The following is a 144,179-nucleotide window of genomic DNA, read 5'->3' on the forward strand; positions in this document are numbered from 1 at the left end:
CCACCAGCTCGGTGGGTCTTCAGATCTTTGGATGAGGGGCTCCTCAAGATAGGACCTCAACTCCAGCATAGCATCAGCTGTGGGATTTCTCCTTGCAGTGTTTCCTGTTGCTCTTTCGTCAAAGAGCCTCCACACAGCAGAAGCTTGTTGTTCCTGTGAACACGGCCCTGCTCCAATTTCTTCCTCTTGGCCCTCTGATGGAGGAGCAGACAGGCCGCTGGGGTTGCATCTTGCTGCTGCTGCACTTATTCTTTGAAATGCCTCATCCACAGCTCTTTTGTCATTAAATGCTACCTTTTTCCAGAGCAGTGGTTTCTGAAAGCACAGTGTTGTACTCCATCCTCAGATACTGTATATAGTTATGGAATAATTGTTTGGGACAAAGTTTTTCTGCTAGGGAGAACATACATGGGGTTTAAGGCCTGTACAAAAGTTGTAAATCCTCAGTCCTCCACAGTGGAAAATGGTTGAAAGTCGCTAGCTATCATTGTAGCCAGCTCCTCATCGACACTTATTTGTTTGTTTGGCGTCATTTTTTTCCGAATAAATGTGCTTATTTTGGTTTGAACTGAAGACCGTGTTATACCTGCAGTTTTTGGTAAGACAGTGGATGCTGCAGCAGAAGTATTTGACTCTTTTCCAGGGTCAGTGGATGGCAGGAGAGAGGGCACGCTCTCCTCCAGTTGTACGGATGGTGGGTGGTTCTTATATGTCTGTGCAGGTTTGTTGTTGAGCCTGCTCTAACGGATATTTTCATATTACAAATTCTGCACTTAGCTTTGCAGTCTCCAATATCACTGAAATGCAGCCAGATGCTGCTTCTTTTTCGGCTTTCACTCATTTCTTCACTCTTCTTTTTTCCTTCACGATGCGCTTGCATTTAAATCTGGTTCCTCGTCTGTCGCAGCGACAGGTACACTGTGTACCTGGCCTGTACCAACACTCGCTGTCTTCGGAGCGTCTGCCCCCCTTTCTTCTTTCACATAATGGTACGATCCTAGTCCGATGTGTTGTTCGTGAACGAGCCGGCATTATGAGCCAATGTTCTGTGTGCCCATATAAGTAAAGTCCCGCCCTTGCCGAATGGATTTTCAGCAGAGCTGAGCAGGAGCGGCTGAAGCTTCGGCTCTGCTCGACGGGCATCGGCTCCTCTCGTTCGCTTCAAAGCATCGGCTCTTAGAGCCGGCTCGTTCGTGAACGACACATCACTAGTGAACGCAAAGCCAGGTGGGTGTCAAATTAAGTAGAGTTGTCAGAAAGTGTCACTAAATGATATAGTCGACAGACTGGGATACAGTTAGCTATGACAGAGTGTTAATGCAATTAAAGCAACACGAGAGTGAGGGTTCTTTTTAACTTTTGCTCAGAGGCGTAGTTGGGCTTTTCAGCGGCCGGGGACAACTGAAGATTTCGCGCCCCCTCCTGCAATGTTTCTGGGTGGGAGTCAAGCATGTTAGAGTAGTGGAGGGGATAAATTATTGTCTGTTGGATATGTTTTTTATTTACTTTTTAGTGCATTTAAGAATGGAAAACATTTCATTCTAAAATTTCGTAAAATCAATTTGGTGCATCCTGGATGCTGCGCCCGGGGACAGATGCCCCCCTTGACCCCCCCAGCGTCGTGTTGTTATCATACGTAATAAAGAGGCAAGACCAGGGTGAATATCTATAACTAACACATTGAGTATTCTTACGAACTTTCCATTATAGAGTCCATTGACACTCAGAAACTATAATGGTAGCATTGTGTGCAGGACTGGAACCAAACTCTGGATAGGGCATCACTTTGTAAAAAGACACACTATTAAAAAAGAAAAAAATCGGACATACAGTGGATTCAGAAAGTATGCAGACCCCTTCACTTTCTGCACAATATATTTTGTTGTAGACTTCATTTTAAATGGACACCTTTGCCATTTTTGCCCATCAATTTAGGCTCAATATCCCATAATGAGAAAGTGAAAACACGTTTGCAGAAGGGTCTGTAAAATTATTAAATTCAAAAATTGAAATCTCAGCAGAGAACCTCTAAAACTCTGTTAGAGTGACTTAGCCACCTCTCTGACTAAGGCCCTTTTTGCCTGGTCAGCCAGCTGTAGGAAGAGTCCTCATCATTCCAGATATCTTCCATTTCAGAATTATTGAGGCCACTGTGCCCCTGGGAGCACTCAAAGCTTTAGAAATGGTTTTATATACTTGGCCTGATCTATGTGTTACCACATCATTTGATCATAGAGGTCCTTGAACTTCATGGCTTGACTTTTGTCCTGACATGCAGGGTGAATTGTGGGGCCTCATCCTTTATACAGGAAAATTAAAGCAAACAGAATGCACCGTAGCACAATTTGGAGTGTAACAGCAAAGGGTCTTATTGCTTATATGAATGAGAAATTTCTGATTTTTAATAAATTTGCGGCTACATGGTGGCGCAGTGGTAACACTGCTGCCTTGCAGTAAGGAGACCTTGGTTCACTTTCTCCCCGTGTCTGTGTGGGTTTCCTCTGGGTACTCCGGTTTCCTCCCACAGTCCAAAGGCATGCAGGTTAGGTGCATTGGCTATACTAAATTGTCCCAAGTGTGTGCTTGGTGTGTGTGTGTGTGTGCCCTGCGGTGAGCTGCAGCCCTGCCCGGGGTTTGCTCCTGCCTTATTCCCTGTGCTGGCTGGGATTGGCTCCAGCAGACCCCTGTGACCCTGTAGTTAGGATATGGCGTGTTGGAAAATGACTGACTAATAAATTTGCATGTCTTTCTAAAAACATGTTTTCACTTTGTCATGTGTTATAAAGTGCAATTTGATGTGAAAAATAGAAAATATGTCTATTTAAAACGAAATCTTCAACACAAAGTGTGAAGGAAGTAAAGGAGTCTGAATTATTTAAAATGTGAAACGACATGTCACATTAGACGACTTTTCCAGCAATTTTCAGTCACAGATTTCATTTACATAATCTAAATGAGTTGGAGGCAGTGGGTAGTGAGACCCCCATGACTATCAGTCATCTAGTCTGACAAATCCAATGACCCAGTCCAACCAAACCTACCCTGACAAAAACGAAACTGGTTGCAGGATTGACTGCTGTGTGCATGACAGCTGATAACCAATGAATTCTCATCTGGTAGTACAATGCATATAGTGCAATAACGAGGAAGGAGGAGCGCAGGTGTTGTAGACCTCGCTAAAAGAAGAGAGGCTCATCTGTTTGAAGACTTGTGTTTGTCATAACATAAACAACGGGAAAAGGTTAAAATGGTCTGAAATTGCAGCTGAACCCTTCGTACATGTAAACTCTTTGAACAGCATTGGCTCCGTCAGGGAGTTCTTTATTGGCTTTCCAAAAAAGCAGCAAGTTTTTGGAAATGTAAAACTGTGCTGGAAAGACCTCAAATAGTCAAGTCACTTGACATCCCCGGTTATTTCTAGTTGTGTTAATTGGCATAATCAGGTGATGAGATCAGCAACCACAGTCATCAAGTTTGGCACCCCCTCCAACTAGAGGTCATGTAATGTGACATCAGGTTTCAATGCCAATGTTTCAGTAACTTTTGTCCTCATTGCTTCTGGAATTCTATTTGATTGAGACCAAGTGCTCTCCTAAAATCTTTGTGTTGACTGCTACACTGTCATGGTAAGGGTCAGTATATGGTGAGGTTTAGATTCTGCAGGACTGACTGCCATCAGGGCTAGCCAGATGCGGCCTTAGGGGTGTGTGGGGCCTAGGGCTGACCAATCCCATGTGGGGCTGGTTACGTCAAATGCTCTTACCGGTATGTTGTGGACTGTATAAACTTGCGCGTGAATTTAAAATAATGGTAACATACAGTGGATTTTCTCATTACAGTATTCAGCAAAATGTTTGCAAGATAACACGTGGACTTTATCAAGATATAACTGGAGAATATAACTTGACAAATCTGCTCGAATGGGACACACGGACCTCAAAAGCGGGGCCCCCTTAGGTGCGGGGCCTGAGGTAGTCACCCTACTTGCCACCCCCAAATGCCACTCTTGGGGCTAGCTGCATTCAGTTGGCTGAGTTTAATTATCACTTAGGTTTGGTCAGCTGTTTGAGTGAGCAACTAAGGCAGCAATTACCTTTTCACACAGGCAGTACAGTAGCTTACTACTTAAATAGCAATTAAAAAATGTTATTTATTTAATATAATAATAATAATAATACATTTTATTTATATAGCGACTTTCCCATGCTCAAGGCACTTACAGAATATAAGAAAGAATGGCAGGGTATACAGTATATAGCGTTGCACAAACCAGATAAATAAATAAAGAAGATTACGACAGTGAATTCAGAGAAAAAGCCTAACAGACAACATAATTGATGGTCTAGCACACATACACAGGTTACATGAGCATCTTGACAGAGAGGTAAACTGAGAGAAGGGTAATAAAGTCAGGTAGAGCTAAAAGCCTTCCTGAACAGATGAGGTTTGAGTTATTTTTTAAAAGAATTCATGGAGTCAGCTGACCTGATTAATTTCGGTAGGTTATTCCAGAGTCTGGGCGCTATACAGCTGAAGGCCCTGTCACCCATGGAGTGTAGATTAGTGTGGGGCACAACAAGATTGCCAGAATCAGAGGACCTTAGTGGGCGGGCGGGCACATAGTGATGGAGAAGATCACTGATGTAGTTTGGCACAAGGTTGTTTAAGGCTTTGTAGGTTATTAGTAGGATTTTATATTCGATTCTGTAGGACACAGGGAGCCAGTGAAGACGGAGCAGGATGGGTGTGATGTGCTCGCTGCTGCTGGTTCTAGTAAGGACTCTTGCAGCTGAGTTTTGAATAAGCTGGAGCTGTGATATAAGATTAGAAGGGGCACCTGCCAGTAGGGAATTACAATAATCGATGTGGGATGCGATAAAAGCATGGACAAGTTTCTCAGCATTAGAGAAGGAGAGGAAGGAGCGAACATGTGATATGTTACGGAAGTGAAAGTAATAAAGTTTCTTAATGTGATTTATGTGGGTGGAATAAGATAGGGAGGAATCAAAAATGACACCAAGATTCTTTACAGTAGCGGCAGGTCTGATGACATTACTGGCAAGATAGACTGGGAAGGAGCTCATTTTAATAAGTTGAACTTTAGTCCCAATTTGCAGGAGTTCAGTTTTGTTGCAATTTAATTTTACAGTAATCCCTCCTCCATCGCGGGGGTTGCGTTCCAGAGCCACCCGCGAAGTAGAAACCATATGTTTATATGGTTATTTTTATATTGTCATGCTTGGGTCACAGATTTGCGCAGAAATACAGGAGGTTGTAGAGAGACAGGAGCGTTATTCAAACACTGCAAACAAACATTTGTCTCTTTTTCAAAAGTTTAAACTGTGCTCCATGACAAGACAGAGATGACAGTTCTGTCTCACAATTAAAAGAATGCAAACATATCTTCCTCTTCAAAGGAGTGCGTGTCAGGAGCACAGAATGTCACATAGATAGAGAAAACAATCTCTAGCAAACAAATCAATAGGGCTGTTTGGCTTTTAAGTATGCGAAGCACCGTGGCACAAAGCTGTTGAAGGCGGCAGCTCACACCCCCTCCGTCAGGAGCAGGGAGAGAGAGAGAGAGAGAGAGAGACAGACAGAGTTTGTTTTTCAGTCAAAAATCAATACGTGCCCTTCGAGCTTTTAAGTATGCGAAGCACCGTGCAGCATGTCGTTTCAGGAAGCAGCTGCGCAAAAGATAGCAACGTGAAGATAATCTTTCAGCATTTTTAGACGAGCATCCGTATCGTCTAGGTGTGCGAACAGCCCCCCTGCTCAATCCCTATACATCAGGATCAGAGAAAGTCAGCGCAAGAGAGAGAGAAGAGTAAGCAATCTAGCTTCTCAGCCATCTGCCAATAGCGTCCCTTGTATGAAATCAACTGGGCAAACCAACTGAGGAAGCATGTACCAGAAATTAAAAGACCCATTGTCCGCAGAAATCCGCGAACCAGCAAAAAATCCGCGATATATATTTAAATATGCTTACGTATAAAATCCGCGATGGAGTGAAGCCGCGAAAGGCGAAGCGCGATATAGCGAGGGATCACTGTAAAGAGTTCTGCTCCATCCAGGTTTTAATTTCACTAAGGCAGGTTGTGAGCTGAGAAAGCTCTGATGAAGTTCCACTTTTAACATTGAAGTAGAGTTGAGTATCATCTGCATAAAAATGATAACCCAGTCCATATCTACGTATAATATGGCCAAGGGGAAGCATATAAATACAGAAGAGAAGAGGGCCAAGGACAGAGCCCTGAGGAACTCCTTGTGTGACTGGTGCTGTGCTGGATCTGCTGTTGCCAAGACTAACAAACTCTTGCCTATCAGTCAGATAGGACTTGAACCACTGGAGGGCAGTGCCAGAGATACCCAGCATGTTCTCCATTCTGGACAGTAGAATGTCATGTCTGACCATGTCAAATGCTGCACTGAGGTCTAACAGAATTAATATGCTGGTTTGTCCAGAGTCTACTGCCATAAGCAAATCATTGGTTACCCATAGCAGAGCAGTTTCACAGCTGTGCCCCACCGTAAAACCAGACTGAAAGGGTTCCATCAAGTGGTTAAGTAATTGGTGAGTTGGGAAGCTACAACACGCTCAAGAACTTTTGACAGGAAAGGTAAGTGGAAAATAGGCCAGAAATTGTTAAGATTGTCAGCATCAAGACCAGATTTTTTTAACATTGGGGTTATAGAAGCAATTTTAAAAGTGAGCGGCGCAGAGCCTGTGTCAAGGGATGAGTTTATTATTGTTGTAATAGTCAGGATTATGGCATGAAGGCAGGATTTAAGTAGTGTGCTGGGAATGGGGTCCAGTACACAAGTAGTCGGCATCATCTTACAAAGCAGGTTATTAACAGACGCAGATGTGACTGGTGAGAACTTAGAGAAGGAGCTGGATGGAGTGGGAAAACAGGGAAAGATATAAACAGATGATGTATTTATGTTAGTTGAATTATTTAGATCTTTAATTTTGTTACAGAAAAAGTGGAGGAATTCCTCACAGACTTCAGTAGAAGAGGTAGTTGGGCCAGATGCGGGTTGGAGTAGTTTATTAAGTACAGAGAACAAACCCCTTGGGTTATCATGGCCACTTTCTATTATTCTACCATAATGGGTGTTAAGCTCTTTGGTGGTCAGAGAAAGCCTGGATGTGCACGGTGAGGCCAGTCTTACGTGACATTCTCTCAAGGTGTCAGCCATCTGCTTTCATAGATCGCAATTCTGAATTAGACCAAGGAGCTGAACGTTTAAAGGAAACCTCCTTATGTGTTAAAGGAGCTGTTTTATCTAATGCTGAATGAAGGGCTGAGTTATAGTGGTCAACAAGACTATCTAGTGTTGATGACAGTAAAAGATCAGAAATGGATCCAGAAAGGATAGAGGGACAGATATGTTTAATGTTTCTGCAAGAGGTTTGTCGTTTACAGGTAAGAGGAGGGAAAGGCAGTGAGACAGTGAAAAATACTGCTTTATGGTCAGAGAGTCCCAAATCAGTGCTGTAAATGTTGGCAACAAATAGTCCAGAAGTGCAGATCAGGTCCAGTATATGAGCACCAGAGTGGGTGGAAATATGGTTCCCTTTAGCTAATATTAGATTTTGTGTAAAGATATGAAGCCATCCATTGTGACAAATATACAAAACAATTGAGCATACAGTATCAGGAAGGCGTTGAATGCTTTTTCATAGCACTGTACAACAATAACAACAGAAGGACAGAAACAACAACAACAAAAAAAAACAAACTCCAGACGGCTGGAGAAAAAAAAATTAAAGTATTAAGTTAACAGAAAAAGCATGCAAAATCCTCTTCTTTGTCTTCAACAAAAATGGATGCAAAATCCTCAGAAGTTGGAAAAAGAAAGACAATTGTCATTGTCTAAATGATTAGGCTAAGCAGATTTTTGTTCCTTTTTTAAGAATAATTTGAAGGATGTGAAATTGCTTGCTTTTGTACAGGAAGTCACTGCTTTATGATAATAGAGAGCAATTTTGAAGTGAACTGGTTGACTGCTCTGGGATAACAGAATACGAGGAAATGAACTCCACTGAGAAGGAACAAAGTAAAAAAAATGTGTAGTCTGACCTCTAGTGGTCATTTGAGAAATTAGAGAAAGAGACGCTAAAGCCAGACTGCGTATTTTGGTTGGGTGTTTACAGAACTTTAGGTAATTTTTATGGTACCTCTACACCCTCAGAGTGTTCATGTTCTTTCAACTGATATTTTTAACACCATGGAACACTGTTGGTTATTTATTGCTTCTCTTTCAGACATGCCCAGTATTCTACATCTATCACAATGAATCCTTTTATAGGCCATCACTTGTTCATGTCCTACTTTCTTAATAGTTTACCTTTTTGATTACAATATTTGTAATTTCTGTCCTGCAGAGATATATACTTTAGCAGATTACCAATGATCTCACAGTATGCGTATGCTGAGCAAACCTGGTGGAGTTCACTTTGCTGCTAAATTTGATAAAATCATTGACATGTTTGTGAACTTTGCCAAACTCCATGAAATGCACTGAAATCATCAAGGAAGAAGGAACTGAACTGGTTTAGAGAGGCTTATAATGACCCAAAGGTGTTTTAATTGTCCCTGAAGGTTACGGAAGCAATTACCAACCATGCTGGACTGATTATTGTGGCCAAAAATGTGATCCGAGTGAGCTGTGAGGCAGCAGTACTAATCACCATGCCTCAAACAACAAAAGTCACAGAAGAAATAATGCCAACAAACCAGCAATAACTAAAAACAAAACAAAAAATATATTCTTGTGGAGTTCCAATCTTGGAGTGCACATTATTGTTTGAATATTTCATCAAGACGACAGAAATGCCTTGTAAACATTAATAAATCTTTTGTTATTATTAGTGTTTCACAGGGTCGCTTGTGTTTTCTTTCTCAGGGAGGGGGAAGAGTTCCTTCAAGGCTTATTTTGGATTGTAGGTCCAGGACATGACTAATTATGTGTGAAAATCAGCCATGTGGTGTTATTGTTGTTGTTCTCATTAAATGCAGGCAAGGTGGAAGGCTGGAGTACTGATCTGGTCATAACATCATGCATGTATGAAGGAGATGGAGTTGCATTTTTCTGAAGCCCAGAGTCTCTACCCTGGAGCTCCAAGTAGGCATAGTTTACTTATTCAACAGTACCTGGTATTATTTGGTTCAAATAGCCCTCCCACTATCCTAACCTAAACTATAGTGTAACTGGACAGAGCTCTGGAAGTCTTCAGCTAGTTTCTAGTGGCGCCTACTGTAGTCAACTCCAACTCAACCTACTTGGAGCAGCACGGTGGAGGCTTTGGGCTGTAGAGATTTATACCTGAGCATATCAGTAATGATCTTACAGTACGTGTGTGGAAAGTTCTGTGCATGGCTGTTACAGCTCTGTGATGTCACACTGGCCTTGCAAAGCATCATGGGGCATTGCAAAAAAAAATGTAAATCTAAGCCAGGCGCAAGGCAAATTTATAGGAAAATATTGGATGAACCAGGTGTCCAACAAACGTAACATATTCGCTGAGAAAAAGGCTTTGGCAAATTTCAATGATCAACACAAATAGGCAACCGGAAAAAGAGGTGAGATCAAAACTAGAAGATCAGAAATACCAGAGATCAGAACCAAGACATGGGACAAAACTCACAGTCAGAAAAAGATCAAAAGATGTTCTAAACTGGTGAATCAAAAATATTCAATCAAAGAAACAACAAGAGGTTTTTTTTTTTTTTTTTTTTTTTTTAAGAATTTGTGCACTTAGATGCAGACATAAACTTGAGGTGCTCTTTTATCCCGGTGCATTGTGATTAACAGTTCACAACCTCAGAGGACACACTCCTAGCACCGTGGATGTTTTCCTAATAATGGAAGCTCAAAATAGCACCACCAATAAATAAACAAAATGGAGGCAGAAATGGAAAAAAATAATTACATACAAACAACACAAAGCCAACAGTTGAAATGCCGATGTAACAACCAGAATCCTTGGTGTAGAATTACAGAAGAAAATTAAGACAGGAACCATTATAATTCCCATAAAAAAAAAACTAACTAATAAATACCAATAATCCTGAACATTCTGTAAAACCCCCAACCCCCCACAGAGCCATATGTTGTTCCTCACATCGTATGCAGTGTGGCAGGGTTCTGCTGTTTGACTACCTTAACTTACCCTGCATATTTTTGTCTGTCTCTTACATTACACTAAACTTAAGAATATGCACTGCTGATGGCAAATTGTAAACTTTGTCCTTTCTCCACTCTACTGTATCATAGAGTAGTCTTTCTTAATCAGTATCATTGGCTTGCACCACATGGAAGCCATGGCAGTCATGTTACAACATAAATTCTTTTTGGAGCTTACCTTTTTCTTCCAGAGCATCTCTTAAAGGTGGTATATTTTTCAAACGATTAACTCGAGCCATCTTTTCCCAGGTAGTGCAAACACAATTTTTTCTTGTTGAGAGCTGAATCCAAAAACCGAACAGTTGCTTTGCTTCTTTTTTTCAGACCATTTAGGATACTTTCCTTTCTATGAATTTTCCAATTTTTCCTTTTCTACATCCTCTCCATCTTCTTCCTTCCTTCTGCTGCATGGTTTTCTTCTAGGTCAGGGGCTCCCAAGTTCGGCCCTCGAGCAGCAGTGGGCTGCAGGTTTCTGTTAATTAAGAGTTCTTTATTGCTGCAGAAGTAGTTATTGGTTAAGTAAGATTTTGAAGCTTTGTTAGTGCATGGGTACTAACACACCTCCATGCCATGACAATTGCTGGCTTTTGAATTTGGCATTGGTAACAATCAGCATAATCCTTTCCTTATTGGCCCAAAGAACAGGGTGTCCATTTTCTCCAAAAACAAGTTGAAAGGTGGACCTGTCATACCACTGCACACATTTCCACTTTGCATTAGCTACTTCTTGCATATTACATTCTGTTGTTATTTTACATGGCCTATGGCGGGAGACTTGCGCCAAGTGGCAGAGTGGTGTGTGTTGGTGAAGGGTGCACATAAGAGTCATTACACTTTGTACACGTAACAATAAATCTGAACTGTACTGATTACATGGCATTTTTAATAAATGCCTTAGATTTTTTTTGAAACAGTCCAGTGTCCTGCACACTAAGTTCTCAGTGCTAACCAATACATAGTATGGTGTGTCATGTGCACACGATAAAAAAAAGTTATGAGAAAATTAGAGAAGCAGATTATTTCTCTAGAGCCAAACCATGATGAATCAGATTGAAGCACCACAAACCAATTATCAAATTTATAGCGCATGTGGTAATAAAAGAAGTGAGGGAATTTTTGAGTGAGAAAACTAATTAGTATGTTTCATTGTTTTTTAATATGATGAGGTAGCTCCAAGTTGTGATTTGTGGCAGGTGTAAATCTACTTCTAGTCATTATTATCACTCATAGTGACAGACAGTGAATGATCACGACTGTGGTGTTTTTTCAGTCATTATTATTAATATCTAGTTGTCTACAACACTCACTATAGACACAGCAATTCACATCTGGGCCTTGACATTCATTTTCAATCCACCTCTTAGGTTTACTTCTCCATGTCCCGGATTCTAAAAAGTTGCTAGGTGGACAATCACCAAGGTGAAATGCACAGTCGGCCTCCTTTGAAAATGGCCAAATATCACAAATTTTTTTTTTCTTCTAAAATGACATGAATACACTATTGTGCAATTATGTGTGCAATCTGAAGATGTAGATCAATACTTGATAATATTCTTGACTTAAAAAATGGAGGTATTCCGTAAGTTTTAAGGCTTTTGTTTTTATGTTTAGATCCTGGCCCCATGATTTTCATTTTAAGGAGATCTGCCTTATTTCTAAGTGATTCGGACGAAATGAATGTGGGATACTATATCAAGAATACTGCATTTTAAAATGCATATACCTAAAAATGTGCATCCATTCTTTGGCAAAGACTTTATTCCTTGATTTCATCTTTTTCATGCACAGAACTTGCCATCATATTCCTATGATTAACTGATGTTGCCTATAAAAATGACAAGATATTCGTTTTTCCTGATTACTCATGCAGAATTTCACTGAAAATAATTTACACAGAGAAAATGTTGTAAATGATGAACCACTCAATAATAAACATTCTCTTTTATTCATTCATAAATGAAATGAGAAATCTGCATTCATCTGTATTAATTACAAACTAGCTGTTTCAGTACAAGAGCTGGCACCATGCACTGTGTGGTAAACATGAAAAGGTCCTCGGACTGAACATTACAACTAGGCCACCCACATGGTGAAGGCATTTACAAAGGAAAACAAAATGAATGAATGGTGCACTAAACTCTGCCACATAAAATGCATAGAGAAATTCCCATAATTGATTTTTGCTTATGATACAAACTGCAGGTTCTAGTTATATTACATCAGTACTAGGAATAATTAACATACATTTTTAGAAAACAATTGATTTAATTTGCGCATATGGAATAAACTTAAAAGTCTGAACTCCAGATTTCTTAGAAAAACTTAGGTTTAGTCGAATACTGAGGTACCCATTCAACATTTTAATGCGACAACCTGACATTGCACACTTAATGTTACCAAGGACACAACATGCATTCAGTGTTTGAGTACAGGAATGGGGACATTAGAGGGCAGCAACACTGCAGCCAGCACCATTCAGAACTGCCTAGTTATGACTGGATAAAGTCTCAATTCAAGACAGAGTGTCCAGGCACCTTTCTGATTTTCGAATTTGGAGTGGAGCCAATCAGTTGATTACCAATAGTTCAAGACCAGCCATATTCAATACAAATTGCCTTTTCTTGAAATAAGTCATAAGGTCAAATGTGAAACAAATATGGACAACAACAACAAATCAAAAACAGTTCTGCAGCATTTGCTTTTTAAAGTCATTTTCAGTAGCAACATCAGCAATGATGGACAAAAGAAATATGAGGACTTTCCCTTAAATATAGAGTATGAACATAAGTAATTTTCGTCCATTAGAAAGGAAGGAACAAAATATGACATTACATCCAACTGATAATAGCAGTCATCTAGTACTCTTATATCATTTGATTTGATTGACTGGGTAAATCAGGCTGCCTATTAAATGTCGTAGGAATTAGTGTCTTATGGTATCATAAAGAACTAGCATTTTCAAGTTTAGTGCACTACCAAAGGCCTTCTTAAGCGATATGTGTATGAACAGAATAACCAAAGAAATTCAAATGCAGCAAAATTTCAGTGCTCAATCAGTCTTGCTATGCGCTTACAGAAAGCCACCATATATCATGCCAGCTATGCCTTAATTTTCTTTGATGGGTGTTAGCCGAAAATAAATTGAAATATGGACGAGGCAACCCTTTGTGAACTTTTCCCTTAGGATAATAAAATCTGCTTCTGGATTATCCTAACGCTCCGCTAAATTGACCAAATCAGCTTCTCGATATCCTAGCTACAAACCATAACCCACACTATTTAAGGAAGATACTGAAAGTACTTTTCAGGAGGAGGAAAATGTGAAACATAACAATACTCTATAGACAAGCCAGAAAAATGGCGATTATGTCCTTAGTACTGGTGTAAGTGACACAACTATAACCATACCGAACATTAAAATTGTTTATTCAAAAACGAAGGAAAAAAATCAAAATCAAAACACACTTAAACCATTGCACAGTTTTTATGACCAGGGATACATCTGAATTAAAATTTTAGATTTTTGTTTTCCTTTAATGCCAGTGTTTTCTTGAGTTAAAGCTATCAAAATATTTTAAGTACTGTACAGTATAAACAGCTTTAAAGACTGAATCCTGAATGGATAACACCAAAAGGAAGGATGCTAAAGTGTTATTTTCTTTAAATTGTGTCATTTTATTTTTAAAAAATCCCCACGTTCATTTCTGATAACAAAAACTAGCAAGAAAGCAGGTGCCAGTTGAGAAAGCTAAACTTCATCCAGAAGGTCTTACACGTGTGCTGTTAAACTGTCGATTTAAAAAAATCAGTAAACATACTGGCTTCTTATAAAAGTTAATTTTGCATGGAAAAAAACTTTAAATGGGTATAAATAAAAGGAATCTACACATGGCAAGAAAAATAGTCTCTCCATATTTCTTAACAATTTTTAAAAACGTTTGTTTCTTTTGCGTTGAAAATCTTTACAAAAAGTCTTCATAAATGGAATCAAATACTGAGCTTATTCAAAGCAGCCCCACAACGCCGCTAAGACTGGGAGTCACAAATTTTGCAGCCATACATGTGAAGATGATGTGGAGGCTCACAATGAAAAGAACCACCACAGAAGTGACTGACATTTAGTATCATTATTTGAAAATTTGTATTTGAAGGGCAATACAAATTATAGCTTATAAATAAACTACTAAACATATCGTTATTGATGTATCATTTACTTTGCAGTGGGGATTACCTAATGACGTACATTTAAGTGGCAAATATCATCTCATTGTTCTTGTTCCCTTTGCAGTAGATACGCTATAAATCAAATCCTGTGTAAACAAAACTGTAAGAACAAGTAGCAGCAGGTTCACTTCACGGTTCAATGTTGAGACAACCACAGAAATACTTAATGTCTGTCCCAATCACAGTTTAAATCAAATTATGTCTTTACCATGGAAATTCACATGTGACCAATTAGCCCACATTTGATAAGTTTTCAAATTTATTTAAAGCACCAACTTCTCAAAGGCACAAAGAGCATCTCCTTTAAGGACATTCATTTGAAAACGTGCAAAAATGGTAAAAAATATAGGAAGGACTTGGACATTTCTGCTTCTAATCTGCATGCAGTAGGTTTACTTTATTAGAGGTGAGTGAAGTAATTGTGCTACATAATCAAATTGGAACTGTTAGCTGAGCAGATCATTGGCACTGGGCTCCAGTAATTCTGCTTTTGGTCATTACAACAGATGATAAAGTAGGCTTTTGATACACATTCTGGTGCCAGTTTCAGTACCTCAACTGAGCAACACAGTACTCAAATTTCTGTATTTTACTCCATTCCTAACAAGATTAGAAGAAAAGAAACTTTGGATACATGCTGTGTCTCAAAAGAGAGGGATCATACAGTTCCATCTGTCCATTACTCTTTTGGTTTCTATACATGGATATTTTTACGTAGACTTCACAGGAAATTTTACATGCCAAGTGTTCAAGAAAAAAAACCTACCGGTTGTTTTTTTTTTTTTTTTTAACCAAAATATTTACTATCCCACCAATCAACTAAAACCGCGGAACCCTGAGGTGGATTCTTGGGAAGAGTTTAAAAAAATAATAATAGCAATAATAACAATAATAGCACAGTCCTCATATTTACACAAACATATAAAGCACTGCACACTGCCAAAGGAATGACCTGGAGACAGAGAGCTTTTTTCTTTCTTTCTTTTTTTTTTTTTTTTTTTTTTTTTACAAATCTGAGTACATTTTAAGAAAAAAAAAATATATATCACACATCATCTTGAAAAAGTCTATGATGGGCTCATTCTAAGCTGAAGTAACCCAGGAGTGCTTTTCACACAAACAGTGTACTTCTTCACAGACCAGAGAAGCAGTGCACACTGTGGTAAGCGCTCAGTACGGACATTCAAGCTGCAACTATGAATGACTTTCTCCTTTGGCATCTGGTTTATCTTGTAATAGTGGAATGATGGATTCCCACGATGCAAGGCACTGCAAATTTAAGCAGAAAGAGGACTGGATACATAAACTTGGCAAACCTGCTTTGAATATCCTTGTTACCATTGTAGGCACAGACTGCATGAAATGGTCAACTAGGTTAAGCCGGGCGTAAATAGAAATGCAAATAAGTGTTTAAGTATCGTATAAGAAAACCAAAAAATTGAGCATCATTACACCTTAAGTAAATGCTGTAAAACATAATTTAAAATATTCACCGCATTGGAAGTTTTCACATTTTAATACTATACAACATTGAATTACAGTGGATTTAACTTGGCTTTCATGACAACAGTGATCAACAGAAAAACACGTTTTCATGTCAAAATGAAAACATCTTTGCAACGTGGTCTAAATCAAATACAAATATAAAACACAAAATAATTGAGTGTGTAAGTATTAACCCCATTTAAGTCAGTATTAGATGGACAATTGGCAGCCATTTGAGCCCTGGGTCTGTGTGCACTGGTCTCTATCTGCTTTGCACATTTGGTCTCTAACATTTTTTCCCCCATTCTTTTTTACAGAACTGCTTAAACTATGGCAGGCTACATGGGGATTATGCGTGAACAGCCTTTTTCAAGTCTAGTCACACATTCTCAATTGAATGGAGATCTGGACTTTAAGCTGATCACTACAGGACATTAACATTGCTGTTTATAAGCCCTTCATGCGCAGTTTTGGCTTTATGCTTAGGGTTGTTGTCTTACTGGAAAAGAAGTCTTCTCTGAAGAAGCAGGTTTCTTGTTTAATACATCAATTTTTTTACAGATATTCCTGTATTTTTCAGCATTTATTTTACACTCTCACTATCTCTCTTTCTCTCACACAAGCCTTCCAGGGCATCAAAGAGGCATTCCTTCAGCATGATGCTATAACCATGATGCTTTACGGCGAGGATGGTGTGCTTTTGATAATGTGCGGTGTAACATGACGCTTAATCTGATGGCCATAAACCTCAATTGTGGTCTATTAATTTCTTCCAGTTGACCTCAAAATCTACCATGTATTTTCTGGAAAACTCTTAACTTAAATTTCAGGTGAGTTGTTTTTAACAGCGGCTTTCAGTTTGATACTCTTCTAAAGCTGTGATTAGTGAAGTACATGGGCACCACTTGTTATATGCAGAGCCACTCCAATCTCAGCCACTGTAACTCCTTCAGAGTTCTCATAGGTCTCTTGGTAGCATCCTTCACTAGTTGTCTTCTTGCACTATCACAACTTTTGTGGATGGCCTGCTATAGGCAGACTTAGTTACAGCTGTGTCATACTTTTCCAGTTCTTAATGATTGAGTTAACTGGACTTCAAAGAATACTCAGTGACTTGAATATTTTCTTGTCTTCATCCCCTGACTTTTCAAGCACCTTTACACAGTGTTGTTTGGAGTGTTCTTTTGTCTTCATTGTGTAGATTAGGCCATGATGCACATTTGGCACCAGTTGGACCTTCCAGATAAGGTGAATGCATACAACAATCAACTGAAACCCCAGGTGATCTCCATTGAACTAATTATGTGACTCTGAAACTAATTGGCTGCAACAGTGAAGATTTACGTGTGTCACATTAAAGGGGTTGAACACTTATGCAACCAATTTTGTTCTTTATATTTGGAATTAATTTAGAGGTCTACTTTTACTTTGGCCTTAAAGAGTCTAATTTTGTTAATCAGTGTCAAAAAAGCACTGTGATTTAGTGTTGAGTAACAATAAATGTGAAAACTTCCAAAGGGTAAATACTTTTTATAGGCACTGTACATTAGATGAGATACTTTGCACTTTCTATTAAATAAAATAACATTTTATGCATATTCTTCTTTATTATGGAGTTGTAGAGTGGTAACGTGTTGCATGTTGGTTAGACATGCAAATAAGAATTTGACTGCACTCTGTATGTGCGTCACTACTACCAGCATTCAACAAAAAGATGCTACTGTACTAATAAAATGCTCCTGTCCAGACCTTTGCCAGATGAAAGTTAACCGGTTCACTGAAGTGATATAATCTTTATTTGTGTAAAATCTGTCTTCCAGGTGTTTTTGTACTTTTTGGACAGAAAAATCTGTGCAACATTTCAGGGCACCCTGCAATTAAGCAGTACCAATTAAAATGTTAATTTTAAAAAGATCTGATTTTTTGACATTCCGGCAATTGGAAAATGCACTTTTTTCAGTTTCTGGAACATAAAGCAGTCAATTCAATCATTTTAATGCCAAAATAACATCTTTAGTTAAATGCTCATTCTTCCCAATAACCAAATAAAATGCCTGCAGTTAATGAATGTTTCAAACATTGAGTCCAGAAATAATTTAAAACAAAATCATTTAGTTGTAATAGCATTATTAAACAAATGGATTGCTTTCAGACATGATAACAAAGGAATATGAACTGTGGAAATTTTTGATATTGATACAAGAGGGTATGAAAAATGGGGAAAAAAAATATTTTTCATTTCACTCCAGTATTTCAGCTCAGAAGCTCCAATAGACATAGAAACTAATTTGCTGTTTATAATGGGGTGACATTTTCTTTTGCTGTCAAAATTTTAGACTTAAAATATTAATGCCAAACGCCAAATATTACAGAGCTATCTGGTTCTGGGGAACAATGTTAATTTTAACAAATTATGCTGCTATAAATACCTTTTCGTAATACTGTATGTTTTTGTCAGCCATTCCAATGAGCAGTTGCCTGAAATCTTGTCTCTTGTTGTTTTGCCATCTGTCCCAGTCAGCTTTTAGGTCAGCATTGAAGCATTCAACTCGATCTTGGCACTTCTCCACATCTGTAGGCACCTAGAAACATGATATGTTGTCTATAAAAAGAGAATTTGGCAAGAAATAATAAAAAAAAAAGAACTACTTCTATTAAACGGTTAAAGGCATTAAAAAAAGCAATAACCGGAAAATATCTCTGCTAGAAAGTCCACGTTAACAAAGTAGAAAGGCATGGGGTTTATCAGAGCGTATTGTTTTGTTATGATCATTTGAGGTATGAAACACTGTTACAAGTGTCATAGGGTAGACATCAACTGCAATCTGATTTTAAAGATGAATCTAGTGAAATTTTAGCGGAGTCTCTTTTTTTGGAGAAATAGAGAAGTAAACACATCCTTTTTTTGAAGAAGTCATGATTTCAACTATAAGTAAAAACTTGTGAAAATATTTTTTATGAGACAGCCTGAAAACCATTACAGGATTCACATTTGGGAATGTGTATTATTGTGTAACATCCTGGTATGATGGAGTTGAAAGGGGAGGCCTGACAGGACTGGGTCCTGGCTATAGATTCTACGGTAATTTCTCCTCACTACACTACTGAATGTACTCACGAACTAGTCAGCCTAACATGCACTATATTCCAAAAGGTATGTGGACAACCATCTAAATTACTTGGTTCAGATGTTATGGCCACATCCATTATTAGCAGGTGCATTAAATCAAGTTCAAAACCATTCAATTTCAATTGACAGTAGAATGGGTTGTACTGAAGAGCTCAGTGACTTTAAACATGGCACTGTCATACAATACCACCTTTTCCACAAATCAGTGTATGAAATTTCTGTTCTGCAAGATCTGTCACAGCCAACTGTAAGTGCTATCATTGGGAGGTGGAAGCATCTAGTTGCCAAAACACCTTAGCATGTCCCGTATGGATTAACGGGGCTCTACTGTAGTATTTAAAAAAAATAAATAAAAAATACCAGCAATATGTGTATTAAGCAGATAAAACCTTAGGTTACTTCTAAAAATACTAATCTTAGACCATTATCCTCAAAACTGCCTATAGCATCTCTTAAGTTTATATATAACAGAACAGGACTAGTTACTGGTTATAATCACCTTTTCCTGCACTTTAACTTTATGCAAGCTTCTAGAAGTACACTGGCACAAAATGCTATTCCAAGAGCATAGAAAGTGACAGACATTGCAACATTCTTTGATGATGGATCCTACATAATAACACAGATCTAGCATCCTGAGTTCAAATACTGTACTTGGTTGTAATCTGTATGGAGTTTGTATTTCCTTCAGAGGTCCAAGTTTATTTTTTTATCGGTATTCTGGTTTTCATCCAACATCCAAAAGATGCATGTATTAGGCTTACTGGCTATTCCAACTCCACTCTGTGTGACTGTGGGGGAATGTATGTGACTGTGTACCCTGTGATGGGCTGGTATCTCATCCACAGCTGTTTCCTGTCTTATGTCCAATGTTGCCAGGATCAGGCCTGGTTTTGTGCAGCCTTGAATTAAACTAAGCACTTTTAAGAATGATGTGTTTCCTTGATTATAATTCAACTTTAAAAAATGAAAATGTTTATATACAGTAGTTTGAATGACACATACATAAAAAATGAGCAATTATGGACAAAAATAATTGAATTATAAAGAAAGCAGAAGTGTTCTTTACTATTATTGCTCCACTTACTGCTTGCCTCTCCTCTCTTTTTAAGGCAGCAGCTTCTAGCTTTGCTTCATATTCTGCTTGCACTTGGTCTCGTTTCTTCAAAACATTCTATAATATGTAAAAGAAATAAAATGTGGTTAGGAAAGCATTGCACATACATTGGTCTGTGTGATACACATTCTTTATCATAGCTAACATTTCTAATTTTGATTAAATCTTTAAAAAGCCAACACACTCATAACGTCTGTCGCCTCTAAATAGTATGGTATGGTACTAAACAGTATGGTTTTGAAATGTCTGCGTAAAATAGCTTGAAATTGCATCTATGAAGAGTGTAATAAAAGCAATACAGTCAGGTTTTAGACCTCCAGTGGCAGACCCCTCTGTGTCTGCCCAAAACAGAAGATAAGAATCATCTTTGATGGGTAACAAGGTGACAGTGCAACAATAGGAAGGATGATCAGATATCCTAAGTCCTCACAGGTGACGCAGTGGTAGTGCTGCTGCTTTGCAGTAAGGAGACTGTGGAAGATTGAGGGTTTGCTTCCCGGTTCCTCCCTGTGTGGATAGCGCTTTGAGTACTGAGAAAAGCGCTATATAAATGTAATGAATTATTATTATTATTAACTGTGCTACATGACAGAGCATAGTGAAAAAGTAGCTCTATTTTAATGCCAAGCAGGCATTTGCTGCTTTATGAAGCATTTCCAATGTACCATATCAACAAGAAAATGCAGTTAGGGATATTAGCCTTCCAGGGGTATGGAGGGGCAGTTTGCCACTGTTAGATAAAGGTGCATGTTGTGGCACTTGACTGCAAACTGAGAAATAGTAAACTCTCTTTTGTGATTGAACTCATAAATTTAGAACATTACATTTTATCCATGAAATGTGTTTACACTTCTTTATGTATGCTCAGTATCTACGTACACATACAGTACGTGTATCCAGTAAACCAATGCTTTTGTCTTAGGGACCTATTAAAACGGCTAATTTTCAAGCGAACCTCCAGCTGCAGGACACTGAATGGCATCACAGGGTCCTGTAGCTGGAGCAGACACAGTAGGGTCTGCAGCCAAATGACTGAACAGAGGAAATCCAAATTAAAAATTTAAACACACTCTAACCACAATATTAACAAAACAATCATGCTAGTTTTTGCTTTTTAAATAAAAACACAGCACTTGAATAGTTTGTTTATAATTCTACAGAAATACAAGACAATTTCACAGTTAAAACCTTTTATGTTGTAATTTTACAGGTAATTTATATAACATAAGCACAAAAGTCTTATTCAGAAAAAAAAAACCAAGTGCTGTTGTCAACCAAGTGGCATGGCAATGAATTCTTTGCTGCAAAACATAACGCAAAAATTGGCACCATTCATCACAATAACTTCAGACTTGCACATAAAATATAATCTATGAGTGCATTACACAACAGGATATCAAAAATTATTAAGGAAAAAAGAAGGGTCAATTCAGTTAGTCAATGAATGTTATGTCTTTTTTTTGCAACCACTAACAGTGATTATTGTGACTTTTGAACATTCATTTTAATTTCCTAACATTCTTAGTCTTTTCAAAACATCTTCAGTTAGAAAGGCAATATAACAAGATCTTTGCAAATTGGGATAAACGACAAATACTAAAATGTGTCAAAAGTGAGAATCAGTTGTGATTAGAGTAGAAAACAAAATTAACAGAGCGGCTAAACCTGATAGTTCAGCACAGTACCTTCCTCTGCATCTAGTTTTTCAACAGTGGTATTTAGCAAATACAAATTGTACTATATGGGTGGTGTCAAACACATTTTATGGATGGTTTGCCAATAACATCAAACCGAGTGTTCAAAGCTCTGTTACAGACAGACAGAATACATATTATTGTAAATGGCCAGGTGACACAGGTATAGAATAGTATGGTAAAAGATTCTAGAGGTCCAGCACTGTGTAGATGTAACTAAATGTTCAACTTAAGTCCTTTAATTCATGTTAGTATAATCTCTGCTCTAAAAGCCTGAAAGAAATATTGAAATCTAAGAGGCGTCACAAATGTTTGAGTGGATACACATTCCACCTGTCAAAATAATAATAATACTTAAAAAAAAAAAAAATCATAGACTAATGTGCTTCCTTTGTTTATTTGCTGTATGTGATCAAGCAGTATCCTCATACCTTCATGGACTCTATATAAAGAACATATTCCCGGAGTACTGGTAGAAAATCTTCACTCATATCCTCAGTAAGCTCTTCCAATGCTGTAGAACAGCTGGATACACATCCTGCTACACCTTCAAGGGGCTTCTGCAGTTCATCATCCTCTGCATTTGCCCAACTCAAGTATATAGGACCATACTCTCGGAGCTCCACCAAGTACTCTGCAGGGGATACATGAAACCATGGAGCATTAGGAGATAATTTATTTAATTTTCTTGTTTAGCTTATGAGTCCATTTTTATCTATATATTAAGCACAATATTTTAATTTGAAATTTTAGCATTAAATCTCAATCACCTGTATGTGAAAATAATTTTCACACTGTTGTTACATTAAACATGTTTTATGAGATTCCTAACTAAGAAAATGTAATCTATAAAAGCAGAGTTAAGAATTTCTGTATGTCCGAATGTCACTTGGCAATGGCTCAATTGATTTACGTGAAACTTGGTAAATACTGTATATTCATCTTGGTCTCAGTATACAGGTAGACTAATTCTTTCTGTTCCAAGTCTACAGTTTGGGGTTGACTTTTTTGAGAAAGTTAGATGCATGAAACATTATTTTCTTACATTTTCAGTCCCAAATCAACAATGCATGCAAACAGACTGAACAGGTTGTTGTAAAAGACTATGGATAAATTAAAGGTAGATCTGCTATATTAAAAAAAAAAAAAAAAAAAAAAAAAAAAGCAGTGTCTCTATTACCACAGTTCCTCCCCGGGGCAAAACTCACAAACTTCAACAGTTAAACATTTTCATTGAGGATACATCCCATCAGATCTAGCCATTCATGTTCTATGGCAGGAGTGGGCAAATTCATTCCTGGAGGGCCGCAGTGGCTGCAGGTTTTTGTTCCAACCCAGTTGCTTAATTAGAAAACAATACTTGCCAATAATTACATTTCATGGCTTGTTAGTGCTTTTAACTCTGCCATGTCAAGTCATTCTCATATCCTAGATTTTTTTTTTCCATTCTAAGGATATCATCCAAATACTTTGAAGTATTTGGATGGGTAAAATGAAGTAAAATGGATGGGTAATTCTCAATCCTTCACTTTTTTCTCTTCTCTTTCCTTCCAAGTATTTAATTAGACCAAATAGTGCACGATAAATACACACAGGTGTAAAGGGTAACAAGCAAAATGGATAACTGCTGGTTTGTTTTGTCATTTGCATCTTATTGCTAATAAGGAGCAATTAAAAACCACGAATGCAGCTGTTTAAGACTTAAATAAGCAATAAGGGTTCATAATCTTAACGAGGGAGATAACTAAAATGAAGCAGAAGTGTTTCTAGAGCAATAAGTGCTTCTTATTAAGCAATTGGGTTGGAACAAAAACCTGCAGCCACTGCGGCCCTCCAGGAATGAATTTGCCCACCCCTGTTCTATGGAATTAAGTCAGTATGTTTTTCTACTTTTATTTCTTTTTTTTATTAATTTTTAAATAACATGTCTTCTAAAAAGAGAACAAATTTAAATCCAAGATCTGCTGATTAAACAAATTATTTGATGTGGGATTCTGAAAAACCAAGAACAGTGAAACAATCATTTGAAACCATACATTGAAAGATACAACTTTTCACAGCCACATAATACAGGCTGAAATATAAATAGGTGATGGAACAGGTCGAATCACTTTCACCCTCAATAATACCTTGGATTCTCAATAATTTTACGTTGTCTTTTAAAAGTCTGCAATTTCATATTTGTGTCTTCTTTGCTATGAACATAAACAAATCACAAAGTTATACACTGAAAATTGCAGACACTGATTTAAGGATAGACTGCTTCTTTTCTGTGCAGCTTTATGTTGCTTGCACATGAGTGATTTTAAAAAAGGTCTTTATGATATACAATAAAAAATGTTTATGAAGACACAATTGCTTGCCATTCGATGTTTATTCACCCAAGATGACTTTTGTATAAATAACAGTATATTTATTATTTCAATTAAACGGTGGTATTTCTATAAATATCAATATGCATTATGAAGAGGAAAAAGTATTTATTTAATAAATGAAATCAAATGTGGTTTATTCTTCTATAGTTTTGAAATAGTAATCAAAACATCATGAATGAATAGCTCAGCTAGTATAATGAATAAGGCTGAGCCAGTATAAGTTTTTTCAATATATCATACATGAGATACTGAAAGGGAGAGAAATGTATAAAAACAAAAAGTAAGCAGGAAGGTTATACTATTTGAATTTTACAACCTATGAAGGAAGTTGACTTTGAAGTTGATGCCATTGTGTGGGAAGTTACTACAAATTGACAGTTGTTGCATTACTTTCCTTAAAGCAATATTACTTTCCAAATTTATTACACATTCGCATAAAGTGAATGTAGTGTTGCCACTCATGATAATATGAACAAAAAGTGAAATAGTAAGTAAAACTTTATGGATATTTTATACAATAAAAAGAAGAGTGTTTATTATTAAACAATTATTTCAAAGCAATGTTGTTAAACAAAGAGTGCAGCTCTCTGTTTCTTAAAAATAGGTGTATTCCTGTCATAAGGCGCTCACATCAGCTGGGGTGGAAAGGGCATAGGCCTAGCACATAACATGGAAGAAGTTCTGTAAGGTCCATACATGAAAGAATAAGCCAGTAGTGGTGACTGGAGAGTCTCATCAATTGGCATCTATTTAATATGTATGTATGTATGATGCTACTCTTCAGTTCAGTACCTAAAGAGGACAGGGGCACTCGCATTCAACACTTAAAAACTGTCACAGGGATTAGGTAAGGCCATGCATCTCATTATAGAGAGCACACGCACAACAGGAGCTAACAATGGGAGAATAGAATTCTTTGCATTTATATAGCGCTTTTCTCTCTACTCAAAGCGCTCCGCAATTGCAGGTTAAGGGCCTTGCTCAAGGGCCCAACAGAGCAGAGTCCCTATTGGCATTTACGGGATTCGAACCGGCAACCTTCTGATTGCCAGTGCAGATCCCTAGCCTCCCCAATGTCTTCTCTACCTTTAATAAACATTGAAAAATAGGGCTTTTTGAAACATAAAACATAGCCTCCTGCATTTACCGTTTATTTTATTACATCTTGCTTGTTGATCTTTATCAAAGGCATCAACATTTTTATAAAGACCACTGTGAGCACAGTGTAATTAAACAGATCTGAAAGGTCCTTAATAGGTGAGGCTGTATTTATTACTCTTTTCCCGTTTTTAGAAATTATAAATCCAAGCAGCAAGTAAACACAACTGACATTCAAAAAGTGGTCATGCAAACATGTCTACCTCAACTTAAATGTGAGCTACAGACCTGCTTGCTCTTTAATGATCCTCTGTGCAATTCTGTCAATGGTCCCCAATTTCAAAACAAAAGTGTCGAGGTATTCTCCCATTGCAGCAAATTCCACGGGTCTACATCTAAGTTTATAACCCCCTGTCACATACTTCACAGATTCCCCCATTTTAGACAGCAAAGCCAAACCTTGCTTTTTGTAGGAACTTAGATCCTGAAAGAAAATAAAAAATATAAAAAAGTCGATCACTAAGTAGTATGCAAAACAATATGCAAAGTATACATAGCAAAGATGACACAAAAAGACAAGTCACTAAGAGAGAAAGCAATCAGAACATCAAAGATATCCTTCTCTGCCATATAAGAATAAATAGAAGTGAATAAATTACAGCACAAAGCATTAGCACATGGCTTTTAAATGAGTGAATTTAAAGATTAAAGAATTCAATTGACTTTAACCTAACCTAAATTCTTCAAAATTGTCCAAAAACTTTTTTTGTAGTCTTGATTTCACAAATCAAGAACTCTACAATGACATGCAATTCCAATTATGAAAATGCATAAAATGAAGTATGGTTTATTCTGATCATCACAACTAGTCAAAATGTCCCAATAGTATTAAGTTCTGCCTCATGCTCACGATTGCTGAAGTATGTGCTTACCTCAAATGCACCCATAAAAGTCATTAGTAGTGTTAACGTGATGGATGTAACTGAGACTGACTAAAGCACAACACTTAGTGACAAAGCTTGAAAGAGACTGCTTGTTGGTTTAAGGTTTGAGTCAGAGGTGAAGGTGCACATCTTTTATATCAAACCTCCTCTACTACACTCACATATAAATGGAGAAGTTTAGGAATCACATTATTTTCATAAGCATTCACAGAACTCTTACACTAACACAGCATTTTGATCAAACTGCCTCCATTGATAGCTCTGATGATATTCACCAGCAGGTATTAATAATTGTGTTAACAGACTCCTTTATAAATGATCTTTCTTTTTCTTGGTCAACTATTGCTCCAAATATCTCAACATCAATGGATTTAGAGGAGGACACAAAAAACATCTAACCTATTCACTTTAAATCATGGTTGTTTAAGGAAATCATACGACCTACTGTTTAGGTTCTGGGAAATCACTGGGTCATTTCCTACGGGAAGTGACCCAGAACAAGAAAAGACTAAACAAGATCGCCACTCTTCAAAAGAGTAGATTACCGATGAAGTAATACAGGTCAGTGGTGAAGCTGATCCACATTGGTGTAACTGAGGGTTTCCAATAAACAAATATTCTTGACTCACAGCCGAGCCAGTCAGAATCTTTTTGGTCAATAATGTTTATTTGACCTGCGGTGGGTTGGCACCCTGCCCAGGATTGTTTCCTGCCTTGTGCCCTGTGTTGGCTGGGATTGGCTCCAGCAGACCCCCGTGACCCTGTGTTCGGATTCAGCGGGTTGGAAAATGGATGGATGGATGGATGGATGTTTATTTGACAATCAAGAAATACATGCGTCTTTAATTGTGTATGCTGGTTGACTAATCAAGACTTTAAAAATATTTAGATTTTAAGCACAATTTTTTAATAAATACATTTTATCAAAACAATTACTTTTAAGCAAAACTTTTCAAAAACCACTTAGAGGGATTCAATTGATCATACTGTATATTGCAAAATTAAATTCACTGTTTCAAGTGTAGAAAATTCACCAAAGAGTACGTCAGCAGCAATTCTCTACAAATAACATTTCTAATGTAAAATACTTTGATCTCAATATATGTTAACAAAAATAATATAAGTACAGTGGAACCTTGGTTCACGAACGTCTCTGAACACGTACAAATCGGTTTACGACCAAAAAGTTTGCCAAACTTTTGCATCTGTTCACGACCACACACTCGGTATACGAACAAGCCAATTTCCCTTTCAGTTTGTGCGCGCCGATGATTTCCGCACGTGTTCAGTCTCTCCCTGTGCAGAGAGAGAGAGAGAGAGAGCGAGCGAGCCAGACACACGCACACAGGCGCACGAGAGAAAGACACACACACAGGCGCGTGAGAGACACACACACAGCGAGCAAGCGAGTGAGAGAGAGAGAGAGGGGGCTGGACTCATAAGGCAGACAAGGCAGTTAAAGAATACACCAGGGTAGTTTTTGTTTTCACTTCTGTTTACAGTGATCGGTTCGTAGCGTGCATTGTTGCAATGTTACTTTTCTTGGTGGTTTATTAAAATACGGATTCAAATGTTCATTGTTTTCCCTGTACTTAAAACTCATTAAAAAAGTGTTTTTAGTGAGCGGTTCGTAGCGCTATAGTGCGAACTCTTGCAGGGTTAGTTTTCTCTGTTGTTCAAGGTTTTCTCAGTGTTATTCAATGTTTTTACATTTAGTTTACTATTACCCTGTGCATTTTATGGTATAATTAACTACATTTGTGCTTAAAAACCTAAAAAAAAAAAAATATTTACATACAGTTCGTACGGTCTGGAACAATCCTATGGGGGAAATTGCTTCGGTTCACGACCAAATCAGGTTACGACCAGAGTTTTGGAACGAATTATGGTCATGAACCAAGGTTCCACTGTAGCATTTTTAGGAAAGGTCATGCACAGTGTGCTTCACAAATTCACAGTTATAAATAATTTTAACTTGTTTTCACTGTCTTCTACATAAAATTGCATTTAATTTTTATCTTACCTTTGCTGAAAGAAAGACATTAAAATGGTCATTAAAAGACAAGACAGGATGGTCAGCTATTCTCTTCAAAAACTTGTCAAGTGCTTTCCGTCGAGTCTCCACAAATTCTTCAGAAAACCTATCCACAACTCCTTTCACAACAAACTTTTCAGGTAGTGGCTGCAAATTTATAACAAAGAAATAACATGCTTAACTGAAAACTAGAATCTTTTCAACATTAACCTAATGTCTATTATCAATTATTAACTTAATTATTATTCCTCCAGTTTCTGACTCCACATCTGCTAGTTGGATTTGTGGAGCTCACCATAATCTGTCTTGAATGTGTAGTAGTGTGAAGTACAAGGATGTTCTCACCCTAGTGGACATGTTAGGTCATTACACATCACACAATTTGCACACTGGTTTCCAAATTATTTAACAGAAACTCATGAGAAAAAGGTGATGTTCTGATTATTGTATGATAGGTGACTTTGTGCCAGAACCTTTGGGCCTAATGTCTGTGAAGGTCCTAGATGTATTTTCATGATTTCCATAATTCAAAGAGTTTAATAATCTTATTCTGTGTAGGATACAAATATGGTCCAATTTTTTAAAGCTCTTCAATGATTATTATCTACCCATGCTGTCTATGCAATATCCATCCCTTTTCTGAATTACTCTTTTCCATTATCAGTGGTACATATATCTAAAGCCTATTTTGACAGCATCAAAATTAAGACATAAATCATCCATGGTAGAATGTTCATACCTTGACCTATTTCATATTGCATCAATTTAAAGCATTCAATTAACATTAACATGTTTTTAGAATGTGGAAGGAAATTGCAATAGTCAGAGTAAATCAATACAAACACTAGGAGCAACGGGCCAAATCCGCACTGACAATTATCTGAGCAGTAATGAAGTCAGCACCATATCATGCAAGAATGCAAAAACAACCTGCTTCTTATTGCAAATATAGCACAATGTAGTCTCAGAGACGGAGTCTTTATCTGTGAAAAATAGGAAATAGTTTTATGTTTCCTTTTCTGGATGCTGCCTTCCGCTGATAAAAATAAAATGAATTACATGTGTATATATAGGTCAGTTAGACCAGCATCCATCAAGCTTGTAATCAACATGGAAAAGGCAGCATTTGAGAGCATCCTGGATAATCTTATGATAGAATTGGGATATATCAGGAATCAATACTGGCTAGGTTTTATTTAATTCATATAAAGGACATGGACAAAGATGGCAATGATAAGCTACATGTATATATTACATGTACAGTATATATAGGTCAGTTAGCCTAGCATCCATCAAGCTCATAATCAGCCTGGAAAAGGCAGCATTTGAGAGCACCAGGCATAGATTAGTGAAGAACTGTTAACAACTTTAATAAGACACATTATTGCAGTTTGTTTAATCTGTTTTTAGAATCTGAAGTGAACTCTATTCATTGTTTATAAAATGTATAGATTATCAAAAAATTGAAATTTTCACCTATAAAAATATAATTCAGTATGGAGTACATTTTCCACAGTCAATAAGTACTTACAGTAAATACATGGTCCATTATTCTTGTTAATCCATTTTGCATAAAAAATTATGCAAAACAAAAATACACAACTTAAAAGAGAACATGTTGAATAATTATGTACTGAGTTCAGGTTTCTCAAATGCTCATCAACCTTCTTAGGCTTGATAAGCTGGTTGGGTTGAATGGGGTATTGTAGTCACAATTATTCTAATGAGAGTACAAACTGAAACTAATAGTGGCCATAAAGATCTTGGTCCAACTGACGCATTCCTAGGTCACAACAAATTTTATGTACAGAGCAAAAACTACAAGCTTAACCTGGTTCCATCTAATTCCTATTTCTTTTGGAAAAGCAGCTTTAAATTTACCAAATTAATAAAAAAGAATGTGGACAAAGCTTAGACTTGGGCAAACATGTAACAAATTCATGCTATTCTAGCTAGGGTCAGAAGATTCTCTGAGATTCTAGGTTAGGCTGTGCTTTTTGAGAAAGACTGATTATTATTCACAATCAAAATACACAGAAGAGATTATGAAGATTAATACGATGTTAGGTGAAACTCCACAATTTGTAGGAGTACAAATTAAAAGAAGTTAAATTTGATGAACTTATAACAAAAAATCAGAACAAAGACAAATCAGAGTGGATCTATGGTCTGCATATTATGAAAAAAGACACTAGCAGTGATGGAGAAAGTCAAGAGAAAAGCATCTAAACCAGGGGTTCTCAAACTCATTCCTGGGGACCCTCTGTGGCTGCTGGCTTTTGTTCCAACTGGATTCAAAATCAGTGATAAAAATTGATGTCACTTAATTAGCTGTTCTTTTTTCTCTTCTCTTATTCTACACTCAGAAAAGTATGATTTTTACATTTATAAAATATTTAGAAGTATGTCAATTTTTACAGTATCTTTAAATGCTTAACTCTTTTTTTCTATTGTTTTGACCTTTTTCTGTGTAGTGTGCGTCTTTCGTTGTATCCTAATTAAAAAGAAGCAGAACAGACACCTGGGAAAACAACACTGAATGATGAAAGGCTACAACTACTTTAGTGTCAGACCCAGTAATAAGTAAATAATGGATTAAATAACCAGAAAACCTGGAAAACAAAAATGAAAATCAGGATGAAAATATTGTTAAAAAGTAAAAAATACAATTTTGCATATAACTGCTTAGTATATTTTTTTATATATGTTATTACTTAGTTTTGTGACTCCAAAACACAGAAACTGGGTAATAACAGATCACTTTATTAGGCTAGTAGTCCAATTAAAAACAGAAGCTGGTTGGAACAAAAACCTGTAGCCACAGTGTGTCCCCAGGAACAAGATTGAAAACCACTGATCTAGACCATCTAGACTAACAAGGCATTGAAGTTTTCAGATAAGACAAACTAAGGTAGATGCCAGTTGCTACTTTAAAATTAGTTCAGAAAGAATAGGGGCAAGGATGGAGGATTATTAGGGGGTTAATGGAGAGAAATACTTCTTTACAGAGAACTGTGCCTTCATGTAATAAGTAGAAATACGAGTTGTGCAGATTATGGAAATACTTACAGGACATTTGAATATCCACATGACTAAATACTAGGCTGAATGTCATGTTTGTGTCAAAAATATCTGTATGCAACATCAAAAAAAGAGGTACTAATTGTGGTGCCCTTACATTTCATATATCTTATGTTTCATCATTTGGTATCTAAACCTCAACATTAAAAAGATTACACTTACCTATTTATACATAAAATAGTTTATTTTGAACCCATACTTACTGGGATCAGATGTGTTGGCTGAGTCTCCTCTAGCTTATTTCTCAACCAGTCAAAATCCTGGTAACGCCGCCGAACTGAGTACTCGGGCAAATCAAACTCTGCCCTCGTAGTCTAGGGGGGAAAAAAAAAAAAAAAGATTTACCAATCATAATCCAAAATAAAAATACTGGACTTCTAAAAGTATAGTTGATCAGGATGCAACAGTTACTCTTTGAAAGGTAGCTTAAAACACTGAGTCTCAATGCTCTTGAATATACCTGGTATGTAACAAGTGATTTTAAGAATATTGATTTGAGCAGAACACACTGAAGTATGTCTTTGACAATAACACACCACTAATATCTGCTTCAGGCAAGGTTTGCATTTCAACCCGCTTTATCAAGGTTAGTATAAAGCCGAGTGATAGCCTACGGACAATGTAAATAATGTCTGCTCTCATACAGTGTACTAAAGGTTTAGACCCTCACAACAACATTTCACACAACTAGATGCCAAATCGACTGATGATATTTTATTACTGGTGCCACTGAAGTGGCAGTCCTCAAGATCAATCGAGATTGCTTCCTCCAAAGTATAAAAAAGGATAAATTAAAAAAAATAAAAACTACACAATTTCCTGAGATTGCAAGGTCAGAGAGAGCCAGGGCCTGTCCTGAGCAACATCAGAAAAAGGCAAAAAAACAACACTGGACAGGATAGCAGTGCAATGCAGTGGTGCTGTCAAGTGCACACACACACCCTCGTTCATAACTGTGTCAACCCAGAGTCACCAATTTTAGATACATGTTGGGTTACGTTTTGGTATAAAGTTGAACAGACCCATTAATAAAAAAAAACAAAACAAAAAAAAAAAAACAGTCAAATGACATCATACAGTATTTTTGGCATAGTATACTGAAGGCTGCAATAGTAAAAGCTGTTAAAACAGTAAGTTTTGGGATATCCAGGTAAGTCTTCGTCTTTCTGCCGACTCTTTCACTCTCACCATATAGCTTCCATACAGGCAGCCACTACTGTATTTGATTTGCCACAGGGAATAGAATCAGAATTACTGAAAACAACTGAGAGCCTTGGCACTCAGCACAGATCAATGCCGACACTGTAAAGAAACATGCCCAAACATAGTTATACTGAACTACTTTCAGGGCAGCTATGAAAGGCATTTTACAATTTCAACACCTGAATATATAGAAAAACAGAAAGCAGTCAGACTTCAGTTTCATCACATTTTAGGTCTTGGAGTAGTGTACTTTGAGGTATGCAGACTAATTTAAAAACAAACACTTTAAAACGTAAATAAACAAGACAATACAATATAAATAGGGCAATTCAAAATAAATACATTTTGAGAGTCATCTTTTTAATCAAAGAAAGCAGCTTTTCATATTATAAATTTTCAAATCATACTATAATTTGTGGATAGTCGGCATTTCTTTAAATAACTTTTAGCCTTAACAGTTTTGAAACATTAGAAAATAACCTGGCATTTTCAATTGCAGCAGAGTCTTTTTGAGAAGTATCCAAGAGTCTCCTGACACAACATAAGTTATATTCAAAAGTACAAATGGAAAAATAATAAAAATAATGGCATACAAGCATGAAAGCTGGCATTCCAGTAGTTTCATAAACAGTAAGGACAACCTTCAGTAAGGTACGAAAAATGTTGAATCTTGATGTGACATATTATTTGTATTGCTAGCTTCAAATTTTACTGCTTGTTTAGGAGCTCTGTCTTTATCAATGTAGGTGAAACAATTTAAAGATCTGATGTCAGATTAACATAATGCTCACTAATTTAACACCACTCTGACAATTAGGTTCTCAAATTTCTTCCAGAGGGAACATAAATACTCTCCTCACTGACATCAGCTTAGGAGATAACTAAATATAACAAAAGGGTAACTTATAACAGAACTTATTATTATCTACAGCTAAAGTTGTGCTATAACAGTGTTAAGTGTCTGGAGGCTGCAAGTAACTTTTTTCCCTTTGTAAAAGTATTCTCATGGTTTAAGGTTAAGTGTAAATGAAGCCACTATCAAAATGCTGAATGCTTATTGATACCCAAAATAACAAACAGATTACACATTTGGTCATTTTCAAATGTATTAGGTACAGTTCACTGTGCTAATTATGTCATTTCAATTCTACCACCACTACAGTCAAAATTGCATTTAAAACAATAATGCTGTACGCATGCATGTGTGGACACCCCACAAATGCAAAAACATACCTTCTGCTTTACCTTGTTTTCCAGAATTGGGTAAAACAAATATGGCAAATGATAAGACAACAGCAAAGAGCTGAACAAAAATGTCTATTTAAAAAGTGACAGGTAAACTCTATTTTAAAATACCAGTAGTGAAAAGCCAACATTTCATATACTGTAATACAATAAGAGTATTGCTGTACTCAGCACATGTGACAATTAAAAATAACAGTACTAAAATTCTGTCATTATACAGCCATCTTGTACACTAACCTGATAATTGCTGGTGTCTAAGCCAATAATGTAAATTTAATATGCCATTTTTCTTGATGTGTATGACACTATAGAGTTTACAACTGAATTCATCCATTAAATAGTTCTATTAAACATTTCCAGTTATTTTGAGGAAAGAATAAAATTCTACACCAGTGGTATTAAGTGGAACATTTGGTCATTGTGAAAATTATTATTTAAGATATAAAATTATCAAAGTGTTAATAATTTACTTATGAGTTAAAATGAGGATGGCAACCAAATTTTTTTGTTAGGGGTTAGAAATGACCTTGAAAGAAGCCTCAAAAAATACCTAGAATCCGATGGGCCTTTGTTACACTCGAACAACTGAATACAAGAAATTGTTGAATCCACTTTTTTGAGCCTTCCATTAATTGCAAAGTTAACAACAAAAATGAATACATTCTGAACGCTAAATGCAGTAAAAAGCGGTCATTGTTTCCTTTTACTTTCATATAGTGCCAGCTTCAAATTGCAGCATTGAAAAGAAGAAGAAAAAAAAACAAAAAAACAAACACATTCAAAGATGTTCTTCAGTCCTTGTCAGATATGATACACCAACATAAGGAATCTGTAAGGTTAACCAATACATCTCTTATATTTCTAGGAATAGGAAAAAAAATACAACCTTACTAAAGTATACAGACATAAGTAAAATTATTATTTTCTTAATTTTGAGACTAGCTGTAATACCCAGTTTAGCTTGGGAAATTTAGGAAGACAACGGGCCTCTGTTATAGTGCTGTCAGTTAATTGGGTTCATTATGTAACTAAGTGCTTTTCTGCATACAATATTTGTGTTTTTTATTTTTAAACTAAGGGGTTATGGCTTTGAACTTTTTTTTTTTTTTTTTTTTTAATTTGAGCTAAAATTGACTTTGTTATTGACAGCAGTTTTCAGACTGTTATTAAAATGGTTTCCGAAGCAAATAACAGATAACTCCAAAACCTCCCATCATACTCCAGCGTCCCTAGTGCATAGAACAATCATTCCGCACTACACATTGCTTCCCCCATTGATAGCATGAAGGGTGTGATCACTGAAGCAAAATAGGGTGTCCTCTTTGAAGTCCTAATAGAATTGAATCAATAATGGGGTTTGGGGTGAGTTGATGATCTCCTGTGATGGCCAGATTACATCAAACCTTGTGGTTTCCTTTCATGTCGTCTACTGAACAGGCATCTTTCCACATATACAGTACACTACAGACTGTCTAGGGAATTGGGTGTTGTGGTGGTTGGGTGGAGGGACTGGTGGGGGGATTGACGGAGAACAGGACAGTTACTTCAGGTACTGAATATTTTGAAATGCTAGTACCATGCTGTTTTAAAATTTGTTTTTTTCGGTACTACTCCAATACCAGTATACAGTACTGCACAACCCATGGACCTGGGACTTCAAATCCTGAGCTTGTGGTTTCATATCCTTCTAATGACGGTGGAGTGGTGGCTCTGAGGCTAAGGATCTGTGCTGGTATCCCGAAGGTTGCCGGTTCGAATCCCTGTCACTGCCAAAAGAGATCCTACTCTGCTGGGCCCTTGAGCAAAGCCCTTAACCTGTAATTGCTCCAGCGGCGCTGTACAATGGCTGACCCTGCGCTCTGACCCCAAGGGGTATGCGAAAACTACCAAATTCCTAATACAAGAAATTGTATAAGGCGAAATAAAGAACAAAAAAAAAAAAAAAAAAAAAAAGACACTGTGACCATGAGCAAGTCACTTCACCTGCCTGTGCTCCAACTGGAAAAATGTTGTAGCCATTTGTATCTCAAACATTGTAAGTTGGCTTGTATAAAGGCATCAGTCAAATAAGTAAGTAAGTAACTAATATTTTTAGGTCACTGGAGCTGCTTACTCTTGAACAGGCTATACAGTACACGATTGTCCATAAGAAAAACATTCCTACCATAGATCAAATAGTGCTTTTTCTAGTGACTTGGATTTTGTTGATGGTCATCACAACTTAACAAAGTGTATTCTTTTGAAATGAAATGGGTAATCAGCTATGTTCTCTCTAAGCACAGCCACTATTGCACCATTCCCTACCCCTTCTATGCAGCAGTTTGGATGAACCACAGTCCAAATCCAAATCAATCAAATCTGGCAAGGCATTTTTAAGTTTTTAGGTATTTCATTTTTGTACTTTGAAAGATACCCCTAAATACTGATATATCAAAATGTCCTTAGCAGACACCTAGTGCCCTAGATGTACCATCCTTCCAATTTTCAGCTTTTTAACTAACTGGGAAATAGTGTTTTTGTTGAATAAGTCCATCAATTTACGGTTATATAAAACATATAGATTAGATATAGTTGATGGGTCTGTAACAAAAGGAAGATCTACCATAGGAATCATGTGACTTGTAACAAGTGACCTGAAGCAGGCATATGCAGCAGTATTTTGTGAATTCTTGCTCTCCTAAATAACCAGTTAACCAACTGATTAACTAAGAAGCTCACCGGCATACAATGCATTTACTGCATGTAAATAACAAATGATTTATAAATTCTTCACCAACTTTATTGCTCCTGCTGTGCCACATGTATCATTTAGACACGTTTCAACTAGAGAAGTTTTCATTATATGCTCAAAGTTATAATATGCTCTTTTAAATCACATTTTAGTGCTGTTACATTCTTTTTATCTACAAATCTAAGGTACTCTGTGAAATAAAAGTAAATTGTAGGAAGGAATGGAATAACCTAAATTTTATAAATAATGTGCCTACAAAAGTGCTTAATGATCATGGTCTCCTAAAAATGTATAGTTCAAAATTTTTGGAACCAATTATCCACACCAACTAAGGATTCACAGTGTACTAAATGAAATTTCCAAGTGATAGCATTTAAGTGGTTATCAGGGACACTGCTTATACGAGACATAATGGACACACCTGAATTTCATCCAGCTCCAGCTAAGATCTGTAAAATAGCTAATAACTCATTTTAGATACAAGCCCTTGAAAAATTACTTACATATCTTTGAGTCAGTTCCTAAAATTAGCTTCTGAGGTTTTTAGAAAAATAAAGTGTCTAAAATGTAGGACAGTCTGGAAAAAACATTCATCTTAAAAAGATACTCTACATAAGCTTAAAGGCACACATAGCCCGGTATAATGAGAAGTAGGTCACCAGTGTCTTTCACAATAGTAGGAATTGCCTGAAGAAGGGGCCTGAGTTGCCTTGAAAGCTTGCATATTGTAATCTTTTTAGTTAGCCAATTAAAGGTGTCATTTTGCTTGGCTTTTCTCTACAATAGTAGGAAGTAATAACCATAGTAGTTCACTACTAAAAATTGGTAGCAGCCTAGGAAAAACTTTTCATTTTTTGCACATACTGGGCTTGCCTTACCTAGTGGCCTTCAAGAAGTCTAATGTAGTATTTTGGAGGTACAAATAAAACAACAGTGTCATTTATATTGAAGATAAAAAACATACAAAGAACAAATGGCAAAGAACCTTAATAAAATGACAATGACTGCCTTGAGATAGAAAATGTATTCTTGCATTGATGAGGACTCAAAAATGTAAAAAAGTAAAAATTATTTAACACTGAATTAACATGAATGGTGAGCACAAAGCAGAAAGTTTACATTTACACAACTCTTTAAATATTTGATGCTGTTATTTTTAAAATACACTTGTACAAGGTTTTGTTTGTTTAAGTTAATAAATAACTAGAGCGTTTCAAAATATGGCATATAATAAATTCACAATTAAAAAGTGACATGTTAGTCATTTCTGAGCATTCCTTATTCAAAAAGGGAATGTAAGGCATGAGACTGCTCTTTAAAAGCTTTTTAGATAAAATGTTTTCTGGCAAAAAAGACCTGTTGGAAAGTTTTGTTTTTTTGCCAGCACGCTACAAGTATATTATGCATTTGTTTGCATATTATTGAGACTGTGGGCAGTAGCACTCACACAGCATTAGATAAGCTGTTCTTTTCCGTAACCTCTACACATCCTTGTTCTAAATGACTGATCTCCTTTTGGTTTACTTCCAGCAAAAGAACATCCAAAAGTAAGACACACAAAGTGTTTATGTGCCTGTGAAGAAATACTTCCACAATGAAAAAGTGATTTAACCGCTTCCAATAAGTGGCATAGAAATGTAGCATTTGTGTATCTTGAAGATAGGAAAAGTCACAGTTTTAACAGTGTGAAGAGTAGGAAAGATTAGAATGGATAGGAAAACCTTTTAAAGGTAGATTCTAATGTAGCACTTCAATAGAACTGGAGCCATTCCAAATTAAGTAAATTATTGATTTAAATTTATTTTTTATTTGACTTAGATGGAATGTGTTGCTCAAAGTGTGCTTATCCTTGCTAACAATTCAAAGCCTTTTGTGTACAATTATTAGGTAATACTCATACAGTTCTGTGGCACTTATACTTCTCACACCTTATGACACTGCTGTTCTTCTTTTAAATAGGATTATTTGATTTTGACCACATAGTTTAATTCCTCATATTAACCTACTGAATGCTGAACTGTCATTTTTTTATGTGATAAATTGTTAATAAGCATCTTGCCCAAGAGCAATGACGGAAGCATCTCTGAATGGGACACCATTCTATCTCAGTTTGCTTTCGCTGAAACTGGGTGATGTAGACTTGCTTATCAGCCATGCAGTTTCTTGGAACACTTGGTAGTGGAAACCCACTTGAACACAGAGATCCTATGTAAACCATAGGCAAGAACTTAATCAGGTCCTGTGACGTGTCAATGATAGCCACTGTACCACCTTTTAAAGGAGTAATTAACCCATCACACAGCACCCTCCAGTTACATGATACTGTATATTGAACAGCTTTATCCTAATTGCATAGTGAATCAATTATTTTATCTTACATATCAATATCTTACATATTGAAAATTTTTAAATAAGCTAACCAATGTAAATAAACATAAAAAATCGAAAGCTATCTATATATATATATATATATATATATATAAAGCTTCTTACCAATCTATATTACAGACAGAGAGACTGTTTCTCACCTTTGTGTTGACTCTGTAAGTGATGTACGTTTCCATGGTAGATACATGCTTTTTAGGATCATCTACAGTAACAAAAAGATCACGGGTCTCCCCGTCTAGGTCATCATCAAGCTGCAACCTATTAAGCAAAGAGGAGGAGGAAGCAGGGCTGGAGGTGTCCACGGGGGTACCATTTGGCAAACTCAAGTCCTTAAAAAAGAAGGAAAAAAAAAACACAGAAGGGGGGACATTTCAGCATCAAGTTTTAAATGAGGTCTTAAGTGTAGTCAAACTAACATATACTTTCTGCATAATGTAATATCAGTTATATGCCTTATTTTAATAACTTTAGAAAAAATTGATAGCCTTATGCAAAAAAAGTTACACATAAAAAGGATTTTTTTTTTTACAAAAATATATATTTTATATGCCCACATACTAAATACCTTGACAACAAAAAAAAAAAACATTTTTTTAAATGACAGTTTTGACAAACTGAAAAACTGATGGCAGACTAGAGTTTAGCACTACTTCTTTTGTCGTGGATATTTAGGCTTTTTTAAGCCACTTATCATTATAAGTACAAACACTATGCTGTATACAACTGCTGTGTGCAACTGCTCTTATAGGAACTCTCCTTTATTAATATTTGTTGTTCTGTTTTATATCACGTCACTAATTAAATGGAGGTTGTGACTTAACGGATGAATGACAGATTACTTCTAAAACACTGAAGACTGCTGTGCCTAGTCACCGAATTTAATTCAATATTAAATATAATATAAAGAAACTGGAGTCCATTATTATACAACAGATTTTAAAATTAGCCTTTTTAAATGGCAGTGCTGGTGACAAAACTGAAAAATGGTAATTAAATATTATATAATTTCATTTACTTTAAGAAATCCAATAATGTAATAAAAAGCAAACAGCACTTTACTTTAAGGAATGTTTAGTTACACCTTGTTATCAATACCTATAAAAAGTCACTATTTTTTTGGAATTCTGCTCTTCCCTGTCAATAACCAGAAAAATCACTGAAAAGGCTTCATAAGCAAGACATGAAGAAAATCAAACTTTAAAGATTCATTTTTAGTAACATTACCAGTCAAAATTTAGAACACCTCAGGTTTTTTCCAGTTTTTCTTCAAATTTAATCAGCTTTAATGCAATGAATGACCTAAATCATGAAAAGGTAAGCAGTGAACTGCCAGAGGTTTACATTTAAAGTTTAAGTTAGCAAAACTGAAAAAAAGGAAATTTCAGAATATTTTTATTTATTTATTAATTTTTATTGTAATCATTCCATACAAATAGATCAATTTATAACCAAACAAAATTGAAGACAAATCAAACCCCACCCCTGAGAAGGAGAGCTTAGCCAAAGGAGAATTGCTTAGGGCTTTTTAATAAGGCAACAATAAACAAAAGAAAGGGAGAAATAAATATATAGGAAAATAAGAAATGGAGAAGGGAATTAAATGCGGTAATAGTTATTTCTCTTATTCTAAAATAATATTGATTAGATCCTGCCAGGTTTTGAAAAAGTTTTGTACAGATCCTCTGAGAATTAGATTTTTTCCAATTTCAAATAATATAAAACATCGGTTTCCCACTGACGTATCAGAGGAGAGTTAGGATTTTTCCAATTTAACAGAATAAGTCTGCGTGCCAAAAGTGTAGTGAATGCAATCACCATTTGCTTGTCCTTCTCCACTTCAAGTCCGTCTGGAAGAACACCGAACACAGCTGTTAATGGGTTAGGAGGAATTGTGATACCAAGGCTGTCTGAAAGGCACTTAAAAATTTTGGTCCAAAATGATGTTAGTTTGGTGCAGGCTCACAACATGTGACCCAGTGAGGCAGGAGCTTGGTTGCAGTGTTCGCAGGTTGGATCTTGCCCTGGCAACATTTTGGACAGTTTTAAGCGAGACAGATGAGCTCGATATATAATTTTTAGTTGAATAATTCTATGCTTTGCGCATATGGAGCTTGAGTGAATTCTCTGCTTTGCTACCTTCCACTCCTTTTCTGATATATTGATTAAGAGATCTTCTTCCCAATGTCCTCTTGGATCTTTGAAAGGTAGGGACTCTAATAGGATTTTATATAATGCGGAAATGGTGTTTAATTCCTCGAATTTGAGCAGTATTTTTTCCAGCATGGTGGAGGGTATGAGGTGGGGAAAATCGGGTAATTTCTGTTTAACAAAATTTCTAAATTTGAAGATAGTGAAAGAAATGTGTAGCTGGGAGGTTGAATTTTGAACGTAATTGTTCAAAAGATGCAAATATATTGTCTATATAAAGATCTCTGAGCATTTTAATCCCAAAACTTTTCCAGGTATTAAAAACTGGATATGTTTGCGAGGGTTGAAAGAGGTGGTTCTCTTGCAGAGGTGCCACAGATAAAAGATTTTCCATCTTAAAATGCTTTCTAAGTTGGTTCCATATTCTGAGTGAGTAAAGCACAATTGGGTTATTAGTATATTTGCGACTAGCAAAATACCCGCGCTTCGCAGCGGATAAGTAGTGTGTTAAAGAGGTTATGAAAAAAAAAAAAGGAAACATTTTAGAAATAACGTAACATGATTGTCAATGTAATTGTGTTGTCATTGTTATAAGTGTTGCTGTCTTTTATATATATATATATATATATATATATATATATATATATATATATATATTATATATATAATATACACACACACATAAACATTTATATACATATACATATATATACATATCTACATATACACATCTACATATATATATATACACACATACATAAACACACACATAAGACTTACTGAGTGAAACGGGCTTTCATTGACAATCATGTTAACGTTATTTTTAAAATGTTTCCTTTTTTTTTCCATAACCTCTTTAACACACTACTTCTCCGCTGCGAAGGGCGGGTATTTTGCTAGTATATATATATATATATATATATATATATATATATATATATATATATATATATATATATATATATATATATATATATATATATATATATATATATATATACATATACACACATACATGCAGTTTTAATAACACAGAAATCAATATAAACATTAACATCATTATCATATGAGAATATGAAGTAATATATAAGAAGCACATTTCATATAAATATAAATTATTAAACAGTAAAATCTTCTTCTGTAATTTGCTACCGTGGCAATTTGTGTGTCTGTCCAGGATTTTAAATGACCTGTAGCTCGCAAACCGTTGCACCTATACACGTGAAATGTGGTACACATATAGTACGTCACGTCTACTATCCGCTTTATGGGTGATGATTGTTTTAGTCTTTTTATCTTTATTTTATTTTATTGTAGAATCCACTCCTATCTGCGCACAGCAGGGCAGCCGTGGGCGGATGCGTATGGTGTATTCAGTCGATGTTATCGTGCATTGCGCTGTCAGTGGTATTTTGATAAAAGAATTTGAACAACATATAAGAAGCGTATAAATTATTAAACAGTAAAACATTAACATTTAAGAAGTAAAGTTACATTAAGTACTACTGCTGTGCCTTCGGGTATATCTCATTTTTTGTTTGCCCATTACATGCTTAAATGTATACATTTTTTGGTGCACCTACCCAAGAACACGCGACATATAACCGAGTGTGGGAGAAGCATGGATTTTAAACACGCGTTGAGTTGATCTGCTGGTCTCCCTCGTGAAATAAGTGGTAATGTTTGACTAAAATCTACAGCGAGTAAAACGACATTACCTCCTATTTTTTTTTTTACGATCTCTGAGATCTTGCTTTTTTCGGTTCAAGGCTTCATAAGCTCTTTTATGTTGTATGGTGTACTTATCCCAAACCATCATCTTTGAATGTTGCAAGACTTTCGCCTTGTATGTAGATCGGGGTAATTACATTCATTGCATTCCTAGTCTGAATCACAATGTGATTGTATGGGTGGTTACCTGGCACTGTAGGGTTGCCACCCGTCCTTTAAAATACGGAATCATGCCGCGTTTGAGAATGAAATTGCGCGTCCCGTTTTGAATCAATACTGGACGGGATTTATCCCGTATTTTTTTTATCATTTTTTTTTTAAAGCAGCGTCTCATGCAAATCATCCCACACGCATTTTATGAAGATGCCTCCTTTCCTACTTTTGATTGGGTAATACTTGATGTCATCGTTAGTTTGATTGGTGTTTTTAACTGTCCAGTGAGGAGGGCGTGTCTTTTAAGTACAGTCTGCAAAGTGTTGGCACTGAGATGTGGCGTCAGCGCCATACTTGAAGCCCCTAACGTTGCGGTCAGCAAGTCGGCTAACATCCGCCATGTGCCGTCTTTCAGTTGCGAGAAGCAGATCATAGAATGGTTGAAACTGTTGCCCCTAACGTTGCGCCATGGCGTGTGGTTCGTTTATACCTCGTGTGTTGTCATTAAAGTTTTATCTCGCGAATATGTTATTGTAATCCACAGCGGGAGCGTTTCTATAAACTTAATTTAAACTTACGTTTTACACCGTGCTTTCTTTCCCTTATGAACATGCTTGTATGCTTAACTCGCTCCGTTGTCAATTGTTTAATTAATTTTTTGCTGTTAGCTGTTCGTGGCTCTTCCTCCATTTCCCCCTACTTCGTTCTTTTATCTCGCGAATATGTTATTGCAATCCTTAACGGGAGCGTTTCAATAAACTGATTGAAAATAGTTTTGCATTTACCTTTTTAGTAAAAGGCGAGCTTTTAAGCCTGAGAAATCAGCCCGTAAATGCACACGTTTAATTGCACATGTGTTAATATGTATGGTTACACAGTATTAAAAGACAGTGAACAACGTCAGTTACCTTTGTTCCCGCGTTTGATAAAAGGTGAGCTTTTAAGCCTGAGAAATCACCCCGTAAATGCACACGTTTAATTGCACATGTGTTAATATGTATGCTTACACAGTATTAAAAGACAGTCAAAAATTAACGTCATTTACCTTCGTTCCCGCGTGTGACTCGTGCTGTAAATCTCTTCCTTGTTTTTAGTTCACGTGATTACGTAGGAGGCGTGATGACGCGATACGTGACTCCGCCTCCTCCATTACAGTGTATGGACAAAAAATATGTTCCAGTTATGACCATTACGCTTTGAATTTCGAAATGAAACCCGCCTAACTTTTGTAAGTAAGCTGTAAGGAATGAGCCTGCCAAATTTCAGCCTTCCACCTACACGGGAAGTTGGAGAATTAGTGATGAGTGAGTCAGTGAGTCAGTCAGTCAGTGAGGGCTTTGCCTTTTATTATTATAGATAACTTGCATTTATTGGAGAGCAGAGCAGGGAGTATAAAGAAGTACTACAGGATTTTACTTCTATTGCGGACTAAGCCTGTGTATGTTCATATATTTGTGTCCAGGTTTTTATGGGTTGCATGTTTGCTGCCCAGTAATAAAACTGAAAATTAGGTAAAGCCATGCCACCTTCTGCCTGAGGTCTTTGTAGGGTCGCTCTTCGGATACATGGGTGTTTTGAGTTCCAAATGAATGAGGTTATTGTTGAATCTAACTGTTTAAAAAACGATTTATTGATATATATTGGAATGTTTTGAAATAAAAAAAGAAGTTTAGGAAGGATATTCATCTTAATAATGTTAATTCTTCCGGCTAGAGTTAGATGAAGGGCTGACCATCTATGCAAGTCTTGCTTAATTTTTTCCATACAGACGGCAACATTTTGTTGATAAAGAGCTTTATGTTTACTTGTTATATTTACCCCTAGGTATTTAAACTGATCTGCTATGGTAAAAGGTAGGGTGTCCAATCTAATATTATATGCTTGTGAATTCACTGGAAAGAGTATACTTTTATTCAGATTAATTCTAAGACCAGTATTAGATGTCGTCAGTCCTGTCACAGGAGTCCTATTTAAGAGTTGATTTATAACACAATTAAAGTCCCCAGCCATTATAATTTTATGAGTGTTCACATTGGGAATGGATGCAAATAGATTTTGCATGAATTCCTTATCATCTTTTGAAATTCTGTTAATGCTGTTAAAACTGCAGGGACAGTGTTTTCTGGGTCTGATATATATAAAACCATATCATCTGCATATAGAGAAATTTTCTGTTCCAGTCCTTCTCTGACAATCCCCTTTATCTGATAAGAATTTCGGCAGTGAACTGCCAGTGGTTCAATGGCGATTGCAAACAGCAGTGGCGACAAGGGACATCCTTGTCTGGTACCACGTTCTAGCTTAAAGTAGTCTGAGCAAATGTTATTAATACAAACTGAAGCTTCTGGATTGGTATACAGTAGTTTGATCCATGCACAAATATTCGGGCCAAATCCAAATTTCTCTAATGCAGTGAAAAGGTAGTTCCATTCAATCATATCAAATGCTTTTTCTGCGTCTAATGATAGTAATATCTCTGGGGTGTTTGATTTTGCTGGTGAATATATAACATTAAACAAGCATCGGAGATTGGAAGATAGGTGTCTGCCTTTAATAAATCCAGTTTGATCCTGTGATATTACAGAGGGCAGCACTTTCTCCATCGTTCTAGCTAGAATTTTTGAGAGAATCTTAACGTCATTATTCAGGAGTGAAATTGGTCTGTATGATGCACATTGTAACAAGTCCTTATTTTGTTTAGGAAAGACGGTGATTAATGCTTGACGAAATGTTTGAGGAAGTATTTGGTCGTCTCTAGCTTCTGTAAATGTTGCCAATAAGAGGGGAGCTAGCTGAGTGGAGAATTTCTTATAAAATTCTATGGGGTAACCATCAGGGCCTGCTGATTTCCCGCTTTGAAGTGACTTTATAGCATCTAATAATTCTGTTAGCGTTAGAGGTTTATCCAGTTCCTCAGCACTTAAAGCATCTATTTGTAGTGTCTGTAATGTATCCAGAAATGCATTAGATTGTGTGTTGTCTTCTTTGAGATCAGTAGAATATAAGGATGTATATAATAAAAGTCCAGCGTGGCGTCCGTGTCCGGGTTCCTTTTGGCTGTATAGCCGCCCCCGTAGAAAAGCCCCAGTCCTTCCCCTCTCAGAATTCCTGCTTACCCCCCTCCGTTCTTTCCCCTTTGTGCACGTGAGTATTTTGAGCCCCGCGTCTGAGTCGGATGGTTCCCCTGGTCACCAATTCGTGTGTTTCAAGCCACGATTTTCCATTTTCTCCCTTCCGGCCCACTATGCCTTTCCGTCTTCAGATACCCATGTGCACTTGTACGGAGGAGACCTTACGGAACAATGCCGAAACGAAAGGCAACTGAACCTGCTGCTGCGAGAGAGGACACATTACAGCGTCATCACGAAGCAAAGAGGCAAAGGCGTGCCAGTCGCTCGCAAGAAACGGACAGTCAGCATTCACACAAATTAGCTCAACGACGCCTCTCTACCGCACAACGAAAGGCAACTGAAACCCCTTCTGATTAGTCTGCGTCCCACACTTTGTGAATCATGGGTTTTGTTTTGAAATTTTGTTTCCCATGCAAAAATCAAATGCGGTGCGATGAAGGACCCAGTTCACGACTGGCAGCCGTGTTTAAACAGGGAGTCCAACTGTGGTCATCCAACGCGCAGCGTAGCGCGCGCCAGGTCGCTAGTTTATAATAAAAATATAATGCACGCATTTAGAGGTTATGGTCAATAATTTCTTCTCCATTCGTGTTGGCGATTACTGGTATTGCATTGCGAACTTCTTGTTTGTGAATTTGTTGAGCTAAAAGCTTATTAGCTTTTTCTCCGTGTTCATAGTAATGATGTCTAGAGTTATAAATAAGTTGTTCAGTTTCTTTAGTTGTTAAGATGTTAAGTTCTGTATGCAGGGCCTGCCTTTTCCTGTGGAGAGCTTCACTTGGACGCCTGGCTTGTTCTTCATCTATCCTAGTAATTTCGCTTCTTAGCTCTGACACTTTCTTGGTTTCTAATTTATTTCTGTGGGAAAGATATGAAATAATCTGTCCTCTTAAGAAGGCCTTTAGAGTTTCCCCAGAGTGTTCCTGCAGAAACCTCTGTGGGCGTGTTTGTCTCTAGGAAGAAGCTGATTTGTTTGGATATAAATTCTGTGCAGTTCTCGTCTGCCAATAGAAGAGGGTTAAGGCGCCATCAGCGAGGTGAGTGTGAGGGGCTTAATGATTTTAGCTCCAAGACTAGAGGGGCATGGTCGGAGATAACATTTGTGTCGTATTTGCATGATTTAATCGTAGGCAGGAAATTATCATCTATAAAAAAATAATCAATTCTTGAGTAGCTATAATGCACAGGTGAGAAGAACGAATATGTTCTTGAGTTTGGGTTAAGAAACCTCCAGGGGTCTGATAAGTTGTGGTCATTTAAAAACTGTGTAATTGTCTTTGCAGTATTAGATGTTGTCCCTCCTGTGTCACAGGAGTCCTATCTAACAGTGGATTTAAAACAAAGTCCCCAGCCATTATAATTTTATGAGTGTTCACATTGGGAATGGATGCAAATAGATTTTGCATGAATTCCTTATCATAGTCATTGGGTGCATAAACATTTATCAAAATCATTTTACTGTTATATAAGTTGCCCATGACCATCACATATCTCCCTTCAGGGTCCGATACTACATCTGATGCTACAAATGGAACTGTTCTGTGTATGAGAATTCCCACCCCTCTAGTTTTCTTTATAAAGCTAGAATGGAATATTTGGCCAGTCCAGTCTTATTGTAGTCTGAACTGATCCTTGCTTAGTAAGTGGGTCTCCTGTAAAAATACTATTTTAGTGTTTAAGCCTGTTAGGTGAGAGCATGCTTTCTCTTTAATTCGTGATTCAGGCCTTTAACATTCCAGCTCACAAAGTTAACTGTCCCATCATGGAGACATTGATTCTGAGTTTTTAATGTCATTTTATAGTCTTAACTGGTAGTGAGGCAGTTTTAATCTTAATTTCAAAATTCCCCATGAGTTATTGCATTTTAGCTTATTGTTGCATTGATATTTATAGTTATAGGGATTAGAAGAATAGATTAGATATAGCCTGCTCTCCTTCTCTCCCCCCTTTATCCCCCCACCCCCCCATTTTGCCTCCCCACATGAGGCTTGATCCCACTTCACGATGTCCCGGTCCTCTGACATACAAAGAGATAATTTCAGAATATTAAAAATGGACCAACAACTAATAGGTTACAACCTACAGATGTTGTGCAGTAATTAAAGTTAACTAAACCTCACAAGTTGAAGCAAACAATTTGCACAGGTGTCCCAATTTCTGTTGATTACCTAAAGCCGCCCTGTCTGTTGGAGTTGCAACAGACTGTGTTACTACACCCTCTACACACTAGAAAACTGTAAATTCCAGGGATAATAGAAATAAAACAGCAATTAACAAATGAAATGACACATAATTAACCTTAGAAGTGTAAGCCTTTAATTATGAAAAATTAGCAAAAAAAAAAATCAAAGTGTCAGCGAGTACAGTGTCCTACACAATCCAAAGGCAATTGGAAACTGGAAGAAACTCTGATAGGAAGAGATCTGACAGACCCTAAGTCACGTCCCAATCATATGACAAGTCTCAGAGAGTCACCAGCTTGTGTGATATTCACACACAGCTTAACAGTGGTCGAAATAAGCCTTAGTTTCTACTGTGAAGAGGTGACTTTGTGCTGCAGGTTTGGCAGAGTGAGTGGCAATATGAAAGCCATTCCTTAAAGGACAAAGTAGGGCCTTGAAATACTGGCTGTGGACTACTGCAGACTGGAAGAACGTCTTATGGACAGATAAATCAAAAATTGAAATCTTTGGTTTATCGCGCAAGGTATTTGTATGCCGTTGAGTAGGTGAAAGGATGGTTCCTCGGTGTGTGACACCAACTGTCACATAGAGGAGAAAGTGTGATGGTCTTGGGTTCTTTTGCTGGAGGTGGTTGGTGACTTACACAAAGAGTAAGTGATTGATATTTTGTCTGTTATATCAGCAGAAGGTGGCTACTTTGATGAATCAAACATTTGGAGAATACTTTGTACACTTGGCGATTCCTTATTTTTTTTATTTGCCATTGTTTATTTTTCTATGCCAGTGTAATATATTGTCCAAGTAGTACTTCAGAGGGTGTAGTAATACAGTCTGTTCCAACTCTGCTTTAAGTTAGACAGAGGGTTTTAAGTAATTAACAGAGGTTGGGACACCCATGCAAACTGTTTGCTTCAACATTGAAGGCTTAATTTACTTTAATTGCTACAAAACATATGTAGGTTGTAACTTATTTGTTGTTCCCTGAAGAAGGCCCATTTGTAATATTTTGAAATTTCCTTTTTTCAGTTTTTGACAACCAAAACTTGAAATTTAAACCTCTAGCAGTTTACGGCTTACCTTTTCACCATTTTAGGCCATTCATTGTACAGTAATCCCTCGCTATATCGCGCTTCGCCTTTCACGGCTTCACTCCATCGCGGATTTTATATGTAAGCATATTTAAATATATATCGCAGATATTTTGCTGGTTCGCGGATTTCTGCGGACAATGGGTCTTTTAATTTCTGGTACATGCTTCCTCAGTTGGTTTGCCCAGTTGATTTCATACAAGGGACGCTATTGGCAGATGGCTGAGAAGCTAGATTGCTTACTTTTCTCTCTGTCTTGCGCTGACTTTCTCTGATCCTGATGTAGGGGGATTGAGCAGGGGGGCTGTTCGCACACCGAGACGATACGGACGCTCGTCTAAAAATGCTGAAAGATTATCTTCACGTTGCTACCTTCTGTGCAGCTGCTTCCTGAAGCGACATACTGCACGGTGCTTCGCATACTTAAAAGCTCGAAGGGCACGTATTGATTTTTGATTGAAAAACAAACTCTGTCTCTATCTCGGCTCCTGACGGAGGGGGTGTGAGCTGCCGCCTTCAACAGCTTTGTGCCGTGGTGCTTCGCATACTTAAAAGCCAAACAGCCCTATTGATTTGTTTGCTTTTCTCTATCTCTCTGACATGCTCTGCTCCTGACGCGCACTCCTTTGAAGAGGAAGATATGTTTGCATTCTTTTAATTGTGAGACGGAACTGTCATCTCTGTCTTGTCATGGAGCACAGTTTAAACTTTTGAAAAAGAGACAAATGTTTGTTTGCAATGTTTGAATAACGTTCCTGTCTCTCTACAACCTGAGGTGTTCTAAAATTTTTGACCGGTAGTGTATGTGTTTAACATTTCTTAAAATGTTCACACTATTTTTTTATTTTAGTATTTGAGTTATTTCAATTTAACCAAACAATTAAAGCCAGCAGGAGGCTATTAAAAGTTTAAAAACCATCTTGATCAGTTTCTGGACTCTCTTCCAATATCTGTTGTACATTTCTTTGTCCGAAAAAAAAAAGAATACATCAGTACTTAATGATGTGCGCTTCCATTACAATCCAATTGATTGAGCGGTACAAATTCCTACACTGTCACAACACAAATATTTACACATACTTGTGGTACATTTTAATGTTTCGAAGAAAATCACTCTCAAGACTGTAGCCTCCTGAGATATTTGCATATAATTGATGGGTTAAAACTGAATTACTACTTCACATAGGCAGTAGAAATGGTAAGGGCAGGGAGTGGAGGTTTGGCCATATTATGCAGTTCCCATCAGTCAAATAATTCTACTGATGCTTGCATGTTTCCTTCCTCAATTGCAAAGGTACACAAAAAGTGTTAGTAGGATTAGGTCTGGATAATTTAAAAGTGAAATTGTAAACACAAAATCATCAAAATGTTAATGTCATTTAAAATTAGTTGCCTTTGTAGTTAGTTCCTGAAGGCAATGCATGCCTTTTGTGAGGCACTTGCTATACAACTTATCCCTTTTTGTTGTAAAAGTTTGAGGATGTTGGTTTAGTGTATTACAACACCATTTCTATGAATGTTCTTTAAAGCCAACTGCTTAATTACAATGTGAGAGTTGCAAAGAACCAGAGCATGGGGCTCCTGGGCACATGGCAGGATCCAACTCTGGACACAGTGCTACTTCAGCATGATGCTCACACTCAGTCACACCATGCTTATTCACAAGGGTCAAATTTAGTTACCTATTAACTAAAGCTGCACTTCATTAGGGGTGTAGAATGAAAATCAACAAACACTAATGGAGAATGTGAAAATTCTACAGAACAAGTGCAACCTCCAATTGAGGCAAGTAAAAATCAAGTTTTAATCCAAGCGGCCTTCACTATTCTGGGGGCTGGTCCACAAAGGTAACATTTCTTTCAGCTATTTTACTCAAAAAACCCAGGTCATTACCCCATTTTATAATTAAGTCAGTAAAACACTAATTTATTAATTCTCACCATCCACTTCCAATAACTGAACTGAATGCACAAACATAAAAATGACTTAACCAAATATTAAAAATACAAAAGGTGTTTAGATTAGCTAACTCTGTCACAGTCATCTTTAGGTACATATGTTATAGATTTCTTACTCTGATAAAGACAGACAGACGGAGCAAAGGAAGCTTTGAGCAGCTACTACTTGAGTCAAATGATTTTATCAGCTAATTTTAGGCATCTCAGTTGCACTGTAACTTTGTTAGTAAAGTTAACTCAAGCAGCTCTGACACCGAGCAAAGATATGGTAATATAAGCATTGTATAAAGATATGACTACAATAGTTATACAATAATGTGCTTAGAAAAACAAACCGGCTTAGAAAGTTCACCATGATGTAATTACACATTTTTTCTAAACAAAAATTTGAAGAATAGATACTTAGAGTTTGATTTGAGCAGTTTAAAGCAAGGAAAATCTTTTTTCTTATCTATTAAGTTTTACTAGCGTCCAGAGTACCATATAAGACATTAAGAGAAATATTATAGTCAAGGCACATTTTTCACTTCTAACCAAATAAGTCCTTGCCAGGAAAAGCTGTAATAAGACAGTAAAAAAGACAGTTCAATAATTTCCATCCATAGAATGAAAAATTATTCTAGCTGTAGAGCTAATAAATGCTACATGACAACTGCACCATAAGGATAAAAATCAGTTTTAACTTGAAAAATAATCACATACAGTCAATTGTTCAGAATGACCAGACCTAGAATACTTCCTAACATATAGCCCTGGGAAATTATAATGAAAGTTACAATTTTGAGAATCTAACAAATCATAAAAAATGAACTCTGCCATATAAGGCAAAAACAGCATATTAAAAAGTCACTGCTAAAATTTGGTCTCTCTCCCTCACATACATAAAAAAAAAAAGAATACTTTGTTCTTTTGGACAGCAGTTTATTAAGAAATATGAAAAGGATGACAGGAAACCATTGTTGCTATTTATACATAAAAGGACTGAAATTCAAAAGCAAAGTAAAAATCAAAATTCACTCCCTCTCTGTGTTACATGCACAGCATGCTTCAAGTAATAATAATAATAATAATAATAATAAATTTTATTTATATTGCACTTTATATTTTAGCAATCCCAAAGTGCTACAGAGTAAAAATAGAATAATAAAAAAAACAGAAGAATCTATAAAATACTTAGTAAGTAAAGTATTACTTAAAGTATTAAGTAATTACTTAAAGTACTACTGTGTATTACTTTTATTTAAGTAAAACACAGTAGCCAGAGATGGGTCAATCCACGTGATATCAACTTAGGCCTCCTGACTGACCATTTCAGATTTGCTTCATACTTTATGGAAATAATGTTGTATGCAAAAAGTAGCTTGCCAAATGTTATGCTTGAAACTTCATTTCTTAAATACGGCAACTTTAAAAATGGGGCGTGGCTGTAATTTTACTAAAAAAGTGAGTGTTACTAAAAAATGACAATGTTCCATAATTTATAACTTTTAAACTGTTAACACTAGACAAATGAAGTTTTCAGGGATTGTTTTTTAGTATTAGATGTCTAACTTCTAAAATAGCTACTCCACAGATGCATATTTAGGGCTTGATGAAAAATATATAAAAAAAAGTATTTTGTGCCACAGAGCAATTGGCCCTCTATATCTCCACACTAAATCACATCAGATCTTTTAAATTTTGAGTTATTACTCATTAAAAATGGAAAAGATCATTGTACATCTACATTTTAAATGCATATTGGCCAAGTATGACATTCATTAAAAGAATTGCACTACTGAAAAAAGTTTGTTTTAATTAGTACTGTACATGCACAAAATATGAATTTAGTACTTTGAAGCAATTTATATTAACTAAGGTATCAAACATACTATATTTTACACCAAAGACAAATGCACATTATAAGCATCTATGAATTAATACAAGCATTTTGCATCTAAATAGGCAATGTTTTTATTCTGCCATATTCTCCCAAACCCAATACTATAATTTAAATAAACTGCAAAGAAATATTGTGTACTTTAATAGCTTGCACAATCCAAGAGTGACCCAGCGGGAGTCCTGTCATATTTGACAGGTAAATACAAGCACACAGCTTGTACTTGTAAAAGATGGTTACAAATATAGTTAACATTACAAATTTTGTGGATTCACAGGTTTAAAAGCTCACTGGTAGTATATATATATATATATATATATATATATATATATATATATATATATATATATATTTTATTGTCACACACATTTACTTAGGGGGTAGTCAAAGGGTCGAAGTGAGCGTGAAATAATAAAAGACAAGGGATTATAACGAAGATTAACAACTCTTTTCCACTCCAGTCCCACTTGGTACCATCTTTTCTGGCTCATGGGAAAAGTGTCACTTCCAACTCACCTTTGATGACATCACTTTCAGCCACCCAGGATGATGTTGCATCCTGTCTGCCCTCAACTTCCTTCACCCTGCCATTATATAAATAACCCAACTGTCTGCTTTGTTTTGTCTAATGTTTTTTCAACTTTTTGACCATTTTCCAGCCTTTTTTGAGTACCTGAATGCCAGACATTATACAGGGAAACTTCTCCCAATCTTTTTCTTGGTTTTTGTCCTCTTATTTCATCACATATACACATACACACACACACACTACTACTATTACTACTACTACTACTACCAGTAATATTTATATGCCTTAAAAGAACAATAATGTTTATAATTAGTATAACACGGCATATTTGATACCTGTCATGCATGTGTGTGAGGTATGTAGGGTTCACTCAACCCTGCTAAATAACACATTCTGAAAATTTCATGCACATAGCATTAACAGTTCCACATCATGGAACACTGTTTTTTTTTAATTTTAGTATCACCCTTTACACAGTAAAATTAGGGTCAAACCTCTTTTTAAATTCTCTGTATATCTGAAAGTAATTAACTACAAGCCTAAGTATAAAGCAAATCAAAGATGGTTAATTGGGGACATTTTCTATAGCCTGTTGATCTGACAAGGATTGACTCAAATGAAAATACCACAATCATAGCAGTACAAATTTCTCCAAAGCAAACACAATAAAGGGACTGTCTAGTAAAAAAGCAAGTCTCTTCAGCAATGGAGACAGACTGTCTAAAGCATACTACAGAAAAACTACAGTGCTATGGAGTATACCTTAATGGTTGTGGCAAAACTGTTTGCTCCTCACACTGTTACTGCTATTTACGATTTGAATTATATTGAAAATAGCCCAGAAAATATGAAACCAAGTCCTTTGATTAGCTTTTCTTAAGATTTGAAGTTTTAGGGAGCATAGACTTGCCTTCCTGAAAACATAGACCTACAGTATATGCGAGTTGTTTCATTTTGTGAATCCAATTACATTACACAAGACTAGGAAACAGTGCATGTTCTTAGATTTATCATCTGTGTTCTAAACTAAAAACTAAAGTACAAAAAAAAAATACTCAAAATTGATAAAATCAAATACTAGTAAACAATAAATGTCAAACATTAAAAAAAAGATAAGCATTTGAACATTCTATAAAAGACTTCTACAAGACTAGCAACAGCAGCAATTAGGCACTTCCACAAAAAAACATACAAACGCCAGTAACAATAGCATATTGAATATTTCATGTTGTTTTTACTCATCAGTAGGATGCTACACAAACAATACTGTGTTTTTTATTATACTGGTAAATAAAAATTACATAAAATACTGTTTATATTAGTAAACATTTATGTACATTAAACAAGTTTGTCTTCAGCATTAATTAGTATAATTAAAACCTACAAACCAACATATAACAAAGAGATTGAGTGCATTATGTCCTTGAATAATAGATGCACATTGAAATAACCTTAATTAAGGGGCTACACATTGTACAAAACACAAAGCACCAATGCCCTTTTGTTCACAATTAGTCAATCAAATTCTCTAAAGAGCACATCAAGTGGTAATGCTAACAAGGAAATGGGGCAAAATGTAAAGTATTTTGTGAAGAATAAACCATTTTACTCATTCATGAGGTAAGAAATCAAATAACTCAGAAGATGGTCATACCTATGGAGTAAGTGGGTTATTTTTGCACAAGAATATCTATTCTTTACACAAAGAATAGTACCGTTAACTTTTATATGCTGTTGATCTGCAGCCAATATGACACAATCTAATTGTGTAAATACTAAAACTTTTTAGCTGACCCACATATGTTCACCTTCTCTATATAAAAGAGCAGATCGGTTTGTATGCATGTCTTGGAAACCACTTTAACAATACACATTTTTATTAGCATTCAGTTACATTAGTGATTTGCTATGAAGCATCTTGATAGCAACATTTGTAATGTTCATTGTTCAACCTATGAATTTTTTATCTGCGTTAAACTAACATTCTATCAGGGGACTGGAACCCTCCTTGTTCTGCTGTCATCAGCTTTACCTCTGATTACCTAAGAACTTGATGAATAAAAAAAAAAAAAAAAAAAAAAAAAAAAAAAAAAGGAGCTGAAGAAAACAGATACATTCATTAGTAACCATAACGTCATTATTTTGCACTACTGGTGTCCGATGGCTTTTTAGAAAACTGCAAATATTTTACTTTTTATATTCCTCTTAAATATGTATCTATTAATAATATGTAACAGTGCTTCAGTTATATCCATAAATTTGATTTCCATGCAAAATATCTCTATTATAATAAAAAAAATCCTGGGACAAGACGAGACTTTTTAGCCTGAGACAAGACGTGACTTCTTCAGAGATATACAGTGGTGTGAAAAACTATTTGCACCTTCCTGATTTCTTATTCTTTTGCATGTTTCTGTCACAAAATGTTTCTGATCATCAAACACATTTAACCATTAGTCAAATATAACACAAGTAAACACAAAATGCAGTTTTTAAATGATGGTTTTTATTATTTAGGGAGAAAAAAAATCCAAACCTACATGGCCCTGTGTGAAAAAGTAATTGCCCCCTTGTTAAAAAATAACCTAACTGTGGTGTATCACACCTGAGTTCAATTTCCGTAGCCACCCCCAGGCCTGATTACTGCCACACCTGTTTCAATCAAGAAATCACTTAAATAGGAGCTGCCTGACACAGAGAAGTAGACCAAAAGCACCTCAAAAGCTAGACATCATGCCAAGATCCAAAGAAATTCAGGAACAAATGAGAACAGAAGTAATTGAGATCTATCAGTCTGGTAAAGGTTATAAAGCCATTTCTAAAGCTTTGGGACTCCAGCGAACCACAGTGAGAGCCATTATCCACAAATGGCAAAAACATGGAACAGTGGTGAACCTTCCCAGGAGTGGCCGGCCGACCAAAATTACCCCAAGAGCGCAGAGACGACTCATCCGAGAGGTCACAAAAGACCCCAGGACAACGTCTAAAGAACTGCAGGCCTCACTTGCCTCAATTAAGGTCAGTGTTCACGACTCCACCATAAGAAAGAGACTGGGCAAAAACGGCCTGCATGGCAGATTTCCAAGACGCAAACCACTGTTAAGCAAAAAGAACATTAGGGCTCATCTCAATTTTGCTAAGAAACATCTCAATGATTGCCAAGACTTTTGGGAAAATACCTTGTGGACTGATGAGTCAAAAGTTGAACTTTTTGGAAGGCAAATGTCCCGTTACATCTGGCGTAAAAGGAACACAGCATTTCAGAAAAAGAACATCATACCAACAGTAAAATATGGTGGTGGTAGTGTGATGGTCTGGGGTTGTTTTGCTGCTTCAGGACCTGGAAGGCTTGCTGTGATAGATGGAACCATGAATTCTACTGTCTACCAAAAAATCCTGAAGGAGAATGTCCGGCCATCTGTTCGTCAACTCAAGCTGAAGCGATCTTGGGTGCTGCAACAGGACAATGACCCAAAACACACCAGCAAATCCACCTCTGAATGGCTGAAGAAAAACAAAATGAAGACTTTGGAGTGGCCTAGTCAAAGTCCTGCCCTGAAACCAATTGAGATGCTATGGCATGACCTTAAAAAGGCGGTTCATGCTAGAAAACCCTCAAATAAAGCTGAATTACAACAATTTTGCAAAGATGAGTGGGCCAAAATTCCTCCAGAGCGCTGTAAAAGACTCATTGCAAGTTATCGCAAACGCTTGATTGCAGTTATTGCTGCTAAGGGTGGCCCAACCAGTTATTAGGTTCAGGGGGCAATTACTTTTTCACACAGGGCCATGTAGGTTTGGATTTTTTTTCTCCCTAAATAATAAAAACCACCATTTACAAACTGCATTTTGTGTTTACTTGTGTTATATTTGACTAATGGTTAAATGTGTTTGATGATCAGAAACATTTTGTGTGACAAACATGCAAAAGAATAAGAAATCAGGAAGGGGGCAAATAGTTTTTCACACCACTGTACTTTCATGTCCCACGAGACTAGACTTTGTGCCAAGAGATTTAACTACATCCGGGGCTGGAAATAAAAGTCAAAGAGTAGATGACAAAGTAGAATGTCGTAAAGAATTCAAAAACGTTGGCACGATATACATGCAGAGCAGGTTAGAGATAATGAAAGTACTAAAATTCAAAATGATTGTTTGCGCTAATGCAATCTTTACTAACGGAAATTATTACTCAGTGAAATAACGGAACAGTGAAAAGATATCGAATATATTGTTCGGATTTGAACTTTTAAGTCAGAGACTTGTAGATAGTCTAATTCATGTTGCCATCAGGGAAAAGTAGCGTTTCTTCCCAATGATGAGGCATATCCGCGAGAATTAAAAGATTTGTTGTTTGGTGAAAGTGAAATCTACATATGCGAACGGCAGAGACACAAAGTGGCTGGCACATAGCACGGGCCGCGGGTGGGGGGGATTTGGTAGGCAAAAAAAGCAAGCAGGGGGCAAATCACCCTAGTTTTTCATGTTATTGAAATTCAGTGGTACCAGGATTAATGCTGCTATCTCACTGTTTTGGAGACAAAATCAATTCAAATCAGTTATTGTGAATTTCCCCTTGGGATTAATAAAGTATATATCTATCTGTCTATCTGTATATAGATCAGTTTTCCTCAATCTTAACTGTTGTGACCCACTTGTTAATTTTTTCATAACCCACCAGGGTACCCCTTGGAAATTTGATCACAATCAGGGGAGGACCCTCTTAATGATTTGAGTGCGATCATCAGACCCAGCAGCAGCAAACCCGTGACCCAAACTGACTGAAAAATACTGGTATAGTTTGTATGTAATAACATGTTTCTATGGCCTTTCACCAAATACTAGGTTTTTCATCACATCCCTGAGATGTACAGGTTAGTTTGACAGATGATTCTAATTTGGCCCAGCATAAGTTGAGTGTGGATGCATAAACCACTGCTACATTAAAATGTACATCTATACATGGTTCTAGTCTTGCACCCAGTTTGCCTGGGAAAGGTACCACCGCTCTATTAATAGAATAATCAGGTTTGTAAAAGTAATGAATATAAGAATAAATAATTACACTTCATTTTTTGCCTTCACTTGTAAAACAAATCACAGTAGAAACACATAATTTACTGCTCAGGTTTTTGCCTGCATCTACCGCACACCCTCTGTGCTCTCCTGAATGACACTAATCCAATAAATTTATGTTCAATGACATTAAGTATAATGATGAATCAAAAAATGATCCGGCAAAATGTACAGACACCAGAGATTGGTTAAATCTCATTCGAAGGCCATTCAAACAAACTAATGAGCACATGCTGTAAAGCATGACTCTTTACGCTTTGTTTCGCCAAGTGGTTTTAAATGTACTGTTTTGGCTGGAAGCTATCCAAGGTTTACTGGGGTAATTACGTGATTTGTTAAAGAGAAAAAGTTCTCGCCTTATATACAGTGCATCCGGAAAGTATTCACAGCGCATCACTTTTTCCACATTTTGTTACGTTACAGCCTTATTCCAAAATGGATTAAATTCATTTTTTTCCTCAGAATTCTACACACAACACCCCATTATGACAACGTGAAAAAGTTTACTTGAGCTTTTTGCAAATTTATTAAAAATAAAAAAACTGAGAAATCACATGTACATATGTATTCACAGCCTTTGCTAAATACTTTGTGGATGCACCTTTGGCAGCAATTACAGCCTCGTGTCTTTTTGAATATGATGCCACAAGCTTGGCACACCTATCCTTGGCCAGTTTCGCCCATTCCTCTTTGCAGCACCTCTCAAGCTCCATCAGGTTGGATGGGAAGCGTCGGTGAACAGCCATTTTAAGATCTCTCCAGAGATGTTCAATCGGATTCAAGTCTGGGCTCTGGCTGGGCCACTCAAGGACATTCACCGAGTTGTCCTGAAGCCACTTCTTTGATATCTTGGCTGTGTGCTTAGGGTCGTTGTCCTGCTGAAAGATGAACCGTCGCCCCAGTCTGAGGTCAAGAGCGCACTGGAGTAGGTTTTCATCCAGGATGTCTCTGTACATTGCTGCAGCCATCTTTCCCTTTATCCTGACTAGTCTCCCAGCCCCTGCCACTGAAAAACATCCCCACAGCATGATGCTGCCACCACCATGCTTCACTGTAGGGATGGTATTGGCCTGGTGATGAGTGGTGCCTGGTTTCCTCCAAACGTGATGCCTGGCATTCACACCAAAGAGTTCTATCTGTCTCATCAGACCAGAGAATTTTCTTTCTCATGGTCTGAGAGTCCTTCAGGTGCCTTTTGGCAAACTCCAGGCGGGCTGCCATGTGCCTTTTAGTAAGGAGTGGCTTCCGTCTGGCCACTCTACCATACAGGCCTGACTGGTGGATTGCTGCAGAGATGGTTGTCCTTCTGGAAGGTTCTCCTCTCTCCACAGAGGACCTCTGGAGCTCTGACAAAGTGACCATCGGGTTCTTGGTCACCTCCCTGACTAAGGCCCTTCTCCCCTGATCGCTCAGTTTAGATGGCTGGCCAGCTCTAGGAAGAGTCCTGGTGGTTTCGAACTTCTTCCACTTACGGATGATGGAGGCCACTGTGCTCATTGGGACCTTCAAAGCAGCAGAAATTTTTCTGTAACCTTCCCCAGATATGTGCCTCGAGACAATCCTGTCTTGGAGGTCTACAGACAATTCCTTTGACTTCATGCTTGGTTTGTGCTCTGACATGAACTGTCAACTGTGGGACCTTATATAGACAGGTGCGTGCCTTTCCAAATCATGTCCAATCAAGTGAATTTACCACAGGTGGACTCCAATTAAGCTGCAGAAACATCTCAAGGATGATCAGGGGAAACAGGATGAACCTGAGCTCAATTCTGAGCTTCATGGCAAAGGCTGTGAATCCTTATGTACATGTGCTTTCTCAATTTTTTTATTTTTAATAAATTTGCAAAAATCTCAAGTAAACTTTTTTCACGTTGTCATTATGGGGTGTTGTGTGTAGAATTCTGAGGAAAAAAATGAATTTAATCCATTTTGGAATAAGGCTGTAACATAACAAAATGTGGAAAAAGTGATGCTCTGTGAATACTTTCCGGATGCACTGTAGCTTTGGCTTTAATGGATTTTAGCTATGCTTTTCCCACTCCTCTCTTTACAAGCCTTCTGCAGTTCAGTTTACACAACATATGGAAGTACACTTGCACAGCTTCTGATGATAGTCTTAAAATCAGTTTGATACTCAACACGGAAAACAGAAGTATTCCATGTACAAAAGTAACAGTATAGAATAACTAAACCTCTCTCATACGTACATACATACATGGCGAGTCAAACTTATGTTAACACTAATGGTACTAATACTTGTATGTATATACTTGTATACAATTTTTGTGGAGAATGTATGTGCCACATACAGTGGGGCAAAAAAGTATTTAGTCAGCCACCAATTGTGCAAGTTCTCCCACTTAAAAAGATGAGAGAGGCCTGTAATTTTCATCATAGGTATACCTCAACTATGAGAGACAAAATGAGAAAAAAAATCCAGAAAATCACATTGTCCGATTTTTAAAGAATTTATTTGCAAATTATGGTGGAAAATAAGTATTTGGTCACCTACAAACAAGCAAGATGTCTGGCTCTCACAGACCTGTAACTTCTTCTGTAAGAGGCTCCTCTGTCCTCCACTCGTTACCTGTATTAATGACACCTGTTTGAACTCGTTATCAATATAAAAGACACCTGTCCACAACCTCAAACAGTCACTCCAAACTGCACTATGGCCAAGACCAAAGAGCTGTCAAAGGACACCAGAAACAAAATTGTAGGCTGGGAAGACTGAATCTGCAATAGGTAAGCAGCTTGGTGTGAAGTAATCAACTGTGGGAGCAATTATTAGGAAATGGAAGACATACAAGATCACTGATAATCTCCCTCGATCTGGGGCTCCACGCAAGATCTCACCACTTGGGGTCAAAATGATCACAAGAACGGTGTGCAAAAATCCCAGAACCACACGGGGGAACCTAGTGAATGACCTGCAGAGAGCTGGGACCAAAGTAACAAAGGCTACCATCAGTAACACACTACGCCGCCAGGGACTCAAATCCTGCAGTGCCAGACGTGTCCCCCTGCTTAAGCCAGTACATGTGCAGGCCCGTCTGAAGTTTGCTAGAGAGCATTTGGATGATCGAGAAGAGGATTGGGAGAATGTCATATGGTCAGATAAAAAAACTCTACTCGTCGTGTTTGGAGGAGAAAGAATGCTGAATTGCATCCAAAGAACACCATGCCTACTGTAAAGCATGGGGGTGGAAACATCATGCTTTGGGGCTGTTTTTCTGCAAAGGGACCAGGACGACTGATCCATGTAAAGGAAAGAATGAATGGGGCCATGTATCGTCAGATTTTGAGTGAAAACTTCCTTCCATCAGCAAGGGCATTGAAGATGAAACATGGCTGGGTCTTTCAGCATGACAATGATCCCAAACACACCACCCGGGTAACGAAGGAGTGGCTTCGTAAGAAGCATTTCAAGGTCCTGGAGTGGCCTAGCCAGTCTCCAGATCTCAACCCCATAGAAAATCTTTGGAGGGAGTTGAAAGTCCGTGTTGCCCAGCGACAGCCCCAAAACATCACTGCTCTAGAGGAGATCTGCATGGAGGAATGGGCCAAAATACCAGCAACAGTGTGTGAAAACCTTGTGAAGACTTACAGAAAACGTTTGACCTCTGTCATTGTCGACAAAGGGTATATAACAAAGTATTGAGATGAACTTTTGTTATTGACCAAATACTTTTTTTCCACCATAATTTGCAAATAAATTCTTTAAAAATCAGACAATGTGATGTTCTGGATTTTTTTTTTCCTCATTCTGTCTCTCATAGTTGAGGTATACCTATGATGAAAATTACAGGCCTCTTTCATCTTTTAAGCTGACTAAATACTTTTTTGCCCCACTGTATGGTACATGTGTTGAACATGATAGTGAACAGGTTGAAACATTCCTGGAAATCATCTAGCACATACGAATTAACTTTGTTAACATTTAAATGGTGGAAACAATTAAGTAACATAATTTTGACTCGCCCTGTATATGAAAATCATTGGGAAATTGGATGTTGAGCTTTAATGAAGTTTCCTGGAATAGCACCAAAGTAACTGCCTGCCACTGGTAAATGCTAAACACTGCCACAAACAGCCACAAAGAAAATTAAACAAGCTGTAATTGTTAATTTGATAAATGTGTATAGCTCACATTTATTTAAAAAAATGTTTAATAGAAGTTTGACCTTTTTTAATACTGGGGTCTTCAGTTCAGTAAGTCTGGCTGCTAATAAACCTCGAGAGAGAGAGAGAGAGAGAGAGAGATAGAGAGATAGATAGAGATAGATAGAGATAGATAGATAGATACTTTATTTATCCAGAGGGAAATTCTTTTGTCATATACATGCTCAGTGCAACAAGAGGAATAAAGATCAGGTAGTAAAGAGTAAAAAAGATCAGTAGTAATAGTGCAAACAGAATAACAAAATAACTCTAAACAAAGTAACAAATAACTATAACTATAACTAATAGTTTGTATTATAACTATATAACTAATTTGTGCAAAGCAACAAACAAATATAACTAAAACTATAACAGATATAATAAAACAGATTATTAGTGCAAGTGGTTATGAAAAGTGACTTAGTGTTTGTGCCATGAATAAATAAGATAGCAGCATGTGATGATGGGATGAAACAAACATTCAGTAACATACAGATGAGTAAATAAAAAAACCAAATGAGACCTAATGACAAAAATTCTGAAAAAGATCACCTACAGAATGAGGAAGAGTTATACAGTCTTATTGCCACAGGTAGAAAGGATTTCCTGTGGCGTTCGGTTCTGCATTTGGAGGCAATGAATCTTTTGCTGCGTGTGCTCTGATGACCCATCAAGGAGGCGTGCATGGGGTGAGAGGGGTTGTCCATGATACCGAGAAGCTTTTTCAGCATTCTCCTCTCAGACACCTCCACCAGGTTCTCCAGTCTGACACCCAGGACAGAACCAGCCTTTTTAATCAGCTTGTTCAGCCTGTTGGCATCAGCTGTCTTCACCCCACTGCCCCAGCACACAGCTGCAAAAAACACTACGCTCTCTACCACAGAGTGATAGAACATAGTCAGCATTTTCCTACAGACATTGAAAGACCTGAGCCTCCTCAGTAGGTAAAGCCGGCTCTGCCCTTTCTTGAAAACCGTGTTGGTGTTCCTGGACCAGTCCAGTTTACGGTCAATGTGTACCCCCAGGTACCTGTAGTCCTCAACCACCTCAACATCCGTTCCTCTGATGGTGACAGGGGTGGGAAAAGGAGCCTGCTTCCTAAAGTCCACAACCAGTTCCTTTGTCTTTGTGATGTTTATCTGTAAATGGTTTAGCTCACACCATTCCACAAAGCTGTCCACCACACTCCTGTATTCATCCTCCTGTCCATCCCTGATACAGGCCACAATGGCAGAGTCATCAGAGAATTTCTGCAGGTGATATGACTGAGACCTGTACCTGAAGTCAGACGTGTAGAGGGTGAAGAGGAAGGGTGATAGGACAGTTCCCTGCGGCGCCCCCGTGCTGCTCAGGATGCTATCGGAGCAGCAGCTCTTCAGCCGGACATGCTGTGGTCGATCGGTTAGATAGTCCGTAATCCAGGCTACCAATGGGGCGTCCACCTGCATTTCCATGAGCTTATTCCCCAGCAGTGATGGTCTGATTGTGTTAAAAGCACTGGAGAAGTCAAAAAACATGACCCTCACAGTGTTCCCAACAATGTCCAAATGAGAATAAGCCTGGTTCAGCAGATAGATGATGGCGTCCTCCACACCGATACGGGGCAGATAAGCAAACTGTAGGGGGTCCAGCCAGGGCTCCACCAGCAGACGCATATGTTTCAGGAGAAGTCTCTCCAGCACTTTCATGACGTGTGAAGTCAGAGCCACTGGCCTGTAGTCGCTGGGGGTCAAAGGGTGGGTCTTTTTGGGGACAGGAAACAGACAGGATGTCTTCCAGAGTGACGGGACCCTCTGCAGTTTCAGACTCATGTTGAAGATCAGATGTAGAACTCCACACAGCTGGGCAGCACAGCACCCGAGTGCCCTGGGACTGATGCCATCAGGACCTGCAGCTTTACTGGGATGAAGTCTACACAGTTCCCTTCTGATGTCATCAGCTGAGAGGGACAGAGAGAGACAGGCTGTGGGGGCAGGAGAGGGGGGAGGAGAATGGAGAAGGTGAGAAGAGCTGAGTGTGGGGGGAGGAGACGTAGGGGAGTCAAACCTATTAAAGTGCAGATTTAGGTTGTTTGCACATTCCACGTCTCCATCCATCCCAACACCTCTCTAATGTTTCAAGCCAGTAATGGCCCTCATTCCATTCCACACCTCCCTGGGGTTGTTTTCTTGGAGTTTGCTTTCCAGCTTCCTCCTGTAGCAGTCTTTCCCCTCTGCAATCTTAGATTTCAGCTCCCTCTGTACCAGTCTCAACTCCTCTTTGTCACCGTTTCTGAAAGCTCTCTTCTTCTTGTTGAGTGTGGCTTTGATGTCTTTAGTTACCCAGGGTTTATTGTTGGGGAAGCAACGAACAGTTTTTTTGGGAACAACAGTGTCCACACAGAAGTTAATGTATTCTGTGATGCAGTCTGTCAGATTGTCTATATTGTCCCCATGGGAACTGCAGAAAACATCCCAGTCCGTTGCCTCAAAGCATCCCTGCAGAGTGTCCTCTGTCTCCCTTGTCCACCTCATGACAGTTTTCTTGACTGCAGGTTGTCTCTGGACGGCAGGTTTGTAAAGGGGCCGGAGATGGACAAGGTTGTGGTCAGCCCTGCCCAAGGGAGGGAGAGAGATGGAGGTGTATACCTCATTAGCATTGGCATAGAACAGGTCCAGTGTTTTATTGTCTCTGGTTTTGCAATCGACATATTGCTTGAATGTGGGTAGAACAGTGGAGAGGTTTGTGTGATTAAAGTCTCCTGTTACGGCCATAAACGCGGCCGGACTTCGAGTCAGGAGGTCCGCGGTCACCGAGCTGATGATGTCATACGCCTGCGCTGCGTTAGCGTCGGGGGCGATGTAAACAATGATGATAATAATGATGGAAAACTCTCTGGGCAGATAATATTGCCGGAGACCGACTGCTAACAGTTAAATGTGTTTAGTACACACAGCCATCCTCACCTTAACGTGACTGGGGGAACACCAGCGGTTGTTTACATAAAGAGCGAGTCCTCCTCCCCTCTTCTTCTCGCTCCTGCCGGTGTCCCTGTCCGCTCTCACACACTGAAACCCGTTTAAATCCACAACAGAGTCGGGGATGTTTTCGTGCAGCCAGGTCTCCGTGAAACACATAACACTGCACTCCCGGAAAACTTTCTTTGTCCTTGTTAGCGTTGCCAGCTCGTCCATCTTATTCGCCAGAGATCTAACATTACCAGTCACTACTGACGGGAGAGCAAGACGAAATCTTTTCTTCTTCAGCCATCGTGCTTTCCCGGCTCTGCAGCCGCAGTAGTTCCTCTTGATCTCTGCAGGGATGTCGTGCCGAATGCCGGCGCGGCTGTGCTGCCGGAGCCCCAGCAGCTGCTCCCGGCTGTAAACAAAGGAGCCGTGTGGCCTCACGGTCATCTCAGAGGTGTGCAGGAGTAGTTGAAGCTGAAATTTTTAGCGAGTCTTAATAAATAAATAATTACTCTATCTATACAAGTACTATAAACTTAAAAAAAAAAACTAACTGTATGAACTAAAATAAATAAGAGAAAAACAGAAAGAAGAAGAAAAGCAACGTAAATGCAGAGAGCACGCCAGACAGGCTGCCGTCCGTGACGGCGCCGGAAGTAATAGATAATAATAGTAATAGTTCAAGAATGACAAGCTTAAATACCATTACTGACCCAAATATTTCACACAAAATTACCTAAAACATTAAAACCATGTGGCAGTGCAGATAATAGACACTACCATTTTAAGTGAAGTTACAAGAACCATTCCTTCTATTTAGGGACTCAGGTAAATCAAAGAAACTCTTAGGATACAGAAATCAATAATCCATCTTGTTCAAATGTTTACTATCTGAGCTCATCTAACTGAACTAGGCCAGGTATAAAGCACAATTCAGTAAATACTATACAAATACAACTTTATAATTTTATAATATAATATATATATGGTAACTGCACAAAAATTTCTTCACATGCCTTATGCCTCAGGACCAAGTGCAAAGCAAGAACCATCCATGGAGGTGATGTTAGCCCATCTCAAGAATCATTCATACTCGGTCCCACCCACAATCATACAGAGCCAATTTAGACCGGACAAATAACCAAAAGTGTTTTTAAAATAGAAAAACACAACTCAGATATGAGGAAATCATGCAAACTCCACACAGACAATGAGATGGCGGACATCTGAAACCAGGACCCTGTACCTTTAAAGAAGTACTGTACCCAAAAATGAAATGGTATGGTATGGTATATATTATATATATATATATATATATATATATATATATATATATATATATATATATATAGATATAGATAGATAGATAGATAGATAGATAGATAGATAGATAGATAGATAGATAGATAGATAGATAGATAGATAGATAGATAGATAGATAGATAGATACCTTCCTCCTCAGCAGCTATAAAAACAGCCAGTCTTCCCTCACTCCTCAGTCCCATTTTTGGACACTCCTAAGTGACTACTCAAGCCTTATTGAAACACATTGCACAGGAATTCGAATATACAGGGTGGAACCCCAAACCTTTTTCTTGTCTCACCTGTTTTTCTTACACCAGGTATTCAGCCTCAAGCCTTTTAAAGTTTTGAGTTTTTAAAGGCAATGCCAAATAGAAGCAAGACACTTCTCAGATATTCACAAAACTGGTACACTCATTTAAGACTTTGAAAGAAAGACTTTTGTTAATTTTTAGTTCAAGCCAAAGCTCAGGATTTGAGCTTTTAAGTAACAAACACAGCAATGGTATTGCATCCTTCATATATAGTATTTTGATAAATTTACATCATATATTAAACTCATGGCATAAATATGGACAAAGTCATGGGCTGACCATATCATATTTCTTATTTATTGGTTAAATTACTAGCCTGTTTTATTATTCAAGACATGCAAATTCAGCACACGGAAATCAAATAATGACTGATTACTTGATATAGTAAAAACAGCACATCACTGTTCATGTATTTTTATAAATACTATGCTTATTTTGTTCTTTTAAAGGTGAATAGATTAAATAGGCGTAAATCTAACAAATTGCCAGGACCAGACAATACTCATAATCAAGTTCTTAAAGCATATAAAACCTTGATGTATATATTTGACCTTTATATTAAAAAGGATGATTGGGCTCAGTGTGTTGATAGGTGCAAAGCTGGCTAAAGCACAAGAGGCAAGGGGTTATGTTGCAAGGAACTGCGTCAGAATTAGGCAATGTTAAAAACTGTGTCCTTCACGGGACCATTATTATATTTACAAATGATGCAGATAGATATAGAAATAAGATGCTGATTTGTGACAGATGAAATTCAATGTAAGTAACCACAAGATATTACACACAAAGTAAAAATGTTAGATTTGAATACACAATGGGAGGTCTAAAACTTGAAATTACTCTCTTATGAGAAGGATCTAGGAGTCATATTGGACTTTTCACTACTTACATCTTGACAGTGTACAGAAGCAATCAAGAAGGTTAACAGAATGTTAGGTTATACATCATAATATATGGAGTACAAGTCAAGGAACGTTGCAGGTTTACAGTTTTGGTCTCCATTTTTCAAAAAAGACATAGTAGAGCTACACAAAGTCCAAAGAAGAGTGACTAGGTTGACTACAGGACTAAGACATATGAGTTGCAGTATGAGAAGAGATTGAAAAAGATGAATATTTTCAGTTTATGCAAACAGATTAACACGTAACACGCTTAAAGTGTTTAAAATTGTGAAAGGAATTAGTACAGTGAATCCCAGGTGTTACTTTAAATAACTTCTGCAACAAAAACACGGGACACTTTTTTTAAATTAAGGGCAGATTTTGCACAGACGTTAGAAAGTTTTTCTTCATATTCAATGGTTCATAGACACAAGGGATAAATTAGGAAGTAGAGTGATGGAGTGTATAACTTTAGGGACCTGGTGTGACTCTGGACTAGCGTTGCGTAGTAACTGGGACCAAGTACTAAACTACCAAATGTATGAAACAGTACTATATCAGCATTGTGCACAATTCAGTAATCTTATGACCAGGATTTTACGTGGGCCTATATATCAGCAAGCTAACAAAAATAAAGAGTGCCAGCAATTGTTTCCAATTCTAGCACCTCTTCCTACATGAAAATGTGATTGAAATTGCTTCACATTGCCTTTACCGAAAAGTAAGCCCTGTATATTAAAAAGGCACATAAACAGGGCAGTCAAAGTGAGAAATTGCAATACTTTGCTCATAAGGCAAAAGAAAAACTAGAACCTGAAGATGCATATTTCACTAATAATACTGACTCAAGAAGGGCATGTTCTCCAAGATGCTGCGGACTACAGAGGAGATGGTAGATCCAGCATAAAGAGAAGCACTTTATTACACATTTCCCTAATGCTAAGGCCTATTGGCCTGTGAGTATGGCCATCTGCAAGCCTTAGGTGGACCATGACAGAAACAGGAAATAATATGGCAGTTGGGCTGCCTCAGATTTTGGGCAACTTTAGTGCTGCGGAGGCAAATGGCACATGTGTTGGGGCCAGGGAGAGCTATTTACTTTGGGTATGGAATAATACTGATACTAGTATTGGATTTTGGTCTGATAGAGTGCTCATGTACTTGTATTTATAAAAATGCCCCGATGCCTATAACTAGGGGTGGGCGGTATGACCAAAATTCTATATCACGGTATTTTTCTAAATTATCCCGGTTTCACGGTATTAGACGGTATTTTTTTCCCCATGCATGAGTGAATGTTAACCACATTTTCCACTGCAATTACTGCAGTAGACTGGCTAAGAATAACCTATTCCACTGTTATGAGAATTGTACATTGTACAAAAAAACATTTTAATGTGCACACAAGTATTAATACAGATTTGCATGGCCCCATAAAGTGATAGTTTTCAAGGGGGTGACACTAATGAAGAGAAGGAATCACATTGCATGACAGTTGCAGTCAAAATATAGAACCTTTTTATTGAACAAACTTTGCAAAAACTTAAACTATGATTTTGACAACATATTTTCAACCATCCAAAGGGGTATTTAGACTTAGTAAAATATCCAGAGGTGCTTGTCAAAACTTGTACTGCACTGAACATGTCTTAGAAAAGTAATAAATAGTAAATATTTTTTGTGAACCAACTGCACTTTCTGTTAATGTTAACAATCTCTGTCCACTGACACATTAAAGTGACTTTTTAAACAACTTTACCATCAATAAACTGCATAATATTTAAACTAATAAATAATAACAATAAAGTAAATAATAGTATTATTACTGATAGATGCACTATTACTTCAAGACTTCAAGCCCAGGTGCATTACACAGTATTCACCAAATTAAAATAAAATAAAACAAGTACAACTTTGTGATGACATCCTTACCAACTGTACCATCATTTAGGCAAACTGCATTAATATGAGCCTTGCTTCAAGCTAAGCTATATACATAAATAAAATAACTGCAACTTGCATTTACTGTATAATGCTATTTGTGGTATAGCCCTACGGAAGTGCATTTGGGCCACGGTGAAGAAAAAAAAAAAATACAGTAAAGAGGGAAGAAAAAAAACAAACTACCGGTATATGTCAAGAATAAAGTCGACATGCTGACTTTATTCTCGACATTTCCACTTTAATTTTGACGCTTATGTCAAGACTAAAGTCAACATTTCCACTTTATTTTCATAGTTTACTTCATAATTAAAGTAAAATGTCATAAACTAAACTCATCCTAAAATCAATGTTTAATTTACTTGATTTTCTGAAACCCCGTCATAAGTTAATGCAGCACATTAAATGCTTTGTGTTGTGTTCCCCGACCCAGTTGTTAATCACTACGCTTCTTAAACTGACTTCCTATCCATATTACTAACCGAGAATGCTAAACCGGATGATGGACGCAGGCACATCCGGCAATGGGCCGTAGCTGCAAAAAGACGTACTGCGCAGGCGCAAAAAGAGTCCGCGAGAGTCGGCTGAGGAGCCGAGAAAGGCGGACAAAAGAGGGCGAGAGAGGCGGATGAGGGGCCGCGAGAGGCGGACAAGACCACAGAAAAAAGGAGTGAGCACAGGAAAAATGGAGAAATGAGGCGCAAAGAGCACCGAAAAAAGGAAAAGGCACATAAAAAAGTATTCAAACGCAAGCAAAGCACGAAACACATTGCACACGAAACTAGACCCAAAAAAAAAAAATAAAAAAAAGAGGCTCACGCACAACAGCAAGGCACCCCCCCCCCCCCTACAGGCACCGGACGGGACACACACCAAGAGGGGGATTCAACAAGCCCATGGAACACAAAAAAAAGAACACAAAACCACCCCACAGACCCTACAAGCAACGGACGGGACACACACAAAGACGGGGATTCAAACAAGACACAGGAACACAAAAAGAAAGAAGACGCTCGCGTAACAACAATCCTCACCCCCCCCCCCCCCCACACACATCCATAAGAAGTGACACCCAAAGCCACATATTCTAAAGTGAACGTCAACACCTTCACACTAGACAGCATAGGTGGATCTCCTTACAATAAAGCACTATTAACCGTTCAACTGCAGAAAAGGAAACATATTAACAGTGACTGCGATCCTCCTTATTACTTATCCATATTTCGCATGCTGAGAAAGAAACAAGTCATGAATACACGGTCACGGGTACAAAACGAAAAGGAAAGGATAACAGGAACAAACACATGAACACGAAAGAAACAACAAAATAGACGGCTATGCAGCATAGGTGGATCTCATTACAATAAGGCACTATTAACCATTCAACCGCAGAAAAGGCTCCATATTAACAGTGAGTGCAATAATCCTTATTACTTATCCATATTTCTAAAAGAAAAAATGTCTCGACTCCAAAAACACAAAGCTCAACTAAAGCTTCTAACTAACGATGTACCTAAAAGTAAAAACTTTATGAACTGCATTAGATCCTACAATAGTTCATTTGCTTTTGCATATACCGGAGTAAATATCAGGCCACCAAAAGGCAATGGCCCATACTACTTTCGCATATGTGCACAAATACTGCATCGCATTGGAACAGTGCACCCTGAAACAAATCAACAACGCAAATATGCACAAATCTACATCCTAGATCCACATTACGCAATCTATCAATCAAAGTGCTGCATCGCAACAGGCACGGATTCAAAACGAAACACCTCCCGTCTCAGACATACGTTAATGGCAGCGAAGGCTACAACGGGCTTCTCACACAGCACAGGCAAATCGATTACAGCTCCAAAACAACACGTCCCAAATACTACACATGCAACAACGCGCCTCTCAAACGGCACAAGGAAAACATACACCAGGAAAATTCATTCGGATTAATGAATGTCATTTGCAATCATTGTCATTCAGTTCACTTCCCTGAAGAAACAACTGGCAATACAAGTTATACATTTACACGTTGTTGTCAAAAGGGTCAAATTAGACTGCCTTCTTTACATTCATATACTGAATATCTACAGAAGCTTATAACTGACGATGTACCTTAAAGTTAAATCTTTATCAACTGCATTAGATCCTACAAATCGGTATCCACTATGAACATTAACGGTGGCACTGCACGTGACATCTGTCTTGAAAAAATGTTGTTTATTGATGAATGTTCAATGACATGAAGTCACTTACTCAACACCATTCATAAACTTCTACAAACGTTTATGAATAATAATATTCGATTTGGAGGAAAGGTACTTTTATGAGGAGGAGATTTTAGACAGTGATTAGCTATTCTTCCAGATGCCATGCACTCAGCTATTGTTCAGTGCACCTTAAAATACGCAGACAATTGGCATTACTTTCAAAAGATACAGTTAGTAAAAAAGATACGAAGTCCAGAACCAGATCATAACAATTGCTTATTATAACTGAGAGATGGTACACTCACCAATACAGATGGACTTCAGCCACATATTATTACAATTCCTCAAGCCTTTATCTGCGACGACTTAGTTACAGAGACATTTGGAACAGCAATCTCATTAGACCAAATGCCCCTTTTAACACAACGCACTATATTATGTCCAAAAAATATTAATGTGGAAAACATAAATACCCAAGTCATTCCATTACTTCCTGGAGAGACACAACTCTTTCTAAGCTCTGACAAACTTGACTCTGATCACAACAATAACCATCTTAAATGACCTTACAAGTTCTGAGCTGGAATTACCTTTTACACTTAAACGGCGTGTACAAAGACATTTTCAAATAAACCTTTACACTGTGCCACACACTTTGTTTGATTTCTATTTGCATCATCTACACCGTCACACTATTCTATATCTCATTCATACATCACGCTCTTTGTCATTCCCAACACCAGGGGTTGGCGAGCGAAGCGAGCAGGGGGCGGAGCCCCCTAGTGCACTAAGAGGAGGCAGCAATCACCGCACAGAATCCATTCATTTCATGGTATTCCTGCTCTCTAAAAATTTAGAATGCTAAGATAAATACTTGATATCATTTTCATGATGAAATGCATTAAAGCAGGTATTAAACAAGCACGGTAGTGAAGCGGTAGTGCTGCTCCCTGACAGTTAGGGGTCCCCAGGTGTACGTTCAGTGTAGAGACCTTTATGGCAGGTGTGACGAGGCTCCAAAAAACTGGATGTATGAATGGGTATCGCACAGGTTTAACTTAAATATTGTGTAAATGTTGGGTTTGTAATCTGGTGGTCGGAGAAACGAACACAGAATTCAATGCATGTTCTTCTGAGCGGGCTTTCTTTATTGCACGCGTGCTGTCTCTATCTGACGTACTAAAACCCCAGTTCCTATCCGTCCTTTTTCTTTCTCCACATAACCAATCACCACACGATAAACGTCTATGTGAAATTTAAACTAGTTATAAACTTAGCCCACGGAGTGTTCAGAACTTTAAAAATATCTTCGTTATACATGTTTAATTATGCCATCCATTTAGAGTTGCGCCCATCTCTGAACGAGTCGCCAGAACATCGAAGGATAAATACAAGCAAAACATACACTAGCAGGGTCAATATAGCACAACAAAACCCCACATCCTACATGACTTTGAAAGGAAACTGAAGCTCCGAGTAAACCCACCAGAAAAACATGCAAATGCAAGGCAGGCACGCCGCCGTGCCCCCATATGATTAATGCATGCTTTAATGCATTTCACCATGAAAATTATATTAAGTATTTATTTTAGCATTCTAAATGTTCAGAGAGAAGGAAGATCATGAAGTGAATGTATTCTGTGCGGCGATCGCTGCCGGCGCCTCCTGTTAGTGCAAGAAGAAGTCAGTTTAAGAATCACTTAACACAAAGCATTTAATGTGCTATATAACTTATGACGGGGTTTGAAAACATGTCGTCACACTGTTACACAGTACCCAGGTACATTACACTGTATTGAAAACAAATGAAACAAGTACAACTTGGCTTGCAGTATTATCCAGTAGTATAGAAACAGTATTTACACATCTGACCTTTTAAAACTAAAGTATCTCCAGGCTTTGTCCATTTTCAACACGCAGCATTCCTATACTACCGCCCACTATTTGGTGGTGTAGCAGTGAAAAAGAGCCCTAGTGCAACAAATCTGTGTTTAGCGGTGTAGCAGTGAAAAAGGTCCCCACTTGAACAGTTTCCCGCTGCGCCATGTTCCGAACGTCGTTTAGGCAATTTAAACCGGTGTTGCGGTATAAGAAAAATCCATATCATAAAAAAAATAAAAAACGGTTTTCGGTATGAACCGGTATACCGCCCAGCACTACCTATAACCGATAATATCTACACACGTGATTATGTGAACCTTAAGGAGCAAAACAAAAAAAAGAAAAAAAGAAAAATGGAGAACACAAAATGGAAGTTCTTTTACAATTAATAATGAAAACCAAAGCCTAGTGGACAGTAAAAGTAAACATAAGAATAAGCATAGCGAAATTACATCTGGCAGTGCACAACATTAGCAATCTTTGCAGAAGACTCCAACAAGGAGAAGAAATGTCAAGCAATAACCCACGGGCAGTGAAAACAATGGAAGCATTCTTGATGATCAGCCTCTGTCGGTTGTTGATGACATGGGGTTTTGACTTCTTGTACATGTGTTGAAACTCAAGTACGACATTCCAAGTCGTGCACATGTTGCAGAGATTATTTTAACAAGTTTGTAAAAAAGCATGTCGGCAGCTTAGAGCACAAAATAACAGCTATCGGCTTCCCCTCTGACATTTGGAGCAGCACTGTTTGTCCAATGTCTATCATCAGCTTAACTGGACAATGGATAGATGAGAATTTCGCTCTCCAGCGTTACAGTGCATGCAAAACAGTTTGAGGCTCCCATACAAGCCGCACTAATGCATTTCAGGAAATGCTTGGCACCATTCTGAAAAGTTATGTGCACATTGTGGTCCACAACAAATATGATAACTGATGACGCTGGAGTCCCTCCTACACTCAAGCTGCTAGTAGCAGAGGACGTTTCTGCACAGCGAAATTTTTCAGATGCTGTGACAGCATCACCACCCTACTCGATCCAAGATATCCCTATTTAATAGGCTATACGACGCACTTCAGTTAAAAGCAGCATGTGTGGATGTACCACTGCTTGCTTTTTCTATGTCACAAACTCTTTTTTTTTAAATGGGGAAACTAAATGGTAAATGCTAAGATGACTTACTTAAAATTAGAAAAATAATGAACTTCACTATTTAAAATACACTACGTATTTTTCACATAATTTATTAACTTGGAAACATTTTCCTACCTTCTAAGCTTTTAGTAATTGAAGAGTTTGTTTTGGACACGATAAACTCCCAGTTGTCACTTTGTGTTTTAATCAATGAAATGAAATGCTTAAGGGTCACTTAATATACTGTACATACTAATTTTGACAGATCATATTACAAGTAAATGTGCTTTTTATAGGACATGAAGAGTCAGTTTCTTTGCAAAACACAGTATCTGATGCATCTGTTTTCTGAAATCCATGCTGTGCTTCATCATTGTTTCATAATGTGAAGCATTATTGGTGTAGAGTTTTCTTATTTTTTACTTTAACACTGCAAACAAGCTCTGAGCATAAAACATATTTTGGTTTTATTAGTAAATGTGTTTGCATCAATATTGATGACTCTGCATTCAAATCAATGAATTTACTGGAGCAATGCCATTTTTGCCTTTGTTTAAGAAAGGTCACATATTTCTATTCCAATTCATTATTTTAATATTACATATACTTATTAAATATTTGTTCAATAGAAGATATCTCATTGTGATAGATAGATAGATAATTTTGAAACTGCATGTGTTTGCAATAGATTTTCACAAATTGAACATGATTATGTAAATACATTTGAAGAATGTATTCTTAATCACTTCTCTAGGTGGGTAATTTTAAAAAATCCTTAATTGCCAAGTTTTTTTAAAATACAGTATGTATTTTGGAACAATCTCTTCAATTACTTACATAAAATGTCTAAGTATCAACAATTGTTGAATGAATATACATAAAACTGGCATGGATATCATCAGGAAAAAAATGTTTCCTTTTACAGATATTTACAGTCATATTGTTAAGAAAACCAGAAACGAGCTTACAGCTGAACATGCAGAGATGCCTCTGTTCATCAAAAGAAATCTGCCACTTACTTTCCCAAAATAATCATAGACCTTTCCAGTGGCAGATGTTCCCCAATGACTTTTGACCTGTCTACCTTTACACCACTTAACTAGCTATTTTAAAAAATGGGATAGCAGTAAGAGCAATGTTCTTATTATGTTTAGCCAAATTCCTGTGAACATTGTGCTATATTATTACATCCCATACTTAAAGACTTGAAACAGTGTTGGATTGGTTTACATGCATTAATTGTATGCGATTTTTTTTATTTTTTTCTGTGAAATTTGAGTCATTTTGAGTCAAATTTGAGTCTATGTAATGAACCCTGCATTGACTTATTTGGTCAATTTTGAATTGTTTTACTCCAAATTCCAAGACTTATTGTTAATGTTAACATTGAAGTTGACAATTAATGGACATAAATACTATCTTCCAACCTCACTACAATGCTATTGGTAAATAGTAAAAAACAAGTTTCAGTAGTTGTACTTGGTTTAAAAAAAAAAAAAAAAGGTACTGATGCATCCCTAATATGTTTCAGCAATGTTATGGTAAAATGTGAAACCTTGTATTGGTACCAAAGTCAAAATTTTAATATCAATCCAACACTACTCTGGATAATCTAGGTGAACAGGGTGGATGAGCTTGTTGAACTGTATGGTGAGTTCTCATTATAATTGCTCTAAATATTCTAATAGAAAGTGTTTTTCGTTATTAGCAAATATCTGCCTATGTGGTGTTCACTTAGTACCACTGTTATATTCTCAATAAAATATAAGGCACAAATTAAACTCATTAGTAAGCGTCAGGATTTAAAAAAAAAAAAAAAAAAATCAGTTCAGAATGAAAGTCGCTTTAGGTTTGCTTCATACAGCACAACTTCAAGTTAGAGAACATGTCAAACTTAACGACTGCGTTTGCCGGAAATTGTTGCCTTGAGAATGTCTGATTATACAACTGGGATTCACAGGAGATGATAGATTAAGCTGATCTTTTGACTTTATTTTAACATTTTTTCCCATTAAAGACTCACATTTTTTTGTTTTCTGTTAGGCATGTAGTCTCCCCCCCCCCCCCCCCCCGCCCAGCTATTCCCATGTCACCCCATATTATTCATCGATTTTCTCCTTCATTAAAAATTCTGTAAATAGAATTTTTGAAAAGCTGCTGAACTAGCACTAGTATGAAGAAATAATTAAAAACTTATAATTGCTACACATCTCAGTAATTTTCTCTTTTAAAGTAATGTCTGAATCCCTTTTCCAAGTTCAGATAAAGCATGCAAGCCATCTATAAAATCAGTGAAAATGCAGTGGTGAAATCTCATGATCTAGTATTTTCCAGTTTGGCTGTCAAGAAGCAACTATTAGTCATTAGCCTGACTCAGGTTGCTGTGCTGCTGTCTTCTCTCTTTAAAATATCAAATCTACATTATTTTAATGCAGCAACGGAGTGGGTTTACTAGCCACTTGGTAAGTGAAGGTGGGCTGCTTCAGTCAAACACTATCAATCATCAGTATGTTATTAGCCTGCAGGTACAAACCAAAATACACAATAACAGCCAAGTATGCATGGTTTAAAAAATTATGTAAAGTAGTGCTGTGTTACACAAGAAAATAAAATAGGAAATAGGAGGGGGTGAGAAAGCCATATTTGATAATAGACAAAATTCAGTTTACTATTAATGTACAAAAGGATGCTGTGAAACAGTACTTTATAAAAAAATTACATACCAAAATAAAATTATGTGATGCGCTTAGACTAATCAGTTGAAACCAGGAGAGCCTCTAGTTCTCCAAACACTAAACAATAAAAAAGCAAACTGGCTGGTTAAAACAATCATTGAAACAAATTAAAGTAAACCTGCTGTCAGAATGTAACATTTCTAAAATTACAAGAACTTTCTGAAATAAGGTGAAAAAAAATTCTTGATAAAATACAATGTTTAACTGTCAACATAAAGTTCACGTTGGGAGAAAACCTTTAATAGGTCTTAAGAGGCACTATATACAGCAAACATTTATATCGTACATATCATCCACAGTAGCATTCTGCTAATACAGTACCTACAGTATGTTGGTATAAATTCTGCATGCAGGTTAAACCTTGTCACACTTTGCAACTTTTTCAGAGATGTTCAGTCATTTTCTCCATCCACATAATCTTACTGATTGGGGGCCAGCCACAGCCCACGTTTGTGACCACAAGTCATGTGACCTACTCAGTCACGGCAGTCGGCAACTTGCAACATATACATACTTTATATTATACACATACACATACACACACACACACACACACACACATACTGTAACAGTATGGGGTGCTACCGCTCCATTGAACCCTCAGGTACCACACCAAACACTAGGTAAAAGTGCAATACTTATTATTTTTATTATAACAATAACATGTACTAAGCACCCTCCACTCCACACTACTCATACAATAAACAATACTAATATACTTCTCAATCCCAATCCTCCTCTCCCAGACACTTAGCCACCCTTGCTCCCAGCTCAGCTCAGTGTCTGGGCTTTCCCAAGGTCTTTTTATATCTCCTGACCCGGAAGTGGTTCCAACCCTGCAGTCCATGATTCCTTATCACTTCCGGGCCAGATAAAAAGTCTTTTTCTTCATCCCAGAAGCACGTCATTCCTTCTGGTCATGTGATCAGGACGCACTTCCGGGTTATAGGGCACGTAGTATTCCCCAAGCATCCCTACAGTGGCTCCTGGTGGTACCCATGGTATCCAGCAGGGCTGTTTATAAAAACTATATGGTCCATGAGGCCCTGCTGGAATTCGGGGAACCTCCATGCTGCTGGGAGGGCTCCATCTGGTGCCGGAATATATGGCCGGCCATCCCTCACAATACATTTACACACACACACACACACACACACACACACACACACACACACACACACACACACACACACACACACACACACACTGCCTGGCCAAAAAAAAAGTCGCCACCTGGATTTAACTAAGCAAATAGGTACAAGCCTCCTATTGGATAATTGCTGCATGGGCGATTATCTTTCAGTTGGCAACAAGTTATTTAACCCCAACTGGTGCAATGAGTTGCTTCTCATTTCTTAAACAACCATGTCGAAAGACACATCTCATGGTCGTGGAAAAGATGTTAGTCTGTTTGAGAAGGGTCAAATCATTGGCATGCATCAAGCAGAGAAAACATCTAAGGAGATTGCAGAAACTACTAAAATTGGGTTAAGAACTGTCCAACGCATTATTAAAAACTGGAAGGATAGTGGGGACCCATCGTCTTCGAGGAAGAAATGTGGCCGGAAAAAAATCCTGAATGATCGTGATCGGCGATCACTTAAACGTTTGGTGAAATCAAATCGAAGAAAAACAACAGTAGAACTCAGGTCTATGTTTAATAGTGAAAGTAAGAGCATTTCCACACGCACAATGCGAAGGGAACTCAAGGGATTGGGACTGAACAGCTGTGTAGCCGTAAGAAAACCACTAATCAGTGAGGCAAACCGGAAAAAAAGGCTTCAATTTGCTAGGGAGCATAAAGATTGGACTCTGGAGCAATGGAAGAAGGTCATGTGGTCTGATGAGTCCAGATTTACCCTGTTCCAGAGTGATGGGCGCATCAGGGTAAGAAGAGAGGCAGATGAAGTGATGCACCCATCATGCAAGATCTTGGTGAAAAATTAATGCAACACTGGATGGAACTAAATCTTGTGACATTGCAGAAGCTTATCGAAACAATGCCACAGCGAATGTGTGCCGTAATCAAAGCTAAAGGCGGTCCAATGAAATATTACAGTGTGTGACCTTTTTTATTGGCCAGGCAGTGCGTGTATATTTTTATATATATATATATATATATATATATATATATATATATACATATACACACACACACACACACACACACACACACACACACACACGTATATCTACATACATAGTCCATTATGTCCCAGTCCATTAACATTGATATTTTGTGTACAGCTGGATTACATGGTATTGGGGTAAATCAATTGTAAATGGCTTTTACCACACTAATCTAATACTCTCTCTTAGAGAATATATCCAAACTTTTTAAAGCATGGCAAGAATTCATTATTATTATTTTAGAATAAGCACTCTGGGCCTGAGATTGACTCTTTTAAGCTATTAATTGTTCTATTATACTATATTTAAAAAGTTTGATTGTTGTTTTTCCCTCATGTCTCTTCTTTTTTTTCTCAGGAGGCAGTTCAATCTCATTTTGCTTTTTCCTGCATATTTCTATTTTTGCTTTGATTTCCCGGTATTAATTTAAAGTAAAATTTTGTATCTGTTATGTTATTTGTTTGTGCAATATGCCATTGTATTGTTTTGCTTTTCAAAAATAAAGCAAAAAAATCTATAGACTAAGATCACATTTTTAACTAACAGTAGACACTAACAGATCAAATAAATAATATGATTTAGTTCAGACTGTGCAATTCATACTTTGTACTTTTAACCCTACAAGGTAATTACCAGCTGGGGAGATTGTTATGGAAACCCATACCTCTGAGGGTTCATTTTAAACTCGGGGTGTACAATAACATTGGCAACTAGGGGAATTCAACCTTGGTGTCCTTGTACCTAAACAGCTATCACTGTGGGAGAAGAGGTGGGAGGAAGGCTCAGTGGTAAGAAGTTGCCACCAGGGTAGTGGTAGAGAGAGGTTTGGTTCATACTCTGGAAATGGGTAAGCCAGGTCACCTGACATACAGACAGGGACAGATATAGCTGCCCATTTAGGAAAATATAGAAGGAAGTCACAGTCTTATTTTCTCATTACTCTTTATTATGAATTTTATATTTCCCTACTTGGATGTTTACAGGCTAAAGGAACAGTTTGTGATGCTTGTGTCATTACCTGGGGTCAGCAGACACACTAAGGGAGAGAATGGAAGCTGACACCCAATCTTACAAACACATTTTGTGTGTAGATGGATATAGTATATCAACCTGCACCTCTCTCTACCTGCTGTACAGCTGTACTTTTATATAACATAACATTCTCAGACATATGTAAGTCTAGGGTCTATCCAAATACATTGTGACCCAGTAGTTACAGAACTACCATGTCAAAAAAAATATAAAGACATGGGCTCAGTTTACAAGCCACTAAATGCAGTTTGTACACTCTGCCTGCAGGTTTTCTCCAAGTATGTCATCTTAAGTCACATTAAAAACCCATGCAGATTAGGATGACTGGCAACTGTGCATTTGAATGAGTAGGTACTTCATATTTGTTTCCTGGTTGTACACAAAACCCCTGGGACTTCAAGCACTGACACCTTGAAATTGCAGATGTGTGGTCAGAACACAAATATACGTGTCAACACTTAAGTACATTATCTAGTAAATTTTTGCATTGAGCGGACATTTTAATTGTCTGACAGTCTAGAAACTAGAAGTAAACAAATGTATAAAATGTCTAGCACGAGAGACCTGAACAGAAGAATATTTGCTACAAAAAGCTATGTTAACTTCAATAACTTTGATAATGTTGTGGCATCAACAAAGAATGACGCAAAAGACGATGCCCTGTTACTCCACTTTATAGCAAAGATGTTCTCCTAGTCTATCATACATTGCTTTTCCAATGACACTCATTTATACTGTTAAAACTGTCCAAGCACTCACGTATTCAAAATGCCAAGTATCGCGTAACATTTTCAATCTGTGCTATTTGGAATCACCAGTTAACTGGAAGGTAATCTACACAGTCATAGGGAGAATATACAATCTCCAAACAACAAACCAGATACAAGATCCAGAAGAGCTAACCACTGCTCTCCTTGTAAAACATAATGGTTCTTTAGAATTTAAGTGTATGATAGTAACAGATAATACAACAATATGCAAAGTTATTACTTAACCTGTGTTTTAGCAACATGATTCCTGCTAGTTTTCATTTTCTACAATCACCAAAAAGCCATAAATATGTACTGCTGACAACAGGCATTTTTATTTGATGGATTTTTTACTGCTGATTCATCACAGTAAAACATGAGACAAAGCACTTACAACACCCTTTACAAACATGCTTTTAACTTTTGTCTAGTTTTAGTGTTGCTTGTGGATAAATTAATTGAAGAAGACGTATGCTGATATGAAAATCAAGCCTTGCCTTATAGTAAGTTTAAACAAAAACCTTGGCCACAAATTTCAAGTATAAAAAAACTTGGTGATATATTACAAATTATAAAAGTAGAAACTAGCTGCCCCCAGTTTTCATTAACATAATTACACACATGCCTAACACCTAACTATAACACCCTACTCCAATCCTTAGTCTTATGGGTGAGGAGTCTAAATGACAATTTAACACTATTTTTTTTTTTTAAGGTTGCCTGGTCTCTCTGCAGAATTTCAGAACTCATTCAGAGCTTGGCAGTACATAAGAAACTTAGAGTAGAACCACTGTTTCTCTAGATAAAGAGCAGCCAGATAAAGTGGGTTTGACATGTAGCTAGGAATCTGTTCCCTGCATGCATCCCACAGGGACGGTACCAAATCCTTTCCAAAGGAAGAACACCTAGGATGCACATGGCACATCACAAATGTTAACACTGAATTCCTGAGAAATCTTTTTTGAACCCAGAAGTTAAACTAACTATAGTAACCTCATCATTCTCTTAATTTCTAACTAACTCAGTCATGTTGATCTTGTTTCTTTACTCCATAAACTGACCAACATGAACTCCTCTTCTGATAATGCTGTTGGGCATGTCATGAGTAATATTAAAGGGTGACATTGGTGGATTCGGACTGCAGTTAAACCTTTCTCAATTAGATGCATGATATGTAGACATCTATTTAGTGCATGGGTAATTTGGTTGAAAAGTGATCCATTTGTTTAAAAAAAAAAAAAACTATTTTAGCTGAAGCCTAAAATATAATAATTTTAATACTCCACCAATGAACAGACAAGCTCACTATATGTTACAATTCATCTGTTCTTCAGGCTTTGCTCATTTGATGTGTGTCATTTGTATAATAATAATAATAATACTAATAATAATAATGTATAATAAATGTGTCACATTTATTGTTTAAACTCTTATTTAACCATTAGTCAGCCTGTAATTAGATAGATAGATAGATAGATAGATAGATAGATAGATAGATAGATAGATAGATAGATAGATAGATAGATAGATAGATAGATAGAGATACTTTATTAATCCCAATGGGAAATTCACAATTATCATTTTAGTAGTTAGCTAAACTACTAGGGAACTACTAAGCAGGACTCTACAGTGTCATGTCACATAACAAAGTGCTCTCTTCACAAGTTGTGATCTAAATTTATATATTTAAAATTAATCTTTGTAATGAGATACAAATTATTGCAGGGTGTTCCAGTGCCTCTGAACTGTTCATCTGAAGTTAATAGTTTGCCTTTTATTTTAAACTTATTCATTTTACTAAGCTGCAATTTACTATACTGCAATTCGGAATCAACGATTTAATGGATTTATAGGATTTTTGCTGTTACTTTGAAAGATGTCTTTTATTAATCAATTAAGTTAACAGTTAATCAGTAGTAAAATGATATTAGCTAATCAACATTCAGAATTGAATTTGATTGAGTTGTAAAAGTTATGTCATGTCCTGGGCACACAAAGGCTAACAAGAAAATGTATTAATGATTTAAACAGACTCTGCAACCTAAAAAGTGAAGGATTACAATTTCACTAATTTATTCAAATATCTTCCTTACAATAAATGAATAAATAACCTTCAACAGTCATTCTCATAACACAAATTTTCTCAGATAGCCACTGAATTAAATTTCCATAATCGTGTAATCAAATGCATTATTTAATTAAATTGAATAATCTAAATTAATTGAACATTCATTAACATACCCAATTCAGAGCCACCCTGTCAGATTTAAACTAACAGAGCCATATCGTATAGCTATATACAGTATGTGCACAATGAAACTACAAGTCTCCTCCTCCATTACACAAGCTTTTGCGCTTCACATTTGTCAAGCCACCTATCCTACTCCTCTAAGAAGATTCCATAAAGGGGCCATATATTGACACGAGTTTTTCCAAATTTTTCAAATAAACTCCTTACACTGAAAAAATGTGCATTGCTAAAATGTACTAGTCAAACAGGAAATCTTAGAACATCTGACTTGCCAGCTACCGATATTTTTGTCCCCTTTCAAACATATTTATCCAAATATTTGCTCTAAATGTCCAAAGGCTTTATTTTACTCGACAACTACATTTTTTACTTTGTTGAATTAAATTGTTTTGTTATGTGCTTTGTATAGTGTCTTCTAACATTATGCTCTATGTATTTCACTGTACAAAACAAGGCTTGATTGACTGCTTGTCACAGAGAGAAGACAGTTACAATGGGAGGATCTACATCATGATAATGAATTTTCAATTGAGAAAAGAACAATTGTATTTCTAGTAGTTAAAACACTACAGTATGAAAAGAATTTTGCATTATTGATTAAGTACACAGAGAAGGCCTGCCACGATTACTTTCAAGAAATATGCAAACATACATCAACTCATCCATTTTCTAACCTGCTTATCCAGCTCTTAATATTAAGAGAAACTAAAATGAACCACAACCAGCAAGGTGAAGCCAGTAGGTTAAGCAAGGTAAGTTTAATATATGAAGCAAGACTAAATATAAAATGTTTTGTTTAAAGCCAATAGTTGGATTTAATAACAAAATCACTAAAGAAAAAAATATAGCATTTTTGAACTGTTTATCTAATTGTTGTGTAAACTGCCATTATATTTGTCAAGCTGGTTGGCATGGGGTGGTTGAGGATACATAAGGGAAGGTGGCTTTGACATATGTCTCATGTCTAGACCAGCTTTTAGATCACCATGTGCCAGGCCATGCTATAAAACTCAGTAACAGCACACAAAGATTAGGGTTGTATTATTATCTCTCACTGCTGCCTACTATTAAAGTTTTTTTTTTTTTTACTGTTTATATCCTTGTCTCGTGAATGGTCTTTGAATCTACATTTTTTATGACATTAACCATCTGTAGCTTGAACCTAAAATAGCTTTTCTGTCCACAATGGAACAAAAGTAAACAACTTTCTCAGGAAATTGTTTACTTGTTCCCGTGTTACAATCTTGTAAGCCAAAGTTCATTAATATATGAAAGAACATATTCAAAATGCAGCTTACAGAACCCATCATTTTTGATTTGTTTTAAAGTTATGACTGAAATGCAAGCCACAACTCTGAGAGGCTTCTAACTTGAATGGTTATTACATCTGTGTAAAGATGAAAATAAAGCTATCTAATTAAAGTGGTATTTAATCTGTCCATGCAAAAGCATATCAAGCCCCTATCAGTTCATTCATTCATTCATTCATAATGCTTCAATATTAATTTGATCCAAGGTTTGCATATTTTTTTTATGTTCAAGCTTAATTTCACATTACACATGTGTCTTTCTTTCTCACATCACATAATAGCCCTGCCTATTTATTTTAACATTTGCTACAAGATCAATGTAGTTTTATGCCTACTTAAACATGAAATGCAGAAATAAATTTAGGAAGGATCTCATTTTCAGCAGTAGAAAAAAAAAAGCACTGCAATATTTGACAGATTTTCATTTTAAACATTGAGCACTTGGAAGTTATACTTTTGTGTGTTTACTTCTCATTAAAAATGGGGAAAAAACTTGAATGTATTCCTTTCATTATAGAATAACCTAAAATTGACGTAAAAGTGATGCTTTAAAATGTGTTCCTTGCAAAGAATGCAGTAGCAGTTTATGAAGTTAATCAAACACTAATTTTATAAAAAACAATAACAGAAAGCACTTTTATTTTGGGCAATAACCATCTTATGCATATTGTTGCATTTTTCATAGAAGTGTTGTCATTAACTCAACAGTTATTAAAATTGTCTACTTCAATAAAAAAAAATCTTGCCAAGATAACAGATATTCATATATTTTCAGTTTGTTGGGAATGACGGATTAAAAAAAAAGACAAGCTTACTATGTGCCCAGCTAAGAAATAATATAATAATATCCACTGTTGAAGTGTATTTACTCTGATCCAGTATTGTTTTCTGTAAAGATGGTGCCTGCATAGATTAAATCAAAGATTACAAAATATAATGCAAATATATATATACACATACCCACATATATCTAATTAATGATGCATTAACTGATGCAACATGACTTTTCTTTGTAGCAAGGATTCCTAAAAGCTGAATCTAAGAAAGCTCAATTTCAGAACTAAAGCAAAATGTGGTAATACAGGGGATCCAAGCTAACAAAAATAAGGCATCTAGGCAAATGAGGAGGGAAAAACAAAAACAAATGAACAAATTCCAGGAAGAAAGAAACAAAGGAGAAGGGGGCCTCTAGGATTCTTTTGAGAAACCAGAGTCTAGCATGCCTAGGTCACTTGGTCAACCTCCTCCTCCTGGACATTCTACAGCAAGGTATGGCATGTTCCACCACATAGTCAACAGCTTTCAATAGACTTAACGATTCATGTACTAAACTAAAAAATAATAATACTGGAATACTGTTTACTATAATACATAGAATATGTATACACATTACTGCAGCAGTGTGTGATATGACTTTATTACTTCTAAAACAAAACAGATAAGGACTGTAATTGTAAACTTTTTTGAAAGAGGTGATCAAATACACTTAAATCTGATGCTAATTATTAATTTATGGCAGAGTTTACTCCGAAATGTGGTCATTCTTCCTATTAAAAGGTAATAAATTGTAGGTTCGTGGTCAAATGAACAATATATACTTCTAGTGGAAAGAACAAAGCAAACATAAATGCACAACATAATTTAACAGAGTGCTAGAAAGACATTTACTTAAAACACACACCCTAGATGTCAGAAAAAGAACAAGTGCATGTGTGAAGCTCCCAAACTCTTGTTAACCAAAGATTAAGTATACACTATAGTGTCCTCTGTGACAATTACTATAATCCTAGACATCACAAATTATGTATCAATCATTTTCTGCAAACTGTAGCTGTCGATTCACCAAAACGTCAACCGGTTCTTTACATACAAAAAGTACCACGAATTGCGTCTACAGCCATCCCCAGCAACAGCCATAAATTAGCTGTACGATTATTTATATAGCGCCTTTCGTGACAAAACCTCAATTCTCTTAAAGCAACACAAAAAGGTAAGACTAGAATAATGGGTGGTCACTTTCGATCACAGCGGCTTATCTCCCTGACGGTACTCACAGAAAGTAATTTTCATTTCTTCAGCTCACCAATAATCCAACAGATGCGATTTTTCTCCCCTTTTCTTTTACGGGATTAGACTCGCACTTGATTTTAAACAACTCTGCCAGACGACAATACAAACCCCAGCGCTGCGTTTTCCTTCCCATTCTAAGACAACGTCCTACCAACCTGATCCCATAAGTGCAACCAGTGCTGAAGTAAAACGTGTCCCCCGCTGAGGAATAAGGTTTGAGCCTGCGTCTCTTCGCTTACCTTCTCCCCGATGCTGCTGGTGTTCGGCAATTCAGGGCTGGGTGTGAGCACGCCTTCTTCATAAGACAGTGGATGGCTGATATCATTAATGGATTTCTGGCCGGAGGTCGGCAGCGATTTCGGAGTACCGACACTCATCGTGAAGGCGACGGGAGTGCGGGGCCCCCGCTGCTCGGCCTCGCGTTAGCAATCACCGCTTTAGCCGCTCCTTGTCTTCCAATGTTTCTGTGATATCCAGAGCACCAAACAGCCGTCACTAGCGACCAGCTGACATGCCGTGCGCAGTCTCGGAAATGCTGCCTATCATACAGGAAACGAAGCCAAAAAAAAAACAAAAAAACGGGGACGTGCGCGACACCTCGGACGAAACAGGATGATTGGACCGGAGGAGATCATAGGCGGGGGCAGTAGACGAGCGGGAAAATAAGGGCCATCCTTGAAATATACCTGAATATCGAAGCAGGATTTCCGATGAGCACAGCTAAAACGAATGAAAAAGGGAATGCTCAAGCAATACTTTGTAGCGTCGAACTCTCATTTCATATTTCAGAATTCATCTTGGATGAAGAAGGGGCCTGAATTGCCTCGAAAGCTTGCATATTGTAATATTTTTAGTTAGCCAATAAAAGGGGTCATTTTGCTTGACTTCTCACAACATTCATAATGGCTAACATGGTACAACACCCTAGTACTACTGAAATCTAACAGAAACATATTAAATATTTGTAAAAAATAAAATTCACGTTAACATGATAGATGCTTGTTGCGCCAAATAGAACAAAATGTGAGATTTCCGCAGGTAACAGTTGAATGGTTAGTGTCTTTTTTCATAAAATCACTGGTTACAAGATAATATACCACTATACCAAAGTCAGCTCCAGCATTTTGTTTCCCAAACTCGGTCCTGGGGGACCCCTGTGGCTGCAGGTTTTTCTTCCAACCGGATTCCTAATCAGTGACAACATCTGATAGTGCTGATCTAATTTAATTAGCTGTTTTTTTCTTTTATTCCACATTCAGAAAAGAATAGCAACATGATTTTTACATTTATAAGACATTTAGAAATATTTCTGCTTTTGCTATACTGTAGATTTAAATGCTTAACTCTCTTTTGTTGATTTCATTATACTTTGCCCTTTCTTTGTGCAGTTTTTACCCCCTTCATTGTATCTTAATAATGGCAATTTAAAACGAGCAGATCAGACACCCAGGCAAACAACACTGAATAATCAAAGGATGCAACTACTTTAGAGTCAGACCCACTAATTAGTAAATAATGGATTAATTAAACAATTAGAAGACCTAGAAAAGTAGAATGAAAATCAAGATGAAAATACTGTTAAAACGAAAAAAAAAAAACATTATTCCTATATAACTGCTTGGTACATTTTAATATATATATTTTTTAGCAAACTTAGTTTTCTAATTTCTATATTGTTTCCTAAACACAGAACTTGGGAAATATCAGTTCACTTAATTAGCCCAGGAGTTCAATTAAAAACAGAAGCTGGTTGGAACAAAAACCTGCAGCCACAGGGGTTACCCCAGGACCGAGATTGGGAAACAAGCGAAGCTGTAAATAGTGCTCAGCCACCCCATTTGCTTTGAGTGAAATAATCTCTACTATAAACAGAAACCTGGAGATACAAGAGGGGAACCAGGACTGGTGAAAGCACAATTATGGAGGGGTTTGGATACAAAACAATGAATTTACACTTGAATTTCCAGGGGAATGTTGTATTTTTACTGCGGTGGGCTGGCGCCCTGCCCGGTGATTTGTTCCTGCCTTGGGATTGGCTCCAGCAGACCCCCGTGACCCTGTGTTAGGATATAGCGGGTTGGAAAATGACTGACTGACTGAATGTTGTATTTTTAATAACAATGTCTGTTTACAAGACTGTTTCAGAAAATACAAGCTTAAGGGGTGCCATTTAAGAAAACACATTATTTGTTTTTATAATTCATGTTTTCCTAAAGGGAAAAATCAAAATCTGAAATTTCTCATAAACAGTAAGTATTCAGAGCCATAATTCAGTGCTTTGCACAAGCACCTTTGGCAGCAATCCTCACAAGCTCCATTAGATTGGATGGGAAGAGTCTGTAATCTGCCATCTTCAGGTGTCTCCACAGATGTTCTATAGGGTGCAAGCCATGGCTTTGACTGTTGCCACTCAAGGTCAATCATAGACTTGTCCCGAAACCCCTCCAGAGTTTTCTTGGCTGTATGCTTCGGCTCATTGTCGCGTTGAAAGGTACACTGTCACCCAATTCTGAGGTCAAGTCTAGCAATGGTTTTCTTATTTGGCTGCATTCATCCTTTTCTCAGTTGTCACCAGCCTTGTTGTCCTATGCTGGTAAGAGGCGCCGCCATACCATGATGCATCCTCAACTGTGCTTCACTGTAGAGATGGTATTAAGCAGGTGATGAGCAGTGCCTGATCTTTGCCAATGCTTGAAGTTCTGCCCAAAGAGTTTAATTTTTGCTTTATCAGACCAGATAATCTTTTTCTTCATGCTCTCAGAGTCCTTTAAATGCTGTTTGCTAAGAGTGGCTTCCATCGTCCTTCCATCAGTTTTATCCATTCTCAGCAGAGGAGTTCTGAAGCTCTGTTACAGTGATCATTGTGTTCTTGGTCACTTCACTGACCAAGACCCTTCATGCCTGGTTACTCAGTTTAGGCACACAACCAACTCCAGAACAGTTCTGGTGGATCCAAACTTCTTTCATTTCGCAATTGTTGAGACCAATGTGCTCCTGGAAACTCAATGCTTTAGAAATCATTTTATATCCTAGCTCTTATGCCTTATCACAATTTGATCTATGTGGAGGTCCAAAGAGAGTTGCTGGACTTCATGGCTTGATTTTTGTCCTGATATGTAGTGTGAATTGTGGGATCTCATATATACAGGTGTGTTACTTTTTAAACTACGTCCCATCAATTCAGTTTGCCACATTCTAGACACATCTCAAGGATAACTAAAGCAAAATTTCTGAAATTTGTCTGAATATTCATATAAATGAAGGGAATTCAGATTTTACATTTTTAAACCAATTGCAAACGCTTTTGAAAATATGTTTTTATTTTGTCATTATAGGTTATTGATTGTTGATTGATTGGCAAAAATGGAAAATTTATCAATTAAAAGTTAAATCTGCAACACAATAAAGTATACAGAACTTATGGGGTCAAATAGCAAACTCGATAAACTTCTTCACTTGTTTGACTCCAGTCGTGTCTTTCTGAAAATTAAAAGAAGTCACAGACCTCTCCATCAGCTGATCCATCCCTTCTAAAACTGTTCCCTGTCTGAAAGTGTTTTTTATTTGTAAGTGAATAAGTTCCAAAAGGGAAAAGCGCAGTTCATTCATTCATAGTATACAGTATATGGTTTCTTTGATTTTATTTTTAATAAATTTGATTCTTTCATGCTGTACACAGCAAAGAACTAGATTGAGCATCTGATGGCATTTTCCTTATTGTTCCCCTGTCTAAGCTTTCATGTACATCATCTTCTATGTTTTCAAACATTTCTTCCTTCTTTCTCTGGATGTTTTCATTTGTAGTGTGCACATATTTACTGTTATCAAATTCCTTCCTTTCCAAAATTTCATTTTACTTTTTTAAGCTTTCTTAATATCATGATTAAACTTTTGTATTGTTTAATTAGCCCTAGAATTATGACCATTTTACAGGCCAAGGAAATGTAAACTGCCCTTGTTTGCTATGCTAGAAGCCTTTATTGATAACAGACAAGACTAAATAAAATACACAACAAGTAGATAAGATCACCAGAAGACAACAAGATGAGAGGAAGACACAGCTTGTTTGCCTAATGAACCTCAAACCCTCTATCATCCTCTGTCCTTAAAACGGCCAGATGCCAAACAAAAGATAATGGAAAGTCTTTTATAAAGGTTTTATGACTATTAGTAATTAATGTAAACAAGTATGTTTTAGCATCACAGAAATATAATTTAAAAAGTGTTGAAATGGAGCAGACCTGAATTTTGGCAGGACTGTGATCAAGGACCAAGAGATGGAGATTTGTCACGTGACATTCAAAGATCAAAACTGAAGAGTCAAAGATGTCACTACCAAGTACAATACACACAACCAAAATAAAGTAAAGAAACACTAGCTAGAAGGTAAATTAACTACTATTCAATGACCACAAACTCAGATAACGAGACTCTGTGTGGTGCTAGTTTAATTAATGTTGCACAGATGACATCACCATCTATGACCTCTAAAAACTGCAATGTTAGCAACAGTTGCAAGCATTATGGCAACCATGGCAGAACACCTGTGAAAGATGCAAAGCGACAAACCAAAAAGAAGTTCTTAATTAAAAACTACAAATACAAAACAGAGATTAAAGCAAAGGTAAATCTATATATTTCAATGTTTCAGAAAAAAATAGCAAGTCTAAAGAAAAAAATGTGTACACCACAAAAAAAAATTAAACAACTCTCAAATCATGACAGCAGTAGAGAGTGAAAAAGAGAGATGACCTACGATCAAGGCTTATCAAGATAACTAAAATCACCAGCAGAGTTATGAGCATACAAGATAAGACAAAAAAGTCAATAATGATAATAATTCTTTACATTTATATAGCACTTTTCTTACTACTCAAAGTACTTAAATGGGGAGCCACTTCAACCACCACTCATGTGTAGCTTCCACCTTGAAGTACTGTCAGCAACACATTAGCTGTTAGTTGGTTCAGTTGTGTGTGTGAGAGAGAGAGAGAGACAGAGGATAATTGGGGGCCAGAATGACTAGGCCATTGTGGGCAATTTAGCCTGGACTCTGGGATACACCCTACTCTTTACGAAGGACGCCCAGGGATCTTTTATGACCACAGAGAGCCAGAACCTCGGTTTTACACTTCATCTGAAGGACAATGCCATTTTTATACCACATTGCACCCCATCACTGCACTGAGTGGGTGGGATCCACATTCAGACCACAGAGTAAACGTCCCCTGCTGGCTTCACCAACACCTCTTCCAGCAGCAACCCAAGCTTTTCCTAAATGGTCTCCCACCCAAGTACGTGTTCTGAAGTGCATGTGGTATGGCTCCTGGCAGCATAGTTATGAGCATACAAGAAAAGACAAAAAGGTCAATACCACTTGGTGCTTCTGGGTGTTCATATATCCCTTGGCTGTTGTGTATTATTTTGGAAAGTGTCTTGAACAAATAACTGCTTTTGTTGATTAATTTTAGAGCACAGTTGTATTACAGTATGTGAGATCAGTATTGTTTAACATTGAACATTAAATAAGACCATATTTAAATTAAATTATCCTTGAGCTCTAGTCTGTCATTGCTCCACCCTAGCTACTGTAAGAGGTCAATGTATGGAGTCCCTGAGGTGTGTCTGTGGAAGTGCTTACTGAGGTGTTGAGGTGATCTGTTGGAGTAAAGGGCACACAAGTAAGGTTTTATATATGGTAAGTGGGCTAACAACTCTAAGGGGACTGAACAAGAGGAGGCTACTGCTATGACTTATACCCAATCAATACAAAAGAACATCTGTTTCCATGACAATAAAAATATCAATCACAAAACACTCTTTGCTGGACATAAATATAATGCAATGAGCCATTGTATAATTCTTTTTGCCTTTTGTTGAAGATTGTTCTTTTATCTCTCCAATGTTCAAAACTAGCACACTCACCACTTTGATTAATTTCTATTTAGTATTACACATCACATGTTCTTTCCACCACAGGTTAATTGATATTTGTGGATTTGACCTCCTTGTTTTCACTGGCACCCTTGAGTTCAGTCCTTCACCAAAGTGTTTATTCTTCTGCTTCTCTCTACTTCCCCATGTATTTGCCTTTACATCCTACTAGTAAAGAAATCTCAAATTCTGTAGTTTTTTGATGTTCTTTCTTCATCATGCCGTTACCCCACTGCTTTTTCTCTTTCCTTCTTTATTCCAAATAACTGCCATTACTACTCTAACTACTATTTTCAGCTTAATCGTATAAACACTTTCTCATTCCTATGTTTTTCAACAATATTTTCAACATAAGTTTCCTGTTTTCTTGAGATCTTTCTAAAACAGGGGTCTGCAACGTCAGGGCTGTAGTGGCTGCAGGTTTTTGTTCCAAGTTAGTTTCTTAATGAAATGAATTCTTGCTTGTAATGCATTAAAAGGGAAAAAGCAGAGCTATTTTTTTAAACAGAGATCAGAAAATAAAACGTAAGTCACAAAATGAGCAAAATTCAAAATGGTGAATGTTTCCTCTCTTTCGTCACAACCAAATCATTAATCAAAACAGTCAAAATACTGTTACACAAATTCTAAAACCAAGAAGACTATAACTATACAGTTACTCTCAAAGTTTTTGGGTTTCTCAGATAATCAACCTTTATGTCCTCTATTCAGTGACATCACAGGTTATGACCTCTGGTGGTCTTGCATACAAAAGCTAAGTCCAAAACAGCAGCACTTACAGAAATCAAAAAGACATCACAATAAGACATTAAATATTTTTAACAATGTACCCATTGCTTTTAAACATTAAATATAAATTTTCTATATTCCAAAGTGTCCAAAAAGATGCAAAGAACATGGAATAAATCCGAAATATGTCCCTAAAGTATTAAAGACAAAACTGAATCATAACATTGTTGTTGAAGCACTTATTACTCAAGCAACATTTTTTGCTTCATTTTAGCTGTCTTGCTTATTATGATTTGCCACCCTTATCTACTGATTTTAATCATAAACTGCTGCATTCACTGTTTTAAATTGCTGCTCATTATCAATAAACTGTAAATGACAAAGAAAACAATAGTTCTCCATGTAACTTGTTTCCATTTACACCTGTGTGTATTCATTGTGAACTATTGGATTTATTAAAATATTTGGAAGTAAGCTGGAGGGAAAAAAATGAAGCACAGAGAATTACTAGGATAGAAATCATTTGGATGATATCTTTACAAAGAAAACAATTCATGCTATAAGAATGACCTGAAATGGCAGAATGAAAATAATAATAAACTAACAAGCCATATAATTATATAAGATCTGTTATTGGCAACTACTGGTTTCTAATTAAACAGGTTGGAACAAAAACCTGAAGCCAGTATAACCTTTCAGAACTGATTTTTAAGGCCCCTGCTTTAAACCATCTATTGTAAGGACATCCCCCTCTTTATTCCTAGCTATTTCACTTTCTATTTCTCTCAGATTATGTTCAGATTCTCCTTCGTTTTCTTCTTCTTCAGATTTCAGTTCAGTTTCACATTCTGTCTATAAATCAAGTTCTTTTTCATTTGATTTATGTAGGATTCTGTGGTCTTTAAATGTATGCCCAGGATCCTAAAATATAATGTTGTGGATGTCTGAATACCAAGTTCTCTTCTTTATAACATTTCTAACACTGTACTGTGTTGTTTGGCCATTAAGTACCCCCTTTGTCTCTCTTCAATCATTGCTTAGGTAGGCCTTTATAATAGAGTGTAATAAACTGGAAACACAACAGTTCAAGAGTCTGGGTACCTCCCAGGTAAACCTGCCATGGTTTAGAGAGTGTCTTGTTCGTTAGAGTACAGGAGCTCTGTCTCTCTTGGATGTAGGTTCCAAAATGAATGGCCACTTTCTCTGCATGGTCCATTTATATAGCAATTCTCCCCGAAGCAGTAGGATGTCTGTGACTAAGCTGGAAGTGAGGTCAGGTATCTTATTGGCTTTGCCCCTCTGAGCTGCAGACAAAAAGGAAGAGGAAGTCAGCGGCATCATCCTGGGGTGGAATTGATTATCTCATAGGGGTCTTGCAGGTGTCCCTTTAGTGGACGTGTGACATTGCTTACATACTCCTATCATAATCATTAATGTTAAATCCATCACCTCATTGATTTCTCTTTCTAAATTCACTTTAAAGTAGAAATGTCCTATTTATATTCAATCTTCATCTATTTCTTAGTGTGCCTATAAACTACAGTATAAGACAATGTTCTGTATATATACATGTTGTTTTAAGTTGCAGGCATTAGCTATATCTCTTTCAATAACTGAATCTCTTGTTTCTCTTCATCAAATACCACTTTTGATTTTAAAAATATAGTTAACCAAATCTGAACCAGCAGGGAGCACTATCAAACAAACTTGGGCCTTATCAGACCCTGAAATCATTCAAAGAATGACCATTGACACACTGGGGTCCTCCAACTTGCTAAAGGACAGCATTGGATTATTTTATGTGGTGTATGGGTTTCTCTCAGTTATTGGGGATGACATTCTATCAAGGGTTCAACTGCTCCCCTTTATGGTAGTCGGGTCAAAATAGTTTAGGAACATCTGCGGCCATAATAGAAAGCTCTAGGCGTAATGAAAGAGGGGTTCTACACAGTTTCTGAGACACCGAAAGTTATTCCAGGGATTGACCCAGAAGTAGCTATTAGCCTTTGCTGAAAATTCCCTACTGGCTTGGACCCTGGCAGTTAGATGTTAGCAAAGATTCAAGTGGCCAGAAGAAGAGAGGCCAGGATGTGGAGAAGTAGTGTTGGGAAAAGAAAGGTAACAGGATTTTTTTTTATACTTGTGAGTAAATGGAGGCGTCAGTCCATGCAGTGGTCAAAGATAAGTACTTGTGCAGGTACACTCATCAGAACATTAGGCCTTTATTGTGTTACCTGTACTTTTGATCTTTGTGTTCATACTGTAATATTAACCTTTCTTTATACTGTATTAAGAATCTTGCTGTATTTTTTTAGTACATTTAATATTTTTTTCAGTTGAGGATGGTGTAAGAGTTCCCCCTACTGTTCACACGATATATACAGTACAACTCAGATAATGCATTCTGTATATAGCAAAAAAATACTTCAAACACCATCCATCCATCCATTTTCCATGAATCCGAACACAGGGTCACGGGGGTCTGCTGGAGCCAATCCCAGCCAACACAGGGCACAAGGCAGGAACCAATCCTGGGCAGGGTGCCAACCCACCGCAGACTTCAAACACCTTTCTTCTCAAAGCAGCAAATAGATGTTTAAACTGACCAGGATAGAATCCCACCATATTCTGAATAATCTCCATACTGAAGAAGGTTCTGTTCATCCCTTGTTCTTACTAGATTTCAAAGCAATCAGCATTCCTCTTTGGCAAAACTTTTATGTCTAATATACAATGCATCTTGTTGCTTACCCAGAAGATGGTTACGTTCATCTGTATGCTGTTGTCAATCTTCCTACAATTTTTCATTTTCTAGATCAATTTCCACATTCTGTCTGAACTCCAAGCTCAAATTCAATAGCTTTCTTTTACTATACTTCAATTTTAAATAGTTCAGTATAGTGGAGGTCTATTGGGCTACTGCTTTTAAATGCCCTCTTTCCAGAAGCATACATTCCTTGGCTCTTTTGGCATAAAGATTGAGAACCAATGTTTATTGTTCATGAGTCAGGTCAGATAATCACCCTGGTTTAAGGGAGATTCTATGAAATATGCGCCAGCACAAGTGTAATATAGCGTTGTATGCATGGCACAGTATGTGCTTAAGTTAAGTTGTTGTGGTTTTAAAAAATTGCTATGATAATCCTTTATATTGATTCTGTGACAGAGTAATGCCTCTGTTTCCCTAAAACAGGTCTTCAAAATTTCAGATTTACACGTACATTCAATGGCACATATGGATAGAGCTACACTGAAATTCGCCTCCCCTGGGATCACTCCACCAGACCCCTGGAATGCATCTTCACACAGATGTCATTGTTTGGTCGAAGTTCTCTTCTGATGTGAGCTTAATTTTTTGAAAAACAACAAATTCAAATCCTGGGCACTCTCATGTCCACCCATGAATCAGCAGTTTTTCTGAGAACAATAACCTCAAATTTATTTCCACAACTGTATCACTTGAAGGGAATATGATTTGATGAAACTCATTCAAATAATAAGTTGGTACAGTATGTGACTCTTTTTGCAAAGCACTAATTTTAAAACATTTCAACCACTTGGTTCCCTTTCAGAGATAAGTTTTACCTGACTGTAACTTGCTAGCCGTGTTGTACTTGGTGCTAACATCGTCTTGCATGCCAGGCACATCACGTCACATGTTGCACCAGAGGTCAGCTTCCAGGGCTGTACTTAGTTATTCAGTGTATTATTTACAAATCATATACACTTCAGTGAATTCAGAAAAGTAAATTATTTCAGAACCTTGTAGGTCTGCATATTCCCCAAGATTTGTTTTTCTCCATTGTGTAAACTTTGCTTTGTATTTTTTTCTTGGCCGAATGTTACATTCTTTACATGTCTTTCCCATTAGCAGGGCAGTGCTCCCGGCCACCCCCATTTTTGTTGTCACTACATTTGTAACACACCCTTCTGTGTCAACTCTCCTGTGGTTCTGGGTTTGTAGTTTTTTCCCCTCTGGATGTATTAACTTCTCACTGCACATTCAATTAAAGTTATCTGCTGCTCAGTAACCTTCACTGTATGGCATATATTAGTAGTCTTAAGGCAAAGATCTTATTACTTGAAAGGTGGCACCAAATATTCTTATTTCCAATGTCCATGACTATGTTACCTTAAATTAAGCTAACATTTAATGCACTCACATATTGCTGATCTCAATAGACAGTTTGTAAATTATGTTTTTCATGGTTAAAAAGATAAGTAGAATTGCTGTGACTTTTGAACTGTAAATTACAGTTTATGCTTTTTAAGGTGGGACAACACTCATTGCACATTACTCTCCCCTGAGTAGCTGCCCACTCTCCAGATGGCTGCTTAAGGAAGCCTTTGCCGGGCATGCAATCCTTAAATTTATACCTGAAGTATTTGTTATTTGTCCTTGGATTCCCAATCATCTTTTTTTTGGGGGGGGGGGGGGGGGGGGGGGATTAAATATCTCCTGCTCTGCCATGCTGTTTTCCTTTAGGTAGAAGATAAAGCACTTTTATGCACAGTAGCTAAGGTTTAAATCACAACTGAACAATTGATTCTAAAGACTGTGATAAAAAACACAACATTCTTGAACCAATTAATCCAATTAATTGTTTGTGTAGGGTCAGAACCTACCCTGGCAACAGTGGGATCAAGGCAAGTACCAATTCTGAATAGGGCGTCTATTTTTTGCAGTGTTCATTCGTGCATACAGCAACACGCAAATAGGGTCAATTAACCTAACTTGGTTTATGTTTTTAGCATATAAGGGGGAAAAACAGAATGCACAGGATAAAAGCTTACATAGGCATTGGGGAAAAGAGAAGACTACACACCAACAGCATTAAGCATGGGGCTGGAATCCATGATGATAGTTCAGCCAGACAGCAGCGCTAACCAATGCACCACTTTGTCACACTGGATAATAACCTCCTTTTCAGAAACCAGTTTTTTCAATGCAGTGTTGCAGGGAGCCAAAGTTTATCCCAGAGAAAACTAAATATTGATCTCCTCTCTCTTACTTTTTCTCCATAAAAGTGCTAGGAATTTCTAGAATGTTCTCCTCTGATATTTTATAATGTCCATCCATCCATCCATCCATTTTCCAACCCGCTGAATCCGAACACAGGGTCACGGGGGTCTGCTGGAGCCAATCCCAGCCAACACAGGGCACAAGGCAGGAACCAATTCCGGGCAGGGTGCCAACCCACCGCAGTATTTTATAATGTGTACATCAATAATGGCAGATTAGAAATTAGTTTGTTAATGAAGGCAATATGGGGGTGCAGTGCTGCTTCTGCCTAACAGTTCCTGGAGACTGGGTATGAATCTCTAATCTGGTCACTATTTATATATTCTTCCAATTTCTGCATGGACTTTCCACCACGCATCCCAAACACAGGCATATTTGGTTACCTGGTGATTCTAAATTGCCTTGGTGTTAGTGAATGTGGGTAGGAGCATAACAGTGTCCTGTGATTAACTACCACCCCATTTAGTGTTGTTTCCTGCCTTGCTTCCATCGATGCTGGGATACTCACTGGCCCTCGCAATTTTAAATTAGACAAAACAGGTATAAATAATGGATAAATGACCAGAAACTATTAATGCTGTTAATCATAATATATAAAATCCAAGGTCCTCTGTGAATCATCCCAATGCAGACTACTATGTGGATCTTGCTGTGAAGAGCGGAAAATACACTCTCAGCATTTCACTAATTAAGAAGACAATTTTATAGATGCCACTGGCTGGTGTTTCATCAGAAAGGCCTTAGCATCCCAGGCAGCTGCATAAATTGTCTTTGGTACAGAGTTCAACATTTCCAGGACACATACAGTATGCCTGTTTTAGAAGAAAAACAAAAAGGAAGGGAGGTCCACTTGAAATTTTTATGACCAAATTGGCAACACATTTTCAAAGAACATTAATTTTGCATTATAGGTTTTTGCATTATAGGTGTTAAATTTTGAGACAAAAATATCAAAGAACATGTACACTTAACACAAATCTCAGACATGTCATTAAAATGTTTCCATGCATAGATCATACACATGGCTACAGTATGATGTACACACTAAAATACAAAATACCTTATAAATAGAAAAATTCAGCCACATAAAACATTTTGCATAAACAAGAGACTTTTTATGCATCTAAATCTGAATCTGTTCTGCACTTGTTTTTGGATTTTACATTTATAAAATGATATGTTATATGTGTTGACATCATGATGTAATGTTCTACATTGTTGCCTCACAGCTTCAGGGACATACTGTATCACTATCTCCAGAGTTTACAGGAAGGATTTCTATGAATGCTTGTCTTTTTTCCATCACATCCCAAGTATAGGTACTCATATTGGCCTAATGTATGAGAGCTTGTTTGGGTGTCTGAATGTGCCCCATGACTGGCTGTTTAGGTCTGATTTCTACTTCGCTTCCAATGCAGATGAAATAGGCTCAGAATCTGAGAAATATTTGGGAAAATGCTGATGTTTCTAAAATACACAGAGTAAACCCAAATAGGAGAATGTGCAAGCTTCACTCATACAATGAATAGGCCATTTTTATATACAGGAAGCTGCAGCGCTATCCAGTGCATTTACTTCCTACATTTCAAAATATAAGCAACAAGAAATATGATGACATTTTGAATGACTGCATTAAACAGCTGGATTAAATAGGTAGTAATTCCTTAATAAATGAATTAATCTATGGAAAAAAATCTTGATTTTAACTTTAAACATGTTTCTACTGGTAGAGGAGATGGTTTTTTAAAGCTTAAAGCACATGCTTTTATACAAAAAATTAAAAAGTTAGAGCACTTGGTATTTTACCGCCTAACACTGATTTCGAAATCGAGCCTGGGAACTCTCTATTTAATGTCTACACATTCCTTGTTATTGTGTGGATTTTTCTCTTGCCGTTCCAGTTTTCCTCATGCGATCTGTGCGTGTCTGGTTAAATGATGACTTTAAACTGAACCAGTATTGGTGTATATGTATGAGAGGGTGCCCTGTGATGGAATAAAAACCCCTGGGCTTGCTCCTGCCTTACATCCAGTGCTGCTGGGATATACACTGACTCTCACAACAGCTAATTGGGAAGGGAAGTGGGTAAGTTTTATAATATGCAATGAACAACTGCAATATATTGCTGTTAAAAATATGTAAATAAAACTGAATATCGCTTTAGTTCAACCCAGTTTGGTGTGAGCAGTTCAACACAACCCAGCGTTGCTGTTACGTGCGTAGGAAGGGACTGACTGTTAACATTACAAAGCCAAGACAAGCCTTCTGACGGCATTAAATACACCTTCAAGTATTTGTAATTAATAATACATTCTGCCAATGTCTCGATTATCTTACCCTACTATTTACATTAAGAATAACAGATAAATGGCAGATGTATTTAATTTCATTAATATTAATCTCTGTGTGCGTGATATATACTTTTTCAAAAATGACAGCGAATAGATTTAATACAGTAGGTAGGCAAAACAAAATAAAAAATACAAAAATGAAAATTCTTCGACAAGTGCTATGTTAGTCTTTCAGGATTCTAAAAATGGATAGTTGCGCATATTTATTATAGTAATTTACGTTAAACGCATAGAGTGTGTTCCATTTCCATTTTATTCTAACTGCAGTTTATTAACACGGTTCTTACAATGTGCTAGGCTCCCAATTGGAAGAAGCGATTAAACACTCCGCCCTTTTAAGAGAACGTCATCAGACGGCGACTCATTGGAACTTTGAACGATTTGTAAGAAGACTAAATGACTTAATAGTGAGCGAATAAATTGCGGTATAGAACGCGTGCATTTGTTGTAGCGTACGAACTGTCAGTGCTCAACATTAAGTACTAAGGTATGTGTTTAGAATATATAAAAAAATGATTAATTCGAGTCTTTTTAAATCACTTCAGTATTACAGTAATATCGAACAATCTGATTGAGAAAGGCTCATTGATGTATTCATAAAAGTAATTACTAAATAATGGAATGCATATATAAATAACTCACTCCTTGAAGAGAACGTCTGTGTTTATGTATTTTAATAAGTTCGGGAGTGTGGAATAAGGATAACGTTATACACAACAGTATTCATTTTCACTTTTAAATGGTTGTATGCAATAAATATTGATTTAAGCGACACGAGACTTGTCCCTGAATTGGCCATTTAAGGTAATTCAGTTAAAGTTACATTAATTGGAGTAAATAGGCTTGGAAGCGAGATTTTATGTGATATTACTGTTAATAATTCAGAATTAAATTAAACAGTTGCTATACCTCGTATGATCTTTATTTCCAGTAAATTATTTTAAAAAAAAGAATAAAATTGTGTAACCCTGCACTTTTAAAGACAAAGATTACAAACGACAAAAATCTATTCAAATCATTTTTAAAACCAGAGGTTTATGAATAGACGCTAATGATTTAGTCAAAATTTTAGCTCGTGAGCTGAATACCGTCTGTCTTCCTATTATGTACTTGTGCACGCTTTCTAATAAAGTTACGATTTTTTCGTAAATTGATCCTTTCTTTGAAAAGCATCAACATATTACGTGGTTCTTAAGTTTTTGCCTCTGTTTCTTTCCAAAAATGTGCTAATGAGATCAAGGTAGTGGTATAGCTTTTTAAAATACTTTTTAATTGCATGTCATTGTTAATTGGCAGCTAGTGACGCAAAAAGATGAAATTAAAAAGAAAAAAGCTGAAATCAACTAAAACATGCGAGTAAAACAAGTAATGCACCGAGTAAAGTTTCATTTATGCTAAAAAGTGTGTCACATTAAATGCTACAATGCTTGTAATGAATAAACTGGCTAAAAATACAACCAAAAGCTAGTATATCAACCCAATGAAAAAGATTTGGGATTCCTAGTCTAGTGCATATGAGGCAAGGCTTATTTTAAATACGTGTGGCAGTGTTCAGAATTATCTTTAGAATGAACAATTTTACTTCACTTAATGTATATTCTCACTCTCTCTCTGTTTTTATATATATATATATATATATATATATATATATATATATATATATATATGTTTGTACAGTGGTGTGAAAAACTATTTGCCCCCTTCCTGATTTCTTATCCTTTTGCATGTTTGTCACACAAAATGTTTCTGATCATCAAACACATTTAACCATTAGTCAAATATAACACAAGTAAACACAAAATGCAGTTTGTAAATGGTGGTTTTTATTATTTAGGGAGAAAAAAAAATCCAAACCTACATGGCCCTGTGTGAAAAAGTAATTGCCCCCTTGTTAAAAAATAACCTAACTGTGGTGTATCACACCTGAGTTCAATTTCCGTAGCCACCCCCAGGCCTGATTACTGCCACACCTGTTTCAATCAAGAAATCACTTAAATAGGAGCTGCCTGACACAGAGAAGTAGACCAAAAGCACCTCAAAAGCTAGACATCATGCCAAGATCCAAAGAAATTCAGGAACAAATGAGAACAGAAGTAATTGAGATCTATCAGTCTGGTAAAGGTTATAAAGCCACTTCTAAAGATTTTGGGACTCCAGCGAACCACAGTGAGAGCCATTATCCACAAATGGCAAAAACATGGAACAGTGGTGAACCTTCCCAGGAGTGGCCGGCCGACCAAAATTACCCCAAGAGCGCAGAGACGACTCATCCGAGAGGTCACAAAAGACCCCAGGACAACGTCTAAAGAACTGCAGGCCTCACTTGCCTCAATTAAGGTCAGTGTTCACGACTCCACCATAAGAAAGAGACTGGGCAAAAACGGCCTGCATGGCAGATGTCCAAGACGCAAACCACTGTTAAGCAAAAAGAACATTAGGGCTCGTCTCAATTTTGCTAAGAAACATCTCAATGATTGCAAGACTTTTGGGAAAATACCTTGTGGACTGATGAGACAAAAGTTGAACTTTTTGGAAGGCAAATGTCCCGTTACATCTGGCGTAAAAGGAACACAGCATTTCAGAAAAAGAACGTCATACCAACAGTAAAATATGGTGGTGGTAGTGTGATGGTCTGGGGTTGTTTTGCTGCTTCAGGACCTGGAAGGCTTGCTGTGATAGATGGAACCATGAATTCTACTGTCTACCAAAAAATCCTGAAGGAGAATGTCCGGCCATCTGTTCGTCAACTCAAGCTGAAGCGATCTTGGGTGCTGCAACAGGACAATGACCCAAAACACACCAGCAAATCCACCTCTGAATGGCTGAAGAAAAACAAAATGAAGACTTTGGAGTGGCCTAGTCAAAGTCCTGACCTGAATCCAATTGAGATGCTATGGCATGACTTTAAAAAGGCGGTTCATGCTAGAAAACCCTCAAATAAAGCTGAATTACAACAATTTTGCAAAGATGAGTGGGCCAAAATTCCTCCAGAGCGCTGTAAAAGACTCATTGCAAGTTATCGCAAACGCTTGATTGCAGTTATTGCTGCTAAGGGTGGCCCAACCAGTTATTAGGTTCAGGGGGCAATTACTTTTTCACACAGGGCCATGTAGGTTTGGATTTTTTTTTCTCCCTAAATAATAAACACCATCATTTAAAAACTGCATTTTGTGTTTACTTGTGTTATATTTGACTAATGGTTAAATGTGTTTGATGATCAGAAACATTTTGTGTGACAAACATGCAAAAGAATAAGAAATCAGGAAGGGGGCAAATAGTTTTTCACACCACTGTATATGTGGAAAAGAAGGTCTGTGATACGGTTTGCATATTTGCAGCTGGAGATCCACAAAGGGAGAAAAAATGAATCACGTATCATAAAGTAGTTTTATTCCTGAGCTTTCAACCCCTGACAGGGGTCTTCATCCGAGGATAATGCTTAGACTTACAAGAATCAAAGGCAATATATAGCTTTCATAGCTGTGTGCTTCTAATACATTGGAGGGCTTCTTGCCAGAAGGTTGTACGAATGGAAGAGAAGGTCTGTGATACGGTTTGCATATTTGCAGCTGGAGATCCACAAAGAGAGATATAAAGAATTCAACGACTGTCTGTATTTCTTTCCGTTTTTTAACGAGAGAACTAGTTTTCAGATTTATATCATTTTTTTTTCTATAACTTGCTTGAACATTCCAGTTGATTTTTTGACTTCTCGGTATCGCAGTTCGTTTGCAGGAGCGATTTATTCGCGCTAATAGGGGACAGAGTCTGCGGGCCGATGGGAGGGGAATACGTGACAGCCGGAGTGGGGAGCTGGGCGGGGCCCTCCACACTCAGGTGCCAGCCTCCGTTCGAATCGGTGTACCTCTCCACACGTTATTGAGCGTATTGTTCCTCTGCTTAGCTAGCGGTACCTACTTGTTTATTGACTTTTAAACTTTCTCCAGTTTCACAACTAAGCTGGCGGAGCCACGGGGGACAGCTATTTTTAAATATAATGTGGCAGCAGTTAGCACTACTTACCCAAAACTCCTGGATTGCAGTGTGTGAGTAGTTTGTACACTCTCCTTGGATGTGTGTTATTTCTTCCCACGTTTACAACATGCAGCTGAAGTTAATGTTGAATTCCTAAGTATATCTTTTAAGGCCGAGTGTAGATGTGTGTCATTAATTATATTGTTTAGTGACCAAAACTGATTTGTTCTTTAGACTCGAAGTTGATCACTTCCAGCAATTCTTTTATAAAAGTAATTAGTGATCAGAAAATCAATTAGTGATTTTTTTATTTAAAACCAGATAGAACCCTGGTTTGTGAGGTGTATAGTGCAGTTTTGTTCATTATTGTATAAGAAATAAATGCCAGCACTAGGGCAAATTTCGACAAGTGCCACTGATGTCTTTTTCAGATTTCAAGATATAAACTACAGGAAAAGACTGAGTGAGTCCAATCATTTAACTTTATGTAAACTGTAGTGGTAGCCAATAAGAGGTATTTAAAACTGAGTAGGGAGATGGAGTTCACACAGTACATTAATATTTTCTCCTAAACATAAATGTTGGCATAGACAGAAGTTGGTCAAGTGTAACATTTATCACAGATTTGCAGGATTAGTACACAAGTGTTGTCAAGAGTATTTACATTTGTAAATTGCCCCAATGTGGGCGGCCATGAGTATGCAGCCAGCACAGGAATGTTGTACCTTCTAAGCTTGTTTCAAGCCTTATACCATTTTCTGGTAGAAATTGTTTATTTGTAAAAAAAAAAAAAATCTTCTTTTGCCATATTTTGCATCATATAATGCTTGAGTAAGCAAACGGAACATTTTTCTTTAGAGTGCATTTTTTGTCTTTGCTGAATGCAGCCAGCTTCTTTTTAATTATAAAACTAATACAAACAAAATGGTATGGGGAGATGATAATTGTAAAATAACCGGTTACCTGTATCTCTGTTTAAATTCAAATTTTTTTCTAGGCAACTACAAAGTATAAGTTCTATGTGGATTGCAATTCTAGCAGTTATGAAATTTTCCTTAAATGAACTCTAGTATTTATCAGCAGTGGAGGAAAAATCAATACTGTAGTGTACTGCTGTATTTTAACACATGTGATATACTAGTAAATTAAGGGCAAGAAGGAGCGTAATGAGAAATACAGTAATCCCTCACTTATCGCGGGAGATAGGTTCCAAGGCCGACCGTGATAACTGAATTTACGCGAAGTAGGGACACCATATTTATTTAATTATTTAACGTGTATTTGGTCGTTTTTAAACCCTCCCTGTATTGTTTACAACCCACCATTTACTCTATTAATAACAGGGACAACTTCTAACCAATATGAAATCGGTAGATAAGTTTACACTTACTGTATAGCAAAGTACACGTAGCTATATATGACGTGATGAATATGCTGCGCAGTAAAAATGATGACGATGAAGGTGATAATCCCCTGAATGCAGTAGCAAGAGCACGTTAATGCTGCATGAGTGAGATGAGACTTCCTGGTTAATGCAGCACTCCGTCGCTGAGCCAATCAGCAGCACACAGGAACTTAACTGCATGCTCTGATTGGGTAGCTTCTCAGCCATCCACCAATAGCATCTCTTGTATGAAATCAACTGGGCAAACCAACTGAGGAAGCAAATACCAGAAGTAAAAAGACCCATTGTCCGCAGAAACCCGCGAAGCAGCAAAAAATCCGCGTTATATATTTAGATATGCTTACATATAAAATCTGCGAAGTCGTGAATCCGCGAAAAGTGAACCGCGAAGTAGCGAGGGATTACTGTATACCATTTTCAAGACGTGTCAAATTGAAATCACGTATCAGGGCAAACTACAACATTTATGGCTTCCTCTCTCTGTTATTATGTAACCTGATTGACTTGGTAGTATTGAGTTCCTGTAATTTGCGGAACGTCATTTAAGTTATTGTTCCATAACTGTCATTCATTATTTAACCAGTCAGCTTTAAAGTTGGCCTCTAACATCAAAGACATAAAGAAGGGACTTGGTGCTCAGATAAGCACATTTTTTGTCCAAGTTCAGAGGATTTAGCATACACTTGTGTGAATAAAGAAGGAAGGTGTATATTTTTCTATAACAAATGGGAAAACTGGATTTTTAGTCTTTCTTTCATGCCCATTTTGGTTTGTAATATCAGAGATTTAATTTAAAGCTGATTGGTTGAAGGTTAATGTTTCTGGAACCACAATGTTAATATTGTTCCAGTAACAAAGGGAAATCTGATAATGTCAGTTTCACTGACTGTGAACCTAGGATTATTCTATCTTGTACAGGTGTTTATGAGATTTTTGTATAAAAGAACCTCAGTTGAATTGTTTGTCAAATGTGACTGTAATGTTCACACCTATCACATCCTGATTGACCAGAGTTCTCTTGTACGTGAAGTAGAAAATCTGGCCTGAGCAGTAAGTAGCAGAAAAGATTATAAATGTAATGAATTATTATTATTATTATTAAAGTCCTTAAAGGAAGTGGATGTAGAGCATCATTCTTCAATATAACATGAAACCTTAAGCAGCATTTTAGAAACAGAGAGTTTTCAACAAGTTTGGTTTTATTGTGAAAATGGAACATTAGGGAAATGGACCTTTAGCACACTAGCATTTAAACACATTATATATTCAAGCATTGTATAATTTATATATATTTTAATGTAAAACATTCTAATCTCCTTCTGTCTCAATGAATGATGGGCCTAGTATAAATATAAAGGCTTATCTCTAGAAGAATCATCAAGTACTGATGTGTGGTGTGTACTCTAAATGAGTATTGTCTGTCTTATTTTGGAAACTGCAGAAAATAATTTTGATTAATTTTCACAATTAAAAGCAAGGGCGGCATGGTGAGGTATTTTTCTGGGTAGTGGTGTTTTTTCCATTTTAAATTCAGACAAATAGAAATAATAAAAGGACATTTATTTGTGGTGTTCCACAGGGGTCAGTGTGCTAGGGCCGCTGCTGTTTTTAATATATATAAATTATTTGGATAGGAATATAACAAGCTGGTTAAGATTGCAGATGATACCAAGCTTGGCGGATTGTCAGATAATCTGTAATCCATTGAATCATTACAGAGGGACTTGAACAGCATACAGGCTTGGGCAGATTTGTGGCAGATAAAATTTAATGACAGTAAATGTAAAGTATTACACATAGGAAGTAAAAATGTTAAGTTTGAGTACACAATAGGAGGTCTGAAAATTGAGAGTACTCCTTACATGAAGAATTTAGGAGTCTTAGTGGACTCAACACTATCAACTTCCAGACCGTGTTCAGAAAACAATTAATAATGCTAATAGAATGTTATGATATATAGCGCGATGTGTGGAGTACAAGTCCAAGGAGGTTATACTCAAGCTTTATAATGCACTGATGAGGCCTCATCTAGAGTACTGTGTGCAGTTTAGTCTCCATGCTACAAAAAGAACAATAGCAGCACTAGAAAAAGTCCAGAGAAGAGTGACTAGGCTGATACTGGGGCTACAGGGGATGTGTTATAAAGAAAGATGAAAAGAGCTGAGCCGTTTTCACTTTAAGCAAAAGAAGATTAAGAGGTGACATGACTGAAGTGTTTCAAATTATGAAGGGAATTAATACAGTGGATCGAAACTGTTATTTTAAAATGAGTTCTTCCAAGAACACAGGGACTCAGTTGGAAACTTACTAAGGGTAAACTTTGCACAAACATTAGGATGTTTTTCTATACACAGAAAACCGTAGACACTTGGAATAAGCTACCATGTAACGTGGTAGACAGAAGGACTTTAGGGACTTTCACAATTAGACTTGATGGTTTTTTTTAGAACTAAGTGGATAGGATTGGTGAGCTTTGTTGGGCTGAAAGTTCAAAGTTTATTGTCATGTGCACAGTAAGGAAACATGTTTCCCTGTACAATAAAATTCTTTCTTTGCTGTCCACACCAAATGGCAAAACCAATGTATAAACATAAATAATAAGTAGCAGATAGATAATAAGTAACAGAGGCAGCATAAAGTATAAAAACAGAATAGAAGTATAAAGTGTAATGTGCAGGTAGGTGTGTGATGGACAAGTCAAATACAGTTGTGTGAAGTAGATAGAATGAGATGAACCGTGATTATAAAATCCAGTCAGTTATTTAGGAGTCTGATGGCCTTAGGAAAGAAAGAGTTCTTTAGCCTGGAAGTCCTGCATTTCATACGTCTATATGTCCTACCTGAGGGTAGAAGTGTGAACAGTTCGTGTTTGGGGTGGGTGGGTTTCCCTGAGGATCAAGGCAGTTCTCCTGCAGACTCTGCAGTTGTAGATGCTCTGCAGAGAGGGCATGGTGATCTTCTCAGCAGTCTTTACCACTCTCTGCAGGCATTTGCAGTCCATAGCAGTAGTGTTGCCGTACCACATGGTAATGCAGCTGGTGAAGATGCTCTCAACAATGCAGCTGTAAAAGTTATCGAGGATCTTAGTTGACATACCAAACTTCCTCAGCCTCCTCAGAAAGTACAGCCGCTGTTGAGCCCTCTTGACCAGCTGTGTGGTGTTAAGTGTCCAAGTGAGGTCCTCACTGATGTAGATGCCCAGGTATTTAATGCTGCTCACTCTCTCCACTTCAAGCCCTCGGATGAACAGGGGCTGGTGAGGTCTCCTCTCCTTCCTCATATCCACTATCATCTCCTTCATCTTGTCTGTGTTGATGGTGAGGTTGTTGTCCTCACACCATGACACCAGACTGTCCACCTCCCTCCTGTAGACCACCTCATCCCCGCCAGTGATGCGTCCACTCATCTAGATTGTTCTAATTTTCTAAATGTGTTGCAGTATTGAATCTCAGAACTTAATATACAGTATTACAAATAATTAAGAAAATTTTCAGTTAGATGTTGCATTGTATTCCTACAGTATATCCCTTGTAGTGTAATTTTAATAATATTGTAAAACAAAACACCAGTCATGTCATGGCCTATGTTTTTGGTTAACACTGTATTATAGTGGCTCCAGCAATTCTAACTCCCACAACTCTTAGATCAGTTAGATAGCAAATCTGTTTTTTTTTCCCCCTTGGGATTAATAAAGTATCTATCTATCTATCTATCTATCTATCTATCTATCTATCTATCTATCTATCTATCTATCTATCTATCTATCTAAAAAATGTCTAAATCTATTATGTCTGCACATACAACTAAGTTTTTATAAATTCTGAATATTGATTTGTTTGTTCATCTGTTTATCCAGTCACTCAAGCTAAATAATTTAGTGTGATATTGCTTTTTCATAGACAAGCCTGGTACGTGTTTTGTTTCCAGTTTATTTATTTATTAATTAATTAAAACAAGTATTCTTGATCCAAACATTAAATTTTTCCTAGTCATATGTGGAGCCTGTGCTGGCCCGAGCTCACTTCACATAGGCCATTGTGACATCACACTGAGAAATATAGCACTTACCATTGTACTAATGATAAACCTGTACCCAAAGCTTTATTTCACTGACATTTTCAAACACTCATTTTAATTTTTTGGATTTGTTTTGTGGACATACTTTCTTTTTGCAAAATGAAGTTAGAAGTGTACCAGACTGCATGCAGAGTTCAAGTACTTATTTGGCAACTTTGAATCTTTCATCTGCCATTTGCAGAAACAAGTAGTCTGTACAGTGTTAATATGAAAAAGCAGCAGGAAGAGCAAATAGCACCACAGTTATTTGCTCCATCAGTTATGTGGAAATGTATGCAAATATCCATTGCTTTTGTTTGATGTGATGATTGTTAACGTAGCACCTCCATAGAGTTCTTGCATGAACTTGAAAAGACACCTGAAAGCAGGTTGTCAGACTTGTTCTGACGCCCTAATGCTTATGAAAAATGTTCCCTAAAATGCACCGATTATTATGCTTCCATTTTTGTTTTCCTATTACTTGGATTTCCTCTTATGTTTTATTTTTCAGTAACATTAGTCTAAATCCCATCAAAACCAAATAGACAATTTTTTTCTTCATGTCTAACCTGTACAAAAGCATGCCAAGTTCACTTTAATTATTAGTATTCATTCATTAGAATCTTATTTCTTATAGCTTGTGACCTGCAAGGTTCACCTGAAAAAACATAATGTTATTTGAAACGTTACAATTTTTCCTGCCCCTGATGATTAATATAATAATGAGTATACTTGATATATGACTAGGACTTTGATATTTAAATCTTAAAAACATTTTATGCAATAATAGTGTGCGCTGGCCAGTGAAATTTTAAATTTAGAGTAAGTAATTTTTGTTTTTATCTTGTCCTTCTAGAAAAAATTATTTAAACTGGATTAGATCTTCAGATGATGCATTAATACATGTGTAAAGATCATTTTAATAATGTTCATGTAATTTATTTAAGAGAATGACAGTATGAATTTTGATCCCAGTATCATTATGTTAATTCATTTGTACTGATCTGCATTTTTTTTTTTTTTTTGGCTGGGTTTTGAACTTGCTTTCTCCATTACGGAGTGAATTCACTTATTTCACCTGTGTAAACCTTAAAAGAAAGACTACAACACTGAATGAGACTGCATTCCCTTACAAGACACACTCTTTTCCACTCTTACTTTCATATGGCAAAGTTTGAGTCTTTAATTCTGTTACAACACAATGTCCTTTGAATGTGAGAAGTAACTGATAAGTTTGTCTTTATGCTATAAGTTTTGGCTAATATCTGCTGAGATGTTTATCATGTTCTTGCGTACTTGCAGAAGTCAATATTTTATTAGTTTGCCAGCTCTGCTTTAGTATTATTGTTTTGATGCCCATAACAAATTTTTAATGCTTATTTTTCAATAAATTCATTGTTTTCTACAGATTCCAACAATTGTAAGAAATGGCATCTAATCCTCCTGGACAGGGTATGTTATAAAATAATACTTTTAAAAGCTGCAAACTGTTTAGCTGTTTTGATTTTTTTTAAATTCAGCACCACTTGATATAAACAATTTAACATTTCTGGTCTTTGCTTCTGAGAGTTCTTTAATATGTTCTTGCGCTTATGATTTTATGTGCTCACAGAAATGACATAGTTATTTTGTTACTTTGAGTAATAATAGGCAGAGCAGAAATATTATAAACCATTGTAAGTGTGCAAAAATAAAATTAAAAAAAAATCGTTATAATGATAAGTTTTTTAATTTAAAGGAGAACAGAAATAACATGTTCCTAGGTAGCTAGCAGTCTAATGTTTGGAGAAGAGTTTCACATTGAATGGACATGGATATGGATAAGATGCATTGCTCTTTTAGGTGTGTTGAATATTCTTGTGTAACAAGCTGAAGTAGAAAGTAAAGCTCTCTAAAGCTTTTGTGCCTTTTATTTCCTATACAATGCACAGATTATGTAAAGATTACCACTGGTTTCCTCTACCCAAGTTTTCCTGTATTTGTGCCCTGGTGGAAAAGATCAAGAGTGTTCCACTAGACTGGAACCTTTGTACTTCTGGTCTGATTATATTATTTGTTTTATCAGGACATGGCAGTGGTTTCCTTCACACTTTCTCTAGTTCTCAAGCCTAAACTATTTCAGTCACTCTTTGCTTTGGCTATGTCTTATTTTTCCAACAGGCAATGTATTTTTTTGCATTCTTAATTAACCTAATCTCCATAATGATCAGTAGGAGGTGTTCAGCAAGTAAACAAATTAAGAAGGAAGACTTTGGTATTAAATTCTAGCATACATAATGCATATACTTGTATTACTGTTATTCATTGTTATTTTATTTCTCTCCTCTCTCCCTGCCCACCAAGAGCTTTTTGTCATCTCTTTTTATAGTGGAGAAATAGGTTAAATAATCTTCTAGAAAGGAATTTGACTAAAAACCCATTTTCTGCCTTCTGTTATTATGTTATGAGACTCTGATTACGGCACTCCCCTGGGTGCCTTGTCTGCTGTCTCAGTGTATGCTCCGACTGCAGTGAGTGATGTCTCGGCGAGGGAGACATTTTATTTGCAGCTTCACTCAGTGGTTGATGGGTGTCCGCGAGATGACACTCCTCAGGTCATGGGAGACTTCAATGCAGGCACTGACAGGGCTGGCAATGAGGATTGTCTCAGTCCCCATGGGTCTGGTGACCATGGTGAAAGTGGCTCCATGTTCCTTGACTTTACAAAAGATCAGGGGCTGCGAATCACTGGATCCTGGTTCCAGCGCCCAGAACCGCATCGTTGGACTTGGTACTCCAGTACTGGTGGTGCAGTGAAGGAGATCGATCACATCCTCGTAGGCAGACGCTGGAGGCTCTTGCAAAACTGCCGGATCTACAGAAGTGCTCAGTTTGTGAATGCTGACCACAGACTTGTTGTTGCTACTCTTAGGATCCTGCTTTGGTCCAGTAGGTTTCCACCTACTAGGAAAATGAGCCTGGACTTGGCCAGGCTCCAAGACCAGGCTGTTTCTGGGGAGTTTGCACATAGTTTGTGTGAGGAACTTGCAGATTTGGGTACGACTGCTGATCCTAATGTGATGTGGAAGACCTTCCGTGACAAGACCCTGAAGGTTGCTAGGGGTTGTGTTGGTGTTACCGATGTTCCCAGAAAGAGGTGTTTCATCTTGCAGGGCACCCTGGACATCATCGAGAGGAGTCGCAGCGCACGGCTCAATGGTAACTCTGGGCTGTACCGGGAACTGAGAGGGACGGCTGCGAGGGCTCTGAGGGCAGATAAAGAGGCGTTTGTTAGAGGAATCTGTGAGCAAGTGACACACCATCTGTGGTCTAGCGACCCACGTCCTGCTTACAGAGGAATCAAAGCACTACGTACATCTGAATCTGTTACTCGGAGAGTCGTAGTCAGGGCAGCTGATGGAACGGTCCTTACGGATGACACTGCAAGTTGTGACCTGCTGGGCTGGCTACTTTGAGTAGTTGTTCAAAGCTGATCCTCCGGCTAGGACGTTGGATATCTCTGGGTCCACGGTTCTTGAGGCTGATCCTCCAGTTAGCTGCGAACCACCCAGTCTCACTGAGATTGCACAGGTGGTGAACCGACTGAAAGGGGGGAAAGGCTGCAGGGATCTGTGGTTTCCGAGGTGAACTTCTCCAGGCTGGTGGTAAGGCTGTCCTCCTGGCATTGCAAGCAATCTTTGCTTCCATTTGGGAAACTGGCATCATCCCAACTGACTGGTAAACGGGACTTGTCGTCCCTATCTGGAAAGGGAAGGGTGATCGCCTGGATTGCAGCAACTACAGGGGGATAACACTGCTCTTGGTGCCGGGTAAGGTCCTTACTAGGGTCATCCACAATAGGAATCCTTGATCACTTGCTCACCTACCAGCGACCAGAACAGTCTGGTTTTAAGCCTAAGAATTCTACCATTGACCGCATCCTGGCACTGAGGGTTCTCATGGAGTGCAAATGCGAATATCGACAGAGTTTCATTACAGCCTTTGTCGATTTTTGTAAATCGTTCGACTCCGTTGATCAAGCTGCCCTGTGGGACATCCTGAGGGTTCGCGTGACCCTCGAGGTTGCTGGATATCATGGCCGGCCTGTACACTGGTACTGTGAGTGCTGTGCAGAGTGGAGGCAGAACCTCTGTGTTTTTCCCAGTTCATTCTGGGGTTCGTCACGGGTGTGTTCTTGCACCTACTCTGTTCAATGCTTGTATGGACTGGGTGTTGGGCAAGGTCATGAGATCCTAGCAGCTGTGGGGCATCTGTTGGTGAACAAAGATTCACAGATCTTGACTTTGCTGATGATGCTGTGATCTTCGTGGAGTCAATGGAGGCTCTGATCGGGGCGCCCAAGAGACTGAGTGAGGAGTCTGAGTGTCTGGGCTTGCAAGTGTCCTGGATAAAAACCAAGATCCAGGCTTTTAGTGATCTCTTGGGCACAGCCATCAGCATTGTGTCTGTTTGCAGAGAGAGTGTTGACCTTGTCGAGAGGTTTACGTACTTTGGCAGTGACATTCATATCTCTGGTGACTCTTCCTGTGAAGTCAGTAGACGGATTGGGAGAGCATGGGGGGTCATGAGGTCACTGGAAAGGGGTGTATGGTGTTCCCGATATCTATGCAAAAGGACGAAGGTCCAAGTCTTTAGAGCCCTGGTGCTTCCTGTCTTTCTATATGGTTGCGAGACATGGACTCTATCCAGTGACCTGAGATGAAGACTGGACTCCTTTGGTACTGTGTCTCTCCAGAAAATACTTGGGTACCGTTGGTTTGACTTTGTGTCGAATGAGCGGTTGCTCCTGGAGTCCTGAATGAGGCACATTACCTGCATTGTGAGGGAGGATCGGTTAAGGCACTACGGCCATGTGGTGCATTTCCCCAAGGGTGACCCAGCTCGTAATATCCTCATTGTTGGGGATCTGAATGATTGGACCAGGCCAAGGGGTCGCCCATGTTACACCTGGCTGCGGCAAATAGAGGGTCATTTCAGGAGGGTGGGATTGGACCGCGTGTCTGCCTGTGGGGTTGCCAACTGGGATCCTGAGTTATTTCCTCATGTAGTGGGTACGGCAACGCACTGTACCAGTGCATGCTCCCCAACTTGTTAGAATGGAAGAGAGGGCGTGGAAGCACCCAGAGAGCTGCTCCATCTGAAGCTTTACCTTGAACAGCAGCCAGAATAGAACACTTATTTATTTGCTGTGGTACTTCTGTATACTTTCCTGAAGTCATGTGATTAGAAGGCATAGTTCTTGTATCTTTTTTTCATTGCCCAAGAACAGAAAGAAACAGCAGAAAAAGCTCCAAGGCATCTGGACTTCTTCATTCTCAATTTCATATGTTCTTTTGTACTCGCAATATGTTTTACATCAAATGATAGCGCAGACAGATACTTTATTGCACCTGTACGTCTGCTTTGCTCAGAGTAATTGAGCACCTGTGTAACTGAAAATTATTTATATTGTCACGCTTGGGTCACAGATTTGCACAGAGACACAGGAAGTTATAGAAAAGAAAGGAACTTTATTCAAAACACTGCAAACAAACATTTGTCTCTTTTCAAAAGTTTAAACGTGCTCCATGACAAGTCAGAGATGACAGTTCCCCCAGGAGCAGAGAATGTCTGAGAGAGAGAGAGAGAAGGAGAAGCAAGCAATCAATTTAACAAAACTGAAAGAAGCCCTTGCAGGCTTTTTAAGAAGGCGGAGCATCGCGCGAGAGGCATATTACGTGACAGAGCCGGCCAGAAGGGAAAGGAGGAATGTGAAGGTAGTCTGTCCATGTTTCTTAAGGGTTTTCCCAGGAACGTCTGTATACTCTGGGGGTGCGATCAGCTCCGCAGCTCACACCCCCTCCCTCAGCTTTATTCACGTTTCTGTGAATCAAGCGATCTTCCAGACCAGGTTCAAACAGACGTGACAGGACATCAGCATTAATATGCTCAGAGCCAGGTCGATGCCTGACTACAAAACTGCAAGGTTGTAATCCCAAGAACCATCTCATGAGACGGGAGTTTGTATCTTTTTGACGATATAACCATTGAAGTGGAGCATGATCAGTTACTAATGTGAACTTTTGTCCCCATAAGTAATAACGTAGCGCTTCTATAGCACATTTAATCGCCAAACATTCTTTCTCAATAGTTGAATAATTGCGTTCTCTGGGGAGTAATTTCCTACTCAAGTATGTGATAGGGTGTTCTTTCCCCATCAAAAACCTGGGATAGGACTGCGCCTACTCCGAATGCACTTGCGTCCGTCTGTAGTATAAAATCTTTAGAGAAATCAGGATTTCGCAACACTGGATAAGAAGACAGAGCTTTTTTTTAGATCTGAGAAGGAACGTTCGCAAGGTTCTGTCCAAATAATAGGGCGTTTTTTTCTTCCTTTAGTAAGCTCTGAGAGAGGAGCAGCTCTATTTGTGAAGTAAGGGATGAATCTTCTGTAGTAACTCGCTAGCCCCAGAAAAGCACGTACCTGTTTCTGCGTTTTAGGATGTGGGTAAGCGAGCACCTCCTCTATTTTCCTTAATTGTGGACGAAGTAAACCCCTGCCCATGGAGTAACCTAGATAATGAGTCTCAGACATACCTAGTTTACATTTCTTAGGGTTAGCAGTCAATCCAGCTTGTTTCAGGCTATCAAGGATAGCCTGGAGACATTCTAAATGCGAATTCCAATCATTGCTGAAAATCACCATATCATCAAGATACGCCCCAGAATATTCAGAATGTAGACGCAGTATCTGATCCATCATTCGCTGAAACGTTAGAGGGGCTCCATGAAGAGCAAACGGGAGTCTTGTAAATTCATAAAGTCCATCAGGAGTCGCAAATGCTGTTTTCTCACAACTGTCAGCCTCTAGAGGCACCTGCCAATAACCCTTTGTGAGGTCTAGCGTGGAAATATAGGTCGCCTGACCCAGTTTTTCCAACAGCTCGTCTACTCGGGGCATTGGGTAAGCATCAAATTTAGAAACCTTATTCAAGCGCCTAAATCGATACAGAAGCGAACCGAACCGTCTTGCTTGGGAACTAACACGACCGGACTACACCAGTCACTTTTACTTTCTCGAATTACACCTAGCTCCAGCATCTTCTTGACTTCTTCGCGCACAATATTTGTTCGTGCTTCCGGGATTCGAAACGGCCGCATCTGTACCTGAACACTGGGTTCAGTGGTGATTTTATGTTCTGCTAAATTAGTGACGCCTGGCAAGTCTGAAAAAACATCATTGTTCTGTTCTATCAAGGTTAATAATTCTGTCTTTTGTGAATCAGTCAAATCGTTACCAATAGTAACATCAGTCTGAGAAACAGCAGCCAAGGAAATGTAAAACCCTTGTCGGTCGTGCCATTTCTTTAAGAGATTAATGTGTAAAATTTGGAATGGTTTTCGCCTGCCTGGTATTCTAACCTTGTAATTTACTGGTCCCATATGCTCCTCGATAATTGCCGGGCCCTGCCTTTAGCTAGGAATTTGTATGGGTCAGACGGTACCAGTACTAAAACACGATCGGCAGGTTTGAATTCGCGAAGCTGACGGCGTCTATCGTAAAGACGTTTTTGTGTTTCCTGTTCTCGTTGTTGATGCTCCACAGCAATAGAAGAAAGTCTAGAAATTCTATCTTGTAAGGAAACTACCCGCTCTGCAAAACTCTCCCCAAGAGATGTTGTTTCATGTCCTATCCATTCCTCTCGTACAACATCTAGGATGCATCTTGGGCGCCTGCCAAATAACAGCTCGAACGGACTCAAACCAGTGGATGCTTGCGGCGATTCCCGCACCGCGAACATAACAAAAGGCAGGACAGTGTCCCAAGTTGTGGGATCATTATGAGCAACTCTTTTGATCATTTGTTTTAAGATCTTGTTAAACCGTTCAGTCAACCCATTAGTCTGTGGATGGTAAACGGTGGTGCCCAATTTCTTAATAGCGAATCTATTACACAATTGTTTCATCACACGAGAAGTAAAAGGTGTGCCTTGGTCAGTCAAAATTTCCATGGGAATGCCAGTACGAGTAAAAATCACGCACAGAGCTTTGGCTACAGTGGAGGAGTTGGCCTTTTTCAAAGCAGCTACTTCTGGATATCGCGTTGCATTGTCAACTAACACCAGCATATATTGGTACCCATTCTTAGTCTTAGGCAAAGGGCCTACAATATCTAATCCCACCCTTTGAAAGGGGACATCCAAAATAGGCATAGGACAAAGGGGAGCCCGAGGAGGTTTATAAGCGGAGACGATCTGACAGTCAGGACATGAAGTACAGAACCGTTCAACATCTTTTCCCATATTCAGCCAATAAAATCGTTTTGATAACCGCTCTCTGGTCTTATCAGCCCCCAGGTGCCCTCCCAAGATGTGAGAGTGGGCCAGCTGTGTAAGAATTTCCCTATCCACCTCAGGTACAATTAGCTGCTCAATAAATTCCCCCATCAAATGGTCTGTAATCACTCTGAAAAGACAACCGTCTTTTTCTAGAAAGTGTGGCGTTTTCAAGCCCCCCGTTATCGCGCTCTTGGTAATAGGAGTCACTAGCAGTGTGAGCCTGTTTAAATGCATATTCTAATGAGCCATCCGCATGCTGCAAGCGCACAAAACCCGGCTGCTCGCTAGTACTCGGTTTGGGTTCGGAGGCATTTGCAATCTGAGAAATTGTGGGGGGTGTCTCCCTCAGACTCACTGGAGAGATCGGGTTCAATATCTAATCGGGGTTCTAGATTTTTCCCAACCGCCACTAGTTCCCCTTCTTCCTCCACCCGACTAAGCTCAACAGGTGACTTGATGACTGGTGAGCGATGTTCAGCCATTAGTCTAGGAAAAAGGGCATTTCTTCTGCCTATCAGCAAAGGCCAAGGGCATGAGTCAGAAACAGCAGACCAAACTTTAAAGTGACGACCCTTATAAGTTAAAGGAAGAAGTAATGTCTCATAGTCTTTAACATCTCCATGTACACAACATATTTTTACAGTCTCAGTGTTACTGTGGTATTTGTCATCAAGACAGTTGCATCTGACAACACAAAGGTCACTGCCTGAGTCCAACAACACTGTCATCTCGTGGTCCCCGAACTTCACCGAGAAAAATAAGCCAGCTTTCCTTTTTGACGGATCCGGAATATTTGAGCAACAAACCTCCGCTGCGCCAACTTCCATTGATTGAGCTGGAGACAGGCGACAATCTTTCACCAAGTGACCGGGTTGGTCGCACCGGAAACATCTTCGTTCAGCACCACTGCCGAAATATCCTTGGCGACGGCTACGGCCGCATTCTCCAGAAGCAGGCATCTCATTCGTAACTGCACTAACTGCATTCCCTGGAGGCCTTCTCGACGAAATCCGATGGTCAGTTGCTGAAGGTTGATGATGTTCAGGTCTACGGTCACGTTGACGAGAACGCCCCGAGCGGTCTCTCGGAGGTTGTAACATAGCATACGGGGCACTGAACCCACCGCTTTTTCTCCAAGCGGTCTGCGAGCCTTCCAACCGTTGAGATATAATCGTCAGTGATTCAAGATTATGACGAAGAAACTCATCTCGTAGAGGTGCAGGTATCCCGAACAGTACTATGTTCATAACAACCTTTTCAACGATGCACTCCATCTTATCTCCCTCAAACCAGTAATGCACTTTATGAATCAAATCTTGTATTTGTGCACGGATGGAACCGTCCATATTCAGTCTCCAGTCGTAAAGTGCAAAACCTTTAGACAAAAATGTTGTGGTTTTACGCAAAAGAACTTGCTCCTTCAAAAAACCATAATCGCCAAGCTTATCAGCAGGTACATTTCGTAATGAAAGTAGGGCGTCACCAGATAAAAAAGGGGTGACGATAACAGACCAGTGACGTTTGTCCCATCCCAACAAAGTCGCCACTTGCTCAAAAGCCAAAAGAAACATCTCTGGGTCATCAGAAGGACCCATCTTCGTCAGCACATTCTTAGCATTGTCCGGGAGCGGAGGCAGAGGTGGAGGAGGATCATCCTCCTGATCGTAAGGGAGCGGAATATGCTGGGCGATTTGTAAAATTTATTCGGTTTCCAACTGTGCATCCATCTGTGCAACCACTCCTGGTACCACCTGTCACGCTTGGGTCACAGATTGAGACACAGGAGGTTGTAGAAAAGAATGGAACTTTATTCAAAACACTGCAAACAAACATTTGTCTCTTTTCAGAAGTTTAAACGTGCTCCATGACAAGTCAGAGATGACAGTTCCCCCAGGAGCAGAGAATGTCTGAGAGAGAGAGAGAGAGAGAGAGAGAGAGAGAGAGGGAAGGAGAAGCAAGCAATCAATTTAACAAAACTGAAAGAAGCCCGTGCAGGCTTTTTAAGAAGGCGGAGCACCGCGCGAGAGGCATATTACGTGACAGAGCCGGCCAGAAGGGAAAGGAGGAATGTGAAGGTAGTCTGTCCATGTTTCTTAGGGGTTTTCCCAGGGGCGTCTGTATACTCTGGGGGTGCGAACAGCTCAGCAGAACACAATATTTTTATTTTAATTGATCACCAAAAATTAACCTGCTTCTTTTAGAACACAGAATGAAAAATATCTTTATATTTTTTGCATTTGTTTTAGTAGTGTTTCCATCCTTTATATTTGAGTATTGGAGAAATAACATAGTAGTCAGGACTGCTGCATGGGGTAAGGTGACGATCCAATTGCCTCAAGTGTGGCACCTCAGTAAAGGAGGCATTTTCATGTGTAGCAATTTATATATAATATATACTGTATATGTGTGTGTGTGTGTATATGTTAACTTTACAAAATTAGAATACAAAAAAATAAGAGTTGAGTAAGAACCGCGATAATTAAATACATATGCTGCTGCTTATTTATATTTTACTTTGACAAACTGTGAGAAATATTTTCATTATAAATGTTTAAATATCTCTTACAGCATAGAAGCAAAAAGCTACATAGTATCAGTGCTTGTTATTGACACTAAGTTTCCTGATTTTTCACATATCACATTGTGTATATACTGATTGTCATTTTGTTAATTTCTGGAATGCTAATAAGGTGTCAGACATGCATACAATTTCTGTTAAATTTCTCTAATTTTTGCACCGCACAAGTTTACTTGAAAAGAGCTGGTATCTGTTTCGGGTCAGGGGTTAAACAGAAGAGGTATAAGTGATACATTTTTATTATTTTTAATGCCTTTTTCTGTTTTATTGATTTAAAGCTAATCTTTAAAATTTTTTCATACATTTTCCCTAAATAAACTTGTCTCTCATTCTCCTCCATAAGACAAAGGTTGATGATCAGGTGTGATGCCAGTTCAGTTTATTTATTTATTATTTTTCTGTTCTTCCGAGGACGCACTGTATTATGGGATTGTTGTATCATGAATCATTTATAGTGTAGATGAAGTGGCAAAAATACGTCCTGCCTCAGGCGGCATTCTTTAACGTGTAGACCTTGATAGTAGTGTATTCAGTGAGTCTTGCATTATCTTTTGCTAAATCCAGGCAATAGGGTGCCCTGTACTATTTAGAGAGAATTATATTAACACTAAGAAGAATAATTCAAAACATGTTTTTTTTGCATATGGCAGTCTCTTACTCATGTTATCTTCAGCAAGTACTTTTTATAGCAATCTTTGAAACAGTCTGGCTTCTAAAAGTACTTTAATAGAAATGTCTTTTATTGTACTACTTTTACTATTCTTTCTTCCATTTCTTCCTTCTCCTGTTTGGTGAAGATAGGAAGTTTAATTATGCTTATTTGATAGAGTATGTACTATATAATTGTAGTTGGTTTACTACTAAATCTTTTGCTTACTGTATCTGTAGTGAGTTCTGAATTACTTTGTGGTGCATTGGTTTATTTAGTCATTAATTGGCCTGCTGCAGGTATTTTTCCCTACATGCTCTTCTATTGGAGTATCCAAGCACAGCTGCAGTATTCTAGGATATCTCAATTTAATCTAATTATGATCTCCAGTTAACTAATTATGTGACCTCTAAAAGCAATTGTCCAGTTATGATTTAGGTGTGTTATAAAGGTTGGTGAATACTTATGCAGTCAATTGTTTTGTGTTTATGTTTCTAATTAATTTAGATCTGTTTGCAAATTCTGTTTCTCTTTGACATTAAACAGTCTTTTTCAGTTGATCACTGTTAAAAAAAGCCAAATTTAATCCACTGTGATTAAATGTTGTATAATAATAAAATGTGAAAATGTTCATTGTAATTGTGAACAACAAAATGCTTATAAATTACTACTGAGCCTGGAAACTTTTTAAGTCTAGCATCTGTTAAAGAAAGGGAAATACAGCAATTGTCTACTACAGTAAAATAAACATTTGTCTCGTCAAAACAGACAGTTACCTGGAACTACCAAACTGTTGCACACAATATAAATATTTGTCACATTTTATGCCTCTAATGGGACATTGCTCATTAAACATATAGACATTAAACTTGATATATCCGTGCAATTCAATGTCTTGGAGAAATGCTATTAAAAATGTTCTGCTTATACTCATTCATCCTTTATCCAAACTTATGACCCATTGTAGGTTCAAAAAGGGAATGATTTACAGAGTTTGTGAAATGTAAAGAATGCATTAATGATAAGACTCAGTGAGTCCAAGTCTGATAAAAGGTGTTAAATCTGCAGGAAGAAAAAATAAAGTATTAACTTGCATTTTTTTATATAGAGGAATTTCTGACATTAGCGGTTTTGTTTTCCTTCTAATAGTTGCTTTTTTTAAGTGCACTCCATAAAGTTGTTTGTGTTGTTTAGTTATATTATTTTTGTATAATAATCCAATATGGACAATGGTCCTCTATCCTATGGCCTTTATAATTTTCTTCTTGCTCAACAGTTTTTGTGTGGCTAAAAGCAATACATCCCCATCTCTAAAAAGTTATGATTCTCCTTCAAATCTTGCCAGAGGGCAGAAATAACATAAAAGCCCTTTAGAACGGTCTGAGACCATTGAAGTGCCTTAAGAGCCAAATGAAGCGTTGGCTTTTTCTGAAGCTTGATAACAAGGTTGTGTGCTTTTTTTTTTTTTTTTTGTTTTGCAGGTTACAGAATGAAAAGCCCACATTGACACATCAGCATTTATGGAGTATAAAAATAAATGTTCTAGTTTTGAGCCGACTGGTAATAGAAAAGGAATAGTTATGTATGACGTTATAAAAATGATGCGCTATGATGCACTGGATCTTCATAAAACCATTGTTTTATAAGTATATGTGCTTTTAGAGACTTTCCAGGATGTGTCATTATTCACAATAACCTCGGTGCTAAAGGATAGTGTTGAATGACGCTGTACTAATATATACAGAAACAAAGGTTTTGTGCTTTTTTTTTTTTTTTTTTTTGTAGTTTCAACATCAGAGAGTACTTGAGTCAGTTCCTTCTAATTTATTGATTTTAAATTTTTCTTTTTGTGTAGCCTAATTAACCACAGCTACTGAACCAAACAAAATTTGATTATGTAAAATTTCACACACATTCTAATCTAGTAACTAATGTAAAGAAGGGCAGGGTTAAAATCTGCAAATAAAACAATTAACCTTTTTAAGTAGTCCATTTTTATTAAATGTCAAAGTGTACATAGTTTCTTTTATGCTGGTTTATCATCATGTTAATTTCACCCAAACAGAGCTATAGATTATAAACATTTAATATTTAGTACTAAACTAAATAATTCTATTGAGATTAAACATATAACAAATGTAGTACAGCTGCCAACAGATATATTTTTGTGATGTGTTCATTGCTTGCCTAAATACCAGAGGGATTACATCTTCCCCTTATTCACACCCCTGAGCATTTGCCAAACCGAAGAGGAATTACAACAAAAATATAGTAGTACAGTAATCCCTCCTCCATTGCGGGGGTTGCGTTCCAGAGCCACCCGCGATATAAGAAAATCCGCGAAGTAGAAACCATATGTTTATATGGTTATTTTTATATTGTCATGCTTGGGTCACAGATTTGCGCAGAAACACATGAGGTTGTAGAGAGACAGGAACGTTATTCAAACACTGCAAACAAACATTTGTCTCTTTTTCAAAAGTTTAAACTGTGCTCCATGACAAGACAGAGATGACAGTTCAGTCTCACAATTAAAAGAATGCAAACATATCTTCCTCTTCAAAGGAGCAAACAAATCAATAGTGCTGTTTGGCTTTTAAGTATGCGAAGCACCACGGCACAAAGCTGTTGAAGGCAGCAGCTCACACCCCCTCCGTCAGGAGCAGAGAGAGATAGAGAGAGACAGATAAAAAAATCAATACGTGCTCTTTGTGCTTTTAAGTATGCGAAGCACCGTTCAGCATGTCGTTTCAGGAAGCAGCTGCAGCTGCACAAAATATAGCAACGTGAAGATAATCTTTCAGCATTTTTAGACGAGCGTCCGTATCGTCTAGGTGTGCGAACAGCCCCCCTGCTCACACCCCCCTACGTCAGCGCAAGAGAGAGAGAGAGAGAAAGTAAGCCGGGTAGCTTCTCAGCCATCTGCCAATAGCGTCCCTTGTATGAAATCAACTGGGCAAACCAACTGAGGAAGCATGTACCAGAAATTAAAAGACCCATTGTCCGCAGAAACCCACGAAGCAGCGAAAAATCCGCGATATAAATTTACATATGCTTACATATAAAATCCGCGATGGAGTGAAGCCGCGAAAGGCGAAGCGCGATATAGCGAGGGATTACTGTACAGCATAAAAATATACTATGTATAACCAACACATACTATGGACTATAAACTGTTAGTTTTTACACTTGTATATAATGCAATGTGTTAACTGTGCAGTTTTTAGTACCAATAAACATGTATCACAGCCAAAATTGAATTGTAAATCTGAAACCTTCTCAATTAACCAAAGGATCTCAAAATCTTTAAAAAACACATACACACGTTTTATGGATTCCAATATACATACTAAAGTATAAAATAAGTTTCTTAGCCATTTGTCTTAAATAGCACATGATTCTCTGCCTTCCACTCTCTAGATAAACAGTCGGCTATCTTTCACAAATATTATTTTTATATAATCCATGAGTGACACAGCTGTAGTCCTTCAAACACATTTGCTAATGCCCTACAATTATATAATGCAAGGTGCTTGCCCCAGCTCTTACAGGAGCTTTTTAGCATAATGCATCAGATAAGCATTCAATTTGTAGACTTAGTTCAGCTCTCCAATATCCAATAGTGGCCTCATGACAACTAAGCTAAACTGTTCACTTTTTAATTCCCAGAGTATACCTAGTTGAAGCATCAGCTTAACCTCTCCTGTGACTGATGCTGCACTGAAGCTCAGTTATTGTGATGTGTTCAGTGAGGCAGGAATTGAAAGAAAATGCCTTATTTTTCTTGACTTGCACAGTATTTCAAGCTTTTTCGAAAGCGTTTCTGGTGAAAGCTGTGGTTTCACTGCTACTCAGTTTTCAATGCATACATTTACTTCTGCCCAGTGAGGTGAGTGTTCATATAATTCTTAAAGTATGCAGAACATTTGGTAGAATCTTCCTGTGCTCTAGAATTCTTACCGTACTTCATAATTGATAGCCAAGTTTTTTTTATCCTAATTTGGCAAGTACTAGACAATGCAGTAGTCGCACATATTGTTTGGAACAAGTACTAAAACTTTTTGTTCCCCAGTTTTCCAAATATTTTGCTTGAAATGACTTATATTATTTGATATCTTAGGGGACATTCCCACTGAATATAATAGAAAAGTCATCCTGCTCAACTATTTAAGTCATTTGTATAAATGTTTTGTTATGATCTTTTAGATTATTTGTTTTTTTTTCTGTGGAAAATGCACACTAGTGCTTAATTTCTTCTACACAGCTCTTTAATTTATTTGGAGATTTGGAATTTATTTTGATAACTTTCACATGAAATCCACAAATGTGTAAAATACTAGTTTATGTTCTTATAACATTGTAGTGTTTGCCTTTTCACAACCTATATACCTCCTGAATCAATCTGCTTTTTAGAATATATTGGTAACCGCCTATGGACACGGTGAGGAAGCTAGCTATTATCTGGTTAATGATTCACAAACATGACTTGAGTACATGGCATCCAAATAAAAGGGGATTATGGCAGATACTAGGTGGAAGGTTTTTCATATTCATGAGGGCTTTCGCAATATTGTTTTGTGTCCACCAGAAATGAAATCACTTATCACCTGATGCAGCAGTCCTACCATCAAAACCGTTTGGTGCAATTCAGTAATTATAAGGAGAAATTCTGATTTCTGATCTGGCTTTCTGCATAATAGGTCAAGCAAGCTTATCTGCTTAGCCTTCTGTTTATTTCTGTCCTTCTCTGGGGGCAGATCACAGAATTGTAGAGTGGTAGTGGGATGTTAGGAGTAGCGCTTTTCCCTGTGGCACAGTGACCACAGAAAGGATTTTTTCAGTTACGTAAAGTTTGTTAACGAGTAACACATTTATTTTATAATCAAGTGGATTAGTGCTGGCAAATGTTATGCCTTTCTCTTTACTTTTGTAGGATATATTGGATTTTGGTGTGTACTAAATATAAAATAATAATAACAACAATAACATTTTCAATCCTGCCTAATCCATTTCAGAGTTTCAGCGGGCTGGAGACTATCCAGATTTAAAAGATTTAGTTGAAGCAGTCCTAGAAAGGTTGTCAGTCCATCCATGGGGATTACCCATACCCACACAAATAATTTCGAGACACCAGTCAACCTGGTATGAGCATTTTTGGTAACATGGGAGGTACCCAGATTATTCAGTGGGAAATTCACACAGACACTGACAATGTGCAAACTTCACTTGGAAAATGACTGGGTGTAGGAATTGAACCAAGGAAGTGTCAAATGGCAGTGCTACCCACTGCTGCATTTTGCCATCGATAATAGTAATAATAATAATTATAATTGGATGAGATCCTTAAAATTTATTGGCTTTCAATTCAATTATTATTCATGTTTTGTCTGTGTAGTTTAATTATACTAGAATAAACATTTTTAATGTTTTATTTATCCTTTGAATTTTAAGGTAGCGCTTTTAAACTCACTTAATCCCACTCTACTTTGAAATGAGGCTGGGGTCTGTACCAGTAGCATCAGGTACAAGGTTGGTGTACTGCCAAGACATAGTGAGTGGCAGGCCACAAGGACCAAAAAGACATAAACTAAGATCAAAGTTAGAAATAGTGCCCTTAAATCATTTGCTATAAAAGCCAAGCACACACAGGATGTTAATAATCCAAAAATATAAAAAGTTTCAAAGAATATGCCCACAATCTTGGACAACAGTTGCTCTGTGCTGCCGGCTATATGTTTTTTTTTACCAATAATGTCACTCTGTGTGACTTCTGGGCAACCTTACGTAGCAACCTGAGTGTGCATCTTAAACCACAGATGCTGAACATAGCAGCTTCCAAAATAAAACAAAAATGGTGTTGTGGTAATTTCAGTACTTAACAAAATTAATTTCTGTACCCCCAGTTATAAATAAAAATAAGCAAAAAAATTCTCATATTCCATAGCCTAAAAAACTGTCCAGAAGTTAATGTAGAAAAAGTTGGAAGAAAAAAATATAACTCTGGTAAAATCATGACAGTATGAGTGGGTGTCGAGTAACTTTTAACCTGTGGATAAAATGTGTCCATGAATCTACTGGTGTGATTGCTAATGATCCAGTACCATTGGCTAATTAAGCAAGACAATGTTAAAACAGGCCACATAACATATTGTTATTGTTATTCACAAATTATGAACGATTTCTTATCTGCTTTCACATATATGCCGTTTTTAACTTTGTTTCCACATATTCTGTTAAGGTTTATTTGCAGTCTTTATTTTTTGTTTCTGTCGTGTTGAAAACGTTTAAAGCCAGTCAAGGGATATAAATCTTCCAAGTAGCCAGGGTGATACACAAATATAAAAATATTTATGCAATAAGAAACGGAGAAAATATTTAATTCAATTATTTCTTTGTAATATTTTATTGTGTAAAGAATTTTCTTAGAAAGTTATATAGTCCATTATAGCAAAAAAAAAGGTGTGCGCGGTGCATAGTTCTTGCAGAGCCACAATTCCAAACAAGGCCATGGAGCTGTAGCAAATGGTCATCAAGCTGTTGTACATTTCCCCCACTCTTTGGTTCTGCTGGGAAGTACAGGATTTAAGACTCAAGTCAAAGAGGGGAGTAAACTGCAGCAGGCATAAGATGAAGCTGTTAACATGCCAGCATATTTGATAAATGTCAGTGTCAAGTATACTACTGGTCGAACGTTTTAGAACACGTCGTTTTTTTTTTTTTGTTTTTATGGAAATGCATTAACTTTAATGTCTTAATGTATCATGAAAGCAAAACTTAAAACAAACAATGGCAAATAAAAAAATAAGTCAATTAATCATTAAGTGCTCAAAATTTTATTCAAGTGTTTTAATTTATCAAAGTAACCACCTTTTGCTGATATAACAGCCAAACACACACGTGGCATTCTTTCTATAAGGGAAATCGAATTTTGGTCAGAATGATCTTCCCAACACTATTCCAGAAGTTCCAACACATATATTGCACTTGTTGATTGCTTTACTTTCACCCTTTTGTCCAGTTCATCCCAAACTAACTCAATGGGCCTTGAGTTTGGAGACTGTGCTCTCCAATCCATGTTTTGAAGTGTGCCTTCATGGTCTTTTCTTTTGATGAAGTTCTGATGTAGCCTGGAGGTGTGTTTTGGGTCATTCTTTTGCTGAGGGATGAACACCTGACCTACTAGATGTAAACCAGATGGTATTGCATGGTGCTGCAAAATGCTGAGTAACCATTTTGATTCAGAATGCCAGTCAATCTCTGCAAATCACCAACTCCTCTTCCTCTAGCAAAAGAACCCCAGACCATCACACCTCCTCCTCCACATTTGACAGTTGGTGTCACACACTGAGGAATTATCTTTTCACCAATTCAGTGGCATTCAAACACCCTGTGTGAAGAACTAAAAATATCAAATTTTGATTCAACGCTCCATAAGACTTTATCCCAGTCTGCGGTAGTCCACAGCTGGTATTTCAAGGCCCTATTTTGTCCTTAAAGGAATGGCTTTCTTACTGCCACTCACCATGTCACACCTGCATCACAAAGTCTGCTCTCTGTAGTAGAAACTGTGATTTGCTTTTCTTGAAGCTTTTGGGCTGTGAGGTATCTATAATGCAAGCTGATTGGGTTGTGACTTAGGGTCTGACAGATCTCTTCCTATCAGAGTTCCTTCTAATTTGACACTTAGATTTTTTTTTGCTAGTCAAGTTAAGTTGGGGAGCATGCACTGGTACAGTTAGTTGCCGCACCCACTACACGACATTTTTTTTCGTAACACAGTTTGTTCCCAACTCTGCTTTAAGACAGACAGAGGGTTTTTAAGTAGTCAACAGAAGTTGGGACACCTGTGCAAATTGTTTGCTTCAACTTGCAAGGCTTAATTAACTAATTGGTGCAGAACATATGTAGATGTAATGTATTTGTTCCCTGAAGAAGGCCCATTTGTAATATTGTGAAATTTCCTTTTTTTCAGTTTTTGTTAAACTAAACTTTAAATTTAAACATTTGGCAGTTTACAGCTCACCTTTTCACCAATTTAGTTCATTCACTGCATTTCAAATGATTAAATTTGAAGAAAAACTGGAAAAACTGAGGTGTTCTGAAACACTCGACAAGTAGTGCATGTATTGGTCCAGATAAATGCGTGGACTTGACTTTACCTGGCACATACAGATTCAAAGTATCTTCTAGATTGTGAGACTACTGAACTTTATTATTGCAGTTTGTAATTATTTACAGCTAATTCAATATTTAAGAGGGTGACAGATCTGTAATGTGGTGTAAATGAAACAGTAATACTTCATCATTCATTTTCTAACCTCTCATCAAATTCAGGACACTGGAATTGGAGATTATTTTGACAGCACTAAACAAAAAACGATAGGCAGCCTTTCCAGGGTTGGTTGTTGATTGCAGAGCATACTAGTCTACACCCTCACATTTACTCTTACACGGTTTATTATAGTTGCCAATTAGCCTGAGATACAAATCTTTTAAATGTGGTAGAAAATACCAATGCAGAGACAGGAAGAATGTACAGTGTCCTTACAGACAGTGTGCAGGTCAGGGTAGCAGCACTTGATAATGTAAAACAAACCTAGCTTTTTTTTTTTTTTTAACTCTGAGAGACATTTTTAATTAGCTAAAAAAATGTTTTTTTATCTTTCTTAATATGAATTTCATTGTTGCTCTCTCCACACTTGTGCAACTATTTGTTAAACCACATGTTTTTTGCTTAACTACTCTTTGAGTAAAGATGTGTCTTACATGTTGCTCCGACACCCACATAAGACACTGCTAGAAACAACCATTATGGCACAAATGGGAAATGTATCATTCTTACCTAAGCTATTAGTCTAGTGCATGAAAACCTTAGACACACAACTCCATCATTTACAGAATCAAAACAAATCTTGAAAAAATGCATTAATTAGATTTCTTTCTTCATGGCTTCACAGAGTTCTGATGTCTCAAAGGCCTTTCAGTACATATTCTTTACTAATGTTCCAGGAAATAGAAATCTTAAAAGCATGGTGTACGGATGTTTAAAAATAGAAAACAGTAAAATGAAATGTGCAAAGAAAAAGGAAAAATGTCAACAACTGTATTATATCATGGTGTATTTATTTATGAATTTTTATTTATAAATATGTTCAGTGTAAGTATGTAATTCATTAATCTTTGTAGTTTTGCATATTTTATTTTTTCAACTTAAAAGCTTCTGCAAAGGTCATTACAGATCAAGTAACATACTGTATAATGAGGGAATGAAGGAAATGTATAGGATAGCAGACAACCATTGTGCAGGAAGGCAGAGAATCATTTAATAGGTAGATTAAATATCTAAAACTGTGCACACTACTGCCATGCTGGATGAGAATATAGTGCTTTCTTTAAAGGGATGTGCTTTTTTATTGTTTTGCTTGATATTTCTTTCTGTACATAAAACATTAGAACATAAAATCAGCCACTGTAGATCTACCCATATATTTACACACCATCCAAAAGCAACAAACACAAAATGCAATGTAGATTAAATTTAAGCTAAAAAAGACAAATAATGCACACATACATTCCTTTAAAAAAGACACAATATTCTGATCCAGAGTGGAAGCAGTGTGCACAGTTTTAGGTATTTAAACTACTAAATGATGCCTCTACCTTCCTGCACAAAGTTGTCTACTATTCTGTACAGCTTATTCTTTCCCTCCGTGTATATAAAATTATACTGTATTTAATATTTTGTGTATTTTTCTTTATAAACTTAAACATGGAGAAGCTAAAACATAATTAGTTTTTTTGAACTGGATTAAGGAATCATAAGTAACAGCTTACTTAGCAAGAGTCATTTGGAATTTTTCAGAAAATTGTAGAAAATATTCACATGTAGCCAACTTTTCATGTAAAAGACTTTTGTAACATATATTCTGTGGTGCTTAAATTTGATATAAATCTCGTACTAATGTTTGAATCTGGTTCAGTATCATTAGTTTCTTAAGCTTTCAAGCTTACATAGATAGCCAATATCTAGACAGAGACCTAAAGTGTTTTGCTTTCTATGTCAGAAAATTTTCTGTGGCTGGTATGTTATCCAAATTCAAATACTTGACATAGCCATTCAAAATATGTGGTAAAACCCCATAACCTGTGGCCTATCACTGTTATGTGACTGGCTGGCCAGAATGACACTAGAGGTGCATTAGTTGTTAGTGAAAAGGTTGATTTTATTTAATCTTTGTACCGGGTACCAAAACACACTGTTACTATTACTTTGAAGTGGTATTAAACGGTACTTTTTTTTCAATAACAAAGTGTATATACTGTAGGTTATTTTAAAAAATGTTAAACAGTTATCTTTTTATGAAGTGCAGTATATAAACTTTATAATAGTGCAACAAGCATATTAAAACCATAACCCACTATAAGTCACCAAGTTAAAAATTTTGATGCATTAAAATATTAAGACAGTGGAAAATTGTGGTATATTTGCATTTAGTTCCACTGCCGTGCATCAAGTACTTTTTGTATTACATTAGGCTAATTAGGCTACTATTTTTATTCCTTACTACCAAAGTTTAACTTTGGAGTTTTTTTCTGAATGGATATACAGTGCATCCAGAAAGTATTCACAGCACATCACTTTTTCCACATTTTGTTATGTTACAGCCTTATTCCAAAATGGATTAAATTCATTTTTTTCCTCAGAATTCTACACACAACACCCCATAATGACAACGTGAAAAATGTTTACTTGAGATTTTTGCAAATTTATTAAAAATAAAAAAATTGAGAAAGCACATGTACGTAAGTATTCACAGCCTTTGCCATGAAGCTCAAAATTGAGCTCAGGTGCATCCTGTTTCCCCTGATCATCCTTGAGATGTTTCTGCAGCTTAATTGGAGTCCACCTGTGGTAAATTCAGATGATTGGACATGATCTGGAAAGGCACACACCTGTCTATATAAGGTCCCACAGCTGACAGTTCATGTCAGAGCAAAAACCAAGCGTGACATGAAAGGAATTGTCTGTAGACCTCCGAGACAGGATTGTCTTGAGGCACAAATCTAGGGAAGGTTACGGAAAAATTTCTGCTGCTTTGAAGGTCCCAATGAGCACAGTGGCCTCTATCATCCGTAAGTGGAAGAAGTTCAAAACCACCAGGACTCTTCCTGGAGCTGGCCAGCCATCTAAACTGAGTGATCAGGGGAGAAGGGCCTTAGTCAGGGAGGTGACCAAGAACCCAATGGTCACTCTGTCAGAGCTCCAGAGGTCCTCTGTGGAGAGAGGAGAACCTTCCAGAAGGACAACCATCTCTGCAGCAATCCACCAATCAGGCCTGTATGGTAGAGTGGCCAGACGGAAGCCACTCCTTAGTAAAAGGCACATGGCAGCCCGCCTGGAGTTTGCCAAAAGGCACCTGAAGGACTCTCAGACCATGAGAAAGAAAATTCTCTGATCTGATGAGACAAAGATTGAACTCTTTGATGTGAATGCCAGGCAACACATTTGGAGGAAACCAGGCATCGCTCATCACCAAGCCAATACCATCCCTACAGTGAAGCATGGTGGTGGCAGCATCATGCTGTGGGGATGTTTTTCAACGGCAGAGACTGGGACACTAGTCAGGATAAAGGGAAAGATGACTGCAGCAATGTACAGAGACATCCTGGATGAAAACCTGCTCCAGAGCACTCTTGACCTCAGACTGGGGCGACGGTTCATCTTTCAGCAGGACGACCCTAAGCACACAGCCAAGATATCAAAGGAGTGGCTTCAGGACAACTCTGTGAATGTCCTTGAGTGGCCCAGCCAGAGGCCAGACTTGAATCCGATTGAACATCTCTGGAGAGATCTTAAAATGGCTGTGCACCGACGCTTCCCATCCAACCTGATGGAGCTAGAGAGGTGCTGCAAAGAGGAATGGGCGAAACTGGCCAAGGATAGGTGTGCCAAGCTTGTGGCATCATATTCAAAAAGACTTGAGGCTGTAATTGCTGCCAAAGGTGCATCGACAATTGAGCAAAGGCTGTGAATACTTATGTACATGTGATTTCTCAGTTTTTTTTATTTTTAATAAATTTGCAAAAACATCAAGTAAACTTTTTTCACGTTGCCATTATGGGGTGTTGTGTGTAGAATTCTGAGGAAGAAAATGAATGTAATCCATTTTGGAATAAGGCTGTAACATAACAAAATGTGGAAAAAGTGATGCGCTGTGAATACTTTCCGGATGCACTGTATAATAAACATGAAAAAGGTACATCACTTGGATTGGCGACAATTAGATAACAGTTTAAAACGAATAAAGGTCCAAACAGTGTACAATTTAAATTCTAGAATTAGAAAAAGATTGTCCCTCAGCATCAACTGGAAATTAAAATTGGGTAATTTCTGATGATAGCCCAAATGATCTATATGCCTTGTTACCCTTTCGCTGCTCCATGTTTTACAAATGAAGTTAGTCAGATTACTGAAAATGTCTAAAACACCGTGATCTTCCTTAGAATATAAATTGCCATGGCATTCCACTCACATTCTGAATGTCTGTAACTCTGTGTTCCTTTTATTTTTTCACATTTAAACATTTATTTTTCAGGTTTTCAGAACAAAAATCGTGTTGCAATCCTGGCAGAACTAGACAAGGAAAAGAGAAGACTAATGCAGAGCCAGTCTATGAATAATCCTGGAGCCAGGTAGTAAAAGCATATTACAAAATCAGTTATTATAGCTGGGTGTTGTGTGTGAATGCAGTAATGTATATAAAAATATATATTGTTAATGCAGTATATAAAGGATTTTAATGAATACACAGATAATAAAATCACCATTTGTTAAACAATGCATAATGAATATTGTATTTCAGTACTTTTCAGTACCAATGAATATTTCTTTGAGAATATGTAGCAGCAGAGAGATGATACTGCGCATTCCAAAAATAACCCATACCTGCATTCCTGATAATGCAACTTAGATTTCGAACTAAAAAAAACATGATTCTTTTGTAAACCACAGAAGCATTTAAGGTTTGCCTTAAAAAGCAAAAAGCATGTCCCTTCTACCCCATCTAGCAAAATCCAACTCTTTGCCTTAAACGTATTTTTTCAATAGGTGCATCTGATAACAATCTGGCTTCAGAAAGCATGCTATGTTAATTAGGATAACTAAACCGTAAGGTAACAGCCTTTTTATATACTCATTAAAGTAACAATTTTTAAATAAAGATTGGCACTTGATTTGATTTTTAACATGAATCAAAGACCCAAGCTGATATGGCATGTAATGTTTGGATTTTCCACCAAATGCACTATGAGCAGTTTGTTTAAATTTGGACGCTGTTGGTCAGTCCTAATGCAGACATGACATCTGAAACATGATGTTCGTTTAGGATGATGGAGAATTCATTTTCTGTGCACTTTCCAAGTGCCTTTCTCACTGGCAAATCTTACATACAAGACTGAAGTAGAACTGAAGAGCAACAACAATTTTTGTGATTTAAGAAATCACATCCTGAAGAACAAATAAAATGAGAGTAGATCTATGTTAATGGAACAAAGGACAAAAGCTAACAAATAAAACCCAGAAGATTCCTAATCACTGTTATAATCATTTACCTATAACACTTGATGATTGAGAAGGAGTTTCCAAAACTTAGACGAGGAATGATACATGTTGCCGGACTTAAATGGTTGCCTGTGGAGCTAATGAATTATAATATTGTCTTTTTTATTCTTTAGTAATTTCAAGTACCCTTTAATTATGAGTAGATGGGCACATGTCCAACAATTTATTTATTCAATTTTTATGCCTGGTAACTCTAAAGGATTTCTCATGGACTTCAAAGAAATGTCTACATTTCCTGTTCCATTTCATTATTATAGATTATATTTAGAAACATAATCATAAATGGTAAGCAAAACATGACGTTTTGTAACCCCGTTCTGTAGGTATCTGTTATAAGCAGCATTAACAGTCTGTACGTATGTTGTTGTTTATGTGATATTTATTTGTTATTTCATTGTCTCGGGCAGAATTTTGTTTTGTGTTTTTGTTTTGACCTCCACCTTTTGTGATTCATTTTCCTAAATCTTCTTAGTGACTACCTGTTTTGGGTCAATTTCTGGTTAGCTTCTTGGTACTTGCTCAGTTTTGTTTTTCACTGATGAATTATAAATTAGATCTTTAGTTTTGTTTACAAAACTTAAGGATCCAAATGCACTTAATATACAATGCTCTGCACAAGTACAAAGGCGAGTTCCACTTTTTTTGTGTACAGTGTAAAGTTAAATTCTTATTTGTAGATTTGACTAACCTACAGCATGTCACAGATGGTATTTTTGCTGTATACTCAAACAATTTAGATTAGAAGTGAAAATATGATTATGATAAATAATAAGAAACTTAGAGACTCCGTGCGTCTGACAAAAAGAAGAAATTTGTGAAAATTATACACTGAGAACGAATTGCTTGTGTAAGAATCCTTTCAAAAATGTTATTAAAACCTTTTTAAATGGAATTCAATTTTTTCAGCATTCCACTGTCAAGACCAGCTCTTAACAAAGATTTCCGGGATCATGCAGAGCAGCAGCACATAGCAGCACAACAGAAAGCAGCCTTGCAGGTCAGTTTTTTAATTTACTTTTAGGACTAATTTTGTGATGCTTGCCTGATAATATTGCTGTTAGACCAGCTACTCTGATTGTTTGCATCCTCTCAAGACATTATTTTTAGTAATGTGCATACTATTAACAGATAGGGTTATCACTTGGTCTATAGCAGGGGTCTCCAACCTTTTTTCCCCTGAGAGCTACTTTTACAAAATTAAAATGACCGAGAGCTACTCATGTTTTCTAACGTTTATTCTCATAGCTTATTTCAACCCAAACAAACTGAATAAGCTTGTTTTGCCTGAACATTTACAAAATGTTGCTGTCCACAACTCACATTTTGCATTAAAGCTCACAAAAAATATTTAGTTCACCTGCAAGTGCATTTTGTATGTCTGTGTGCATTTTCTAGTGTATCTCACACTATTTAATTAAAACATGAATGCTGTCAAAACAAAACCATGCAATTACAAATATACAAATATTACTTATTCATTTGCCATTTTGTTACATGTTAATGTTTCACTTCACCAGAGTATTCACATGTCCAGTTGCATGTATGATGTTTTTTTTAGTTAGTCAGATGACTGGCACTGTATAGTGGAGTGTATCCACTTAGGTTCACTCTTATGGAGTCATTTAAATGTTCATATGTCAGTCTTTTTCTGAACTTTGGTTTCATGACATTCATGTCAGAAAATACAGACTCACAGAGGTATGTAGACCTAAACAAAGCAGACATTTTCAGAGCTGCTTGGTGAAGATTCTTATAGTTATCTGGCTCTACTAAGCTCCAGAAATGCTGAGAATGCTGTTGAGACTTAACTGCACATTATTTTGACGGTTTACTAATATATAATATATAAAATCCAATGTCTGTATGTCTGGCCGCTTTTCACGAGAGAACTACTTAACGAATTTAGATCAGGTTTTTTTCTATAATTTGCTTGAACATTCCGGTTGATTTTGCAACTTCTCTCATTTCGCTATGTATCGTAGTTCGCTTGCAGTGCCGATTTATTTGCGTGAATCCGAGAGACACGCAAAGGGCCGAAAGGAGGGGACTTCCTCGCTCACTCACCAGCTTCGGGATGTGTTCCTTAACTCTGCTTAGCTAGTGAACGAGAGAACAATTGAATTCAACTTTGTTTGGTATTTAAAATAAAGTGTTACTTAGGTCTTGATGAGTTTGAGTCCGGATATTCTCTTAAGTGTATTCCACATTGAAAACATAGATTGCAATTCAGATTGTAGATCGTGATTTTGTGTTAAAAGGTTTGTGATATGATTTTTTTGGAAAGATCGCCTACCTATAATTTGACTAATCAAGTTTTCAAATTTATGTAGGATTCATAACCCTTTGGCGAGCTATTTGGAAAGGGGTTGCAAGCGACTTGTTAGAGACCCCTGGTCTATAGCATAGCTAGAAATAATGGCTTGTCTTTGGATCATAATCTGATGGATACTTTATTAGATTTAGCAATTTTTTTTTTACCCTGATCAATTTGCAGAATACCGTATATCTTCAGTGATTGCTTTAGTAACTAAGGATGGTCATATGTAGATGAGTAATAGGACACCTAATGCAACACTCATTTTGGAGCAGAACCATAACTAAACTGTAAGTATAGGTAGTATATGTGCATTCTCATAAAAAATGCTGAAACTTTTAAAAAGCAATACACAAATATACATTTTTTTAAATTTTTACTCCACATAGCCCAGTGAATAGATGTTAAGTGATGGCACATCTTTCTGTTGGATCCAGGTTTAAAATGTGCACTGTTAAGGGTGGCTTTTTTATGTTATCATTATTCACAAAGATTAAGATCCAATGATTACATATTATAGTGAAAAGTATACTATGCTACACAACAGTGAACTTTGTGCAAGATGGCATATAGACCGTGGTAGTGGATTTAAATCTCTGCCTCAGTGGTGCATCATAATCCATTTTAGAGCACAAGTGACACTTTGGATTTTCCAGCAAATACTTAATCTGTGGCTGTGCCTTGTTTTTTAAGTTTATCTCTTTGCAAGGTGCCTGATTTAAATTAAAAAGAGAACACATCCACATCTCACAGTGCTTCCATTTACTCAGGTAACTGAAACTGTCTTTGCTGCAGCCCTTATATTATCACGGCATCCTAGACATGTGTGGTGTGATAAAGCAGTACCAAATTGGCTCCAGCAAACCCCGTGACCCTGTAGATAGGATATAGCAGGTTGGATGATGGATGGATGGATGGGTGGCTAAGAAAGTGTTTGCATGTGAGCTAGATCAATAAATTGTACTTTTTTCCACTTTTGATGGGAAAAATTATCCACAAAGACTTTTGGTTTGGGGATGAGGGTATTTGCATATGGGTTCCTTGGCCCTGGCCAGGAAACATTTTCATCAGTTTTTATACAGTTCACATGCTCTAAGTAAATACATAGGTAATGGTCCCTCCGTGATATTTACAAGTACACTGCTAAGGAACATATTCCACTTACTTAAAGTTAAAATCCTTTCATATTCTTTTCACAAATATAATCATCCTGTTTCCTGGTAATCTGTGTTTTCTTGGTGGTAATGGTTAAGGGATTTAGAACACAGTTTGCCCATTCTAAGCATCCCAAAAATATTTGTTGTTTCTATTTTTTTTTTCTTTCTTTCTTTACTGCATACTTTGATTAAACTTCAAATAACACACACAAATATTTCAATGCCAATTCTCAGAAAATGCCTATTAATAATTAAAGCAATTGGGATTTAACATGTATGATTCCCTAGATACAGAGGAATTGCCTTCTTTATTTCATTGCTCAGCATTAAAATATTATCTAGAATGATATTCGATTTTTTAAATTTTCTTACAAAGCAAAATAATTAAATGGAAACTGTCTTCTTAAAGGTGATATTTTAAAATTTGAATTAAAAACACGGAACTTGTAGATTTTAACTTTTTATTAATTTAGTATGTATGGTAAAATAACAAACATTAATCGTAAGAAGAGTGGAGGGTCCTAGCCAGGACAATCCCCATTTATAAGGAAAAATAATTAAAATTTTAATGCTAAATGTTGACAGAATGAAAGGATAACTCCTTGTTCTTTTTCAGTTTTCTATGAGTATTTCCCAAAGACCGTGCTGGTTGATCATCAGCATTTTAAAGGCTGGGGCACCTTTATAAGCTTGGATGGAGTGAACTGGGCATCATTCAAACCTAGATGTTATTTCCTTTTGTGTGAGGATAGGAACAGACATGTTACTACAGTCATCGTGCTACCTTGTTTATCTTCTCCCTTGTGTCCCTTCAAAACAGTCCCCATAAAGCATTCCCTAGACTCACATGTGGCACAATTTCTTTGTAGTGTAAAATGATTATTATAAATTATTGGGGTATTTGGAAGGACATGTAATATAAAATCTATCAAGGGCATTTATAAAAATGTGTTACCACAACATTGCTAGGATCCATGTTATCTTGGTTATTGTCAGTTTATATTAATTCTGTCCATTTTATTCATTTGATCCATTTTGTAGCATCAGAGCATAGATTTCTCAATTTAGCAGTACGTTATACCCTCTGCTAATGTTTATCTTATAGTGGAAAAAATACTATTTAGTTGCTAATAGGATTAATAAAGTATCTATCTATCTATCTATCTATCTATCTATCTATCTATCTATCTATCTATCTATCTATCTATCTATCTATCTATCTAATACTGTATATACAAGATGTGATAAAATATTGCCCAGATTCCCCCTACCCCGCCCCCAATGCTCAACTAGCCATTGTTGTTCATGTGTTATTTTTATTATTGTTTTTTTGAGAGCCCTTTACAACAACAGCTGCCATTTCAAGTGTGTGCTTTACATATGACCATTTAATGCTGTAATCAATGCTACATGTTAAGGTAGTGAAATGAATTTACTTTTTTTAGTGTTTCTGGAACAGATTGGTAATTATGTTAAATAATACATTTAATCCACAAAAACAAAACATGTTATATGACAATACTATACATTGTATTATTAGGTAAGAACATATTGATCTCATCATTATCGTTGTCCATTGATGGTCATTTTCTCTTATCAAATTTGTGGACATTGGAAAATAAGTTTTCAGACTTGTTTATGAAATTGAATCAGACAGGTTTATCTCATATTGTATTGGCATATACATACGCCATATGAAAAATAAATGTTCAAATTCAGAATACTGAACTGTGAAATAAACAATATAGTAAAATAGTAATATGAACTGCAAATACAAAACAAAAACTGAATTATGTGAGCTAACATGATTAAACAAGCCAGCACTCCAGACCACCTGAACTTTAACCTTTTGGGGCTATTCTCAAACAAACTCTTACAGTATGTATCTTTTTAAGTGAGTACTATCACTTGATTTAAACTCTGTCCTTACTGCCTTGAAGCTTGTATCTTTTAGATCATTTTTTAGAATCCAAAAAAACCGATCGAGAGAGACCAACAATTATTGATTATTCTTATAATCGCTGTTAATTCCATGTGAAGTAAGACCTTAAATTTTGGGATGCATGATGTGCACAGACGGGTAAACAGAGAAAGGAACAACAAAAGAAAGGTGAAGACACTCAGATAAGATGTATGAATTGCCAAAGAAGTTGGGAAGAGCTCTGCTGACTGTAGACAATCCAATGCAACTCTGCACCTAGACTAGAAAAGATTCCCCTTCCATTATCTGTATTTTCCAAATAAGTATTTTTAGTTAGATTCTTTTTCAAATATATTTCCTAACCTATTAAGATTCTTTTAAAATATATTTCCTAATTTTGCTGCCATCATTTTTACTATGTTTTTATTAGTTTTGCTTTATAATAATATTGACTTTATAGTATTTTCTTGGGTTAGGGTACATTGTTAAAAGCTCTTGGTGTTGGAGATTGACACATTCTCACAGAGGTTAGCAGTGGAGTGGGGGGCACACCTCCAATAACAAGTAGTACGGCGAGTGGGCACCTCCTTTGGTAATTGGCAGCTGAACTGTTTGGTCTGCTTGTGCTGAGCTAGTTAGTCTCTTTGCTTAAAACAGCAGTTCCCATGCAAATAAGGCTGTGTACATGAGGCTCTATAAATCAGCTATATTAAAGCAAATTCCCACAACAATAAACATAACTCTTGTGCATTTTCCTCTACAGGAGGTTATTACTGACAATTGATTGAGATGTCAAATTGATGCATAACAACATCTACTTCTATAGCATATTCTCATTACATTTCTTCCCAAAGCTTTCCTCCCTGCAAGTTTTACTAAACAGATTATCCAGTGTGCGCAAAGTTCCTGTTACTTTACATGCTTATTTTTCCCTGCACCCTTTCACAACACTCTGCATTTAAAGAGATAAAAATACTGAAAGCTTTGTTTGAGGCACATGCTTTATTGAATGCTATGAATGCCATGTAGTCCAAGATTTTCTGTATATACATCTAATTTTAAATGGTCACTTTTTTAAAGCAGGCATTACATTAGGTGACAGGCATGTTAATCTGTGACATTAGGAAATATTTGTGCCATTCTGTATTTCTTACAGGGTAAGACCTTGATTACTTTTTTAAAATAGTTTTCATGTATTTGTAACCTATTCCTAATTTTTGATAAGCAAAAGATGAGAAAGCTTGTTAATTCAGGCTCCACTGTTTCTATTTGCTACAAAAATGCATAATACATTTTTTATGTTCTTTTCCACTGAGTAACATAGTCCTTTCATCCTTTTAGTTTTCAGTTTGAACAATCTCCATTCTTGTAAGAGGCATTAGCCAGTAGGTAATTATTCAAAATGAGTCTTGCTAAAGTGTGTTTGAAGTTCTTCAACAGCATGCCCCTTTTTGAACAGCCATGTGGTTTGTGTGCCACGCATGGTACAACATGAGCATAGATCTGATGCGTTTCTTTTGTGCCTGTACATTATTTGAAAAGAAAATGTAAGTTGGTGCAGTAACCACAGATTGAAAATGCATTTCATTATTGCCTAATTTCCTGAAAAAGTGTTCTGCCAAATTTTCAAGCATGTTCAAATGGTTTTGTTATAAATACAATATCCTCTTAACATCGATTCATTGGACACAAAGTATTGAAAGTAACCACAGAAATCCAACAATCTTTTTTGAGAGACATTTCTTAATCATTTAAGTGTTTTGACATTTTTTTCATTCTCTTCTCTTCTACAATGGTTTGTAAAACATAGTATCTTGTACCTCAGTCCCAGATCTGGATAAATACCTTTGAAACCAGTCATTTCCTGATAACACTGCAAATGAATTATTTAAGCTTCTCAAGATTGGCAATAGGCATTTTAAGGAATGTTGAAAAACAATATTGCATCAGACTTTGTAGTACACAAGTGAGACTATAGCTAGTTAAATGGCAAACATTTTATGTATGATTCACTATATACAGTAGACTCCCACAACGAATGAAATGTCCTCTAAAAACTGCAAACATAGTTTAGCCTATAACTATTAATATGTATATTATGCATATACATCAGTTGCTTCAGATATAACATTATTTGTTTCAAATACAATGTATGCTACTGTTATTTTGTGGGTGACTTAGGCTCTGCGCTGGAAGATGGAGGCAGACAGAGCAACTTGTTTCAGTTCAGTACAGCCAGGGTTGGAACAGAGCATTGTTTATAACAATGCCATTAAGCCTGCT

At 37.3% G+C, this 144,179-nt stretch overlaps 2 protein-coding genes across 4 annotated transcripts in view; one reads left to right on the forward strand and one right to left on the reverse strand.

The window, feature by feature from the left end:
- Window positions 1-12,120: 12,120 nt before the first annotated feature.
- Window positions 12,121-89,039, reverse strand: snx30 (sorting nexin family member 30). 2 transcript variants are annotated; one of them, XM_028804807.2, is made up of 9 exons: window positions 88,971-89,039; window positions 39,085-39,273; window positions 31,581-31,691; window positions 28,285-28,443; window positions 25,606-25,801; window positions 22,276-22,478; window positions 20,121-20,207; window positions 18,333-18,485; window positions 12,121-15,687 (listed from the first exon to the last, which is right to left on the reverse strand). In XM_028804807.2, the coding sequence occupies exons 1-9, from the start codon at window positions 88,986-88,988 to the stop codon at window positions 15,613-15,615; spliced, it is 1,191 nt and encodes a 396-aa protein (XP_028660640.1). In that variant the 5' UTR covers window positions 88,989-89,039; the 3' UTR covers window positions 12,121-15,612. The 2 variants fall into 2 exon arrangements, with proteins under 2 accessions (XP_028660640.1, XP_028660639.1); XM_028804806.2 differs by lacking the exon at window positions 88,971-89,039 and adding an exon at window positions 88,105-88,401.
- Window positions 89,040-102,234: 13,195 nt separating this feature from the next.
- Window positions 102,235-144,179, forward strand: part of inip (ints3 and nabp interacting protein) — a 44,774-nt gene continuing 2,829 nt past the window's right edge. The window contains exons 1-4 of one of the 2 annotated variants that reach the window (XM_028804803.2): window positions 102,235-102,389; window positions 112,747-112,790; window positions 135,480-135,576; window positions 137,411-137,501. In XM_028804803.2, coding sequence (XP_028660636.1) covers window positions 112,766-112,790; window positions 135,480-135,576; window positions 137,411-137,501 — 213 coding nt within the window. In that variant the 5' untranslated portion in view covers window positions 102,235-102,389; window positions 112,747-112,765. The remainder of the gene's footprint in view (window positions 102,390-112,746; window positions 112,791-135,479; window positions 135,577-137,410; window positions 137,502-144,179) is intronic. The other variant, XM_051929539.1, reaches the window with a different exon arrangement.

Source organism: Erpetoichthys calabaricus, chromosome 7 (assembly GCF_900747795.2).
Source record: "Erpetoichthys calabaricus chromosome 7, fErpCal1.3, whole genome shotgun sequence".
Classification (NCBI taxonomy): Eukaryota; Metazoa; Chordata; class Cladistia; order Polypteriformes; family Polypteridae; genus Erpetoichthys; species Erpetoichthys calabaricus.

Bases quoted from the DNA above. Each gene is read 5' to 3' on its own strand.
- snx30 (XM_028804806.2), bottom strand. From the start codon at position 88,242: ATGAGTGTCGGTACTCCGAAATCGCTGCCGACCTCCGGCCAGAAATCC. The intron at 39,274-88,104 runs GTAAGCGAAGAG...TTCTTTTTTAAG, and splicing joins CCAGCAGCATCGGGGAGAAG to GACTTGAGTTTGCCAAATGG. The intron at 20,208-22,275 runs GTATGAGGATAC...TACATATTATAG, and splicing joins TTTATATAGAGTCCATGAAG to AATGTTTTGAAGAAACGAGA.